The sequence below is a fragment of the Podarcis bocagei genome (genome assembly GCF_964188305.1).
Source record: "Podarcis bocagei genome assembly, chromosome: 1".
NCBI lineage: Eukaryota > Metazoa > Chordata > Lepidosauria > Squamata > Lacertidae > Podarcis > Podarcis bocagei.
This window is the reverse complement of record NC_138125.1, coordinates 13,314,639-13,458,817: the sequence shown is the minus strand read 5'-3', so window position 1 is coordinate 13,458,817 and position 144,179 is coordinate 13,314,639. Positions and strand designations below refer to the sequence as shown.

General features: G+C 45.9%; 1 protein-coding gene across 7 annotated transcripts; it reads left to right on the top strand.

The window, feature by feature from the left end:
• The first annotated feature begins 34,280 nt into the window (after positions 1–34,280).
• Positions 34,281–104,854, top strand: INF2 (inverted formin 2). Of its 7 annotated transcripts, none has more exons than XR_014007468.1 (23): positions 34,286–34,716; positions 69,389–69,797; positions 72,180–72,295; positions 73,901–74,060; positions 75,366–75,399; positions 77,305–77,446; positions 78,425–78,566; positions 79,923–80,816; positions 81,597–81,742; positions 83,854–83,915; positions 85,895–85,997; positions 86,122–86,207; positions 88,311–88,411; positions 90,199–90,269; positions 91,875–91,982; positions 92,111–92,181; positions 93,093–93,213; positions 93,330–93,494; positions 94,572–94,674; positions 97,054–97,218; positions 99,181–99,939; positions 101,392–102,469; positions 103,139–104,854. XR_014007468.1 is itself a non-coding variant. In XM_081191242.1 (23 exons), the coding sequence occupies exons 2-22, from the start codon at positions 69,404–69,406 to the stop codon at positions 101,466–101,468; spliced, it is 4,020 nt and encodes a 1,339-aa protein (XP_081047368.1). In that variant the 5' UTR covers positions 34,290–34,716; positions 69,389–69,403; the 3' UTR covers position 101,469; positions 104,418–104,854. The 7 variants fall into 7 exon arrangements, 6 of the variants coding, with proteins under 6 accessions (XP_081047371.1, XP_081047367.1, XP_081047368.1 ...); XM_081191242.1 differs by having other exon boundaries at positions 34,290–34,716; positions 101,392–101,469; positions 104,418–104,854; XM_081191244.1 differs by having other exon boundaries at positions 34,292–34,716; positions 101,395–101,469; positions 104,418–104,854.
• Positions 104,855–144,179: the final 39,325 nt, after the last annotated feature.

Below are 144,179 nucleotides of genomic sequence, written 5' to 3'. Positions count from 1 at the left end.
CTGACAACTTTTCCATTTTCCTAACATCTTCTCTCAATCACACTACAGCGTCCTTTCTGCTTCCCCTGTAGCAGGCAGCCCTGAATGTCAATGAGTGGCAGCTATCTGCTATTATAACATATCTCTGACCTTGGGAGAGATGCCTAATCCATATTCATTACGCCATTTAATTCCATCATTAGCTGCTCTGTATACCTAATTTATCACCCTAACCATGTCAGCCATAACTATCATCAAAGAAGAGGACCTTTCAGTTTCTCCTCCCACATATTCAAGGTATATATAGTCATAACATAAGACACCCATTCTGCAACTACTTTAAAGTGTACTGACTGCTAAAGGTGTTTTTTTTTTTAATAAAAGAAATGCAGCTTCCGAATAAGTAATTCAAGAAGACCGGCTTTCTCCCTGTTCCATTGCTGATTGTCCAACTGACTATACAGTGGTGCCCCGCAAGATGAATGCCTCGCAAGACGGAAAACTCGCTAGACGAAAGAGTTTTCCGTTTTGGAGGTGCTTCGCAAAACGAATCTCCTATGGGCTTGCTTCGCAAGACGAAAATGTCTTGCGAGTTCCTGCGGGGGTTTTTTCTCCCCCCCCCTTTTTCTAAGCCGCTAAGCCGCTTATCAGCTGATCCAATAAGCCAATAAGCCACTAAAAGCCGCTAAAAGCGCTAATAGCGCTAATCCGCTAATCCGTCAATGGGCTTGCTTCGCAAGACGAAAAAACCGCTAGACGAAGAGAATCACAGAACGGATTCTTTTCGTCTTGCGAGGCACCACTGTATGTTTAACTAGAGTTTAGATTCATTTGTTAACTTACACCACTGACATGTGGTCTAGGTAGACCAGGAATCTGGTACATCAAGTCAATGGACCGATTGTGGCCCTTCAAGTCTCCCTACCTGGCCCTTGGAAGACTCCCCAGGCTGGACCCCCTCACCCCAGGCTGCAGCCCATATTTGGTCCTGCTCCGCCTGCTCCTCTTTGAGTGCTTTTACCTGGCAGGAATGTGTCCTTGAACTATGCTCATGTGGGACATTATTTCATTCAAACCAACAATTCATGTTTTGCCAGATAGGCGCATGAAGGTGCTGGGGCTCACAGAGCTTTCCTATAAAATTTGCCAGAGAGAACTCTGTGAGATCACTTCCTTTCTTTGCCATGGCAGGAAGCTGTAACACTGCAGCCTGGGCAGCCTCCTCTTTCTTCATCATGCTTCCAAGCTGAAATCGGGAGCTCGGGCACCATTTTTGAACTTACATTTTCTACTTTTGTAATTTAGATAATCTTTATAAACCTGCCTTCATTTCGCTCCTGTACCTGCCGCATCAAGACCTAGATTATGTAAGTAAATACTACTTTTATTTCTTCACAAAACAACGTGTTTGTTATTGTGGTTTTAAGGGGGAGAAAAGGGGTATACCAGGGAAATCCAGTCTCCCTTAGAACATCCTGGATTATTGCTTCTAGAAGGTTAAATAGAACTTGTCTTAGCTTCCAAGTTTAAGCCACTGATCTCACTCACGTGAGCAAGGAAAGATGATAACTAATCAATATATTCTCTCCCAGTGTCTAAATCCATTCCTACAGATCATGCCTTTTGCTTCCCTGGATGGAGGATGGAAATATGGTGTGAGAGAGAGTAAAGAAAACAAACCTCTGACTTTTCTATGGCTGGAATCTACCTACTGTACAACCAGTGCCCTGTCCACAGCAACTTTTGCCTCTGCCCCCCTCCCCCTTCACTTTGGTCTTAACCATCTCTGGCACACGACCCACCGAATGTTGTCCATGAAAGCATGCTGTTCTCAGGCTGCCAAAGGTTCCTCAACGCTAATCTAGTGCAACTTCCTGTGTCCCACACTGGCCAACCAGATGTCTCTGAGAAGCTCACAAGCAGAGCAGGGAGGCAAATAGCCTTTTCTTCCTATTCATTCCCAGCAACCAGTATTCAGAGGCATGATGCCTCAATTCCAGGAGGCAACACGACTAGAAGGAGAGAGTCCTTTCACGAGGCAGGCAGTGCCTTTCTCCTGACCAGTTGAGACCTAGGTAGATTTAATCCTCCTGGTCAAGGATCTGAAGTGGTTTATCGGTACTGTTTGAGGTGGTGGATGGTTACACTGGCTGTCGGACATGGATGGTGAGTGAGATTGGGCGAGGGACTGTATGCATGTTGTGTTGATTGAACTTTTGTATTATACTACCTTCTTGTGCTCTGATTTTATTTGTTTTTATATAATTTTTATGAATATGGATAGTGTTTATAGATCTTGTTACGTGAATGAGTACTTTCTCTCTCTCTCTGTGTGTGTGTGTATGTGTGTGTGTGTGTGTACATATACATATTCTGCCCGGACGCTGAGGTCCAGCACCGAGGGCCTTCTGGCGGTTCCCTCATTGCGAGAAGCAAAGCTACAGGGAACCAGGCAGAGGGCCTTCTCAGTAGTGGCGCCCACCCTGTGGAACGCCCTCCCATCAGATGTCAAAACGATAAACAACTACCTGACATTCAGAAGACATCTTAAGGCAGCCCTGTTCAGGGAAGTTTTTAATGTATGATATTTTAGTGTTTTTTTGGTTTCTATGGAAGCCGCCCAGAGTGGCTGGGGAAACCCAGCCAGATGGGCGGGGTACAAATAATAAATTATTATTATTATTATTATTATTATTATTATTATTATTATTATTAATTTATCTTTTGTAAATTGCTTCAAGTTATTTCACATAGGAAGCAGTCTCTAAATGGAAATTATCATCATCAACTTTTATGATGGTGGGTTCTGACAAAAATGGCGTTGAAATGTAACCATGGGGGGGGGGGAAGAAACTCGAGAGAGCAGGTATGCTCAGAGGAATGCAGAGGTTTGCAGAAGGGCAAAAAACTTTGCCTGAAACAATCTGAGCTCCCCCACCCCTCAAAGTTGTTGAGCTTTCTTTGGGAACATCTCCAAATGTTTTGGGCCTTTTTTGAAGTTTTTTTAAAAAATAATACCCCCCCCCTTGCCATACACCTTAGTTTCCCCGGACATTTTGCCGATTTGCCGAAAATCTGCCCAGCTGCCATTTTCCTACCCAATTCCCATATGTGTCAGGGAAAACCCAGACGTATGGCAGCTCTAATCTAAGGGCTGCCAGAAAAGCTAGCCTATTGGGAGTTTGAATATTCTCAGTTGCAACAGCAACTTGCCAGTTGGAAAAGAAAAATGGGGAAGTGGATGGAACAAAGAACTAGTCACCCAGCGAGCTTCATGGCAGTGGTGCTTCTGGCGAACCAGAGCAGCGCATGGAAACGCCATTTACCTTCCCGCCGGAGTGGTACCTATTTATCTACTTGCACTGGTGTGCTTTCAAACTGCTAGGTTGGCAGGAGCAGGAACCGAGCAATGGGAGCTCACCCCGTCACAGGGATTCGAACCGCCAGCCTTCTGATCGGCAAGTCCTAGGCTCTGTGGTTTAACCCACAGCGCCACCCGTGTCCCTTTATTTACTGTTTAAAGTGCTTTAAATTTATGGTGTGAATGTGGCCCTAGTCCAGTACTCTTACAAGCGCTCTTAAATATAATGGATTTGGGTGGTTGTTGTCGTTTGCAACTTAATCTTTCATATGTCCAAAGAGCAGTGTTTTGGACTTTTGAAAGGTGGCAGCAGCAGCACCACGGGCTTTATAGAAGTGAGATTGAAGAAAACCAGTTGTTATACCTCGCAGAAGCCACTAGGTAGCACCAGAAGGAAACAAAATTCACAGGGTCCTTAAAATAATCTTTGCTGCAGCAGGAGCCTGACACTTAAGAACATACTAGTGAGTCTGCTGGTGGGAGGTGTGGGGAGACCCCTATTCCCCTCCCAGAGCTATGATTCCAATGTTTTCTGGGAAGAGGGAATGATGGTTAAGCCGTTGTGGAAATATTACAGGAACAGCAGGAGGGGAATAGCGGCCTCCTAAGTCCCATGGACTGCAAGAAGATCCAACTTCTCCATTCTTAAGGAAATCAGCCCTGAGTGCTCACTGGAAGGGCAGATCGTGAAGCTGAGGCTCCAATACTTTGGCCACCTCATGAGAAGAGAAGACTCCCTGGAAAAGAGCCTGATGTTGGGAAAGATGGAGGGCACAAGGAGAAGGGGACGAGAGAGGATGAGATGGTTGGACAGTGTTCTCGAAGCTACCAGCATGAGTTTGACCAAACTGTGGGAGGCAGTGGAAGACAGGAGTGCCTGGCGTGCTCTGGTCCATGGGGTCACGAAGAGTCGGACACAACTAAATGACTAAACAGCAACAAACACCTCTCAGCCCCCTTGACAAACTACATCTCCCAGAATTCTTTGGGGGAAGCCATGACTGAAGTGCTCTCATAGCCCTTTAGATGTATGGAGTGACTGGTGTGTTTGTGTGTCTGTGTGTGTTGGTTTTGTTCACTTCCCACTATTTTTTAATTTTTAATCTCATTTATGTACCACCTTTTCTTCCAAGGAGCTCAAAGTGGTCCCATGGTTCTCCTCCTCCCCATTTCATCCTTACAATGTTTATTCCCTCCCTTGTTCCTGATGTAGATCTTCAATCACCCCTGGCTGGGAACGGGAGCCATTTTGTGGTTCGCCTCAGTTGCCAAAATGTCTTGGGCCAGCCCTGGCCAGCCGTTCTGAAGGATGACATTGTTCTAACTCTCGCAAAGTAGGAGTCCATTAAAAAAAGAAAGAAAGAATAAATGCTATCTTTTATGGGGGTAGAAACAGGTTGTGTCTGGAACATTGGTATTTCTGTATAGTGTCCCTGGGAATCTGCCAACGAGGAAAGGAAATTCAAAAGCTGTTCCCCATTAACGTTTTTCATTCTGTGGAATGATTCAATTATGTCCAAATCTGGTTGGCGGAACCAGAAAATGGCAACAGGCAGCTGGCTTGTGTCAAGAGGCCAGATTCTGATCCTGGAAAGGGCTTGCCAGCTGCAGCTGTGAAACTGCTGGCTTGTGTGTTGCAAATTGGCCTCTAATTTACACCGCGGGATGGGAAAGCGCCTAGCTCAGCTACCATCTGTACTGTGTAAGTGGGGATTAATCCGTTCGGAAAACCCTGGATCCCAGATGTATCTGATGCAGCAGCTGAGAGCCTGTGATGAGATCCCAGGTGGCTGACGAAGGATTTGCCTAGAGGAAAAAGTCCCTTTTTTTGAATCAAGGCAGTGCTCATCAATGGGAGAGCCACAATTGTGGCAATGAGTCATCTACAGAGAGCGTTTTGAGTGTGCAAAAGTTTCCCCCCTCCCAAGTGCTATCTTTAAGACCCAGCTGTGATGGTAATAGCTGGCCAGCCAATATAATAATTTCTAGATCTCACAAGCGAAATTGAAAGATGGGGGAAAGATATGCTTTTGTGTCAAGTTACTAATGATAGGATTTGAACCCAGATGTCTCACATTCATTCAGCAAGATTTTTGATGGGCTGAGACAGTGATTTATGCAAAACTGGCAAACTACGCAATTTCATAGGTGAGGCAAAGTTGCATAGGCATTCCACCCTTGCTTCTGCCCATCTGCTTGGCTTTTCTTTATTATACTGCGGAGGCAAAACTCTGGCCCGAGGGCCTAATGAGGTCGACCAAGCGACCCAGTTTGGCCCACAAAACCATTTCAGCCAAACCATGCCCATGTCAGGTGTGGGGAACGCGAAGACACAGCGAGGCCAAAGGGATTCACCTTGCAAGCCCCCACAATCAGCTGATTATCCGTGCAAACAAAGACAAGTCACCTAATGTCACTGTGATGTTGGATGATGTGATGTGAGATGATGGGCCGTATAGTAATGGTAAAGGGACCCCTGACCATTAGGTCCAGTCGTGACCAACTCTGGGGTTGTGGCGCTCATCTCGCTTTATTGGCTGAGGGAGCTGGCGTACAGCTTCCGGGTCATGTGGCCAGCATGACTAAGCCGCTTCTGGCGAACCAGAGCAGCGCATGGAAACGCCGTTTACCTTCCCGCCGTAGTGGTACCTATTTATCTACTTGTACTTTGATGTGCTTTCAAACTGCTAGGTTGGCAGGAGCAGGGACCGAGCAACGGGAGCTCACCCTGTCGCGGGATTCCAACCACCGACCTTCTGATCAGCAAGTCCTAGGCTCTGTGGTTTAGACCACAGCCCCACCCGCATCTCTGATGGGCCATATATCAAACCTCAAAAGAAAATAGATGTTAAGATCAGCTGTTTTAAACCAGTATCATAGGAGCCATCTCCTAGGGACCGAGGTCCCTTCAGCTCCCCCAATATAATATTTGGGGGGCCGGGCACCCCTAAAGTTGGTGGCCATTGCCATTCAAATGGTGTGTGTGCACTGTGTCATGTGATTGATTATGTGGGGAGGGGCTTACCTGCCCACCCCCGAGTATTTTATTCAAGTTGGCACCCCTGACCAATATACATAATGAAATTGCATCTCAGGTTGAAGAAGGTTGCCTTCTGTGGTCAGTCTTTGAGGGTGGTATTGCCTCATGTGCTGCTTCCACACGTCTTGTGACCAAATGATGTTTGCCCTGACCACCCCCCAACATAACAATGGAACTACACCTATGAGTCCAACTGGCTGCAGAACAGGCAAGGAAGACCACAGTTGGCCGTGAGGTGCAGAGGCAGCAAACAAACCCAAATTACTGCAGTGTCTGGTTCCTAGGTCGCAGTTCCTTATTCCTAGATGCTGGTTCCTTCTTCAGCACAGAGATGAGGTTTGCATGCCCTGAACCACAAAGTAACCTGTGGGCTACTCCAGGTCGTACACCCTCCGTGGCGTCAGCCGTCTCTCCAGCCCAGTATTCTGGGCATAGTTGGCCAATCGGTGTTAAAAAAGGATAGAACTTTTTTCATGTATGCTACAGCAGCAGCAAGAATTCTCATCGCAAAGCATTGGAAGACACAAGACCTACCCACCTTGGAAGAATGGCAGACGCAACTAATAGACTATATGGAGATGGCGGAAATGACTGGCAGAATCCGAGATCAGGGAGAAGAGTTGGTGGAAGAAGACTGGAGGAAATTTAAAATGTATTTGCAGAAATATTGTAAAATTTTTGAATGTTGAGGACATTGAAATGAGTTGCAGGGGTTTTAGCAACAAGGTAAAATGCAAGACTGGACTAATAAATAGATAGACTAACAGGATATGAATTTGCTGAACTAAAGTTTAAAAGGGATACAAAAATGGGAGACGCGAGGGAGTCAGGAAAATAAGTTAATCAAAGAGGAGAAATTAAGAAAGAAGGAATTTTTGTCTTTTTATATGTGTTTTTTCTTTCTTTTCTTTTTGGTGTTTAATGCTTGTATTTCTGCATTTTGTAATTTTGTATCTTTTTTGTTTTTTCTATTTTTCTAAACTTTTTTTATGGATAAAAACTAATAAAATATTATTTTTTTTAAAAAAAACTTTTTGTGCAGCAAGCATTCACACACGTTGCCCCCAAATTGCACTCAGGAATAAGGAACTGTGCATTTGCAACCTGAAATAAGCTTTGGGTCACCTCAGATCACAGACCCACATCATTGGGAGGTTGTGCCCCATGAGGTACCACTTTAGCTAATGGGGCCTCCCGCTGCCGCCACACCGCCACCACGCGATTTCTGTTCTCATCCTGAAGCAAAGTTCTTAACCCGAGGTACTATTTATGGGTTAGCGGAGTCTGTAACCTGAAGCGTCTGTAACCTGAGGTACCACTGTACAACCATCTGTCAGCCCAGTACCTTGGATTACATAAGCTTCAGGTTACAGACTCCACTAACCCAGAAATAGTACCTCGGGTTAAGAACTTTGCTTCAGGAGGAGAACCAAAATTGTGCTCCGGCGGCGCAGCAGCAGCAGGATGCCCCATTAGCTAAAGTGGTCTTCAGGTTAAGAACAGTTTCAGGTTAAGAACGGACCTCCAGAACAAATTAAGTACTTAACCCGAGGTACCACTGTACTGCACCATCTCTCATCCAGCCATAGTCCTTGAAGGCACTTACTCAACCCAGATTTTTTCCATGCATGCAGAGACCTCCTTGCACCTTATCTGGAGTGGTTCCTCGCTCTAACAGTCAGTCTTACGTTCCTCCTAAACTGATTCTTGCCAGTTTTGGTAGGCAGGTCTCACTCTTACACAGTGACACTGGCCTCACGGATAAAGGGTTTCACAGAATATCAGCTGCAAGAAGAAATTCTACTGCCAAAAGGTGTCTCCTAATAGTCAACCCAAATCTCCCCTCCCCTGACTTAAACTTATTCGTTTCGATTTCAACCCAACATACACAGGTTTGTGTGCAATTTTGCCTAACATACGCACGTTTCGGTTGCTATTTACATGAATATATGCACTTTTAGGTATGCTTTACCCCGGTATAGTCGTTTTTGTACACATTACACGGCTAGGGAATCGCATTGCAGAATGAATTCTGAAAAGTGAAAATGTTGAACGGCAGCTTTCAGTTTGTTCATTTTGCCTTTACAGCCAAATTGAATTGAATTTCTCCCCATCCCTACCCAAACCAGACAGACAGACCAGTTGAGAGTCCTGGGAAAGAGCCTAAAATTGCTTGCTGTGAATTTATCATTCCTGGTAGCTGGAACTCCTCTATCACTTCCTCAAGCAGGATAAGAGAGGCTGTCATCTCCGTGTGGTTTCCCCTAGGAAATGAGCACAACCTTTTTTGTTTAGTTTTAGATTCCAGTGACCCCGCGAGCTAAGAATAACTGGAGCAGCAGAACGAGACGGGCCTCGCTGAGCTGTTTGCTTTGTGCATCTTCGCTCAGAGCATGTGTGCGCAGGTTCGCATCTCATTACGAAAACTATGTCCTTATGAAACCTCAGGCAAGACATCTTGGGGCAGAACAAGAAATGCCTTCCTGAAGGATGATTCTATTTTGCAGTTCAGTCAGAAAGTAAGATGGCAAATGCTGCTGTTTCTTCTACACAGATGATTTCTTGTTAATCTTCAGGCAAACGCCGCCCACTCTCCTCAGCACAGCTCCGGAGCAAAAAGATGTTTTTTTTAGCTGCATTTGACTTAAATGCAGAAGTTTTCAACCTTTTGGAGTCTACGCCTCCCTTGACCAACTACATTTCTTCTGCGGCTCCCCTGTGGGGCTCAGGAGCCCAGTTATGTCACCACCACCCCCCCGGCTGCAGAAGCCAGCAGCCCCTCACCCAGGGCCGGATTTAGGTTTGATGAGGCCCTAAGCTACTGAAGGTAATGGGGCCCTTTATATGTCCAGCTGTCCTTTGTCAACAACAAATTGTCACTGTTTTTTGTGTTGAATATATGCTATATGGTAATTTATGGACCTAATAAATTTGTACATGCTGCAGAACGTTGGCACTCTATACAAATGAACAAACCAGTGATATTTTAGGGAGCAAGCTAGCAGGCAGGGGCCATTACTTACATCATGGGTAGGCAAACTAAGGCCCGGAGGCTGGATCTCCTGCTTTCTGCTCCCCTGCTTTCCGATGCCACGAGATGTTTGAGTGTTTATGCTGCAAAAGACTAACACGGCGACTCCTCTGGAAGTTAATTAATGGTGACCTTAAGGTTGCCAGCTTGAACCCACTGGCCCGCCAATCTCTGACACGACTGCTGTGTCTTTGACAACAGGGACACAAGTAGCAGCTGGACATATTCCTTGTACAGGCAACGCTTCATGCATCAGCAAAAGGGCAGAAACATCATTGACCAAAGTACATTACACTGAATGCACCCAGAGAGGGGAGAGGGGGTCGGATTCTCTAGCCTCATTCAGAGGAAACTGGCCACTCTCCAGGCACTCGGCTTGAGATCCTTGTTGACCTCCCTGTCTGCGTCTCCCGGCAGGATACAGGCTAGGTCACTATTGGCGATCCCACTCAGCGTGAGAGGGACACACCACTCCTCCCCTCCTCCCTGCCTCCTCAGGGAGGGGGAAAGAGACAGACAGAATTCTATTTACATGTCTTTATTTCTGTCTTTGCAGCAGTACAGAGAAACGCATCTGTACTCTCCAGTCTCCAACAGTAGAGAGATAAACCCCTCCCCTGTACTTCCAGTACAGGTCAGATGACACTCTGAGCTAACATCCGGTGCTCAGTACAGTGAATAGACTGCCCCTTTGTTGCCATGGTACAGTCCCAAACATCAACATCCTGTTTTGCTTTGCAGCCACCTGCAGCTCGCTCTTGCATTGCTGCTTTTCCCTGACAGTTTGCACCAATCCTGCTCAGTCCCACTGATTTGTCAAAGAGGCTGTGCAAAACTTCAGCATCCCTTCTGCTTTACTGAGCTAACGGCAACTTATGGGGGAGGCAGGGAGAGGGATTTAGAGCTGGAAAAATGCAAAGCAAGAACATTTTACACCCTCTCCCACAACGCCAACCTTCGAAGCAGCCCTGTGAGTCTGCAAACGGCTATTGAACTAAAAAGCCGCAGAGTTCCTGATCTCTAACCTCCAGCCCTGTATCTAAGTTTGCTCTGAAAAGGGGCATCCCAGGCCTATCAGCTTGTCTGGAGGCTCCAGCCCAGGTGCAAACAAATTCTTTATGGGCGGGGACAAAGAGATAAGGCATGGAAATTGCACATTCCAGTACAGAGCAAAGAGAGCTGGAAACAAGAGCTGGGATTGTGAATTCGGGTGCAAACAGAGAGATGCATCAATGGCACCACCCCAGGATCGGGCCGGCTATGAAGGTGACTCAGAGAGGATGGTTGAGTCATGGTTCCTGTTTGGTGTGGGGGACTAGAAAAGCAGTAGGCAAGCTGGTTGCAGAAAAATTCGCTGCATTACAGGGGTTTTTATCCCCCTCTTTGGTTTAATTTCAAACTAGGGTCTCCTCCAGATTTTCAAGCCTTTTGCAGGAGGGATCCAGTCGCATACAGGAAACGTAGGCTTGCGCAGTGAAAGTGGATTAAAGTACAGTGGTACCTCAGGTTAAGAAATTAATTTGTTCTGGAGGTCCGTTCTTAACCTGAAACTGTTCTTAACCTGAAGCACCACTTTAGCTAATGGGGCCTCCCGCTGCTGCTGTGCCGCCACTGCACGATTTCTGTTCTCATCCTGAAGCAAAGTTCTTAACCCGAGGTAATATTTCTGGGTTAGCGGAGTCTTTAACCTGAAGTGTTTGTAACCTGAGGCGTCTGTAACCCAAGGTACCACTGTACTCAGGTGCAACAAACCCACTTCAAAAGATGGTCAAAAACACGATACGTTTTTCAGAGTGAAAGGGAAATGCACTAAAAAGTGTGGGATTAACCATTCTCCAATAGAAGATGTATAATAAGCAGATCAGAATGAATGAATGCTCACAAACAAATCACAATGAACATTCAATAAAGGCTGGAGTAGGGTTGCTTGCACACCATACAGTGGTACCTCGTGTTACAGACACTTCAGGTTACAGACTCCGCTAACCCAGATATAGTACCTCAGGTTAAGAACTTTGCTTCAGGATGAGAACAGAAATTGCGCAGCGGCGGGAGGCCCCTTTAGTTAAAGTGGTTTCTCAGGTTAAGAACAGTTTCAGGTTAAGAACGGACCTCCAGAACGGATTAAGTTCTTAGCCAGAAGTATCACTGTACTGGCAATTGTAACTCTGTGAGGGGTTAAACTACCATTTTTAATGTCAGCTCGTGGGTGAAGGAAACTGCCCTCAAGTTGGGTGGAAGCCATGAGTCACAGGATTCTCGCACCCGTGCCAACAGCTGCTGCACTTACTGCACGAGTCTTGCCTAATCCCAGCTAAGCCGTGAGATCATCATTTCCACATAAACTTACATATTTATTCACTAAAACCTTTTGTTCTCACTTCCCTTTTTTCTCTCTCTCCCCCACCCCCATGACCAAAAAAAATTTGAGCAGATAGATACAGTGGTACCTCGGGTTAAGAACTTAATTTGTTCTGGAGGTCCGTTCTTAACCTGAAACTGTTCTTAGCCTGAGGTACCACTTTAGCTAATGGGGCCTCCTGTGCCGCTGCTGCACGATTTCTGTTCTCATCCTGAAGCAAAGTTCTTAACCCGAGGTACCACTATTTCTGGGTTAGTGGAGTCTGTAACCTGAAGCATCTATAACCTGAGGTACCACTGTATATTTAATTGCAACATTCCGTGTATAAGACGACCCCCCAATTTAAAACTTTTTTTTTAAATTGGGGGAAAATATCATCTTATACACAGGAAAATATGGTAGCCCTCTCCCCCACACTTTCACAGACCATACAGTAGATTATTCAATGGCCAAAGGCCTGGGCAAAAAGGAATGTTTTTGCCTGGTGCCTAAAGACATGCAATGATGGGGCCCGGAGAGCGTTCCATAGTTGGGGAGCCATCACAGAAAAGACCTGTTCTCTTGTGGCCGCCCTCCGAACCTCTCTGGGATGGGGAACATAGAGAAGGGCCTCAGATGACAAGCGCAGGGTCTGGGTCAGATTGCAGCTATAACAAAAGCGGCATTTTTTCATCTCCGCCAAGCTAAGCAGTTGGCTCCTTATCTCTCTCGCCCTGACCTAGCCACTGTGATCCACGCGACGGTCACCTCCAGACTGGATTACTGTAACTCGCTCTACGTGGGGCTGCCCTTGAGACTGACCCAGAAACTCCAGCGGGTGCAGAATGCCGCGGCGAGACTCCTTATGGGGTCTTCGCTGCGAGATCACATTCACCCGGTGCTATACCAGCTGCACTGGCTCCCAGTGGAGTACAGGATCAAGGTGCTGGTTTTAACCTTTGAAACCCTATACGGCCTAGGACCCTTGTACCTACGGAACCGGCTCTCCTGGTATGTCCCACAGAGGAACTTACAATCTTCAAACAAAAACATCTTGGAGGTCCCAGGCCACAGAGAGGTTAGGCTGGCCTCAACCAGAGCCAGGGCTTTTTCGGCTGTGGCTTCGATCTGGTGGAACGCTCCGCCACAAGAGATTAGGGCCCTGCGGGACTTGACATCTTTCCGCAGGGCCTGCAAGACAGAGCTGTTCCGCCAAGCCTTTGGCCAGGGCATAGCCTGACTCCCTCCTTTGGCAATCTTCACAGAACTCTACCCAATGGTTGCCATCAATTTGATCTGAAATAATTTTTTAATGAAATGATTTTAAAATGTTGTCTTATTTTATTGTTGTTAGCCACCCTGAGCCCAGCTTCAGCTGGGGAGGGCGGGATATACCATATTTTTCGCTCTATAGGACGCACTTTCCCCCCTCCAAAAATGAAGGGGAAATCTGTGTGCGTCCTATGGGGCGAATGCAGGTTTTCGCTGAAGCTTGGAGAGCGAGAGGGGTCGGTACGCACCGACCCCTCTCGCTCTCCAGGCTTCAATAAGCTATCAGCAAGCCTGGGGAGCCCGCGGGAGTTCCTGCAGGACTCGCTAGGCTGCGGATAGCAGCCTGCTGCCCGGAGCGTGGGGCGCGTTGAAGCCGCGGCTGGGGGGGGGATAATTTTTTTTCTTTATTCCCCCTCCAAAAAAAACCTAGGTGCGTCCTATGGGCCGGTGCGTCCTATAGGGCAAAAAATACGGTAAATAAAAATTTATTATTGTTATTATTATTATATGGGGAGAGGCGATCCTTAAGGTATTGAGGTCCTGAGCCATGTAAGGCTTTATAGGACAACACCTATAGGTCAACACCTATGATTGTGTGGGCCAGAGTTAAAGCGATTATCCACCTGACTAACACGCTATGGCTCTCTCACCTTTTGTGTTGTAGGAAACTGCCTTATACGGAGTCAGATCATTGATCCACTCAGCTCAGTACTGTCTACACTGACTGGCAGCAGTTCTCCAAGGTTACAGGCAGGGGTCTCTTTCCCAGCCCTGCCTAGAGATGGTGAGGGTTGAACCTGCGACTTTCTGCATGCAAAGCAGATGCTCTTCCGCTGAACTAGGCTCTTCTCCAAGGAAATGGCCACGATGACTCTTTCCAGTTAGCTCAGTGGGCTAGAGCACAGTGCTGCTAACACCAAGGTCGCGGGTTCGATCCCCTTATGGGCCACCCGCATATTCCTGCATTGCAAGGGGTTGGATTAGATTATCCTCAGGTCCCTTCCAACTCTATAGTTCTATGATTCTATGATAACCTTTGAAAAGCATCTGAGAATGCTCCCGATTATAAATCTCCGCAGAGCACAAACTGTGGTCCACAATGGGCTGCATCAATAGGAGTATAGCATCTAGATCAAGGGAAGTAATAGTGCCACTGTATTCTGCTCTGGTCAGACCTCACCTGGAGTACTGTGTCCAGTTCTGGGCACCACAGTTCAAGAAGGACACTAACAAACTGGAACGTGTCCAGAGGAGGGCAACCAAAATGGTCAAAGGCCTGGAAACGATGCCTTATGAGGAACGGCTAAGGGAGCTGGGCATGTTTAGCCTGGAGAAGAGGAGGTTAAGGGGTGATATGATAGCCATGTTCAAATATATAAAAGGATGTCACATAGAGGAGGGAGAAAGGTTGTTTTCTGCTGCTCCAGAGAAGCGGACACAGAGCAATGGATCCAAACTACAAGAAAGAAGATTCCACCTAAACATTAGGAAGAACTTCCTGACAGTAAGAGCTGTTCGACAGTGGAATTTGCTGCCAAGGAGTGTGGTGGAGTCTCCTACTTTGGAGGTCTATAAGCAGAGGCTTGACAACCATATGTCAGGAGTGCTCTGATGGTGTTTCCTGCTTGGCAGGGGGTTGGACTCGATGGCCCTTGTGGTCTCTTCCAACTCTATGATTCTATGATGGAGCCACGCAGTCACTTTCCAGAGTCAGACTGCACCCATTTCTTATGTTTGGATAGTAAATAAAGCCTCAATAACAGAGCACAGAGCATCTTCCTTTTTTGAGAATGCTAATAATCTCATTTTAGCTGCTCAGACGTCACCCTTTTGGTTTACAATCAAACATGACGTCTCTCTCTCTCTTTCCAGAACAGGCACAATTCATAAGCTTTCTGCCCTTTTGTTCACTCTCCAGCTGACAAGCAGAGGAGGCCCTTTGTCAAACCGAGGGCCCAGCGCATTAAAAGACTTGCCTTGTATGCAGAAGAGGCCTGCTGTTTACATCTGCTCCCGCCTAACACTGAAGACCTTTTGACACAACCATCTCTCTCTCTCTTTCCTTCCCCCACCCCTGCCCCTCCCTGGAAGCCACACATTCGGTTTGAAACCCACTCACAAAGGAGAACTGTCTGGTGTGCTTCATTTAGGAAAAGCTGGCAAAGGGACAAAGGGACGCAAAGGACTGGTGGCATAGAGTTCAGGGCCAGTTGCCTCTACTCCAGTTCGGGCAGAAAGAGAGAGATTGGTGAGAAGGGATAGAAGCATAGAGAAAGTGAAAGCAGGCTGGGTCTTGGAGACAAGAGGATATTAGACAACCAGAGTTTGGGAGAGTTTGGGAAGAGTTTGGGAGAGTTTGGGAAGACCGCTCACCTTTTGTGGTGGGCAGCATTGCAGCCGGGCATTCGGGCCCTTGCAGTGATCTGGCTCAGGGGTAGGGGATTGATGCCCCCTTCGCGCCAACCCCCAGCCGTGTCACACCCACCTGGCCAATCAATGCCGTGGGGAGGATGTGTACAGAGTGGCTGGGGAAACCCAGCCAGGTGGGCGGAGTATAAATGATAAAGTGGTTGTTGTTGTTGTTGTTGTTGTTGTTGTTGTTGTTGTTGTTGTTGTTGTTGTACTACATTGGTCAGAATTGCAGACAAAAATGTGTAAATTGTGAGAAATGAACATAAATACACTGATTAATTTTCCTGATGATTTTTTTTTAAAAAAATTGCAGTCTATTGTGGAAATGTGGCACTTAACTGGGAGCAAGCTACATCGAACACACTGGGGCATACTTTTGATTAGATATGTATAAGAGTGCACTTTAAAATCTCTGTGTAGGAGACACTGCACAAATGCCATTGAGGCATAATTTGATCCTGCATCCAACCTGGAGTTTCTTTCCTTTTCTTTTTATGCAAACACAGCAGAATTGCATGTTCCTTGTAAACTAACCCGCCTCCCCCAGTCATCTGAATGACAACGGACCTTTTCTGAAGAGAGAATTCCCAGCCTTCGGGTCCATGTTTTCAGCACCATTTATTCACAAACACGCATCAAATGTTTGGCCAAAGCTCTTGGTGCTGTGGAGGCAGAGGTTGAGCTGCGGCTCCTCCCGGCATGTGATTCTGTAGCGGGCCAGGTGTTTTATTCCGTGTTTCTGCAATCACATCAGGCAAGAAAGACGAAATCTGGGCATCTCGGCTGCACGGGTGGAAAAAGGGAGCAGGGAATTTCTGTGGGTGTCATTTGTATGACAATTTGCTATACAATCTATCCCCAGCACCGTTGACACTGAAACCAGGAGATATTGGGTATAAGGAATCTCGCGTGCCTCCAATCAGCAAAGGGCAAGGCTGAAACTAACAGATAATCAGGGAAAACACACTTTGTGGTTTGCCACAAAACAGTTAAGATCTTCCCCTTCCTTCCCTGCTCTCCCTCTCCCGCCCTCTCTCCTGCAACCATAAGAAACTAGCTCCACCATGTAGGTTTGATTCCCAAGCCATCCTTTGCATATGCATAGAAATTGGAAGTACAGTGGTACCTCGGAAGTAGAACAGAATCCGTTCCGGAAACCTGTTCGACTTCCAAAATGTTCAGAAACCAAAGCGCGCCTTCTGATTGGTTGCAGGAAGCTCCTGCAGCCAATCAGAAGCCATGTCGGACGTTCGGGTTCCAAAGAACGTTCGCAAACCGGAACACCCACTTCCAGGTTTGTGGCGTTCAGGAGCCAAAACGTTTGACTCGCAACGTGTTCAGGATCCAAGGTATGACTGTAAAGAACTTTTTAAAAAAAGAAACTGACGGGACCTGTGTGTTTTATTTACTCTTTTTAAGCAATGTTAGTGCAGTGTGAATGAGACAGAACAGGGGATGGAGAAGCATTACCAGAGGTCAAGGATATATTGCAGGCAGGCAAAAACAGTCAAAGAGGATGTTATGCAAGACCAGTGAGGGGTGTGGCCTGGAAAGAGAGGGTGTGGCTAAAGAGGGGGTGTGGCCCAGGAACTGTCCCAAGGGCCAGCAGAGAGGCCTGGAGAGATCCTCCCCTCCCCAATAAAGCACTGATCACATCCTATATTCGCAACTTGTTCCAGGTGTAGAACTGTATTTGTATATACAGGCCATCCCAGCACAAGGAACATGGAGTACTCATTTTTCATCTGCTGGTGTAGCTTCACCTGCTTGCAAACTACCCCTCCCCCCCCCCAAAAAAAAACCCTTATAAAATAGATCACAGACATCTGGGATCTGCTCTAGGCTACTGGTAGCATCAGCATCTTAAAATGCAGGTTTATTAATTATGCCCAGCAGATGTTATTTAATCCTGTGGGAGTGCAGATGGCGCATAAAGAGGAAGAAGCCCTGGTAACCCGAAGGACGCTGTATCTGAATCTCTGTCTGTCACCTTTAGATTCTCTGTTACAGGAAATGAAATCTTGGCAAGAGCTGCTTCGCATCTCCAAGCTAGGAAGCATTTGCTCCCAGCCTCCCGGCCTTCGAGCCAAAGAACATTTACAAGTGGATTATGCTACAAATCTGCGTTTCAGAAGTGCTATTGTACGATTACTCAGCTCTTCACTTCAAACGGAACCTGGGCTTGATGAGCACTCCATAATATTACAGGAAAAGGACATAAAACATGAGTCATCCAACGAGCGCTAGAAAAACCCAATTCACGGAGCCAAGTGTGGTGTGAAGACTCCGAACTTCCTCCAAACGCAAACTAATTAACAACGTCCCAAGTGTTCCAAGTCAAAGGCTCTCCAAGATTTTGCCTTTTGATCTGCCTTCGAGCCTGAAGTGCATAACAGAACACTGCTGATGGTATTATTTTTGAACAAACCTGATTTGTAAAACAGAATGGTTATGCTGGGACCTAACCCACACACTCTCCTCCCTGCAGTTTCCCTATAGACTTGTTCAGGGCTTACATATTAGCAAGGATTTTGAACCAATATTGCTATGCCCACGGACTCATTCCAGCATCAGCCCTCCAAAGTTCCATAGAGTTGGAAAGGATCAACTAGTCCAGTGTTTCCCAAACTTGGATCTCCAGACGGTTTCAGACTACAATTCCCATCACCCCTGACCACTGGTCCTGCTAGCTAGGGATGATGGGAGTTGTAGTCTGAAACCAGCTGGAGACCAAGTTTGGGAAACACTGATGTAGTCCAACCCTCTGCAATGCATGAATATGCAGTTGTCCCATAGGGGGATTGAACCTGCAACCTTGGCATTATCAGCACCGCACTCTAACCAACTGAGCTATCCAGGCTCGGTTGTTCTATAATAATAATAATAATAATAATAATAATAATAATAATAATAATAATTTATTATTTATACCCCGCCCATCTGGCTAGGCCTCCCCAGCCACTCTGGGCGGCTTCCATAGAAACCAAAAGTACACTAAAATATCACACGTTAAAAACTTCCCTGAACAGGGCTGCCTTAAGATGTCTTCTGAATGTCAGGTAGTTGTTTATCGCTTTGACATCTGCTGGAATTGCGTTCCACAGGGCGGGCACCACTACCGAGAAGGCCCTCTGCCTGGTTCCCTGTAGCTTTGCTTCTCGCAATGAGGGAACCGCCAGAAGGCCCTCGGCGCTGGACCTCAGCGTCCGGGCAGAACGATGGGGGTGGAGACGCTCCTTCAGGTATACTGGACCAAGGCTGTTTAGGGCTTTAAAGGCCAGCACCAACACTTTGAATTGAGCTCGGAAACGTACTGGGAGCCAATGTAGGTCTTTCAAGACCGGTGTTATATGGTCTCGGCGGCCGCTCCCAGTCACCAGTCTAGCTGCCGCATTCTGGATTAGTTGTAGTTTCCGAGTCACTTTCAAAGGTAGCCCCACGTAGAGCGCATTGCAGTAGTCCAAGCGGGAGATAACCAGAGCATGCACCACTCTGGCGAGACAGTCCGCAGGCAGATAGGGTCTCAGCCTATGTACCAGATGGAGCTGGTAAACAGCTGCCCTGGACACAGATTTGACCTGTGCCTCCATGGACAGCTGTGAGTCCAAAATGACTCCCAGGCTGCGCATCTGGTCCTTCAGGGGCACAAATTCAGGACCAGGGAATCCTCCACACCTGCCCGCCTCCTGTCCCCCAAAACAGTACTTCTGTCTTGTCAGGATTCAACCTCAATCTGTTAGCCGCCATCCATCCTCCTCCCAAGGATCATCGTGTCCAACCCTCCGCAATGCAAGATGTCTAGATGCTGTTGATGGGCAACTTCAAATTCTCTTCTTAGGTATCTTTAAACTGGTCTTAGACCAGGCAGCCCTACCAACAAAGGCTTGCTTGAAATAGAGGACTGTCCTCTGTGGAATAGGGCATTTGGCCACTCTGAATGATAAAGGCCTACCTCTCATTGAAGTAGGAAAAACTGTGTTTGGGGTGTACCCAGGGGCAGATCTCCTGTGAAACTAATGGACCTTCAGGACCCCAAATCCTGGAGGGTCCCCAGAATCAACTTTAGTCCACATTGCTTAAAATATTGGGGTCTAGTAGACCCAATAGGAGTGGTCCAACTCAAACGGATTAATTTCAACAATATATTTCAACAATCCCAAAGTTTGAGAGTCTGTAGCACAGATGTTATAAAGGTTTGGTGATCTGTCGTGAAACAGCCTCAATGAAGAAGATAGCGGCGGTGACCCAGACCTGGTTGCTGGTTGTGAAGGGGCCCCTATGACAGATTGAGCATCAAAAAACCCCGAAAAGTAGGTCCACCACTGGCTGTACCATTTCACAATGCAGGTGGGGAGTCCTGCAGCTGAACACTTCTCCATATGAAGGGTCCGAATAGACCACCTGGTCAAGATCAGCCAGTGAGCTTCATGGTTGAGTGGGGATTCGAACCCAAGTCTCCCAGGTCCTCATCCAACACACCAAACACTGCCCCACACTGGCTCTCAGTGGACCGTGGCCCTTTCCTGCTTTGTGTTAGTTTTCCCCACGGTCCATAATCAGCAGCTGGAGCACTTTACAATCTCACTGTACATTGTACGGGAACAATGCAGTACAATTCATCTTTGATATTTTCTGTGAGCAGGCAGCAGCAAAAGGCTGATAGGAGGCAACACACCCTGTACTCAAATGGCTCCGCCAATCTGAGATTTAGAATATGTACACACATTCTAAACAAGTGTGTGCAAAATTACTGCAGAGTCCACACACCCTCTTGGTAACCAGAGCCATGGGAGGAGAGTTAAATTTAAAAAAAAACAAAGCCCAGGTTGTTTTCTGGAATGAAATACAATGGAAAATACAAAGGAAAATTCAAGCTGATATTCTATACCTGTTTACCTAAACTCATTGAACTCCGTGAGACTTTACTCTGAGTAGGGAATGTTACTCTGCTAAATTGTAAACTTGTTAACCCAAGTTGGAAAGGGTATTATCAGACAATATATCCTCTCCTGCATCCCTGAACATTCCCACAGATCAAACATGACAGGTGGCCATCCAAGGTCTGCTTAAAAACCTCCAAGGAAGGACAGTCCACCACCTGAGTCTGTTCCACTGTCAAACACCTCCTACTGTCAGAAAGTTCTTCCCATGCATGTAGAAAACAGCTTACGGTATAAAGGTAAAATTACTTGCTTGTTCTGTCCACTTTTGCCTCTGCTCCCACCCATCACAGACATGTGGCTCCTATAAATAAGGTTGTCCTGGAGAGAATGTGGTTCTTGTGAGAAATAGATTTCTCACCCTCTGATCTAATGAATTTGTGGCAGAGGTGTGATTTGAACCAAGGACTTTTTGATTCACAGCTCAGTGCCTTGGCCATTAGGCCACACCAGCTCCCAAGGAAGGCAGATCTATTGGCCATAACAGCTAATAGAGATGAGGTGCTGCCTTCATTTTCTGCTTATGAGATTCCCAGAAGTTTCTCAGTAGCTGCTGTCAGAAAAACGATGCTGGACTGGAAGGACCTTTGATCTGATCCACCTCTCCTTATGCTCTTAAAACGCAGAGCCAAGTTGATCAAATTTCCACAGAAAAGGGTTTTGCAGCATCACAGGAACTGCACACTTCTTGCCCCTGTTAATGTGGATTGTGTGACCTCCATCTAATGTCAAAAGGTTCGGTTGGCCACAAAATTCATCATGCGTTGCATTACAGATGAAGTCTGCAACATTTTGGAGTTTCACTTCAGCTTTTCCTGCTGGAAAAAAAAATGCCCTGGGAAATGCTATGATGATTCGTCACCCTTTCAAAAGCAATGGCTCAGGTAAACTCCGAGTATTCATGCAAACACTGGTTGCCTTAGTGCCTGGTTTGCAACTGTGGAAGGTCCCAGGCTCCCGTTCCCACCATCGCCAGGTTTGCCTGGGGATAGCTCCAGTCTGAAACCCTGGAGTGCTGCTGCCAGCCCGTGCAGGCATGCAGAGCTAGACCAGCATTCTCCTGTGACATCCAACTTGTGACAAGAAGTCCGCTCACCCCTTTGGTGCGGCAGTGTTGCGGGACGGAGGAGGCTTCACTGGGGAATTCAAACTGCAGTGCCCTTCCTGATAGGCAGAGGAGGCATAAACCAATATAACTGGACCAGAGCTTCCAAAAGAATTGCTTAATCTGTTTCTGTGCATAATGACGGCAGCAAGAATAGTCTACGCGCAAAAATGGAAGGAGGAAGTGCCAACAAACAAAGACTGGCTTATGAAGATGATGGAAAAGCTGAGATGGCTAGACTAACCATGAGAATTAAAGAACACAATGGAGAGAGAGAAAATTTGATGAATGGAAATATTCTGTAGAATATTTGGGGGGGGATCATGGTTATGTTGAAACGTATGCAGGATTTGAAGCATAGCAGCAGATGAGAAGTGGTAGTTTAAGCATTTATAATTAGCAAATATAATGGGTAAAATATAAGTAATATAGCAGCTTTATAAGGTAAGAAAAGAACAGCATGGAAGGGTGGGCGGGAAGTCAACAGCTATGAGATATATGTTCTGGTGGTTGTTTAAAATAATTTGAAAAATTTGAAAAGCTAATTTTAAAATGTTAAAAAATGAATGTTTTCAAGTTATGTCAATTCTACATATGGAACTGCTGTCAGATTCTACGTATAGAAATGGATTGGATCCCAAAACCTAGGTTGCCATGCTAACCATGGTCATTTGCACATGGTTAGGATTGTAGTGTAAGTTGGTTGAAGCCTTAGGATGCATTCCAGGCCCCCCCCCCGACCCCCCCCCCTCTGGAAGATTATTAGCGCCTGGAAGAATTCTAATGTCCAGAGGAGCAGGTGTGATGTTGGCTTAACATTTCCATACACAGCAGACCGGAAGTCCAAGAGTCTTGTTAGCACAAGGATGGAAGAATGAGGAAATCCCAATGAAAGAACAGTGGCAAGAAAAACAGATGAGCTATGCCGAATTGGCTAAGTTGACATATAAACTGCGTGACAAGGACAATTGTGACTTCAAGGAAGAATGGGAACTTTTTATAAATTATCTAAAAAGACAACAAAATGATTTGGACTCCTTGGCAGGTTTTGAATAAACATCCACAAATTTATTAGTTGAATACATGATAGATAAGGCAATGATATGTACAATTTTATAATATGCAGAGAACAATATGTGCAAAGAAACCAGAGAGGGGAGCTGAGGGAAGTCCTTGCGGGGGGGGGGGGAGAAAAAAGAGGGGAATGTAAATGGTTATATTGATTGATAATTTATTTGTTAAAATTTACACACACACACACATTTCCATACACCACCAATGAAATTAACTAGGCCACTGTGAGAACTCTCCTGTGGAAAGAAATCCAATTGTGTAAACAAGTGCCAAGGTGTCTGGAGAGATGCCAGTCCAGAGAATTTTGGCAATGTAAACTTCTAAGCCTACATTCTCCTAAAACCCAGAAAACACATTTTTTTCACTTCCAAATGGCACACATTTGTAACAGGGATGAGGTAGAAATTTGATCTCGCTTTTAAAGATGAACCTACCTAATCTGCAGTTTCTGAAGCATGTCACAAACTGAAATACAGCCATGCTTCTAAATCTGCAGTTCTCTGAATTTTCCAATGCCGTTCTCAGGCAGAGGAATGTGCTCACTTGCATACACTAAAACTGATAAAGTAGGGTAAAGTACACCTATAAATGCATATTATTCGTGAACATCCTTGGTCTGAAGGGTTTTTAAGTATTTGTTACCAATGGGGTAGGATCTGCTACACCTGTCTTTTTATCTGTGTAGATGTGTTTGTTTGTTTGTTTTCTAGAAGACACAACACAAAAGGAAAAGGGGATGAGGAGGGAAGAAGAAATAAGCAAGCTCAGGCACTTTTTCATAGAATCGTACAGCCCAACCCCTTGCAATGTAGGAATCTCAGCTAAAGCATCCATACCAGGTGACCATCCAACCTCTGCTTAAAAACCTGCAAAGAAGGAGAGTCCACAACTTGCAAAACTTTGAGCGCTACTTTAATACAGTGGTACCTCGCAAGACGAATGCCTCGCAAGACGAAAACGCGCAAGACGAAAGAGTTTTCCGTTTTTTGAGTCGTTCCGCAAGACGAATTTCCCTATGGGCTTGCTTCGCAAGACGAAACGTCTTGCGAGTTCTTGCAAGTTTGTTTCCTTTTTCTTAAAGCCGCTAAGCCGTTAATAGCCTCTAAGCCGCTAATAGCCGCTAATAGCCGTGCTTCGCAAGACGAAAAAACCGCAAGACGAAGAGACTCGCGGAACGGATTAATTTCATCTTGCGAGGCACCACTGTATCTCAGCTTCTTTACTACTTGCAAAGAAGGCTTAATCATTAGGTTCCTAAGTCACGGAGGCGGGTGTTCAGTTTAATGCCTTTTTTTTTTTAGGGAACTTGAAGTTGTGCAGGTAAAATGGTAGATGGATCCCCATAGCGTTGATAATTGTTGTAAATTAGGCTTCTGCTTGTTCCTATTAAGAATGCCTGGGGAATATGGTGACTCTGAATAGTTCCCGGCCCCTTTATTATTGCTTTTTTTTTTGGCCGGATTTCAATTGTGGATTAGAAGGCAGGAGCCTTGAAAAAGCATCAAGAACGAAGCAACAAAACACTCAAGCAAGGAAGGGGGAGCTGTGTGTCTGCCCACACAAAGGACAGGGCTGGAGGCTTCTAAAGGAAATCACCAGCAGAGCACAATTCTCCCTCTCCCTTCAGCTTTCCTGAGTTTCATTTGTCTTATTCCCCCCCCCCCTCACTTCATTCACAGGGCTGCCTCCAGCAGAAGAATTCCAAGGGGGCAGCTATAATTAGCATTCAAGGCACAGTACCCCACATTTAAAGGAGGCGATGATGACTCATCCTAGGCTCAAACTGGATTTGACAACCACGTGCGTTCAAACACGCGCCTGGCCTGTTGACATATCATGGACCACCACCATGGACATGCTGGAAAGGAAAGCCAAGCCAGTTTAAATGTGCTTCCTTTTGGGCAGGAGTTTTGTTGCAGACACGGGGGACGGTGTGTGCGATGGTACAGCTGCATGCAGCTTTAAGAATGTCAACCAAGAGGGCTCGGCCATATTCAGCTAATTAGAAGGAGCAGGAAGAAATGGCGTATCTCTGAATCAGATAACAAGGGAAGAAGATAACGTGACTTGGATGGTAAAGTCAAACTAGAAGACGGCTCCTGGTTTATTATGCATGCAGCGGAATGAGGGGGCAGAAACCTGCCACAGTAGACTGGAGACACTTCGCAAAGGAGGTGAGAAGTGCTATTGTGAAATGTTCTCCCACGTAGACCACGAATTGGTCCAATCCCCTTTTAAGGACATATCTAGTGGCAGAGAGTTCCATAGGAGGCAGAGTGGCAAGGCAAGGCAGAGAGCCTGATATAGGTTCAGCTAAGACAACATTATTCTGTAGTGGTGCACAGGGCATCACTGGCAGTGGGGCGGTTATGCTGTGTGGGAACTGGAAGGGCTTTCATTCTCCCCTCTCCCTGATCATGTATGGTTCAAAACTCCTACGCTGCGCCTCTGAACTTTCTTACTTTCCCTGCACTGAAGGAGTTTGGACTAGATGACCCTTTTGGCCCCTTCCAACTCTGTAGTAGTAGTAGTAGTAGTAGTAGTAGTAATAATAATAATAATAATAATAATAATAATAATAATAATAATAATAAAAAATTTGTACCCCGCCCATCTGGCTGGGTTTCCCCGGCCACTCTGGGCAGCTTCCAACAAAGATAAAAAATAAATTGAAATGTCACACATTAAAAACTTCCCTACACAGGGCTGCATTCAGATGTCTTCTAAATGTCAGGTAGTTGTTTTTCTCTTTGGCATCTGGTGGGAGGGCTTTCCACAGGGCGGGTGCCACTACTGAGAAGGCCCTCTGCCTGGTTCCCTGTAGCTTGGCTTCTCGCAGTGAGGGAACCGCCAGAAGGCCCTTGGCGCTGGACCTCAGTGTCCGGGCAGAACAATGGGGGTGGAGACGTTCCCTCAGGTATACTGGGCCGAGGCCGTTTAGGGCTTTAAAGGTCAACACCTTTAAGTCTATGATTCTATGACTTTCTCCTACAATCCATTGTTCTGTGGTTAAGAGCCATTTGGGCTCATTCAGGGGAACAATAACAAATGAAACTGATTTGTAAAAAATGTTACATGGGGGGGGGAATTACGAGAGAGAGATATTGCACACACTTTTGTAAATCAATAAAATCTTTAATAAAAAATAGAAAAGCTAAAAAAGAAATGCTCGCAGCATCTCAGCCGGGGGGGGTGGAGATTTGCAGCCCCCTCGATCTTACTGGACTATGGCCTCCATCACCCCTGACCTCTGGCCATGACAGCTAATGGGAGTTGGAGTCCAGCAAGATCTGAAGGGCAACAAGCTAAGCAACGGCTAAGGGAGCTGGGCATGTTTAGCCTGGAGAAGAGGAGGTTAAGGGGTGATATGATAGCCATGTTCAAATATATAAAAGGATGTCACATAGAGGAGGGAGAAAGGTTGTTTTCTGCTGCTCCAGAGAAGCGGACACGGAGCAATGGATCCAAAGTACAAGAAAGATGACAGGCAGAATCCGTGACCAAGGAAAAGAGACAGCGGAAGAAGAATGGAGAAAATTCAAAAGTTACCTTAAGGACTATTATAAACTCAATGAATGTTAGAGTGTTTTGGTTCTTAGGAACAAAGGGATACAGTGACATAAGGTTAGAATATAGAGAGGACTAAGATGACTGAGGTTGGAAAGTAACAACTGGGAGTTGCTATAAAATTATGGTCATTGGGATGCAGAAAGGGGGGGTATGGGGAAGTCCCAGAAAAGAGGTTTATGAAAATATGTTACGAAATTATACGTGTTTGTTTGTTTTCTTAAGTGTTTGTTTGTTTTTTAAAAATTTGCAAAACCAATAAAAATCTTATAAAAAACCAAAGTACAAGAAAGAAGATTCCACCTAAACATTAGGAAGAACTTCCTGACAGTAAGAGCTGTTTGACAGTGGAATTTGCTGCCAAGGAGTGTGGTGGAGTCTCCTACTTTGGAGGTCTTTAAGCAGAGGCTTGACAACCATATGTCAGGAGTGCTCTGATGGTGTTTCCTGCTTGGCAGGGTTTGGACTCGATGGCCCTTGTGGTCTCTTCCAACTCTATGATTCTATGATTCTATGATTCTATGTTTCCCATCCCAGGCCTCACCCAAGCCCTTGCATTCGCCCAAAAACATTTTCCAGGGCTGAATCCTAATGAAATCCTGGAATGGAAACTTCCAGTCCTAATGGCCACCCTCACGGTAAACAAGCTGTAAAACAGTGCTCTCACCAAATCAAACAATGTTGTGGCGATAATACAGTGTCAGCATGCGACAGCGGCTACACAGGAAATGGCTTCGACTGGCTGGCTGAAACAGGTGTGGACAGCCGATGGGTCTCAAACCCTCAGTGGGTTAGGGACTTCCCCTGCAGTCAAAGACAGACTGCAGCAGATTGAGTGGATGAGTCGCTAACCCTAATCTTTGGGGAAAGATAACGCTAAGGAGTCAACCCTACACAAATCTGGAGTGGGGGCCCTTGGGTGGTGCCTTGTGCGCCTCCCTCCGGCAACTCCTGAAACCAAGTTGGAGCCAACCATATTGCTCTGCTTTCCTTTGGACCACATCAGCCAGGCCAAAGTGTGTGGGGAGGGGGGTTCTTGTCATCTGACCAGCCCAGGATCTCCATACACACTGCCCAGACTTGACCCCAGGAAGGTCCCTTGGGTGCCACTCACACAGTGGTTTGACTTCATGCCCAGAGGTGCACCCTATTGTCTCTTAATACAGACAGATGCCAACAGAATGGTAGGCTTTGTGGTTGCTCCCATCAATATGTGTTTTTTTTGGACATAGCTCTGTGTACTACAAGGGATGCGGGTGGCATTATGGGTTAAACCACAGAGCCTAGAGCTTGCCGATCAGAAGGTCGGCGGCTCAAATCCCTATGACGGGGTGAGCTCCTGTTGTTCGGCCCCTGCTCCTGCCAACCTAGCAGTTCAAAAGCATGTCAAAGTGCAAGTAGATAAATAGGTACCGCTCTGGCGGGAAGGTAAACGGCGAGTCCGTGCGCTGCTCTGGTTTGCCAGAAGCGGCTTAGTCATGCTGGCCACATGACCCGGAAGCTGTACGCCGGCTCCCTCGGCCAGTAAAGCGAGATGAGCGCCGCAACCCCAGAGTCAGCTAATGGTCAGGGGTCCTTTTACCTTTACACTGCACACAAACACCTACATCCCAGAACTGAGCCGTGTTTTCAAATCCGGCTGAATAAATCACACAGAGTTATAGGATTATAGAGTTGGAAGGGATCCGCGGTTCATCTAATCCAATCCACGGTCATGCAGGAATGTCAACAAGCGGTCGGTGCCAGCGCTTAATGGCGGTCCTACCTCCGAGCTCCGGAGAAGGACTGCTTCGCAAGTTCGGGTCTTACCCGCTACGGCGAGCGGGGGACCCCTAAAATCCCAGGCGCTGAAGCCTGAGAGCAAGGAGACTCGGTGGGCACCTTCGCGCCCCCCCGGTACCGTGAAAGAGCCTTTTTAAAGGCTACGGATCGACATCGGGAGAGAGCGCGGTGCTGAGAGTCGCTACCCAGCCTGCGAAGTGAAGCCGCGTCGCCATAAGCGGAGAGCGCCGATTCCTTCCTGAAAAGAAAATTTGGACTGAATTCCCGTGAGTAAGAGCTGGAAAATAATCGGGACCCTTTAAATTTTAGAAATTGGGCTAAAAACGGGGTGATTTAAGCAAAGGAAGTCTGCCTCCCCCCGACTGCATGAAAGTGAAAGCAACGGAACTCTAAACTTGCATCCGTTTAAACCTGCTCTTTGATCATACAAACCGGACATTCAGACCTTTGATCTCCCCTCTAGCAAGCAGGGCAGAGGGGAGGTGAATCTGACCAACAACTGCATGATTTATTTGGAGGAAAAAAAAACCTCTGCTATCTCACCCATTTGAAAGCATGAAACGGTCTGCCTTTTTAGTACACTGAACTGACTTCTTCCTGTGAAGTGATACTTTGATACAAAGTTTCCACAGTGCCTGAACACTGTATATCATAAGAAGAAACAGTATAAACTGGGCAACTGTGGCAATTTGAAGTTATAAGTCTTTAGCAACATTGACTTTGACTGTGTTAATCTCCTTCTTTTTTACATCTTGGACTGTCTCCTTTGTTTTTGTATTTGGAAATCCCGTTCTATGGCCATTTTGATTTGCTCCCTCTAGAGGATAAAGTAAAACTTGGCACGGCTTAAGACAGTGGAATTTTCCAAGGGAGAATAATCCCGTGGGAATTGACCTTGACATGAGTGGCCCACAAGAAGAGATAGTTACAAGAGCCAAGATCAAGCAACAACAACAACAACAACAGCTGCAGCTGCAACAGGCAAAGAAAAGAGGCTCAATTTCAGGCGCTACAGCCGGATCAGCAGGAACAACAGGACAAGACAAAGGAGCAGCCGTCTCTATGGAAGCTGTGACAGAGGCCCTGCTCAAGATAAACCAAACTCTGGAGTCTTTGACAAAACAGACTTCAGAGAACACACAAAAATTAACAGAAATATCAGCAAGATTAAACCAGAATACAGAATCTATAAACAAATTGGTGGAGGAGAACGCCACCACGCGCCAAATTGCCGAAGAGGCAAAAGCCACTGCCGGAGAGACACAGGAGAAATTAGAGCCACTTGCCAAGAAGGTCTATGAGCATGATGCAACTTTGGCCTTGTGGGAGTTACAGAGGAAAGAGAGAAATTTAAAATTAAGACTGATTCCGGAGAATGAAAGAGACAACCTTGTGGAATATTTGACACGGGAGTTTGCGGATTGCTGGGACCTTGAGGAAGACGAATTTAAAATTACGACGGCCTTTAGACTGGGTAAAAAGCAAGATAGAAAGACACCGAGAGACTGTTTGATTACACTCAGATCCAAGGAGGAAAGAGATAAAATATTAGGACTACACTTTGAAAAGGCCTTGCAAATTGGAAATTCAGCTGTACAGATCTTCAAAGACATCCCAAAATATATTTTGGATTTAAGAAACTTCTACAAGGACTTGGTTCTTTTGCTAAAGAAAAATTCTATCCGTTTCAGGTGGGAGTTCCCACAAGGACTGTCATTCGACTACAAGGCAAAGAAAGTGAAAATAAAGACAATTCAAGATAAAGACAAATTCTTGGCAAGATACCAGGAGGACCTACAGAAGGGGACTGTGGACGTACTTGCAGAACAGAGGAGAGCACTGGATATCCTGAATCTTTCGATTGGACAAAAACCACCACCATCAGAAGAAGAGCAACAACTTGGAGCTGTTGGAGGAGCCTTAAGAAAATAGCAAGATGGCGCTGCAATTCCTTAGCTGGAATTGTAATGGGCTCAATGGGCCTTTGAAGAGAAGACAAGTATTTCATATATTGAATAGAGAACAACTGGACTTGATATGTTTACAAGAAACTCACATAACCAGAGCCCACAGGAGATTACTCACAAATAAAAGGCTAGGACAAGAATTTATTTCATCAGACAAAGTTAAGAAGAGAGGAGTGGTAATATATGTGAAGGAGAAATGGGCTCCAAAAATGATATTCAAAGATGAACAAGGGAGATATCTGGCTGTGGAGATACAAGTACAAGGAGAAAAATTTCTAGTTGTTGGAATTTATGCACCAAATGAAGGCAAATCTGACTTCTTTAAGAGACTTCATGAAATTTTGACGGACTATCTGGATTACAATATGATAATCATGGGAGACATGAATGGCGTGGTCTCCACTAATATGGACAAGGCACAAAGACTAACAGTCACCAAAGAAGGGAGACTCCCTAAGACTTTTTTCGAAATGACAGAAAACATGGACTTGATAGACATTTGGAGAACAAGGAACCCTCTGGAGAGAGAGGGAACCTTTTTCTCCCAGGCAATGATGACCTGGACCAGAATTGACCAAATCTGGGTTACTAGTGGACTGGCTCCAAAGATTAAGAAAGTGGAAATCTGCCCAAAAACTTGCTCCGACCATAACGCCGTGAAGATGGAGATGAAACTCACAATAACTGGTCAATTTAGATGGAGAATGAATGACACCCTCTTTCGAGATAAGGAGATTCTCACGAAGGCCCAAAAGACCCTAAAAGACTATTTTGAAATAAATTTGAGGACCGACGTGGAGAAAAGAGTGATCTGGGATGCAAGTAAAGCGGTTATGAGAGGATTTCTGATTCAACAAAATTCAATAAAGAGGAAAAAACAAACTGAGAAAAAAGAGAAGATTTTGGAAATGATAAAGGAAGGAGAGAGGAAATTAAGAACAAAACCAAAGTCTCAGGACATTTTAAGAGAGATCAAGTTATATCAAACACAATATATGGAATTGATGAACCAAGAGATTGAATGGAAGATAAAGCAAATGAAGCAAAAGACTTTTGAATCAGCAAATAAATGTGGCAAACTTTTGGCATGGCAACTGAAGAAAAGGCAGAAATTAAATACAGTTACAAGCCTAGAGGTGGATGGAAAGAACATATCTAAACCCAATGAAATTAGAAATTGCTTTTTAAGTTATTTCAAAAAACTTTACACTCAAGGCCCGCAAAATGAAGAAGATATAGATAAATTCCTTGGAAGATATGGACTACGAAACATCTCTCATCAAAGTAAGATGGATTTGAACCAGAGAATCTCAGAACAAGAGATAGAGGCTGCCATTCAGAATATGCAATTGGGCAAATCTCCGGGACCAGATGGACTGACTTCCAGATACTACAAATCGCTGAAGGAATGGCTGACTCAACCACTAAGAGAAGTTTGTAATGAGATCCTTGAGGGAAAAAGGGCACCTGAATCGTGGAAAGAGGCATATATTTCACTCATACCAAAGTCAGAGACTGAAAAGACCCAACTTAAGAACTACCGCCCAATATCACTGCTTAATGTGGATTACAAAATTTTTGCAGACATTTTGGCAAAAAGATTTAAAAGAGTCTTGATGGAGAAGATTCATAGAGACCAAGCAGGCTTTCTCCCTAAGAGACACCTAGCAGATAATGTAAGGAATGTAATAGACATTTTGGAAAAGCTAGAGGTGAATATAAACACTAAAGCAGTATTGATCTTTGTGGATGCGGAGAAAGCCTTCGATAATATTTCTTGGAGTTTTATGAGGAAGAATCTTCATGGGATGGGGGTAGGCCAGGGTTTTGAGAATGGTATGGCTGCAATATATTCTGAACAAAAAGCTAAACTGATTGTAAATAATGTCGTGACTGAGGAACTTAAGATAGAAAAAGGAACACGACAGGGGTGTCCAATTTCCCCATTACTTTTTATTTCAGTTCTGGAGGTGTTGCTGAACATGATAAGAAATGACCAGCAGGTCAAAGGTGTGCAGGTCGGAGCTAAACAGTATAAGTTAAGAGCGTATGCAGATGACCTAGTATTGACTTTGCAAGAGCCAAACACTAGTACGAAAAAGGTCCTAGAAATAATACAACAATTTGGCCAGGTAGCTGGATTTAAGTTGAATAAGCAAAAAACTAAAGTTTTAGGGAAAAACCTAACAGATATGGAAAAGGAGAAATTTCAAGAGGAAACAGGTTTGACTGTGGTCAAGAAGGTGAAATACCTAGGGGTTTATTTAACATCTAGGAATGTGAATTTGTATAAGGACAACTATGAAAAATGTTGGTCAGAAATTAAAAAAGATCTAGAAATATGGTCAAATTTGAAACTGTCAATGTTAGGCCGAATTGCAGTAATTAAAATGAATGTATTGCCTAGAATGTTGTTTTTGTTTCAGACCTTGCAGATTCTTGACAAGATGGAATGTTTTAAGAGGTGGCACAAAGACATTTCGAAATTTGTCTGGCAGGGCAAAAAGCCCCGAATTAAATTTAAAATATTGACTGACGCTAAAGAAAGAGGGGGTTTTGCCCTGCCGGACCTAAAATTGTATTATGAGGCAGCAGCTTTTTGCTGGCTGAAAGAATGGATGCTCCTCGAGAACACGGACATCTTGGATCTGGAAGGTTTTAATAATGCTTTCGGTTGGCATGCATATCTTTGGTATGATAAAGTTAACAGTGCCTTTAAAAATCACATTGTTAGAAAAGCATTATTTAATGTTTGGATAAGATATAAAGATCTATTGGAAAATAAAACCCCTAGATGGGTGTCACCAGTGGAGGCTAAAGCAGTGAAGAAACTCAATATGGAGGTCGGATGGCCGAAGTATTGGGAAATCTTAGAACAGGATGGAGATAAATTCAAACTACAAAGTCAGGAGAAATTGAAGCATAAAGTAGAAAATTGGTTCCAATATCGCCAAATAATGGAATTTTTTAAACAGGATAGGAAAATTGGTTTCCAGGTGGAAAAATCAAAACTAGAGACCGAATTGTTAGAACCCGATACTAAGAATTTATCTAGAATGTACAACTTGTTGTCGAAATGGAACACACAGGATGAAACAGTTAAATCGGCTATGATTAAGTGGGCTCAGGATGTTGGACATAACATTATGTCAGCTGACTGGGAATGGTTATGGAACACCGGTATTAAATTTACGGCATGTAATGCCTTAAAGGAAAACATTATGAAAATGGTTTACAGGTGGTACATGACCCCAGTCAAACTGGCAAAAATCTATCATTTGCCCGACAATAAATGTTGGAAGTGTAAAGAGACTGAAGGTACTTTCTATCACCTTTGGTGGACATGCCCGAAGATAAAGGCCTTCTGGGAAATGATCTATAATGAAATGAAAAAGGTACTTAAATGTACCTTTTCTAAAAAACCAGAGGCCTTCCTCTTGGGCATTGTCGGCCAATTGGTGACAAAGAAAGATAGAACTTTCTTCATGTATGCTACAACAGCAGCAAGAATACTCATCGCAAAGTATTGGAAGACACAAGATTTACCCACTTTGGAAGAATGGCAGATGAAAGTGATGGACTATATGACACTGGCCGAGATGACAGGCAGAATTCGTGATCAACGAAAAGAGACGGTGGAAGAAGAATGGAGAAAATTTAAAAGCTATCTTAAGGACTACTATAAACTTAATGAATGCTAAAATGTTGTGGTTTCCAGAAGCAAAAGGGTACAGGGATACAAGGCTAGACTATAAAAGAGGACTAAGATGACAGAGATTAGAAAGTAACAACTGGGAGTTGCTAGTTGAATTATGGACATTGGGATGCAGAGAGGGGGGGTATGGGGAAGTTTAAGAAAAGAGGTTTATGAAAATATGTTTGAAACTATTCATGTATGTCTGTCACTTTTTGTGTTTGTTTGTTTTTCTTAAAAATGTTGTAAAACCAATAAAAATTTTATAAAGGGAATGTCAACAAGCGGTCCCCCAACCAATTTCAAACCATATAGGACCCTGCTTGCTTAGTTTTGCTAACGTGCAAGCGGTTTCATCGCTGCCCCACGGACTTCCGACTACCTAAACCCTTGCGCTGCAGGCAAATAAAGTCTCCTCCCAGCCCAACGCGGGTCGCGCCGTGGGAACACGTCGGCTCCAGCGATTTCCCCATAAATAAAAAGAACGGGGCGTGTTGTGCGGGATGGGAAGAAAAAAGGTGACATTCGGGCCGCTTGGCAAAAAAAAAAAAAAAATCCACTTCCGAGGGGAGGCGTTCCTTTCAAGAGCAACCCGCGTGTCAGCCGCCACGTGTGAAGCGACCCTCTGCGCCCTCCCTGCGTAGGAGTCCAGAAAAGACCTTCCTTCTCCGGAGCCGCCTCCGGAACGCGCCTTTCCCTTCTCTGTAGCAGGCAGGACAAGTCACCTCCGGTGCAGCCGCCGCGCCTGCTTGCCTCGTAGCCGGCTGCCAGGCAGCTCCAGGCCCCGCCTTGCGGGCGCTGCCGCCGGGCGCCCAGCCCTCCTCTTCCCCCGCGCCTTCCACGTGGGAGCGCGGGCAGGGCTCTCCGGCTCCCAGCGAGTTTCTTGCAGGGTGGAGACGCAGCGGAGCTTGACTGGCTGGCGGCAGCAGCAGCGTCTGGATTTCGTCCATCCTGGAAGCCTGTCTGCGGGGGGATCCGCTGGGTCTCTTTTTCCCCCGCCCTCGGCTTGTTATTTCCCCCTGAGCTTTTCGCGCTCGGTCCGCGAAGGAGTCGAGGAGGAGCCGGCGGCGAAGGATGTGGCTGCCATCCCCGGCTAGATCGAAGAAGTAAGAAGTGGAGGAAGGAGAAACTAAGGGGCTCTCTCCACCCGGGTAAGATCCCTTTTTGTTTCCCAGGGGTTGAAAAGGGAGCCTTTGGGTGGGAGGAATGGAGAGCTGGACGCACGATGGTTTTGTTTATCGATCATATAGCAATTTGCAAATTATTAAATAATGATAGAGAATAGATCCAAGGAGCCTTTTTTTTCTTTTGCCTCGCAGCAAATACACAGTGTCTTAACTCCACTCGTTGTTGTTGTTCTCCCTCTCTTCAGTACTCTTTGTAACAGATTTATTTGCGGAATAAGCTCCCCTGAACTAGAACTCACTTGACCAGCTGTGTCTCCTTCCCTTTGCTGCGACTTCTTTAACTCACTCCTAGTTCTGAGCGATCATGGAAGGGCTGGTTTTCCCAGCCGCCAACTCTTCTCAGCCAAAGCAACTCCATCACTTGGGCAATTGTAGGGTTGTTGCCAACTGGAGTTCTCTTGACTTGGATTTAGCTGTGCCTTAGTGCAAGCATGGGGAAATCTGTGGCTGCCCTCCAGGGTGCTGTAGAACTACAACTCCCATCATCCATGACCCATTGGCTGTGCTGACGGGATGATGGGAACTGGATCCTGACAGCATCTTGAGGGCTGCACAATTGACCTTGATATATCCACTTGTGTGTGTGTGTGTGTGTGTGTGTGTGTGTAGAGACGTCCTGTTTATTGAGCATTCGTTCTGATGCCTATGCGAGGAAGTTAGATGGTGTCGTGTCAAGCGAGGTGTTGTCCCTTACTTCGCAGTGTGTCTCCTTGTCATTTTCCTTAGCCCCAAAACTCTTATCTTTTTGTGGAATCGGGTTTGACATGTAAGACTTCAGAATCAGCTTTCATTGTGCAACAGGAATTTGCTGGCGTGGGATTGATTCCCACCTGAAATTTGTGACAGCCTAGAAGTGCCAAGAGTGAGAGAGAGGTGGCACATTTTTCTTCTCATTCATGGGCGTTCTGTTGGTTAAGTGACTGATCAGTAGGAAACCTGTAGAGGATATTTGCATAGTCCAGTGTCCATTCATTTGCCCTCAAGGCTATAATCTCATGCGTATGGTTCCAGTGAATATGTACTTTCTCCCACAAGCATAAACTTAATGTATGTGTATTTACTTGAAAGTATCACTCACTTCAGTGTGCCTACTCCCTCTCAGAATTACAGCCTTCAAATCCTTTCCCACCTTCGCTTTAGGGCAGGTTATGCAAATAAATCTCTGAATAACTTTATCTTTGAAACAGCTGCATGAGAAAACGCTTAGGCTGAGGCCTTGCTCCTATGCTATTAGGAGAGGTGTGGTTTACCACTCACTGCCCTCTGATTGCTCCCAGACTACTCCTAATAATACCTGCAACTTCTGCCCACCTGGTCAGGGCAAAATGTGTGGCTGGGTACACATGATGCGTCGTTGGAAGGATGGGTTGCTAGTGTGTCAGGTAAGTAACTCCGTGATCTGCCCCAAATCACATGGGCAGAAATTGCAGCTGTGACCCGGAGCTATTTATTTATTTAAAAACATGGCTATCTTTCCCCTTCAGCGGGACTGATTTGCAAGGCAGCTAACAGTTGTTTTTAAAATAAATCACAGTGCAATTGAAACAAGCATAAGATGTAGTTAAACAGACAGTGGTATTGCCTCATATTTATAGAGTGGAGGATAACAGTATCAGTTAAAAGGAGAGGAAACACTGATTTTTGCAAGCTGAACAAACAGAGGAAGAACATTCAGTGTGGGGCTGTCATGGGACAGTGACAGTCATGTTACTCCCCTGTGCCTCAGAGACAGTGATTTAAGAGTATCCACAATCCAGCGAGCTTTGTGGGAATAAGAACATAAGAGGAGCCTTTCTGGGTCAGAAGATGAGTCCATCGAGACCTGCATCCTGTTTCCAGCTAACCAGAGAAGCCCACAGAACATGGAGGTATCAGCCCTCCCCAAACAACTCATATTTGGAGGTATCCTGCCCTTGAATATGGAGGTTCAAATAAGATAGCTGATAGGCTTATCCTTCACAGTTTCGTTGAATCTGCATAATAAAACTGAGTTGAGCCAGACCATTGGTCAATCTAGCCCAGAGTTTAGTTTTCCAAACTTGAGTCTCCAGCTGTTTTTGGACTACAGTTCCCATCATCTCTGACCAGAGAGAGAGAGAGGTGTCTAGGATTAAACACAGGACCTTGTACAAACAGATCATATGATCTATCACTGAGTTGTGAATCATCTCCTAATTTTATTTGAACTTGGACCCCTTGCTCTAAACCCAACGCTGCTGTGCTATGATGACTATTATGTTTTGATTTGCATAATTTGTAATGTCACTGCATATTAGGAACTAGATGGTCATTCCAACCACTTCCCTCTGGTAGCAATGACCAGCACCCCAATCCTAAACCTTTGCTCTGTCTTGTTGTCCCATATCAGAGCAGTGCTGCAATGGTGATCGGACGTTTGTATGAAGTTGCAGAGGTGCAATTAATAGTACACCCTCTCCGAAATTGTGAGCTGCCTCAGCAAGTTTTTTCACCCCAACCATCTCTGTTTCTGACCGATGCAACTGAAATCTAAGAAGAGTGTTGTCTCCTCCTTCCAATTTCGGCTGACGCATCTATCTCCTCTCTGCTTTGCACACTTGTCCCTGAATAAAAGCTCGCATCCCCTTTCAGTTTGTTTTCCTCTGAATATGATCTGTACTTCAGTACATGTACCAAATTACATCCGTTAGCTTTTATTTAAGCCAGAAATATAAACCCGAGATTTTTATGATTAGCTTTTATTTTTGCAGAGTTGTTTACGCTGCAGTTTGATAGCTGTTTCCGTCCCCTTCCTCCTCCCCGCAGCTGCCCCTAAAAACACCCAGCCTGACCCCAGAATCTACCATGCAAGGCAACAAAAAGTAGAGAGAATCTAGTGCAAGGCCCTTACCCAGGGCAGTTTCACACCTTGTGCAGTTGAACACCTAGCCTTCTCCACTACCCTGACTTGCACCCCTGAGGCCTCGCACGTTTGCTTGCAGGCCAAGTGGGGGGCAGCAGTGGCCGGACAGAGGGGTGGCTTTTGTCTGCACATTCCACCCTTGATGCCAGCAGCATCCCTTAGCAATGTGCACATGCGAATGGTTCACCACAGATCTAACCCCATAGAGAGGGCATGCCTATTCTCTTGCATTGTCACAGATAAACCATGTATTTCTCCTTTTTTAATATATCTTTATTAATTTAAAATAAATACATTTATGAGAAAACAGACATACATGCAAGTAAACAAACATACAACAAACAAGTAACAGAAAATTCAAACAAACCACCACACTATAAGCTACAAGAAGATTAATATAATTATCATCATATATACTTATAGAGAAGAAATTTAAAACTGACTTCCAATTAATCTCACTGTACTTTATCTATCCATTACTTTATGCCGCACAGTTACATAAGATAAACCATGTGTTTCAACGGAGGCAGCATGGCTATTTATCTGCCAGTCACCAAGTGAAGAAATATCAGGCAATGTACATATAGGCGTGAAGCAACCCTAAGTGGAATCTTATCAATGTAAGTGGCCAAAGGGTCCCTGAAACCATAGGGAAGGGCTGTAGCTCAGTGGTAGAGCATTAATAATAAGAATAAGAATACTCCACCCATCAGACTGGGTTGCCCCAGCCACACAGGGTAGCTTCTAACAAAAATATAGGAAAACCAACAGCATCAAACATTAAAAGCTTCCTGAAACAGGGCTGCCTTCAAATGTCTACAAAATTCTTTTCCGTTATTTAACTCATTAACATCTGCCGTGAGGGCATTCCACAGGGCGGGTGCAACTACTGAAAAGGCCTTTGTACGCAGAAGGTTTGAAGAAGAAGAAGAGTGGAGTTTGGATTTGATATCCCGCTTTATCACTACCCAAAGGAGTCTCAAAGCGGCTAACATTCTCCTTTCCCTTCCTCCCCACAACAAGCACTCTGTGAGGTGAGTGGGGCTGAGAGACTTCAGAGAAGTATGACTAGCCCAAGGTCACCCAGCAGCTGCATGTGGAGGAGCGGAGACGCGAACCCGGTTCCCCAGATTACGAGACTACCGCTCTTAACCACTACACCACACTGGCTCTCCACACTGGTTTGGGGATTGATAATCTGTTCTCAATCCTCCTAGTGATGCAGCAATAAAACTGCAAAGCTAAGCAGGGTCTGGTATGTTTTCAAATTTGATGGGGGGTCGTGTGTTGAGATTCCTGCAATCATTCCCAGTGACCATTGGGGTCCCTTCCAACTCTACTGTTCTATGAATTCCAGGAATCCTCTAAGCTTCCATTTCATTGGATGGCTCCGGTTTCTAGTTCTGTATAAGGAGATGAGGTTTGCCCTTGATTGCCTTTCTCTGCATTTTGCAATATTTTATACACACCTGTCATGGAAGGGGAACCATGCATACAGCCTTGATATCCTGGGAGAAGAGGCAGGATATAAATAGGACAAATGGAGAAATATACCCATCCAACATGATCACAGAATGTGAACACGAAGCGTCTGTGCGCATTAAGTTCCAAAGTCAACATAGTCCAATCAGATTACAGGATGTCAGGATGTCTCCCCCTTCTATCACCCATCCATTCAGAAGGAATGGAAGCAGCTGCTTGGAGGGTTTCAATGGCCGGTGATTGTAAATATAGCTGGGAAACGAATAAGCTAAAATATATATTTGTACTTTCTCATGGAAAATGGGGTTGGGCTGCTTTCCTTAAAAAAGCACTTCCTGTGTTCTAAAAGTAGCTTGTAAGATAGAAGATCAAAACCAGCAAGAACATCTCCATATGATGGGGCCATCACCCATATTCTGGTTTGTCAATGTGGTAGCCTTGCCACATTGGGTTAGACGCAGTGTTTCTCAACCTGTGGGTCCCCAGATGTTGTTGGACTACAACTCCCATCATTCCTAGCCAGCATGACCAGTGGTCAGGGATGATGGGAGTTGTAGTCCAACAACATCTGGGGACCCACAGGTTGAGAACCGCTGCCTGGTGCTGTTAACACCAAGGTTGCAGGTTCGATCTCCAGGTTTGAGCCCCAGGGAGGCCATTCCGGTGCTGCTCACGCAGTGGCTTGACTTCACCACTGGAGGCGCACTCCGTTGTCTCTCATGACAGACGGGTGCCAAGTACAACAACTGGGTGGTCCTCTGTCATGGATGGTTTGGTTGAGATTCCTGCATTTCAGGGGGTTGGACTAGATGACCCCTGGAGATCCCTTCCAACTTTATGATTCTGTGAAAATCTGAGGCAGGGAATAAATAGGAAAGGGAAAATGCAAGTCATGGGGCTGGTTGCCCATGATTTTCTCTCGTGGCAGCTGCAGTGGTGGCGGTTAAGGCTTAAGTTATAAGTAGCTACACACCCAGTTGCCTCTGGCAAGTGAGAGATGACTTGTCAACATCCCGTTGGTGGACTTGGGAGGGACCAGTAAGAGCAGTGAAATGAACAGTGTGTAAAGGCATTGTTTGTGCCACCCCATCAGAGAACATGGCACAGTACAGAGTTGCGTAAGGTTGGGGAATTACTGGAAAGTTTTTTAAAGGTGCAAACATGGAGTACCATTGTACAAAAGTATGCCCAGTTACTCTGACTGAAAAACTTACACATCCCAAACTTTGCACATGAAAAGGAAAGAAACATGGAGACATTTACTGCAGATTGGTATATCTTTAGTTTGTATATGAACAGAAATGTGAATAACAGAATGTAGCCCAGAATACAGCAGGATATCTGGACTGCAGAACTATATATCTCGATTTCCCCATTTGGACTCACAGATGTGGACATGTTTGTTTATGCAGATCTATAATAACCAGTGCTATTTTTCTAGAAAAAGAGGTGCCAGAACTCTCTATGAACACCCCCTGGTTCTCTTAGAATGACAATGGCACCCATCTGAGAGGTGCTAGAATTGAGTTTGGGCGGGGGGGGGGGGGAGCCCTAATGATAATAATAACTGTGTTAAAGAAACTGGTCAAATCTTCCTCCTAAAGTTGTACGCGATGATCGTTGCAAAGTTTTCATTTTGATGAACAGAAAGAAATTACACACACACACCGCTGGCCTAGACAGGTACCTGCCCCCAAGGTGCTCCCAAGTCACACACACAAAAAAACAGGCAGTGTGGAAAATAACAGAGGGAGGAATGTGGTCCAAAGAAAATTGCAGGCTTTAAAGCTGTGCGTCAGGGCCTTCCCTGACAGGGTGTGGGGAGTTGGTTGGGTCCGAAGACAGATCCCCACTGTGCCCTTCCCCATCATGTAATTTCAGAGCAGCGTGGCGGCCCTGTATTAATAACAGGTCCTAGGAACATAGGACACTCGGCCAGCACTGTTGGTTCTGCACTGTCTGTGACACAGAGGAGAAAACACAGACATCTCCAATCAAAGGCTATTATTCCTCAAAAGCAAGCTTGATGAGGAACGCAGAAAGCTGCATCATATCCGGATGGGCTCTTTAGACACCTAGCCCAGAATTGTCTGCTTTGACTGTTGTGGGCTCTCTGGGTCCCAGGGAGAGGAGGGTCTTCCCCAGGGCTATTTTTCTAGAAAAAGAACTCACCACGATGAATGCCTCCCTTGCTTTCTTATAATGTCTGTGGCGCCCACCTGACAGGTGAGTTCCAGTGAGTTCCGGCTGGGGGGGGGGAAAGCCCTGGTCTTCCCCATCCTCTGCCCCCTGATCTCGTCATCCATGGAGATTTTGAGGACTGGGATTTCCACACACCCACACCCAGGACTTCGTAATTTAGCTACAGTCCCTCCATAGAGCGGTCTATCATGGGAGCAGAGGAAGATATTGAGTCAGGCAGTTCATCTATCTCAGTATGGTCTGCACTGACCGGCAGGGGCTTTCCAGCATTTGAGCCCTACCTGGAGACACTAGGAATTGAACTCACAACCTTCTGAATGCAAAGCCAATGTTCTCCCCCGCCCCCTTGATGTGGGGTGGGCAGAGTATTCCTCTCTCTTATTCAGAGAATTACAGATTACAGTCATACCTCATGTTACGTCCGCTTCATGATATGTTCTTCCAGGTTACGTCCCGCGGTGACCTGGAAATACCATAAAGGGTTACTTCTGGGTTCTGCCACTCACGCATGCGCAGAAGTGCAAAATGACGTCATGCGCAGAAGCGGCAAATCACAACCCGCACGTGCGCAGACGAGCCACTGCGGGTTGCGCTCTTTTCATGTTGTGAACGGGCCTCCGGATCGGATCCCGTTCGCAACCAGAGGTACCACTGTACTTGATTATTCTCTCTTGGATCTCGGATAGGATGGTAGAATTGTCGAGGTGGAAGGGGTGCCGAGGGTCATCCATTCGAACCCCCTGAAGTGTAGAACTCTCAATGAAAACATCCATAACAAGATAGCCACCCAACCTCTGCTTGAAAATCTCATTCTCCCAGTTTAATCAAGGTTATTTGAGGCCTTCATTCCACTTTGCCTTCAGAGGGATGGCTGGCTGGGATGCGAGGTAGGACCTTGTCAGTAGGGGTGCCACAATAGTGGAATGCCCTTCTCCGTAATGCCCAGTTGTTGTTGTTGTTATTATTATTACTATTATTATTATTATTTGAATTTATATACCGCCCTGTACCCTGGGGTCTCAGGGCGGTTCACAAAATAAAATCACAAAATACCACAATAAATACATAATAAAATATAAAATAATACAAAATACAATAATACAAAATAAAACACAAAATGCATAATAAAAATAAAAACAACAACCCAGTAGCCCCCCACCGTTCGCTCCCTCTCTCCTTACCCGTTGGGTGAACAGTTAATATGTTTTTATTTTACCAGGCATTTGAGCTGTTTTAATTTTCTTCTTGCAACTATGGATGGTTTTAGTGTTGTTCCCATTTTTAGCACTTAGTTTCTCTGTGTGTTTTCTTACTGTTTTGATATAATTGTGTGCTTTGTATTTGCTTTAATTGCATTACCGAGATAGCTCTGTCGTTGGAAGAGCACGAGACTCTTAATCCCAGGGTTGTGGGTTTGAGCACCATGTGGGGCAAAAGATCCTTGCATTTCAGGGGGTTGGACTGCATAACCCTCGTGGTCCCTTCCAACTCTGCAATTTGTGCGATTCTTTGTTATAAGTCACTGAGACAGTGGCAGAGCAAATTCTTTGCACACAAAAGGTCCCAGCTACAATCCATGGCATTTCCAACTCAAAAATGGAAATATCTCCTCATTCATGGGGATCTGTAAAAACAGTGTGGTGTAGTGGTTAGAGTGTTGGACTAGGATCTGGGAGAATCGTGTATTTCAGCTTATTGCAGCAAAAGGTGGATATAAATGCAATCAGTCAATGAGTGCATGCAAGAATCTTTTTTTAAAAAAGTTTGACAGCTGCATTTACATAGCCATCTAAAAAGGCCAATTAGATCAAATAAAAGAGCAATATACCGTTCCTGCTGTCATAAAAGAGCTATTTTAAGTTGAATAGCTTTTGTAACAATGAAGAAATGGGTGAAGGCGGCCACAAATAAATGGTTTTTTAAAAAAACCTGGTTTGACATTTGCAGCATCCTATTCTCCTGTGCCTCCTGCCAACCTAGCAGTTCGAAAGCACGTCAAAGTGCAAGTAGATAAATAGGTACCGCTCCGGCGGGAAGGTAAACGGCGTTTGCGTGTGCTGCTCTGGTTCACCAGAAGCGGCTTAGTCATGCTGGCGACATGACCCGGAAGCTGTCTGCGGACAAACGCCAGCTCCCTCGGCCTATAGAGCGAGATGAGCGCGCAATGCCAGAGTCGGTCACGACTGGACCTAATGGTCAGGGGTCCCTTTACCTTTACCTTTATTCTCCTGTGCCACCCTTGCTTTCAGCTGTAATGGAGTGCCCCAAAAAAGGTGATCGGGGCAAGGAAAATCAAGGCATACTTTGAGACCCCCAAAAGCTTTGCAGGATAAAACATAGCAGCTGCGCATTGCAGCTCAAACCATATTTTATCTTCAATTGATACATTTGGGGCAGGGGGTGGTCAGATAACCTCCACTGCAACCTCCCCCCCTTCCCAATATTGGAAGAACTTGTGAGGCAGGTTGTGGGGCCGTGCAGAAATGTGCGGTGGACATGCCTCCGCCATCTGCGTTCAAAGCACATCAGAAAGGGCTCTAAACATGTATACTTCCCCAAAACACGTAGAGGCTGTGGGTGTGGAACAGGGCTTGCTCCATGTTCTTTCACCATGGAGTCATCCAAACACCCTTTGTTGTTGTTGTTTAGTCGTTCAGTCATGTCCGACTCTTCATGACCCCATGGACCAGAGCACGCCAGGCACTCCTGTCTTCCACTGCCTCCCGCAGTTTGGTCAGACTCATGTTTGTGGCTTCGAGAACACTGTCCAACCATCTCGTCCTCTGTCATCCCCTTCTCCTTGTGCCCTCCATCTTTCCCAACATCAGGGTCTTTTCCAGGGAGTCGTCTCTTCTCATGAGGTGGCCAAAGTATTGGAGTCTCAGCTTCAGGATCTGTCCTTCCAGTGAGCACTCAGGGCTGATTTCCTTAAGAATGGAGAGGTTTGGTCTTCTTGCAGTCCATGGGACTCTCAAGAGTCTTCTCCAGCACCTTAATTCAAAAGCATCAATTCTTTGGCAATCAGCCTTCTTTGTGGTCCAGCTCTCACTTCCAGACACTTCCAAACACCCTTAACCCACCCCAAAAGAAAACTAAGCTTCTGTTTAACTTGGAAGTTCTATTGAACTCAATGGAACTGACTCCCAGATGAACCTGTGTAAGGATCAAGCTTTGCAGAATCAGTTCAGTGACTCAGGGCACCATAAGTAAACATGGTTGTCAGAAAGACAATTAAGCTGACCTCGGAGGGGTTGCAACCTTCCCCTCTTACAGAGGCTCATAAATCCTAGTTTAACATGCATTATGAAATTGTTGCACCATCTGCTTGGTGAACTTGTCTAGATATGAGGGGCTGACTCTTGACAGTTCAGATCTCGGCCTCAAAAATGGTAGGGCAGTGAAATCTGCGAGGGGTGCCTTAGGCATGGAAACCTCTGAGAAATACACTGGCTTTACAGGTGGGTGAGGCTCTGCAGGAATATTTTTTAAAATACTGAAGTACTGAAGCTCTGGGTGGCAACCAAATGGAACTGCTGTTTGCTGAAACAGAATCCTTCAAACTTTGCTCATGTGCTTTTTCAGAAAGTGCAGATTTGGTAGGGTTGCCTGTAAATGCAGTTCTCTGATAAAGAAATGTGTGCAAAATAAAAAAAATGCATATACTAGAGTAAAGTGTGTGCATATAACTGTATATATTCATGCATAAAACATGCAAAAGTTCATTATATTAGGGGAAAGGTAAAGGTAAAGGAACCCCTGACCATTAGGTCCAGTCGTAACCGACTCTGGGGTTGTGGCGCTCATCTCGCTTTATTGGCTGAGGGAGCCGGTGTACAGCTTCCGGGTCATGTGGCCAGCATGACTAAGCCGCTTCTGGCGAACCAGAGCAGCGCACGGAAATGCCGTTTACCTTCCCGCTGGAGCGGTACCTATTTATCTACTTGCACTTTGACGTGCTTTTGAACTACTAGGTTGGCAGGAGCAGGGAGCGAGCAATGGGAGCTCACCCTGTCGCGGGGATTCGAACCGCCGACCTTCTGATCAGCAAGTCCTAGGCTCAGTGTTTTAACTCACAGGGGAACCAGCAATCAAATACAGTGGATGCTCGGGTTGTGAACGTGATCCGTGCAGGATGCAAGTTCGCAACCTGTAGAGTTCGCAACCCGCAGCGGCACGTCTGCGCACACGCGGGTTCAGATTCAGTGCTTCTGCGCATGTGCAAAGTGCAATTTATCGTGCATGCACAACCCCCCAAACCCAGAAGTAACCCATTCCGGTGCTTCCGGGTTTTGGCGGGTCCATAACCCGAAAAAACAGAACCTGAAGCATCTGTAACCTGAGGTATGTGTACATTAGGAGAAATTCACACCATGGTGCTGATGAATTTTCACAAGGACACTGTAAATAATAATAATCACAAACTGGAGTGGACATGTGGAGAACAGAGCTTAAGACTGGAGAAATGGGAAATGGAGAGAAGCTGCAATTGACAGATTCTGCCGTCCCTACTGCTGGAAACCTTGCAGACACAATGTGAGGGGCTGGACATGACTTTAGGGTCAGGGAGAGACCTGTGTTGCAACACTCTCCTCTCTAGCCAAGAGGCACTGTCAAGATTCAAGGACCCTTTCCAGCCACGCAAAACCACTTTGAGTGTGGAGCAGGACCACACTGTTGTGGTCTGGGGAGACTTCTGAGGGCCACATGGAGAGGCCTGGAGGGCCACATTCAGTCCCCAACCCTAAAGTTCCCTTCCACCAGTGTACTGGGTCAAATGAGTTCCCTATGTGTGGAACAGATAAAAATCTGTTTCTCATATGACCTGGTTTTACCCCTCTCTCAGTACGTTCCACAGGGAGCTGCAGCCCATCGCATGTTTACTGAGTTCACGCAGTACATTTTTAAGCGCAGACATGAAGCATCCAACAGCCATGCGGCGCTCTAGGGGCAGCAGACGTTTGCTGGTTTCATTATTTTTAAGGATTTTAAAACCTTTTGGCTTTGCTGCCTGCCAGAGTGCACGAGAGAGCGGTGGAATTGCAGACATCTTCTGAATTGTTTGGAGGCTCTTATGCAATTGCAGTGCCCGGGGGGCAGGAAAGTATACAGAAGATTGGCTCAGAAAAAGAAAGCTAGGTCAAAATTGAGCCTTCTCCCAAGTTTAGCATCCTTATTTCCCCCTCTTTTTAAAGTTCATTAAGCTGGCTTTTCCCCCAGCGGTGCTGCTGTGAGTTGGGTGTGGCCGTCTGACAACCTTTTCCCCTTCTCCCTGTTTCGTTTAGGTGTGGATGCTGCAGGAATGCTAAAATGACAAGCAGCAATTTCAAGTTGTTGTTGTTGTTGCACCAGGCAGGAGGGCACAGCAGGATTTGGGTAATTTTTATCCCATTGACAAAGCTCTCGAAGCCATAAAAGAAATGGCTTGCGCGTCGCAGGCTTTCTCTGTAATGGTTTCCAGATGCCAGTGTCTGTAGACGGGTAGCCGATTCGAAGGGAAGCGGCTATAGAAACGGGAATGAAAAAGGGTGTTTCTGAGCGCGCATGGGCATATGTCTGCTCGCCCACTGTTGAGTCATCCTAGCATATGCAAGTGCAAGAGTGATTGCCGTGGAGTGTAATTGGAAACGTGGTTTAACGAGCCTGCGCTGCAAATTGGCAGCCTTGTCCTTTTTCTTCTGGGGGTGGGGTGGGGGAATGAAAGTCAGGGAAGGTTCTTGGTTGGTGGCTTGGCTCTGAGATGAGATCAGCACTGCGCCTACGCTTGCCAAACAGCTTCCGCGACATATTGAAAAGATTTCTTGACTGCCAAAGTCTCCAAGAGCTGAATGCAAGCCCTCTGCCCTCCAAAACAGTACCTGGAGTTGCATGCACTCTATATTGGAAGAAAAAAGAAAACTACACCAAAAGTAACCCAGATTTTGCGTAGAGCTGTTGCCTGTGTTTGCAATTATGCAGTTCTGAAAACAAATTTGCCTGACACATCATTCTTAAGGGCATTGTGAATTAAGAGTCAAACACACACATACACACACACACACACACACACACACACACACAGCCAAGTTTGTGTGGGGCTTAGGATGCCATGCAAGGTTCTGCAAATATGTTGTCAGGCCAGACCCCTTGGTAGTCAAAGGTGTGAGAGTTCTCTCACGTTGACCCCTTCCTCTTGTTCAATGATGTGCCCAGACCACCTGATCAGCAGCCATATGTTTCATGAATGTTGTCGCCATTTGTGTCAATGATCTCACTTGTATTAGAAGGCACTAGGTTGGAGAAGACTGGCTGATAAATACATTTTACAACTCATGTACTGCCCCCCCCGCCCCCGCCAAGGATTGCTTTGCCACTTATATGGTCCATTGAGAGGCGTATAGAGCTATGGCAAATGCCACCTCATGCCACTCTGTCCTTAAACTCTGAGAATGCCTCTTGCTTGTCTGGGTGGAAGGCAGGGGCTGAATTAGCTTACTGCAGAAAGGTAAAACTTACACTCAGTGCTTTTGCCTCGCACCTTGCCCATTGCTGGTGTATGACACTTAAAGGGCTGCACAGAATGGAATGGAATGTGCCCCTAGGGCTGAAAAAGGTCCCCAACACCTGCTTTAAAGCAGGATGAGGAACCCACTGTCTTCCAGGTGTTTGTTTTGTTGTTGTTGTTTTTCCACTTTGACATCCAGTGGTACCTCGGGTTAAGTACTTAATTCATTCCGGAGGTCTGTTCTTAACCTGAAACTGTCCTTAACCTGAAGCACCACTTTAGCTAATGGGGCCTCCTCCTGCTGCTGCTGCTGCGCCGCCACCGCTGCACGATTTCTGTTCTCATCCTGAAGTAAAGTTCTTAACCCGAGGTACTATTTCTGGGTTAGCGGAGTCTGAAACCTGAAGCGTATTTAACCTGAAGCGTATGTAACCTGAAGCATATGTAATCCGAGGTACCACTGTACTTTATTCATTTACACTAGTAAAACTGATTTACACACTGGAAGCCTTAGTAATAAATGAAATCCAAATAGAATTCTCCGTAGTACAAAGTGTGTGTGTGTGTGTGTGTGTGTTTAGGTTAGGAAGAAAAGGGGGAAAGAGGAGGGGGGAATGGTGAGTGGGGTGGGGTTGGGTGGCAATGCTTCTATTCTTCTACTTAGTGTATGCGTGGGGTTTTGCGTCAGCGTCACTTGTGTGGGTTCTCTTTACTATTCGCTGGTTTTATTTATTTGGTGGTGAGAGAGATTGGGGGTGGCCTAGGGTGTGGTTGGTTGTCTTTGATTAGCTGTAGTGCAACTTGTTTTTGTGTGAGAGTGGTGTGTGTGTGTGTGTTTGGTTCAGGTTAGCCAGATTGTTTCGAATGTTGTTGGCGGGTTCTTGTTGTTGTCTTGTTGGGTTGCGTATGTGATAAAGGGGAACCATACCGGGGTGAAGGCATCTTCTTTTATTTGTCCCCGTGTCAGTTTCAGTTGTTGGTTAGTTTTTCTAATATGGCTGTTTCCCATGCTATTTGATACCATTGGTCCGTGCTTACTCCTGACAGATCTCCCCAGTGTCTGGCTGTGATGTTTCTAGCTCCTGAGAGTAGGTGGGTTATGAGCTCTTTGTGTTGTGAGTGGGCATCATTGTCTTGGAAGATGTTTAGTAGGGCCAGTTCTGGGGTGACTTCTAATACTTGCTTAGTTATTTTGCATATTTCTTGTATGATTGATGTCCAGAAGAGTTGGATTTTAGGACATTCCCACCACATGTGGAGGTATATGCCTGTTGAACCACAACTTCTTTCATCCCTGACCATTTGCAACGTTGGCTATGGCTGGTGGGTGCTGAAATCCATCAACATTTGGAAAGCCACAGATGCCCTGTCATTAAGAAAACCACAAGTTTCTACTATAGCTGCTGCGGTTGCAAAGATAGACAGCGGCTTGAGTGGGCAGTGCTTGGTGGCGTTATTCAAAACTCTTGTCCAATTCAAACAAACAGGTTTTTAGTTTTGTTTTACAATGCCAAGGTTATAGCTGGATAGCTGTTCCCTTCATACTCCTCTTAAATACGGACTCAGAGATGGGTGCCATATCTGACCACCCATAAGCTGGCATTGTTTTGAGGTGCCGGTCCTACAAGCCTGGTAGATGAAGGGAACACAGTGGATGTAGCCTACCTTGATTTCAGCAAGGCATTTGACAAGGTGCCCCATGATATTCTTGTAAAGAAGCTGGTAAAATGCGGTCTTGACTATGCTACCACTCAGTGGATTTGTAACTGGCTGACTGACCGAACCCAAAGGGTGCTCATCAATGGTTCCTCTTCATCCTGGAGAAGAGTGACTAGTGGGGTGCCACAGGGTTCTGTCTTGGGCCCGGTCTTATTCAACATCTTTATCAACGACTTGGATGATGGACTCAAGGGCATCCTGATCAAATTTGCAGATGACACCAAACTTGGAGGGGTGGCTAACACCCCAGAGGACAGGATCACACTTCAAAACGACCTTGACAGATTAGAGAACTGGGCCAAAACAAACAAGATGAACTTTAACAGGGAGAAATGTAAAATATTGCACTTCGGCAAAAAAATGAGAGGCACAAATACAAGATGGGTGACACCTGGCTTGAGAGCAGTACATGTGAAAAGGATCTGGGAGTCTTGGTTGACCACAAACTTGACATGAGCCAACAGTGTGACGCGGCAGCTAAAAAAGCCAATGCAATTCTGGGCTGCATCAATAGGAGTATAGCATCTAGATCAAGGGAAGTAATAGTGCCACTGTATTCTGCTCTGGTCAGACCCTGGAGTGTGCCAAGGAGTGTGGTGGAGTCTCCTTCTTTGGAGGTCTTTAAGCAGAGGCTTGACAACCATATGTCAGGAGTGCTCTGATGGTGTTTCCTGTTTGGCAGGGGGTTGGACTCGATGGCCCTTGTGGTCTCTTCCAACTCTATGATTCTATGATTTCAGAGGTGGAAATGCACCTGCAATACCAGTGAGCTTTGGTATTTCTGCTCATTGGAGCGGCCAGTGTGGGGTAATGATTAGAATGTCAGACTAGGACCCAGGAGACCCCAGGTTCAAATCGCCACTCAGCCACGATGCTCACTGGGTGATTTTGGGCCAGTCACTGCCTCTCAGCCTAACCTGACTTACAGGGTTCTTTTCAGGATAAAATGGGGAGAAGGAGAACCAGGTGTATGGCCTTGAGCTCCTTGGATAAAAAGATGGGCTACAAATGAAGTAAAGAAAGAAAGGATAAGTAGATCTCCCTTCCACATGGCCCATTTGTTGTTGTAATTTATATAAATTTTTATTAGGTTTCTTTAACATACCATTTTCAACAATAATTAAACATATTTTTACATCTTATTCATTTTTTTTAACTTCTATCAGTCCTGTCAGAAAATTTTCCAATCTAATCTCTTAGTATACATTTCTTATTTTCCCTGTTACGTTTAAAACTCATAACCAATATCTCTATTTTTTATCTGCTTTGTAGCACTTCATGTATTCCTCCTTACAAAACTTCTTGCAGTCCTACTAGCATAATGTGTTGGTTACAATTGCTTTTCAAGTAGTTCATATACTTCTTCCAATCTTCTGTAAATCTCTGGTCCCGCAGGTTTTGAATCCTTCCTGTCATTTTGTCCAATTCTGCATAGTCCATTAATTTCGTCTGCCATTCTTCTTTCGTCGGAATTTCTTCTTGTTTCCATTTCTTCCACATGGCCCATTTGAACAAGAATTTGAAAATGCAAGCACAATACAGTGGTACCTCTGGTTACGTACGTAAATTCGTTCCACAGGTCTGTTCTTAACCTGAAACTGTTCTTAACCTGAAGCACCACTTTAGCTTATGGGGCCTCCTGCTTCTGCTGCTGCGCCACCGGAGCATGATTTCTGTTCTCATCCTGAAGCAAAGTTCTTAACCAGAGGTACTATTTCTGGGTAGCGGAGTCTGTAACCCGAAGTGTATATAACCTGAAGCGTATGTAACTCGAGGTACCACTGTAGAGAAAACTCACCATGCAGTGACTTTAACACGATTAAATAACGGTGTTGGCCTTTGGCCTTGGTTGTTGGTTTTTTTATGGGCATTTCATAGGTGCTTATATTAGCCTGTCTTTTAATCTGCATGCCTTCCCTCTCTGGTGTAGGCAAATCCCTGGAGACGGCACATTATGAGACAGCACACATATTAAGTTGACTCAGCTGTGTCTGTTTGCCACGATAGTGGGAAACAACCAGGTTGCTGTCAGTTACGGCGAATTATTTTTAGCAAGTGAAACGGGGCTCTTTCCTTCTCTGTGGACCTTTGCTTTGTGCTGGCGGAAGTCATCTTGCGGCCTGCTTCCTGCTTATCTCTCCGGGAAGCCAGTTCCCCTCTGCTAAGTCATGCATTGCCAGCCCAGGAAAGGACGCGTTCTCCCACCTCCTCCAACCTTGCGTTGCATTTGCATCATCTGTTGGTGCATCCAGATGGGAAAGCGAGTTTGCATTCTGCAAGGCAGGCTGTGTAAATAATATATCAGCCGTGGCTGCGCTCCTGATTCTGAACCCAAGAGCGATGTACCCAAATCCCCACTGAACTCAGACACTGCTTTTTCTCCTTCCCTTGGTAGTCGCTCTCAGGCTCACAGCTACTTCCTTAGTACAGACACCCTGGGGGAAATCTTGCTGCTCATCCATAAAGGCTGAACTGACATTGTCACTCCCAAGCTTCATCCCCCAATGCCCGCTTCTTCCCTAACCCTTCCCCTGTGATGCAGCTGTTTCTAAGCCATGGGTGACTAACATTTTTGATCTTGAGGGCCATACTGGCCTGTGAGCATCCCTGCAGGGCTGCGTGTAAAACGATCCTGTTCAAAGTGTAAAAGTGGGCCTGGCCAATTTCTTAATTTTTTTCTCTTTCTTTTACCGCAAAAGAAAAAAACGTTTGGGGGGGGTCTTGGGAGGGGTGTCACAAAAACCTTTTGCCATCATGGCATCACATTAGGAACCTCAGGAGGAGTCAAAAAATTAAAGATGAGAAATTTGATCTTGGGTGCCGCAAATAAACTGACATGCGGCCTGCCTGCCATAGGGAACCATCTCTGCTCTAAGGAATGCTAAGCACTTTTCTTCGTGCTAATAATAATAATTTATTTTACCACGCCCATCTGGCTGGGTTTCCCCAGCCACTCTGGGTGGCTCCCAACCAAATATTAAAAACACAATACAGCATTAAACATTAAAAACTTCCCTAAAGAGGACTACCTTCAGATGTTTTTTAAGAATAAGATAGTTGCCTTGACATCTGATGGGAGGGCGTTCCACAGGGCAGGCGCCACTGCCGAGAAGGCCTTCTGCCTGGTTCCCTGTAACCTCACCTCTCGCGGTGAGGGAACCACTAGAAGGCCCTCAGGGCTGGACCTCAGTATCCAGACTTAACAATGGGGATAAAGACGCTCCTTCAGGTATACAGGACCGAGGCTGTTTAGGGCTTTAAAGGTCAGCACCAATACTTTGAATTGTGCTCGGAAATGTACTGGAAGCCAATGTAGGTCTTTCAAGACTGGTGTTATGTGGTCTCGGCAGCCACTCCCAGTCACCAGTTTAGCTGTCGTATTCTGGATTAGTTGTAGTTTTCAGGTCACCTTCAAAGGTAGCCCCAGGTAGAGTGCATTGCAGTAGTCCAAGCAGGAGATAAGTAGGGCATGTGCCACTATGGCGAGACAGTCGGCGGGCAGGTAGGGTCTCAGCCTGCGTACCAGATGGAGCTGGTAGACAGCTGTCCTGGACACAGAATTGACCTGTACCTCCATGGACAGCTGTGAGTCCAAAATGACTCCCAGGCTGCGCATCGGTTTGAAAGGTTGTTAGTACCTCTGATGGGGGGGGACATCATGCTCCTTCTGGAGCAGTTTCTCCATCTTTGGTCCCCACCTAGCACTCAGCTCTCACCTGTGGCTCCTAGAAGCTGTCTGCATGTGACAGCTGCCACACCCTGGAAACAGCTTCCAGGTGAGAGTAGCTAAACCAGGTGAGAGTAGTTGATGGGACTCGGAACCTCAGTGAGTTAGGGACTTTCCCTGCATGCAAAGACAAGCTCTGGCAGATGAGACCAATAGTGGGTCCAATGGCCAAGAAGGCGGTTCCTGCATGTGCTGTAGAGGGAAGTGAGGGGCAGATGGGTCTCATCAACCTGGGAAGTTATCTAGGAGAAGGAAAACTCTGGTCCTAAACTTCTGCTGCCTTGCAGGATATATTCGGGAGAAGAAAAGCGTAAGGAGTAAACCCTACAGATATCCGGAGTAGAGTCCCTAAGACAGCTGGGTGGTGTTCCTTGTACACCTCCTTCCAGCAACTCCTGCAGCCAAGACACACCTGGTGTAAAATGTATTGGTCTGCTTTCCTTTGGACCGCATAAGCTTTGCACCCCTGGAAAGTCACTTTGGTGCTAATAATAATAATAATAATAATAATAATAATAATAATAATAATTTATTCATACCCTGCCCATCTAGCTGAGTTTCCCCAGCCACTCTGGGCAGCTTCCAACAGAATATTAAAATACAATAATCTATCAAACATCTATTGACATTACCCCCAGATGTGCACTCCAACCTCTCCACTGATGTAGGGAAAAGGTCTCTCCCTTGCTTGCTTTCCCCTGGATGCTATTTTAGCTTCTATTGCAGTTCAGCACCAGAGCATCTGCTTTGCATGCAGAAGGTCCCGGGCTCAATCCCTGGTGTCTGCAGGTGGGAATGGGAAAGATCCCTGTCTGAAACCCTACTGCTGTTCAGTGTAGACAGTACTAAGCTAGATGGAAGCAGTAATGGCAGCTTCTTACGTTCCTCTGGAAGTCCCAAAAACCAGGAGCAAATGGGCCCATTTGGGGGTAGTCCACAGGTTAGTGGTAGAACATCAGTCCCTGGCATCTCCACCGGGTAAGGTTGGGAAAGAGCTGCTGCCAGTCAGTGCAAACAGTACTGAACTGGATGGACCAGTGATCTAAATCAATATAAGGCAGCTTCCTATGTTCTTGATAATTACAATGAAAAATTATTATTACTGTCAATTATTAATATCAATGAAAAAGACAAGCTAGTTTCATTGGATTAGACTGGCTAATCTCTTTTGGTATAAGTAATATGCTACATATGTTCCTGCCACTCCGGCAATAAAAGGATAATTTGCAGGTTTTCCGTGACCTCTCTGAGTTTCTTCCTATAATGAAGTCTGCAATATCGACGTTCTGTCTTGTGCATCCTTTGCTGTTGTCCATTGACGGTGTCCTGTGAAGTGAATGATTATTTGTTCTAAGAGCAGCAAACCCTTATGAGGATTTATGGATTGCGCCTCCGAAAATAAGCCTAACAGAAAACGCTGTTAGAGATGTGAAATCCATAACAAATTATGATGTCTCCTGTATTACAGAAACAGCTCTTCAGTCTCCTTCCTTTGTTGGAGAAAGTGGATTGGGAGATAACGTTTTGGGGGGAGGGTGGTTCATTTCCCAGAACAGTGAACTCAGCCTTCCATCAGGATGAAGCTCTGTGTCTATATGGAAAGGCCAGGTGGAGGGCATTCAGCCCTGGGGAGAGCAAAGCAATGATAGAAGTCCACTGGCGCTCATTCTTAGCTGATGCAAACCAGCATTATGCCGTGCATGGACATTACAATCATACCGTATATTTGAAAAGCGCATGACTTCCCCCAAAACATCTATAGAATTGTAGAGTTGGAAGGGATTCCATAAGTTCATCTTGTCCACCACCCTGCAAAACTACAGATCCCAGGATTCTTTGGGGTAAACCCTGTGCTTTCAATGTATGACGTGGATTTGACCCAGGCAAACTCTTTTCTACTCAGAACTACATTTAATAATATGTTTCTGCACCCCCACCCATCTGACTGGGTTGCCGCAGCCACTCTGGGCAGCTTCCAACAGAATATACAAAAACACAACAGAACATCACACCTTAAAAGCTTCCTGATACAGGGCTGCCTTCAGATCTCTATGGAAGGTTGTGTAATTATTTCCCTCATTGACATCTGACAGGAGGGCGTTCCACAGGGAGGGTGCCACTACTGAGAAGGCCTTCTGCCTGGTTCCTTGTAACTTCCCTTCTCGCAGTGAGAGAACCAGCAGAAGACCCTTGGAGGAAGACTTCAGTGTCTGGGCTGAATGATGGAAGTGTAGAAGCTCCTTCAGGTATAGGGCTTTAAAGGTCAGTACCAACACTTTGAATTGTGCTCGGAAACGTACTAGGAGCCAATATAGGTCTTTTAGGACCAGTGTTATATAGTCCCAGCAGCCACTCCTAATCACCAGTCTGGCTACTGCATTCTGGATTAATTGTAGTTTCTGAGTCACTTTCAGGAGTAGCCTTCAGATGACTTCTTAAAGTCTGATATTTGTTTAATTTCCTTGACATCTGATGGGTGGGCGTTCCACAGGGGGGCACCACTACCAAGAAGGCCCCCCAACCCCACAGATCTGTCCACGAAGGTGGTAAGTGGAGCTCAGACAGAGATGGTGCCATAAGGCAGAAGAAAAAGGTTGGAATGGATCTGCAACTTCTGTCTGTGATGGAGGGGTCACTTCTCCCTTACTGCCACTGCTGGAGCCAGTCACCCCACTGCCACTCCCAGACAGACAGAGATGCAGACAGAAGCTGCAGCTCCATTCCAGATCCATTCCAGCCTTTTTATTCTGCCTGCATCTCTGTCTGTCTGCTTTCCATTGTTCCTGTTATTATTTTTTAAAGCATTAGGGAGTGCCTGGGCACGCCACCCCCTCATGCCTATGCTATGGATAGCCTTATCGAATCTATTCAATCCTCACAAACAGTTACTGAAGGCAGCCTAGCTGAATTTTCCCCATTCCCCTGCCCCACTGCAGCCATCTGTGCAGCACCCCACCCCAGTCCAGGGGCTCCTTCTACCCTCAGGAGCAGCTTTGAGGGGCACAGGAGGCAGGAGTGAGAGGAAGAGCCCACTCTGTATGACAAGCACCCGTTTTCTCTCTCCAGAGACTTTTTAAGACTGATGTTTATATAATGTTCGCACTGACATCCTGTTGAGCTTTCCGATACAGCACAATTCGTTGACAGGATAATGGATTTAAAAGCCTTCTTTCCTTCCTCCATCCTCGTTTTTTTTTTAGCAAGCAGTCCCTCATTGCAGAGCAATAAAAATGATGGAAGTGCAACATTACACTGCTATTTTAGTCTCATGGTTTTCTTCAACAGCTGGGGGGGGGGGTCTAGTGTGAGCAGTCCAATAAATTAACACCTCAATCCTGTATTTTTGCTTATCTGGGAGTAATCCCCATTCAACTCAATGGAGCTTACCTCTGAGAAGATAGTACAGGATTGCACTGTTAGCCTCATTGCCTGAGATGGAGTAAAGTTTGGAGCTGCCACATCTCTTTAACCAGCTCATCAAGTGCTGTGCCCTCCCTGTTATTGGGCAATGAGCATATGAAGCCGTCTTTTCTTAAGACTACCATTGGTCTCTCTAGCCCAGTCTTTCCCAATGTGATGCTTTCTTTTTGTTTTGGGCTACAACTCCCATCAGTCCCAGCCAAGGCCAATGCTGTGTATTCTGATTGGCATTGCCTTCCTAGCGCTGTAGTCTAAACCACAGAGCCTAGGGTTTGCCGATCAGAAGGTCGGCGATTCGAATCCCTGCAACGGGGTGAGCTCCTGTTGCTCGATCCCAGCTCCTGCCAACCTAGCAGTTTGAAAGCACACCAATGTGAGTACATAAATAGGTACCGCTCCGGTGGGAAGGTAAACGGTGTTTCTGTGCGCTGCTCTGGTTTCGGCATTCCGTTGCTTAGTCATGCTAGGCACATGACCCAGAAAAACTGTCTGCGGTCAAACGCCGGCTCCCTCGGCCTATAAAGCGAGATGAGCGCCGCAACCCCAGAGTCGTCTGCGATTGGACTTAACTGTCAGGGGTCCTTTACCTTAACCTTTAAATCTAGAGTCTCAGGCATACGATGTTTCCATCACTCGCTACCTGGTCATTTAAGGCAAACCTGTAGCCTTCCAGGAGGTGCTGTGTTGTTTTTAATATTCTGTTGGAAGCCGCCCAGAGTGGCTTGGGAAACCCAGCCAGATGGGTGGGGTATAAATAATAAATTGTTGTTGTTGTTGTTATGCTGAACCACAACACCCATCAGCCCCAGCAAGTATGGCCAGGGATGATGGGAGTTGTAGTTCAGCAATATCTGAAGGGCCAGAGGTTCTCTACACCTAATACTAAGGCAGCGGTGGGGAAACCTCCTGTCCGTGGTCCCCATTAGGTCTGCTAGGGCCCTCCAGCCAGCCAGCCAGCCAGCCAAGCAGGCAGAGCCATGGCTGGACCAAAAGAAGGCTTGCGAGCAAAACCTTGCAGAACCCTGTGGGAAGCACTGTGCCCCTCCCTTCACACAACCTGACAGTCAGCTGATAGCTCAGTTGGTAGACAATGAGACTCAGCATTGTGGGTTCGAGCCCCACACTGGGCAAAAGATTCCTGCATTGCAGGGGGTCAGACTTGGATGGTCCCTTCCAAGTCTACAATTCCATGATTCTAGGATCATCAGTGCTTTGCAGGCAAGAAGTGCTGGCAATTGGGTGATTGACAGGTGGGTAGCTCCTCCCAGGTCCAGTTCCGCACCGCTGCTTTAAGGGGAGACAACAGCTATTGCATCTGGGACTTTCTGTGGGCATTTGCCATTGAGCTATGCTGCCTCCTTGAAGTGACCATTGATATCGCAGTTGTCAAGCCGTCCTCTGGGCTGTTCCCGACTTCTCATTATTCATTTGAAAACAGCAGAAAGTCCTGTGGCTCCTTGAAAGCTAACAAGTTCGCTGTTGTGCAAGCTTTCATGGTTTAGGTGAATGCTTGGTGGAATTTCTAAGGAAATAAGCCGATGACTCACAACATATTTGTTACTCTTTAAGCCGCCCCGGGTTCTTTTCAAGCTGCAGCAAACTAATGCAGCTTCTTGGAGTGGTTTGCTGACTCCCTGTGTATCCCCCCCCCCTTTCTCCATTGAATGCATCCAGTTTAATGGATTCAAAGTGGGTTAAGCAATGTATTTTTAAAAAATTGTATAGCAAAGGCTTCTGTTACATCAAACTATAATAATAACATGCCTTTTGAGCAATGTTAGCCTTACTATGAGTAGACCCATCAAAATCAATAGTCCTAAATTAGACTGCTTGCAATGAGTCTACTTTTGAGTAGAAATAGTACAGTGGTACCACCAGTTACAAACGGGATCTGTTCCGGAAGCCCAGCCATATCCCGAAAACTTCGTAACCGGAGGTGCCCTTGTGCGCACACACGCGGCACAATTGAGCGCTTCTGCACATGCATGCACGGTGAAACCCAGAAGTATACACTTCCAGGTTTGACGCAGCCATAACCCGAAGATTCCGTAACCTGGAGGTTATGCAGCATGAGGTCTGTATTGCATAAAACTCCATGGGCTGTATACATATACAGTGGTACCTTGGGTTAAGTACTTAATTTGTTCCGGAGTTCCGGACTTAACCTGAAACTGTTCTTAACCTGAAGCACCACTTTAGCTAATGGGGCCTCCTGCTGCCGCCACACCACCGGAGCACAATTTCTGTTCTCATCCTGAAGCAAAGTTCTTAACCTGAGGTAATATTTCTCGATTAGCGGAGTCTGTAACCTGAAGCGTATGTAACCTGAAGCGCATGTAACCCGAGGTACCACTGTACTGAAAGCTCCCCCCCCCCAAAAAATAGTGGTTGAACTGATATATTTTATTAAGAAAATAAATAAATAGAACCCACTTAATATTGTCCAAAGCAGGGTTTCCCAAACTTGGGTCTCCAGCTGTTTTGGGACTACAATTCCCATCATCCCTGCCCACTGGTCTTGCTAGCTAGGGAGGATGGGACTTGTAGTCCCAAAACAGCTGGAGACCCAAGTTTGGGGAACACTGGTCTAAATGTATTCAAACAAATTTAAAGCTTTACTTGAACATTGGGATATATATATATATATATATATATATATATATATATATATATATATATTCCTGACTATTCTTAAGGTAGGACAACCCAATAGCCATATATTTCTTGTACCCTGATTACATCTGAAAAAACCGAGGCAGGACCGAAAATTGTTCACAAGCTCATTTTAGTACATCAGAGCCAAAGGGCAGCATACTCTGGCCTCTACTGTTCCCCACTGCCTCCCACAAATAACTGAGTTAGGCACATCCGTCAGCCAGAGAAGGAGCAGCTGCTGAAAAGAATATCCTGCAGCAACCACTAGGTACTCTAAGGGTGTTACATGCAACGAGTGTACAATCTTGGTACCTGTGTAGAGAAATAGTTGAGCAGTACACTCATACAGTTATTTGACTCTGGTGTTCAAGGAGTGCAGGCTGTGTGCACAATTAGCTGAGCTGTACACAGATGAACACGTGTTGGGACCATAGCTTGCTTCTGCTTTGCACTCAGAAAGTCCCAGGTTCAGTCCCTGGCCTCTTCTCCCTGTAGACCTGGGAAAAACCCCTGTCTGAACCATTTGGGGATGCTACAAGTCAATGTAGACAATACTGAGCTAGATGGACCAATGTTCTGATTGGTGTAAGGCAGTTTCCTAGGTTCCTTTTTCACACAACACTCGTACCTGCGTAGAGACAGCTGGTGCCCGTGTTCAGTGAGCAAACGTTCTGTAACTGCAGAATTATTAAACCACTCCGGGTTTAATGGTAGTTCTGTGAGAGGAATCATAGCATTGTAGAGTTGGAAGGAAGCACGAGGGTCATCTAATCCAGTCCCCTGCAATGCAGGACTCTTCTGCCCCAACATTGGGCTCGAACCCCTAAACCCTGAGATTAAGAGTCTCGGGTTCTACCAGCTGAGCTATCCCAGCAGTAGGGGTTTCCTAACAATTCTCAGCACCCGTAACAAACCATAGTTCTCAGAATTCCTTGGGGGAACCATGACTGTTGAAAGTAGTGGAATAGTGCTTTAAATCTACAGTGTGAATGTGGTTGTAGTGCCAAATACTGGGGAGCAACAGCGGGCATAGATATCAAGGGTAGACAAGCTGTGACTCCAGATATTGATGGATTCCAAATCCCATCAGCCCCAGCCAGCATGGCCCATGGTCAGAGATGATAGGAGCTACAGTCCCAACAACATCTAAAGGACCGTGGTTTCCCAACTCCTAGTACTGTTGCCTTGATGACCTCCTTATGGGCTTCCAAGAGGCATCAGGTTGGCCATGGTGCGGGGACAGGATCCTGGACTCGATGGACATTTTTTTGGTGTGCTCCAGCAGGTCTCTCCTTCTGGTCTCCTTTCTGTAAAACAGATGGTCTTGGGAATGTTTCCTGAATCCGGATGAACATTGATATTAAACAGGACCAGAAGAAAAGAAAAACGAAGTGTACTGAGTACATACTGTACATATCCTAGCAGGGAAACAAAATAGGGATGGTGAGAGCTATTATTGAACTGATTTCAGCCGGAAAGTGAATGCAAGCTTTCGCTTCAGGGTTTTTCAGAGCTTATGTTGATGCTGGAAAGTGGAAAAATACTTGAGAAAGAGCTTCAAACTTGCATAGTCCTTGACCCCTTCTGTGTGATGAACTGTGTGCAGAGCAAGTTCAGTCAGCAAATGTGTTCGATTTAGACCAGGTGTGGGGAACCGTTCTCCCACCAGGTGTTGTTCTTGTTAGTTGTTTAGTCGTGTCCGACTCTACGTGACCCCATGGACCAGAGCACACCAGGCACTCCTGTCTTCCACTGCCTCCCGCACTTTGGTCAAACTCACGTTGGTAGCTTTGAGAACACTGTCCAATCATCTCATCCTCTGTCATCCCCTTCCCCTTGTGCCCTCAATCTTTCCCAACTTCAGGGTCTTTTCCAGGGAGTCTTCTCTTCTCATGAGGTGGCCAAAGTATTGGAGTCTCAGCTTCACGATCTGTCCTTCCAGTGAGCACTCAGAGCCACCTCATGAGAAGAGAAGACTCCCTGGAAAAGACCCTGATGTTGGGAAAGATGGAGGGCACAAGGAGAAAGGGACGACAGAGGATGAGATGGTTGGATAGTGTTCTTGAAGCTACTAATATGAGTTTGACCAGACTGCGGGAGGCAGTGGAAGACAGGAGTGCCTGGCGTGCTCTGGTCCATGGGGTCACGAAGAGTCGGACACGACTAAATGACTAAACAACAACAAGCCCACTGAATTTAAGAAGGCTTCCTTTTGAGGTGACATGCATAGGACCGCACTGCCAGTGGCTAACGTGTTGGCCTTGAATCCAGGTTCCAATGCCACTGCGGGTGGAGATTTGAACCAGAGACTTCCTGGTCCTAGCTGGGCTTCCTAGCCACTCACTGCTCTCATAATCACACCCCTTCCTTGGAAACCATCAACGTGTAATTTTGAGTGAGGAGGTGATGCATCACTGTCCCAACACGAGAGTAAACATAGCAAGAGCCCAAAGGTCCATTTAGTCCAGCATCCTTTGTTCTCACAGTGGCCGATCAGATGTGAATGGAAGTCTGCCAGCAGAACCAGAGTGCAAAAGTGCTCTCCCTAATTGCAGTCCCCAACCCCTGGTATTCAGAGACGGTTCCGCTTCCAACAATGGAGGGAAAATGTTATCATTGTGGCTATTGGCCACTGGAAGCAGTACCCTCCATGAATTTTGCCTGATCCTTTTTTAAAAGCCATCCCAGTGGGAGGCAATCCAAAAGGTTGATCTTTTTTTTGTTTGTTCTGAGTTAAAAACTCTATTTTCAAGGGGGGAGGGAAAGTCAACTAGATCTGTTCACCGATTTCCTCTCCACTGTGCGCAAAGCCACAATACATACCTACACACACACACATGCACACACCCCTTAATCTGCACTGAAAATGTTTTTGTTTGTTTTTAACTGAAAAGATAGATCCTGGGAGTACAGTAAGTGCAAAGTGCAAAAATCAACTGACAGGAAAAGCTGAAAGTAGCATAATTAAAATATTGTGTATCTGAAGAAGTGTGCATGCACATGAAAGCTCTTACCAATGACAAACTTAGTTGGTCTCTAAGGTCCTACTGGAAGGAATTTTTTAATTTTTATTATTTTTTGACTACCACAGACCAACATGGCTACCTATCTGTAACTAGAAATATTGTATATTATTGAACTATTAAACAGGTAATGCTCACTGTTTCTGTGAAACTTTGGAACCATGCAGCTAATTTCATAAATATAATCCTCCTTGATGGCTTTATTTGATGCTTACCTCATTCCAGCTGCTGTGTGTGAAGGAGCGAGAGAGAAAATGGATACAGGTGATCTCTGTTCTCATTCCAAAGGCAGAATTAAACTCTCTATTGCATACAAAAGCAAAAGAACAGTTAGCAAACATACCACTGCTAGTTTTAATTCTTTCAATAGTTTGCAAAGTGCTCATTACCTACTAATGCCCCATTATTCCCAACCCATTGACTGAGTCATTTACCAGTTAAACTCTCCTTGTGGTCAGCTTAAAAGCGATTAAAAGGAGAAGGGTGTTAAATGGGTTGCAAGAACTGCTGGTGGTTTGGGGTGTGTGTGGCCAAATTGTGGCAGTATCACACCTTTTCACTCTCATGCTGAAATGGGGACATTTTGGCCCTCCAGATGTTGTGAAACTGCAGCTTCCATCCTTTCTGGCAACTGGCCATGGTAGCTGGAGGAAATAAAAAGAAACCTTTTGCTCCCTCTCTTTCGCAACACCAGAACTTGTGGACATCCATTGAAGCCAAATGTTGGAAGATTCGGGACAGATGAAACTACACTGCACATAGATAAAATATATGACTCACTCCCACAGGAGTAAGTGATGGGATTCTGCTGGCATAACTGTCAGTGGAGATTGGGGAGAGATTTGGTTTGATTCACATTTCAATTTGGACCTATTTATTCTGCAGTTGGGACGCGGGTGGCGCTGTGGGTTAAACAACAGAGCCTAGGACTTCCTGATCAGAAGGTTGGCGGTTCAAATCCCTGTGACGGGGTGAGCTCCCGTTGCTCGGTCCCTGCTCCTGCCCACCTAGCAGTTCAAAAGCACATCAAAGTGCAAGTAGATAAATAGGTACCGCTCCGGCGGGAAGGTAAACAGCGTTTCCGTGCGCTGCTGTGGTTCGCCAGAAGTGGCTTAGTCATGCTGGCCACATGGCCCGGAAGCTGTCTGCGGACAAACGCCGGCTCCCTCGGCCAATAAAGCGAGATGAGCGCCGCAACCCCAGAGTCGGTCACGACTGGACCTAATGGTCAGGGGTCCCTTTACCCTTTACCTTTTTTTTCTGCAGTTCCCGATACAGCTCCTTTTCCTCAACTCTCACCTCATAGTACATCCCATTCCTGCAAACTGTCAGTGGGACAGAGGGGAAGTGGGTAGGAACAATGGAGAAATTCACTGTTGTTTGCATTTTAATAAGAAACTACCCAAGGCACACTTTTCGAGCCAGTAGGGGAACAGAAACACAGTTATCCTTCAAAATTCACACTTCTCTGATTTTTGCAGTATGGATTTTGGAAAAATGAGAAGCTGAGAGAAACCACAATTAAAAGAACATCTTTGCACATTAGGAAAAGTGCTATGAATGTTATGGTCGTGATGGTGATAGCTGTTTTCATTACGAAATAAGCTCAGCCTAGATCTCTACCCCACCCCACTTTGTGATACAACAACAGTCATAGGCTTTCTTTGTTCCACACGTGTCCACCTGGATTTATTCCAAAGAGCTGCCTACACTGAGGTCTTTTAGACACAGGTGGAGAGGAAACGCTTAACTCAATGTTATTACTTCAAGAAAAGTGACAAACAGGAAACCCAGTCCAGGATTTCCTGCTTTACTTTGGTACTAACCCTGCATAGACATGTTAAATCAACAAGAATGACAGCATCATTTATTTTCAGTTTTGTGTGACGGGGAATCTTACATTGTCTTACAAGCCTGTCTTCATTATAACCAAGTGAAAACAAGAAGGCTGTGTCACTGCAAGCCCCGTTTCATAGCTTGGTTTCTCCATTCCTGGATGAGTATTAAGTGGTGAGCGTTTCAAATAGCAGACATAACTGTGTTTCATTGTTTGGTTTACTTTCAGCTGTGATAACCCTGCCTTCAAGAGACTCGGTTTTTATTATTCTCCTGAAGAATCCCCCCTCAAAGCTGTGTGTTAATGCCAATTGAACAGATAAGCTTGCTGTCATTTGTGGTTTTAAAGCAGAGGCTTTCAAACCTTTTAGGCCTTCAGGGAATGCTTTTTTTTCTTTCTTTTGACACACTATTATTCTTCCAGACAGTAGATTTTTTTTTCTGGTGGGATTCAATCACGTACATACTGGCAAATTCAGGTTGTGCAATTGAAGTGAATTCGGTGCTCTTCCACAACAAGCTCGCTTCTTCTCAAAATCAATACTTTTTGTGATCACTAAAATGGCAGGAAAACACGCCAGAAAGTGTGGGGGGTAACAATTGCTCGATGTTGTCTAACATCCCTGCCATCAGATTGAACGCTCCATAAAGAGTCAGTTTCATCTTAAAACCACCTAAAGTTTGTGCATTAAACAGGTTGTCAGGAAGCAGCCCCGACTGACCTGTTCGTACACCAATGAGCACTAACTGACTTCTGCAACAACCTCATTTGTTGTTGTTTTTTGTTTAATTTCATAAAATTTATTTGGGCACCAAAAAGAGGGCGGTGAAGGTGCCTGCCTGATTTCTGACAGGCAGGGAACTCCTGAGTACAGTTCTAACAATTCATCAACCAACTGCATATTCATTGATGTGAACACTGATAAGACTTAGTTCGTATATTTCTTCCAATCTTCTGTGAATCTCTGGTCCCACAGGTTTTGAATCCTTCCTGTCATTTTATCTAATTCTGCGTAGTCCATTAATTTTGTCTGTCATTCTTCTTTCGTCGGAATTTCTTCTTGCTTCCATTTCTGGGCTAACAATACTTTTGCCGCAGTTGTTGCAATAACACTTCCTTCCAGGTTTGCACCCCACATAAATCACTCACCAAGTCCCAATCTCTCTCTCTCTTTCTCTCTTCCTTCTTCACTCTCGCGCCTTCATGGCTCTAACTCCCAGCTTCTGCTCATCCTCTGGCAAAACCAAGTATTTCCTGAGGAAAAGAGAAAGAGAAACTGAACAGACAATTCAGGAAGGTCCCTTTGGGCTTGTCCACACTTATCCCTGCCTCTTTCCCACATGAAAATCAACTTCTTAGAGCAAACCTCAACCAGGGTTTCCGTTGACTGTTTGCTCCAATTCAGCAGTAAAGTGCCCTCCTTGTGGGTTTCCTCCATACATCTGGTTGGCCACCAGGAGAACAAGATGATGGACTAAATGGGACAGTGGTTTGAGCCAGCAGACTCTTCTTACGTTCTTAACATGCCTACATGAGCCAAACATGAACCAGTCACAACATAAAAAAATTCCTTCCAGTAGCACCTTAAAGACCAACTAAGTTAGTTCTTGGTATGAGCTTTCGTGTGCATGCACACTTCTTCAGATACACTTCTTCAGATACACTTCTTCAGTGTATCTGAAGATAATAATATTAATAAAATGTATTAATATTTATACCTCGCCCTCCCCGGCCAGAGCCAGGCTCAGGGCAGCTAACACCAATAAAAATTTCAGAAAAACGTAAGGGAAAAAGGGGAAAAAATTAAAATACAGGTTAAAATGCAATTTAAAATGCAGCCTCACTTTAAAAGTCAAAACCATAAGGGGAGGGAAACTTAAGGGTGTGACTGGTTGTAGATAGGTAGCCTAGTTGGTCTGCCATAGTCAAAATAAAAAAATTACTTCCAGTAGCACCTTAAAGACCAACTAAGTTAGTTCTTGGTATGAGCTTTCGTGTGCATGCACACTTCTTCAGATACACTGAAGAAGTGTATCTGAAGAAGTGTATCTGAAGAAGTGTGCATGCACACGAAAGCTCATACCAAGAACTAACTTAGTTGGTCTTTAAGGTGCTACTGGAAGGAATTTTTTTATGTTGTGACTGGTTCATGTTTGGCTCATGTAGGCATGTTAAGAACGTAAGAAGAGTCTGCTGGCTCAAACCACTGTCCCATTTAGTCCATCATCTTGTTCTCCTGGTGGCCAACCAGATGTATGGAGGAAACCCACAAGGAGGGCTCGATCCCAAGAGCACTCTTCCCTGGAGGCTCAGAGCCATTGATTTCCTTCTTCTCCATCGATTTCTCCAACCCTCTTTTAGAGCTATCCATATTGGTGGCCACCAGGGCCTCCTGTAGTTTAACTCTGTGCTGTGTGAAGAAGTAGTGGAATTTATCAGTCCTGACTATTCCAGTAATGTTAGGTCCCATTGCTGTGAATGAAGAACAGGGCCTGCCCAAGCATATGAAGTAGATGCCTCAGGCGGCAAATGTTAAGGGATGGTGAGCTGTGGGGTAGGTTTGGAGGATGGAGCTGTGTGTAACCATGCAGCCTGCCGTTTGCTCCTTAAGCTAGCTTCAGGTGCGGTGGAGAAATGTTGTCTATGAAGTACGATTCGACTGCCAGACCAGCTTCCTTCTGCCCATGGAAGCAGCCATCTTTTCCTTCGCCTCAGGCAGCAAAATGGCTTGGGCCTGTCCTGATCAAGACTGTGCCTTAGAATGTACTTCTCTGCTCTGTTTAAAGCTCCTGTGAGGAGCTAGAAACTTTTGAAACGTGTGTGTGTGTGTGTGTGTGTGTGTGTGTGTGTGTGTGTGTAAAAGGATAGAGCTAATTTCATTGTTTCAGGCTCTTGGTTAATTTTATTAAATTATTCTTTGCTCTAGGTATCAAATGACAGCTACAGTATTTGTTAGTTGACCAGAAATTCATCCTGCAAAGCTGCCCTAGAATATCCTCCCACTCAAGAAAGTGAAGATCATGAGACATTTGATTTTATTTCTCTCAGCATTTTCTCTCTCAGTCTAAAGGGTTTTCAGAAGAGGCAGCTTGGAAATGTTAAAGAAGCCTTTTAGTCACTGCTTAGCATTCAGGCTTGAGGAAGCAGAAGACAGATTTATCTCTTCTGCCCCCACAAATTCCTCATCCCTCTTCTCTGCCAAGGCCAGAAGGGCTTGGCTCAGAAGGGGTCAGGAGAAGGGGTTGTTTCCAGAGCTCCTTGGAAGAAGGCAAGGAGTTCTTCTGTTGGAAATAGTTGCTCCTCAACATATCCTTTGCTCCCTGGTGATTTTATTTGCCATGTGCATTTTCTCCTCCTAAGCTTCACGGTACGCGCACAAAAAGCTTATTCACTGTTTCACATTTTCCAGCAATACTGCCCTGCTTTCTATTCTTTTTCTTTTTCTTTTTTTGTTAGCCAGCAGAGTGGTTTAGCAGCTGGGCTGTTGTCCAAGCTATTTGGAATTCAAGAGTAGCAGAGAAGGCGAAAAACAAAGAGCCTGATGCTTAACCCCTTTTTTCACTTATTGGACATTCTCATCCCACCCTTTTCTTGCAAGGAATTCGATGCCAGCAGCATAGGAAACCTAGGGAACTGCATTGGACCAAGCCAAACCAATTGTCCATCTGGCTCAGTGTTGTCCACTCTTCCCTGCATGTATGGCTCTTCCCCTCCAACCCATTTTATCTTCACAACAACCCTGTGAGGTAGATTAGGCTAGAGAGATTGACAGGCCCAAGCTCACCCAGTGGTTGGGTGGGATTTTTGACTTGAGCCTCCCCAGTCCTCAGGGATGGGGGTGGGGAGGATCTTCAGACCTCATTGGCCTCCGACTGCAACCTCCAAGAGCTGTTCAACAATAAAACAGCCTTCCTTGGAAGGTGATGGACTTCTCCAGGATAATCAGGGATTATTTAGCTGTGATTCCTGCTTTGCTGGGGGTTGGGGGTTGGAAGTCCCTTCCACTTCTACAATTCTGTGAGTCTTCATCTCCCGATTGACCATGCTAGCTGGGAGCTAAAATGGGAGTTGGAGACACTAGACCATGAATAGGCAAACTAAGGCCCGGGGGCCAGATCCGGCCCAATCACCTGAATCCGCCCCTCCGACGGTCCAAGAATCAGCATCTTTTTACATGAGTAGAATATGTGCTTTTGTTTAAAATGCATCTCTGGGTCATTTGTGGGGCCTGCCTGGTGTTTTTACATGAGTAGAATGCGTGCTTTTATTTAAAATGTGTCTCTGGGTTATTTGTGGGGCATAGGAATTTGTTCATTTCCCCCCCCCCCTTCAAAACATAGTCCGGCCCCCCACAAGGTCTGAGGGACAGTGGACCGGCCCCCTGCTGAAAAAGTTTGCTGACCCCTGCCCTAGACTCATTTGTTGCTCGTTTGACATCGCAGCCAGTAGGTGTGCACCACTGCATTCCACGTAGTGCTTGCCGCAGAAATATGTAGTTTTGCCCCCTCCCCTCCCTGCATGCACCCCAGGCACTTTTTGAAGACTTCTGTTGAGTTGTTTGGAAACCCAGTCGGTGGATTTGAAGTGTGTTGGCTGCAGTACAGGAGCTTGATCACATGGATAAGGCTCTGCGGAGAGAAACTGGAAGTCCAGCACATTCCTTTGTGGTGACACATCTGTGTTGTAGGGGAGAGGCTTTTGCAGCAGCCGCTGAGTTTTGTCTGAAAGCTGTCAACATTTTGGAAGTTGAGGCACTTTTAGTGGTTCCCCCATGCCCCTGAGGTTTGGCTGCACGTCATCAGGGGCTGAACCTCCAGTGGGACAGCACCTGCCCTGTGGAACTCCTTGCCACTAGAGGTTCAGCAGCAGCCATCTCTACTTGTATTCTAAGAACTGTTATTATTCAGGCTGGCTTTTCGCACCTGAGATTCTTTGCCAACCATCTCTTGCTGATGTGTCTGACATTTTTTAGACTTCTAGAGTTGGAAGTGGGACCCCATGAGTCATCTAGTCCAACCCCCTCTGCAATGCAGGAATCTAAAGCTTCCATGGGTGATGGCCATCCAATCCCTTATTGTAATGCGGTGTTTTATAGTCTGTGGTGCCGCCTTGTGAGGAGTTATATAAAAGTGCAGTTTATGGATATTTAAGTAAATAAACCAACAATAAATAAATGCCTGAGCTTCTCTCCTTCTCTCTCCCACTTTAGGAGTCACCGGCCAACATGTCTCTCAAGAAGGAAGGTGTGCAGAAGAAATGGGCTGCCTTGAAGGAGAAGCTGGGTTCTCAGGACTCCGATCAGACGGAGGCCAACCTGGAAAACGCAGAGCCGGAGCTGTGCATCCGCCTCCTGCAGATCCCATCCGTGGTGAACTACTCAGGGCTCAAGAAGCGGCTGGAGAGCAGCGACGATGGCTGGATGGTCCAGTTCCTGGAGCTCTGCGGACTGGATCTCCTGCTTGAGGCCCTGGACAGGCTTTCCGGGAGGGGGGTCTCCAGGATCTCGGATGCCCTGTTGCAGCTGACTTGCATCAACTGCGTGCGAGCAGTCATGAACTCTCAGAAGGGCATCGAGTACATCGTGAGCAATGAAGGCTACGTCAGGAAACTCTCCCAAGGTGAGAGAATGTTTCCCTCGGTCGTTCCACGCAGTGTTTGCAGGCACACAAAACATGTAGTGGGATGCGGGTGGCACTGTGGGTTCAACCACAGAGCCTAGGACTTGCTGATCAGAAGGTTGGCGGTTCGAATCCCAGCGACGGGCTGAGCTCCCATTGCTCGGTCCCTGCTCCTGCCAACCTAGCAGTTCAAAAGCACGTCAAAGTGCAAGTAGATAAATAGGTACCGCGCTGGCGGGAAGGTAAACGGCGTTTCCATGCGCTGCTCTGGTTCGCCAGAAATGGCTTAGTCATGCTGGCCACATGACTCAGAAGCTGTACGCCGGCTCCCTCAGCCAATAAAGCGAGATGACCGCTACAACCCCAGAGTCGGTCATGACTGGACCCAATGGTCAGGGGTCCCTTTACCTAAAACATGTTGTTGCAATGCAACAAAAGTAGACCTAGACCATGGGTAGGACAAACTAAGGCCTGGGAGCCCGATCTGGCCCAATCACATTCTAAATCTGCCCCACGGACGGTCTGGGAATCAGCGTGTTTTTACATGAGTAGAATGTGTCCTTTTATTTAAAATGCACCTCTGGGTTATTTGTGGGGCCTGCCCGGTGTTTTTACATGAGTAGAATGCGTCCTTTTATTTAAAATGCATCTCTGGGTTATTTGTGGAGCATAGGAATTCGTTCATTTCCCCCCCATCAAAATATAGTCCGGCCCCCCACAAGGTCTGAAGGACTGTTGACCGGCCCCCTGCTGAAAAAGTTTGCTGACGCCTGACCTAGACAATAAATAAAACATTTAGAAATACGCAGTGCTTTTTTCTTTAAAAAAATGTTTAGGGGTACCCTCATTTTAATAATAATAATAATAATAATAATTTATACCCCGCCCATCTGGCTGGGTTTCCCCAGCCACTCTGGGTGGCTTCCAACAAAAGATAAAAATACAATAAAACATAAGTCATTAAAAACTTCCCTTAACAGGGCTGCCTTCAGATGTCTTCTAAACATCAGATGGTTGTTTATTTCTTTAACATCTGATGGGAGGGTGTTCCACAGGGTGAGTGCCACTACTGAGAAGGCCCTCTGCCTGGTTCCCTGTAACTTGGCTTCTCACAGTGAGGGAACCGCCAGAAGGCCCTCGGAGCTGGACCTCAGTGTCTGGGCAGAACGATGGGGGTGGAGATGCTCCTTCAGGTATACTGGACTTTCTTTACTCAAGAAAATCTCCATTATAGTAATTTTCCTACTCATATTGAAATACTGCCCCTCGATGAGGCCAAACTTGTCATTAGTAAAACACCACACATCCACATTCCACCTCTCCACACATTAAACAATCGCTTCTGTCTGAGACTCAGGAAACACTGTGAGAGGAAATGAGGCCGCCATCAGGGGTAGTAACAGAACTGACAATTCGCCGTGCTAGAGAAGAAACTTAGAATTTTATTTTTTTTAGTTTCTTCTTCCATTAGAGTCACAAAATGTTTAGGAGCATGCGTACCCCCAGGGAAAAAAGCACTGGAAGTACGCAAACAAACTGAGCAGGGGCTCACTTTCCCCCAAGCAGGTGGGATTTGTGCCTTCCTGAACTAAGCCGTTTCCTAATTTGTTGTCTCGAGGTTAGACTAGGGTTATTAGACATCCCCGGTTCCCAGAGACAATCCCTGGATTTGTAAACCTGTCCCTGGACAAATTCCGTCCCTGGAATGTCCCCAGATTTGCAAATCTGTCCCCGGGAAACGTGGCAGCCTCAGCAGCCCGGAGCCAGTCTGGTAGTGCATTTGGCTCTGGCTGGCTTCAGGAGCTGCTCACTGCTGCCACCACTGCCGAAGGGGAACCAGGGATGTCCGGCGGCACAGATCTCCTGCCCCCTTTGTTTTGACAGATCGGGGGAGGCTTGGGAGTCATGGGCGGGCAAGCACTGCCCAGGAGGGGCACAAGGCGCGTGGTTTCTCTGCCAGGCAAGGTGCAAAGCCCTTCTTTTGCACCCTGTGAAACATAAATGTGCAGTTTTTTTAGAAAACCAGACAACAGCCACCTGCCCATGACTCGCGAGCCTCCCCCGATCAGTCAGAACAAAGGAGGAAGCGGGAAGGAGGTCGGGGGAGGCTTGGGAGTCATGGGTGAGCGGCGCGCCATTGCCCAGTTTTTAAAAAACTCTGCGCATTTATGTTTTACAGGGTGCGAAAGAAGGGCTTTGCACCTTTATACAATATGCATGTGTGCTTGGGCCCAGGGTCTTTTGCCTCATCCTCCCCACTACTGACTCCCTGTTGCTATTCAGCTTCAAAAGAAAAAGTGTCCCTGGATTCATTGAAAAAAATCTGGTCACCATAGGTTAGACGTGCCCTCATTGCTGACCTCGGTCCCTCTGTCTCTGCAGCACTTGACACTTCGAACGTCATGGTCAAGAAACAAGCGTTTGAGCTCCTGGCCGCTCTCTGCATTTACTCTGTGGATGGTCACGCTCTGGCGTTGGACGCCCTGGATCATTACAAGGCAAGCAGAAAGTCAGGTGTATTGTTAAGGGCACAATGTACACACACGTATGAAAATGCTCTGCTGAATCAGATCAAAGGTTATCTACTCTAGTGTCTTGTTTCCCACAGCGACTAACTGGATGCCTCCAGCTATCCTACAGGTAGAGCTTCATATAGGGATGGGTGGATTGGCCACTTTGAAAGTGGTTTACCTAGCAAATGTAAATAGATAATAATAATGAGATTTAGTAGTGGGGAAGGATAGGGGAAGGGCTGTAGCACCCTTTGCATGCAGAAGGTCCTAACGTCAATCTCCAGCACCACCAGGTAAGGCTGGGAATATCTCCTGCCCAAAACCCTGGAGAGCTGGTGCCTGTCAGTGTAGGCAGCAATGAGATGGACCAATGGTCTGACTCTGTATAAGGCAACTTCCTGTGTATCTACATACGTAGGCTCTTCATATAGAGCGATATGGGGAGAGCTGTAGCTCATCTAGGAGGGCATCTGCTTTGCATGCAGAGGACCCCAGGTTCAATATTAATAGCAATAGCAATATTAATATCAGTGTTGATATTAATGTTAATATTAACCCAGCTGACTGGGTTTCCCCAGCCAGCATGTACAAACACATAATGCAGATGTACCTTGGAAGTTGAACGGAATCCGTTCTGGAAGTCCGTTCAACTTCCAAAACGTTCGACTTCCAAGGCACGGCTTCCGATTGGCTGCAGGAATGTCCTGCAGCCAATCGGAAGCTGCGGAAGCTGTTCCAGATGTTCGGCTTCTGGAAATAATTTGAAAACCGGAACAATCACTTCCAATTTCCGAGCGTTCGGGAGGCAAAACATTTGAGTTCACAGGCATTTGGCTTCCGAGGTTCCACTGTAAAGCATTAAATGTTAAAAAGTTCCCTATACAGGGCTGCCTTCAGATGTCTTCCAAAGGCTGTATAGTTACTTATCTCCTGCCTGCTGGAGTGTAGCACTGCCAGCCAGTTTAGACAGTACTGAGCTAGAAGAACTAATTGCCTGACTCATTTTAAAGGAGCTTTTTATGTTCGGCTGTTTTATTAAGAGACTATAGCTAAGTTGTAAAGCACTTACAGTGGTGCCTCGCAAGACGAAATTAATCCGTTCCGCGAGTCTCTTCGTCTTGCGGTTTTTTCGTCTTGCGAAGCACGGCTATTAGTGGCTTAGCGGCTATTAGCGGCTTAGCGGCTATTAACGGCTTAGCGGCTTTAAGAAAAAGGAAACAAACTCGCAAGAACTCGCAAGACGTTTTGTCTTGCGAAGCAAGCCCATAGGGAAATTCGTCTTGCGGAACGACTCAAAAAACAGAAAACTCTTTCGTCTTGCGCGTTTTTCGTCTTGCGAGGCATTCGTCTTGCGAGGTACCACTGTACTCTGCAGGGGGGAAATCCCAGGGTTGGTCATCAGCATCTCCATGAAGGGCAGTTGATGGGGAAGAAAACCCTTCTGTGACCCCGGAGAGCCCTTGACAGTCAAAAGTAGGCAGTTCTGGGCTCGATGTCCAAAGGGTCTGGGCAGTTTTGATGCAAGCAGCTTCCCATGTTGCTCTTGATTTTGAACCTTGATTTGACACGTCTGCGATTTCTGTGTCACAGACGGTGAAGAACCAACAGTACCGCTTCAGTGTCATCATGAATGAGCTCTCGACCACCGACAACGTGCCCTACATGATAACCCTCTTGAGTGCCATCAACGCGGTCATCCTGGGGACGGAAGAACTGAGAGCTCGGATGCAGCTCCGCAATGAGTTCATTGGTAAGGACGGCAATCCGGAAACCTAGAACATGATGCAACGTTAATGACAGAGCCATTCCTGGATCCAGACTGGGGTTCTAGGATGCTGTGGTCTAGGTATAGACTAGTCATATACAGAAGGGACGCGGGTGGCGCTGTGGGTTAAACCACAGAGCCTAGGGCTTGCCGGTCAGAAGGTCGGCGGTTGCCAATCAGAAGGTCGGGGTGAGCTCCTGTTGCTCCGTCCCTGCTCCTGCCAACCTAGCAGTTCAAAAGCACAAAGTGCAAGTAGATAAATAGGTACCGCTCCGGTGGGAAGGTAAACGGCGTTTCCGTGTGCTGCTCTGGTTCGCCAGAAGCAGCTTAGTCATGCTGGCCACATGACCCGGAAGCTGTACGCTGGCTCCCTCGGCCAATAAAGCGAGATGAGCGCCGCAACCCCAGAGTCGGTCACAACTGGACCTAATGGTCAGGGGTCCCTTTACCTTTTACTCTTGCTGTTTGCTACACTGGGCTCCTTTGTGAGGAAGGGTGAGATTTAAATAAATAAAATAAGTTTGTTAGTAGGGCTGGGCACAACCTGGTTTGCAACATCATGGTATATCACCATCTAAACATCGCAATATACTGGTCTATCACAATGTCTGAAATAAGGAAATAGCTATGTTAAGGCATTGGCTGGCTTTGTGGTTTGTCCCTCATCTTTATTTATGCATAGCACACAGACACATGTCTGTGAGTGAGGTCCCTAATAAGGAGGATTGGCGATAAAAAATGATAGAATATTCAAAGTTCGCAGGCCTAACAAGTAAAATAAGGGAGCAAGTAGATCAAGTATAAAAGTGGAGTGGGAAAAAATTGTGGAGTATTTGGAAAATAACTGTAAACATGTGAAAATGCTAGCAATATTAAGGTAAATTCAACAGTAAAATATGTAATAAAGGAAGAATAAGGGGAGAAATCAAACTAAATGGATATACTGTATAAGAATATGCAGGAATATTGGGAAAATCAAAGGAACCAGGGAAGGGGAAGAAGGGAAGTTGTTGATTGTTTTATTATAAAGAAAGATATTAATAGTGGAAATGTATATTTGAATTTGATTTTGGAAATGGTGATAAATATATATATTTATTTATTTATTTTTAAAAAAATAATGATTCGCAATATATTGCAAGGTCAAATATTATGAAACCAATCTCACAATATGGACTTCAAACTGGTTTTGGATGATATATTGATATATCACCCAGCCCTATTTGCTAGTGATTGTGTTCTTTTATGTCAGTGAAACTCTTCAACACATTTTTAATTCGCTCCTTCCAGGTCTCCAGTTGTTGGATATTTTAACCAAGCTGAGGTGAGTCATTTATTATCTTTCTGACCATATCCGTTGAGATTTATTTTGCAGCAGCGCATCATTTCAGGATGATCATGATCATTGTCGGTACAAATCTTCAGGCCAGCCATTATGTCTGCGGTTATTTCTGTCTAGCTCCAACCACTTTGCATGACAGACCTATGCATCAAGAGATTCGGGCTTGAATAGACTTGTACCATCATTACATTTCCTTTGAAACAGCTGTGCTGTGCTCACATTTAGGGACTGATGGATCGCTGTATTTAGATCCTGGAAGGAATTTTCCCCCTAGTCAAAATGACTAATAACACTGGAGCGTGTTGGAGATTTTTACTATCTCCATCATTTTTCTAAGACCCCTCAATCTTTTTCTTGCAAATAATGACAATATAGGTATGCATTTTCAGTTTGATTTTTGCTACCATGAGGTCTAGAAGCATGCTTTTTCCAAACCCACCAGATTCTACTATGACCACCTAGGATTTCTTCACAATCCAGCCAAGCAACTCCAGTCCCACCTGACCTAGACTGAGACAATTGCTCTAGGCGGGTGGCTCAGTTTTCATGATTAAGCACTGGCTTAATAAACTACTTGCTTCCTACTTCCAAATTCTAGCTGGTTTGGAAGCCATTAACTTCAGTTCCCAGTTCATACATAATGAGAAGCAGTAGTTAACAGTTGTTGTTGTTTAGTTGTTTAGTCGTGTCCGACTCTTCGTGACCCCATAGACCAGAGCACGCCAGGCACTTCTGTCCTCCATTGCCTCCCGCAGTTTAGTCAAACTCACGCTGGTAGCTTCGAAGACACTATCCAACCATCTCGTCCTCTGTCGTCCCCTTCTCCTTGTGCCCTCCATCTTTCCCAACATCAGGGTCTTTTCCAGGGAGTCTTCTCTTCTCATGAGGTGGCCAAAGTATTGGAGCCTCAGCTTCAGGATCTGTCCTTCCAGTGAGCACTCAGGGCTGATTTCCTTCAGAATGGATAGGTTTGATCTTCTTGCAGTCCATGGGACTCTCAAGAGTCTCCTCCTGCACCATAATCAAAAGCATCAATTCTTCGGTGATCAGCCTTCTTTATGGTCCAGCTCTCACTTAACAGTAAGCAAGGTTATTGAGCCAGGATTTGATCCATAAATGTCTCTAGCTAAACCCACCAGTAGGAAACCCCCATTTATTCCTTCTTCTCATTTATCTTTGGTCCATGGGTGCATTTTACTGGAAGAGGACACTAGCAGCACTTGTAACGAGGCAGAGCCATGGGTTTGCCCTCCTGACCCTGGTGTACCAATGGCTTACCAGGACTGGGTTGAAACAGGGCAGTGGTGAGGTCAGAGTCATACAGCTACACTGGGTGGAGAGCTGGATTGGCAGCGGCAGTCCTGCCAGCATAGCTGCATTGGCCCCAAGCGTACCACCACCTGCATCCCCATCCAGGTAAACACCAGTGATGCTGGTGTCTGGAGGGTAGCTGTGCCCCAACCATAGCTGTTTTTTTGCGGGAAATTCCCTTATTCCAGCGCCGTTTCCTGCTGCTTCCTGCTGCTATCCCAGATTGTTAGATATCCCGTAGACTGTCCCCAAGACAGGTGAGGCTGCTGATCCTTTATTTTCGAGGCTGCTGATCCCTTATTTTCAAATCTGAAAGTTGGCAGCTATGGCCCCAACCAAGGGCACTGCTACTAAGAAAAGCCACAGGATTCTCTGATTTGAAATTGACCTGCCCTCCAAAAATGTTTTGGGAGACTTAAATATGTATTTCACCTTTTCAGTATAGATGCTTGTACTAAGGAGAGCAGGAAGGAGTTGAGATTTGGGGACACCCTCTCATACCTGTATGTAACTCAAAATGAGCTCAGTTTTTTAACGGAGGGTTTGCAAATATCTACTGTTGCGGGTTCTCTGCAGAGATATAGAGGATGAGGACTTGCTTATCCAGTGTGAAACGTTTGAGGAGGCCAAGTCCGAAGACGACGAGGAATTGCTGAGGATATGCGATGGGATTGACATGAGCAACCATCAAGAGGTTTTCTCATCCCTGTTTAACAAAGTGAGTGGGGGTCTTCGTTTTAAATGCAGCTTTAAACATTTTTAGAACATTCCTGTTCTGTTCCTCCACCCCCGCCTTTTCCAAATAGCTAATAACAAGTATCCATTAAAAAAACCTAATAAATATCAGATATTAAGCAATAAACAAAGGAAAGCCACTCGGCCCATTAAAAACAACCATATCAATTATTACTCTTATTATTATTATTAAATATCTATACTGCCCTTCATCCGAGGATCATGGGGCAGTTTGCAATATAAAAACGCAAAAATGCACGCCATAATAACAGACAAATAACCCCCGCACACACACAGTTTAAAAGGCCATAGATTGTTTAATTAACAATTTAAGAGGAATGTTTTTGCCTGGTGCCTAAATATATGTAGTGAAGGAGCCAGGAGAGGGAAAGCTTTGTCAGAACAGAAACAGCTGCAACAGAAGTTAGAAGATGCAACGAGTCATGCTGGGCCAAACCTAGGGGCTGTGAAGCCCAGCATCCCCTTGCCACAGTGGCCAGCCAGATGCCTTTGGGAAACCTACAAGCAAACTGTGAGGGCAACAGTCTTCTGCCACCATTATGCATGGTGCTTCAGATCCTGGAGGTGGCAGGTAACCATCTAGCCTTGTCCTCCATGAATATTGGATGTGATGTAGAATGCGATCCTTGTTTCACTCACAGTCACACTGCACCATGGAGGTTTGTGAGCAAGGTGACCATATATCCTGAGGTTTATACATCCCTCATGCAGAGATGCCCTCTGCCACACATGCACACAAGAATTTGCCCACGTGTATCCTGTGCCTGCTTCCACAACTGGGAAATTTGGCTCGGCCCTTACATCGAGCGTCAGCAACGAATAACTTGACAGCCCTGGGCTTACAACAGCGTAGGTTTTAATGGCCGGATGGGCACCCTGCCATGTAACAATGACTTACGATCTGGAAAGCTTAACTTGTGGTGGCTGCTTTTCGTTTCAGGTGAGCAGCTTTCCAGCCTCCATCCAACTGCTGTCCATTCTCCAGAGCCTCTTGCATCTCGAACCTTCCCATCGCTCCAGCCTGTTGCTATGGGAATCCTTAGAAATCCTAGTAAGCAGAGCCATCTTGCTTGCAAATGACAGTAAGTGGAAGCTCACTGTAACCTATGATGCAGCCTCAGTGCTGTCTTTGTGTTGTTGTCGTCGTTGTCGTCTTCTTATTCTTTGGCGATCACTCATAGCTTCCATGAACACAGTTTTAACAGTGAGTCCGTAAGTGACTATGGAGACCAATTCTGGATCCACACGTCCTTCCATGGTGGGGACATAGGTTTCTGGGCAGGAGTTGGTCACGGTTAGGGTTTCCCAAACATGCCTTTCTCTTGGCACATTTCTCCCCTTTGTCCTGAGTTTGTGCTTCTTCAAAGTCCATGACACCTTTGGTAATGGCTGTTCTCCAATTGGAGCTCTCACAGGCCAGTGTTTCCCAGTTTTCGGTGTTTATACTACCTTTTTTAAGATTTGCCTTGAGAGCATCTTTAAACCTCTTTTGTTGTCCACCGGTATTTTGCTTTCCATTCTTGAGCTGGGAATAAGTAGTTGCTTTGGAAGATGATAATCAGGCATCCAAACAGCATGACCAGCCCAACGAAGTTGATGTTGAAGAACAACTGCTTCGACACTGGAAATGTTGAGAATATTGTTTCTGGTTTAGGACTATTTCTATTTTTAAAAGGATATTCTACAAAGGGAAACATACTACAGGGGAAACATTTCCCTGCATATTTACATTTATATTTATAATGCCTTTTTCCCTAACAGAGACTCAAAGACAGCTTACAGATAAAATAGAAACAGCTTTAAAAAATGGTGGTGGTTGGGAAATCATTTTTTTAAAAAAATAAACATTTACAGAATTAAAACTGTATATAAATACAAAATTAATATATATTCTGTATTTATATATAGTTTTAATTCTATAAATGTAAAACATACAGATATTTACAATAAGGATAACAGGATATCAGCCCTTTTGTTAGAAAGCAGTCAATTCACCAAAGCCAGCAGAAGAGAAACAAGGAGGCAGACTATTGGTCTGCCTTCCTACATTCTGTGGCAAATAAAGTTGTGTCTAGCTGTCATCTGAACAGAAAGTGCATCTAACAGACCCCTGTGATACCCATCATTTATATTCTCATGAAGGAATGGCAGAGCTTCCGGCAGGGTAACGACATCATTTGGAAACCACCAACCCAAAGCACCTCTAATAAAGCCAGGGGACCTGTCCATCGTTTTTGATAGAGGTGTGCAGCTGAGGAGATACTTGGCTCTTCCACAGTGGTTTTCTACGGCCACCCCAAAATTTCCCTCCACCAGCCATTGGACTGGGTATCCCTTGTTCTGCAATAGTAGTCATAGTAGTAGTAGTTGCTGTTTGTGCAGAAAGAGGCTTTGAACTGGTTCTAAGGATGCCTTAGATCTTCTCCCCTTCATTGCAGTACAAGGCAACAGCGTGGAAGAAGTCATGGAGAGGCTGCTGTCCATCAAGAAGAGGCCAAAGAAAAGAAGTCCAGACTCCCGGCGAGGCGCCAGCAAAGTGAATGAGAGCACTCAGACCAATGATGCTTCTGAGGGTCTTCCAAACGCCTGCCAGAAATGTCCTCTTCCCGCGACTTGCTCTTCCAGTGGCCCACCCAACCCAGAGGCTCCAAATGTGTCTGAGAGCGTTACGCCATCCCAGCTACTGACCTGCTCGGCATTGCCTGGGCAAAGCTCCACTCCATCGAGTGTTCCTCTACTGCCACCACCTCCCCCTCCGCTTCCTGGAACAGCCAGCATGGCATCACAACAGCTGCCGCCGCCGCCTCCACCACCACCTCTCCCTGGCATGATAAGTGCACCACCTCCAGCCCCCCCTCTGCCTGGCATGGCGGGGGTCCCTCCCCCTCCTCCCCCTCTGCCTGGCATGGCAGCGATTCCTCCACCACCCCCGCTCCCTGGCATGATAAGCGCGCCACCTCCAGCTCCCCCTCTGCCTGGCATGGCAGCGATCCCGCCACCGCCCCCACTCCCTGGCATGGGAGGTGTGCCACCCCCTCCCCCGCTCCCTGGTATGGGAGGTGTGCCACCGCCTCCCCCGCTCCCTGGCATGGGAGGTGTGCCACCCCCTCCCCCGCTCCCTGGCATGGGAGGTGTGCCACCCCCTCCCCCGCTCCCTGGCATGGGAGGTGTGCCACCGCCTCCACCCCTCGCAGGCAACGTGGATGAAATTGTGATTGCCCGTGTCGAGGTCCCCCTTGGGTACAACAGGCCCTTCCACAAGAGGGTGAAGCCTCCGACGCTAAGAATGAAGAAGTTGAACTGGCAGAAGCTGCCCTCCAACGTGGTGAGAGGTAAGTTATGCCAACGCCACGTCCCGTTTGCTTTGTCGCCAGCGCAAATTCTCTCCCAGTGCAAGCCTACCTGCATGTTAAGGTCCTCCTTGCAGGTCCTTTTCCACACGCCAGCTCCTCCTGAAGCATAGCCGGTAGGGTCTTCTCGGTGGTAGCCCCAGTGCTATGGAACTCTCTCCCCAAAGATGTATGCCTCACTTTCCTCCCTGTCGTTTCGACAGCTGCATGTGGCCACCTTGTCCTGATAGGCTTTCGAGCTGCCATGATGCCTGGCTTGAACTTGGTATATTTATTTATACGCTCTAGAATGCTGCTATTTTGACGTGTTTGTAAAAACAAAGTATTTGGCTGCCTCTTTTTCGTATCTCGTCATCAATTTTAGTATCGTTGGCTCTCCTGCTGAGATTCCTTTTTAATGCAAATTGATGGATTGCAGCCACGGCCATGCAGATTCTTTCTGAGAACGTTCCCCCCAAAACAGTATTGAAAATGGGGCAGGAAATAACTGCCACCCAAGACTATAACGAGTACAGCTTATCATTGATGCACGATAGAAAGGACAGCTGGAGAGGCTCTCCGTAATTCAGTCCAACTTTACCCTAGTCCTGTGGCATCTCAAAGACTTCAGTGCCATCAACCTTTTCATTTTCTACTGTACTATTTTCTTTTTCTTTTTTGCATCCAATATCTAATAATTTTCCTGCAGTGCCTCACTTCGAGGGGATATATGCAAGGGGAACTTGTTGTGTGCCGCCTGCCATAATGCCTTTTGTCTTGCAGAGGGACACTCTATGTGGGCTTCCGTGACAAGCAGTAGCGAGGAGATCATTGAGCCGGACTACACGAGCATAGAGCAATTGTTTTGCTTCCCACAAACGAAGCCCAAGGAGAAACAGGCAGCCCCGGTGAAGGTGGAACCGAAGGAGGTAAGACAATGATCCATCTGGATAACTGCGCAGTCTGTCCCAATTACAGTGGTGCCTCGCAAGACGAAAAGAATCCGTTCTGTGATTCTCTTCGTCTAGCGGTTTTTTCGTCTTGCGAAGCAAGCCCATTGACGGATTAGCGGATTAGCGCTATTAGTGCTTTTAGTGGCTTTTAGCGGCTTATCGGCTTATCGGATCAGCTGATAAGCAGCTTAGCGGCTTAGAAAAGGGGGGGGAACCCGCAGGAACTCGCAAGACATTTTCGTCTTGCGAAGCAAGCCCATAGGAAATTCGTTTTGCGAAGCACCTCCAAAACGGAAAACTCTTTCGTCTAGCGAGTTTTCCGTCTTGCGAGGCATTCGTCTTGTGGGGCACCACTGTATACCAATAAGACTGCCTTGCAGATAGCCACTTGCCTGTGATGATGGAGAATCTCCTTTAGGTGACCAGGCAAGGAAGCTTTCAAAGTTGGTGAGGAAAGTTGCTTCTTTTCTTATCATAGAATGATATAATTATAGAGTTGGAAGGGACCCAAGGGTCATCTAGTCCAACCCCCTATGAAGCAGGAATCTCAACTAAAGCATCCCTGACAGATGGCCATCTAACCTCTGCTTCAAAACCTCCAAGGGAGGAGAGTCCACCACCTGCTGAGGGAGCCCATTCCACTGTCAAACAGCTCTTACCCTCAGAAAGTGTGAAGTCGGAATCTCCTTCCTTGTAACTTGAAGCCATGGGTTCGAGTCCTACCCTCCAGAGCAGGAGAAAACAAGCTCGCTCCATCCTCCATGTGACAGCCCTTGGGATATTTGAAGATGGCTATCATAACTCCTTTCAGTCTCCTCTTTTCCAGACTAAACAGCTCCTTCAGCCTTTTCTTGCAAACAGGACCCAAACATAAGAACACTCTACCTCCTGAGATATCCAGCAACTGGTGTTCAGAAGCTTGGCTGCCTCCAACTCTCGTGGCAGGGCAGAGCCATCGTGGCTAGTAGCCCTGAAATTGTTTGATCCTCTTTTAAATCCTTTTAAATTTGTCTAATCCTCTTCTTTTCTTGCGGAAGGGCCATAGCTCAGGGGTAGAGCATCTGTCTTGCATGCAGGAAGTCCCAGGTTCAAATCCCATCATCTCTAGGCAGGGCTGGGAAAAGAGACCCCTGACTGTAACTGTAATGAATATAGGGGTTGCTCGTGCGTAAGTTGCCGCCACTCCTGGCTATGTTGCCTTGTTAAACCCTTTCTGTCTGGACAGCCCTTCACTTCGTGGCTGCCTCAGTCGCTAGCAGAATCCGTCAGTGGGTGTTTCTTAAACCTTTTCCAGCATAAAAGCTGTTTGACGCCAAGTCCCCTCCTACTCTCCCTGCGCGGAAGTCTTCTGCGCAGGGAGGGTGTGGGTAGCGGAGGACCCGTGCTCTCCCCGCTGGTGTCCAGCGAGGAGTCCTGGAGCCCTCTCGCCGATTCCCCCATCTGCCCCCCTTTGTCCCTGGTGTTGCGCTGATTTCCTTCCCCAGCAGATGGGCTGCCTCTCTCCCTGCTGGGTCCCTCTCCAGCATCACTTGGGAGCCTTCCCTCCGCCTCTGGCTCCAATGTCAGTTCCCTGACAGTAATCTTGGAGGTAAAAGGTAAAGGACCCCTGACCATTAGGTCCAATCATGACTGACTCTGGGGTTGCTGCGCTCATCTCGCTTTATTGGCCGAGGGAGCCAGCGTACAGCTTCTGGGTCATGTGGCCAGCATGACTAAGCTGCTTCTGGCGAACCAGAGCAGAGCACGGAAATGCCGTTTACCTTCCCACCGGAGTGGTACCTATTTATCTACTTGCACTTTGACGTGCTTTCGAACTGCTAGGTTGGCAGGAGCAGGGACCGAGCAACGGGAGCTCACCCCGTCACGGGGATTCGAACTGCAGACCTTCTGATCGTCAAATCCTAGGCTCTGTGGTTTAACCCACAGCGCCACCCGCGTCCCTGTAACCTTGGAGAGCTGCTGCCAATTCGTGTAGGCAGTACTGTGCCAAATAGACCAATGGTCTAACCATCAAGAAAAAGTGGCCGAGTAACTTCCATGCGCTTCTTTGTAAGAATGACCAAAAATGTTTTCCTTTTCCGAAATAGATCACGTTTCTGGAGTCCAAGAAGAGTCTCAATTTGAACATCTTTTTGAAGCAATTCAAGTGGTGAGATCTCGTTTCACAATTGAAAAAAGAGCATTAAGGTCAAATGTTGATGAAAAATTAGCACTCCTTAGCAATCCTAGTAGATGCTGCAATCCTGTGGGGTTTTTTATGCATGCAGTTCAATAGGATTTAAGGAAGTGTGGTTGTCCAAAAGATTGCAACCTGTAGATTTGTGCAAATGTTGCCCTGAATCCAGAACCTCATACGTGCACGCAAATACCGTATTTTTCGTCCCATAGGACGCTCCATCCCATAGGACGCACCTAGTTTTTTGGGGGGGAAATAAAGGGGGGGAAATTCCTTTATTTCCCCCCCAAAAAAAAACCAGGTCGGGGAAACCAAACCAGGTCGAGGAACAGCGGGATGGCGGTGCTGCGCCTCCCCGCTGTCCCCCGAGCTTGTGGAGCTTGCAGATGTCTCCCCGTCGCGCGGGGCGCTCTGCTTCAGGGCGCCCCGCGCGCCGGGCAGCAGGCTGCTATCCGCAGCGTAGGGAGCCCTACGGGAACTCACGCTGCGTATGTCTGCCCGGCGCAAGGGGCTCTCTGCTTCAGGGTGCCCCGCACGCCAGGCAGCAGGCTGCTATCCGCAGCGTACGGAGCCCCACGGGAGTCCCAATATGCTGTGCACTACTCCAATATGCTGCGGATGTCTGCCTGGCGCGAGGGGCGCTCTCCAAGCTTCAGCGAAAGCCTGCATTCACCCCATAGGACGCACACACGTTTCCCCTTCATTTTTGGAGGGGAAAAGTGCGTCCTATAGGACGAAAAATACGGTAATTCCCACAAGCAGCTGTCTTGATTTATTTAAATAACAGTAATGGCATATTTTGACTAGTTTTTAGCTGAAGTATTCAGCCCAGATCTCTTTTTTGGCATTGAGGTGGTGTGAGAGGAACAACCCCCAAAGATTGTAATAATTGTGCCCCAACGTGACCCTGCAGCTGTCTGAACAGCAGCTAAACTTACGTTACTTTTATTTCAAGGTAGTTTTTTTCTTGCAGCAGCCTAGAGTATGAAAGACCCAAGTGGAATCCAGACACATTTTTAAAAAGTTGTGAGAAATGATTTTTTTAAAACCGTTTTTAAAAATACATTGCATTTGCCATAGCTCAATATCGCCATCTAGTGTCATATTTGTATAATGCACTTTTACAACACACTTAAAACGTTTTATGTGCAGCTGTATAGCCGAGTCCCCAGTTTGTTGATTGACCTTAACAATAGATATTCAAAGCTAGACAGTGGTTAATAGCCATTGGTTGATCTAGCCTCCTTGACTGTGTCTTAATTAGCTGATGACCAGCACTACAGCTTGTTGCAGTAACTCCATAAGACAATTATGCACAGAATGAAGAAGAGTTTGCTTTTGTTAGGGACAGGGAGGAGGGAGATTTGATTCAGTTTGCTTTTAGATGTGAACACACATTATTCACACTTTCTGAAGCACTACAGGAACCAAAACACGGTCATCCTTTGAATCTACACTACTCTGAATTTTGCAATGCAGTTCTTCCGTCAAGTAATGTGTCGGGGGGGGTGCACTCAGAAGAAAAGTGTGCATACAAACACATATTCTTAGCAAAACTGACATACAAAAATGCACAATATATTAGGGACTACAAAATGTGTATATTAAGGGGAAATGCAAACATGTTGTATCAGAAGAAAATTGCATTATAATGCTAATGACTTTACATGAGGATTTGAAAACCCCAAAATAAATTAAAACTGATGTTGAAATTTGAAAAACTAAATTTAAGCTGGAAAAATTAGAAACTGAGAAACACAAAAATTGATAGGTTCTCCCATCCCTAACATTCATCCTGAACTGACTTGCCAGGCAACTTCATTGGGCAACCTTCAAATTCTAACATTATCAGAAGAGGTCATATGATTTCCCCTACCTCCACTCCCAGTTCATAATCCCCTGTCCCCGCAGGGCAGTAGTTGCATCTAACCAACAATCTCTTTGATCGATAGCCCAAATGTGGAGGTGGTTGACATGATCCAGAAAGGCGACCGAACGAAGTTTGACGTGGAGGTTCTCAAGCAGCTGCTGAAACTCCTACCCGAAAAACATGAAGTAAGCTGTGCCCTTCTTTCTGAACACACATAAGCAAAGTCTTATTTCAGTTCTTCTCTGTGTTGCAGTGAGTATGTAAACGCAGCGATGTTTTTGGAACTTAACCCTTCTGCTTTCTTCTCAGATAGAAAACCTGAAATCCTTCAAAGAAGAAAAGGACAAATTAGCAAATGCAGACCAGTTCTATCTTCTGCTCCTTGGGGTTCCTAGGTAATGGAAAGCCTCACATCTTTTAACAGGGGCTGTTAAGGAAATGAATCCTATGTTCTAACAGATTGACAGAGGCCCTGGCATTGTATCTGTGGACATCAAGGTTCACCTCCCAATTTAGGTGTTTTTAATTGAGAATTTTTGGCTTTTGTTGCTTAGTGAGGAGTTGTCTGTTTTGAGGGAAGGTTGGGGTTTTTTTTGTCTTGCCTGCGTTTTATTAGTTTTTGGGAAGTGGAGGCATTTTATCTGTAGTACCAGAAAGGGTGTTTATTCAGAATCTTTTCTCTTGTAACTTGAAGCCATTGGTTTGAGTCCTGCCCTCCAGAGCAGGAGAAAACAAGCTTGCTCCATCTTCCATGTGACAGCCCTTGAGATATTTGAAAATAATAATAATAATAATAATAATAATAATAATAATAATAATAATAATAAATTTATTATTTATACCCCGCCCATCTGGCTGGGTCTCACCAGCCACTTTGGGCGGCTCCCAACAGAATATTAATAATAATAAAAAAGCAATAAAACATCAAACATTTAAAACATCCCTAAACAGGACTGCCTCAGATAGTGGTGCCATTTGTTATTCCACTAGTGTTGTATATCAGTGGTTCTCAACCTGTGGGTCCCCAGATGTTGTTGGACTACAACTCCCATCATCCCTGAGCTCTACCCTTGCTAGCTAGGGGTGATGGGAGTTGTAGTTCAACAACATCTGGGGACACACAGGTTGAGAAAGGCTGCCATATATTGTTTGACTACAACTCCCATCATCTCCTACCATTGACCATGTTGGGTGAGACTGATTAGAGTTGTACTCCACGGCCCCTGGGGCCCCCGCACTGGCTCCCCCTACAGTAAAATGATCCTCAGCTGAATAGGCCAGTCCACGTGGTTCAGTATAAGACAGTGACATATGTTCAGCCTACATCAGGTATACTGCTTTCAGATTTGGAGGTTCCACCTGCCTCTGGTGGCTAGTAGCCATGAAAAGACCTGTCTATGTTAATGTGCCTGAGAATTCAGCTTTCTAGAGGTGCCTGCAGGGAAACTGGGCCACTTAGATCAACGTAACATAGCTTTGACCAAGCTCCTCCTCAACAAGAGCTAGCCTAAAATAATATCAATTCTTAGTTCTGATTAAATGCAGAACTGGTTTTCTATGTATTTTTATTGTCGTTCAACCTGGACACGGAGGTCCAGCTCTGAGGGCCTTCTGGCGGTTCCCTCACTGCGAGAAGCGAAGTTACAGGGAACCAGGCAGAGGGCCTTCTCGGTAGTGGCGCCCGCCCTGTGGAATGCCCTCCCATCAGATGTCAAAGAAATTAACAACTATCTGACTTTTAGAAGACATCTGAAGGCAGCCCTGTTTAGGGAAGCTTTTAATGATTGATGTTTTAATGTATTTTTACTGTTTTGTTGGAAGCCGCCCAGAGTGGCTGGGGAAACCCAGCCAGATGAGTGGGGTGTAAATAAGTAGTAGTAGTAGTAGTAGTAGTAGTAGTAGTAGTAGTAGTTTTTATTAAATATTTTCTTGAGTTACAAAAGTTCATACCGTGTTTTTCCATGTATCAGACGACCTTTTTTCTGATTTTTTTTGCAATGAATTGAGAGTCGTCGTATACACTGGTTAATATGCTGAGTAAGCGAGGGCTGGTGTTGCAGCGGTAGCAGGGAAATGTTGGAGAGGAGGCTGCTTACCTGATCTTCCCAGCTTAGGAAGAGTATTTGGCGAGTGCCAGTATGTGGTGTATTACAGCACCAGTTCTGCCAGCCAGAGCGGGGAATCGTCGAAAAGCTGCTCAACAGCTCAGCGAACTTACAAAAGAAGCTCAAAAACTGTTGAGGGCTCCCAAAAATAGGAGTTGTCTTATACATGGGGTCGTCTTATACATGGAAAAGTACGGTACATCTTTCTCTATTTTCAGATCATAAAGTCCTTTTTACAGATCAGTTCTAGTGGATGTGAGACTTTAATGCTGTATACCGTATAAAGTTGGGGGAGAAGAGAGAGCAGGGAAGAGGAGGGGGCAGTGTGCTTTCATCCTTTCAGCATAGTGTATGTGCAAGGTTTTTGTGCCAGCATCACTCTTTCTGTTCCAGCTACCAGCTGCGGATCGAGTGCATGCTCATGTGCGAAGAGACGGCCGTTCTGCTGGAGATGCTGCAGCCCAAAGCCGAAACCATCAGGAGGGCCTGTGAAGGTAAACAAGGGCTTAACCCCCAGGTAGATCTTGTGTCAGTTCTTTAAAAATGTAGTATAAACACTTACAACTGGGAAACACTGGCCTACGAGCGCGCCAGTTGGAGAACAGCCTTTACCAAAGGTGTCGTGGGCTTTGAAGACACTCAAACTCAGGACGCAAGGGAGAAACGTGCTAAGAGGAAAGCATGCTTGGCAAATCCACACCGTGATCAACTCCTGCCCAGAAACCAATGTCCCCACTGTGGAAGGATGTGTGGATCCAGAACTGGCCTCCACACATCCTTCCACATGGAAGACTATCTTACTCGGCTATGAGTGATCACCAAAGAAGAAGAGATCTTTTGTGGTCCCCAATGTTTGGACATCCCATCTCAGATGGCGATGTCCAAAGAAATCAAACTCCCCGGGAGGTGTTCTACGGCAGTCCTATATAGAGTAGACCCATTGAAGTTAATGACTAACTTGGGTTCATTTATAGGTAGGACTCGGTCGAATGCAAGAATTGGCTTTTTTAATGAGAAACCAGGTCATATGCTTCCCTAATGCACAGATCTGCGTTTGTGCAGGAAATGCAAACTTTAGCTGTCTTATGTACTTGGTGCCTCCAGATTAGGCTAGCACAGACCAGCCTAGTGATAGTGAATGGAATGGAGCCACGATCCGTTCGGCATGCAGTGTACTAATCCCATCTGCATAGCAACAGTTTCCAAAGAAACCTCAGCCCATAAATGAGCTGTAGGTGCTGCTGCCCTTCACTTGAAAGCTAGCTTCCTGGCTTAGAAATCTGTTCTCCTCCATACCCCCCAAATTAAGGCATTTTGCTTACTCACGCAAAGATAACTCTGCAAGGGAGGACTGGGGGCACGATGGCAGGCCTCACCTCTCTGTATGTTTCCTAACCTTTATTTGGCTGTAGCTCAGTAGTAGAGCTTTGCATGCAGAAGGTCCCAGTTTCAATTCTCCGCATATCTAGGGATTCAAATGTCTCCTGTTTTGAAACCCTGGGGATCCGCTGCCAGTCAGGGTAAACTGCGCTGACCTAAATGGACCAGTGATATTTACTCATCATAAGGCAACTTCCTAGACTCCTGGTTCTAAATCTGGTATAGGAATCTTCCATGGCTATGCACAAAAAGAAAGTACCGTATTTTTTGCTGTATAAGACTCACTTTTTCCCTCCTAAAAAGTAAGGGGAAATGTGTGTGCGTCTTATGGTGCGAATGCAGGCTGCGCAGCTGTCCCAGAAGCCAGAACAGCAAGAGGGATTGCTGCTTTCGCTGCGCAGTGATCCCTCTTGCTGTTCTGGCTTCTGGGATTCAGATTATTATTTTTTCTTGTTTTCCTCCTCCAAAAACTAGGTGCATCTTGTGGTCTGGTGCATCTTATAGAGCGAAAAATATGGTACTTTCCCACACAATACAAACTGTGGAACTCACTGCTGCAGGAGGCAGTGATTGACACCAACTTGGATGGCTTTAATAGAGGACTGGGCAAATTCATGAAGGAGAGGGTGATCAATGGCTGCTAGCCACAATCATAGAATGGTCATTGGAAGGGACCCTGAGGATCATCTAGTCCAACTCTCGGCAATTCAGCTGTCTCATACGGGGATCGAACTTGCAACTTCGGCAATATCAGCACCATGCTCTAACCAGCTGAGCTATCCACTATCAGAGGCAGTATTTCTCTAAAAACCAGTTGCTTGGAATGACAGATGGGGAGAGGGCTGTTGCCCTAAGGTCTTGTTTTCAGGCTTTGTACCAGTTAATTTTTTCCCTCCCCCAGATCTCCTCACCAGCCAACGCTTGCCTGTTTTCTGTCAGTTGATCCTGAAAGTTGGAAACTTCTTGAACTACGTAAGTGATAGGTCTTTCCCTTCCTTTCCCTACAGTTTAGGGATGGGAGAGAGATTTGTTTCAGTTCAGTTTTAAAGGCAAACCTACATACGTTTGTACTTCTGCAAACCAAAACATAGTTATCCCTCAAAATTCACACTCCTCTGAATTTTGCTATGCAGTTCTTCAGTTGGGTAATGTTCACAGAAAAGGCACACCCTAGGGCAAAGTGTGTGTAAAAATTCATTATTAATAATATTTAAAATAATAACATACAAAAAAAACCTTTCTATCTGGGGAAATCGTTTGCAAAAAAAAACAAACCCACATGTACCATATTGGCCTGAATATAAGCCTCAGTTTTTCCCCAAATTCTGACCATGAAAAGTTCAAGTGTGGATTATATTCGCGACCTTACGGTATGCAGCCAGGAGCGCAGGGCAAACAGCGCCAGGAGTGCAGCAAAGTGGCACCCGTCCCATGCCTAGTCCCCCTCCTCTCCCCCAAGGCCTGGAAGGGAGAGAGCGAGGAAGGGGAAAGGCTGCCAGAACACAGCACAGCTAACCCCCCCCCCCCCCAGTATGCAGTCAGGAGCAGCGAGGAATGGAGCGGCTTATATTTGGGTATTTTTCTTTCTTTCTTTTTTCTCCTCCCCCCCCCTCCAATTTTAAAGGTGCGGCTTATATTCAGGTGCGGCATATATTCGGGCCAATACGGTATTTTAGGTGAATTTTTCGTGAGTTTTTTTTTATGTAAGAAAAAATGCCCAAACTGATGCGGAAATGTGGTGAACGGAACTTAACGACTGGAAAAATGAGAAACTTGCAGAAACCAAAATGGGCAGATTCATCTATCCCTACTGACTCTGTCAGAGACAGCATTTCTCTAAATGCCAGTTGCTAGCAATCTCTTTTGGGAAGAGTTCCATTGCACTCAGAACCTGCTTGCAAACATCCCATAATCAAATGGCTGGTTAATAATAATAATAATAATAATTTATTATTTATACCCCGCCCATCTGGCTGGGCTTCCCCAGCCACTCTGGGCGGCTTCCAAAAGAATATTAAAATACTATAATACATCAAACATTAAAAGCTTCCTGAAATAGGGCTGCCTTCAGATGTCTTCTAAAAGCCTGGTAGTTGTTCTCTTTGACATCTGGTGGGAGGGCGTTCCACAGGGCGGGCGCCACTACCGAGAAGGCCCTCTGCCTGGTTCCCTGTAACTTGGCTTCTCGCAATGAGGAAACTGCCAGAAGGCCCTCGGTGCTGGACCTCAGTGTCCGGGTAGAACAATGGGGATGGAGACGCTCCTTCAGGTATACTGGACCAAGGCCATTTAGGGCTTTAAAGGTCAGCACCAACACTTTGAATTGTGCTCGGAAACGTACTGGGAGCCAATGTAGGTCTTTCAAGACCGGTGTTATATGGTCTTGGCGGCCGCTCCCAGTCACCAGTCTAGCTGCCGCATTCTGGATTAGCTGTAGTTTCCGGGTCACCTTCAAAGGTAGCCCCACGTAGAGTGCATTAATGTGAGAACAGGATGCTTATCTAGATGGGCCTTTTGCTTGAACCAGCAGGGCTCTTCTTACAGGTCCATTTTGGTGTGTTTTTCTTCTTTCCACAGGGAAGTCACACGGGAGATGCCGACGGCTTTAAAATTGGCACTTTGCTCAAGCTAACAGAAACTAAAGCAAACCAGACTCGCATTACGCTGCTCCACCATATTTTGGAGGTATTTCCTGATATTTCGTGGGTTTTATATAATGTAATTTTATGCTGTGTGAGATCTGTGGATGGAAGGCGATATACAAATTTAAATGATGATGATGATGATAATAAATGTTTTCTTTTTTTGCTTAGGAAGTAGAAAAAAATCACACAGACTTGCTGCAGCTCCCCAAAGACATTGAATATGTTTCAAAGGCAGCAGGGTAGGAACGCATTGTGTGCATGCATGCATGTGGGCGGGTGTGTTTTTAAAAATGTAAAGTTGTTGCCAAGAAAAAAATGAGACTGTCAGGGCTTTGGTCTTTGAATGTCATACTTCAGAGCAGGAGTGGGGAACTTGCAACCCCCTACAGATGTTGTTGAACTGCCAGGTCACGTCAGCCCCAAACAGCATAGCCAGTTGTCAAGGATGATGGAGACTGTAGTCCAAGATTTGGCTAGAGGTCCCGTGTTCCTGTTTCCAAATGTACTGTAGCAGTGGCGTAGCGTGGGGAGTGCAGGGGGGGCCGGCCGCACCGGGCGCAACATCTGGGGGTTAGGGTTAGGGGGCGCAAATCCATGGGTTAGGGGTGGATTACTTGCCTTGGGAGAAATTTTGGGAGAAAATTACTTGCCTTGCCCCAGGTGCTGACAACCCACGCTACGCCACTGTACTGTAGTGAACTTCCTCATAGTTTTTAATCCTCTGCCCAAGACCTACAGTTGCCTGACCTTCATCTCTGGAAAGAGCTTTTATATAAAATAGGCAAGGGCCTTTATGTGCAACTTGTTGGTGCTGGGTTTCTTTATTTTTAATTATTTTGCTTTTAATTTTTTAAATAAAATTACTGTATGGGTTTATGTTTTTGCATAGCAAACTGCTGCAATATATTTCTCTCTCTCACACACACACATTATTCTCTCTCTCTCTCTCTCTCTCTCTCTCTCTCTCACACACACACACACACACACACACACATTATATTTTGCCTTGGGATTTTGGGGTGCAAATATCTCCTATCAATAAATAAACTTCCAATGGGAATTTTATCCCTCAAAAGCCCCACATAACTCCCAGTTCCTTCCCAGGATTAGCAGATCCAGACGCCAGAACTTGTGGCCTGTTCCTTTTCAGGATCAACCTTGATGTGATACGTTCTGAATCCAGTTCCAATCTGAAAAAGCTGCAGGATCTTGAACGGAAATTGTCATCATCAACGGAAGACGTGAGAGCCCAGTATGGAAAAGCTATTCAGGTAGGTGTGCGACAGGCTCACTGCGCTTAGAGGCCTCCGCCATTTTGCCAGGGCAGTCTGCTGCTGTGTTTGTTGGTTTGTTTTTTAAATTCTGACCTAAATCCAATGTCTTTCAGGAGAGCATCAGCGCTAACAAGAAGTTGGAGGCCGAGTTCGAAGTCATTGAAACGAAGAAAGTAAAGCTTGCCAACTACCTCTGCGAGGACCCAAACAAGTTGTCTTTGGAAGATATGTTTAACACCATGAAAACTTTCCGGGATCTCTACATCAAAGCGTTAAAGGTTTGAATTTGAGAATGAAATAGTGGGCGCTGTGGGTTAAACCACAGAGCCTAGGACTTGCCGATCAGAAGGTTGGCAGTTCGAATCCCCGCAACGGGGTGAGCTCCCGTTGCTCGGTCCCAGCTCCTGCCAACCTAGCAGTTCGAAAGCACGTCAAAAGTGCAAGTAGATAAATAGGTACTGCTCTGGTGGGAAGGTAAATGGTGTTTCCGTGTGCTGCTCTGGTTTTGCCAGAAGCAGCTTAGTCATGCTGGCCACATGACCCAGAAGCTGTACGCCGGCTCCCTTGGCCAATAAAGCGAGATGAGCGCCACAACCCCAGAGTCGGTCACGACTGGACCTTAATGGTCAGGGGTCCCTTTACCTTTACCTTTAAATACTGTTAGGAATAGGAGATAAGGTGGGGAATCTGTTTGTGAACTGCAACATCAGCATCAGCAGCATCATTTAGCGTGTAGGATTACAATATGTACAGAAAAGGAAGCGCAGGAAAAATCAGATAAAGCTTCTGGCAGTGGAGATAGAATTTAGCCGTCGTGGTTAGTAGCTGCTGTGGCAGCCTGATAATAAAGCAAACCTTTGTTTTCGTGTTTTTGTTTTTTTAGAAAAAAGAAGTAGAGCTTGTTTTTCTAAGGCAGAGCTCTACCCGAGTGGTATCAGAGGAAAATGATTTAAAGTTAATGATTATTATAGACAGATAAAAGATTTACTCTACCTGATTATTTTGTGGATTTGTTATAATAATATATAAAAGTCTCTGCAGAAATTAGTACTTGTACAACCAATGTGCAGGGAGAGGAGATGAAGCATTGTAACATAATTACGTTGAATTTAATTGAATATTGAAATGAAAATTAGGAAAGCTAATGTATTTGGAGCAGCAACGGAAGGATGGGAAAATCAAAAAACATCTGGGGGGTGGTAAGTCAGTTTTTAAGTTTGTATTAAATTTGTATTAATTTAGTGACAATTTTATTTTTGTTTTTTTTAAAGGAAAATCAATAAAAAATAATTTGCAAATAAAACTAAAGCAAACATTTGATATGCCCTTTACATGACAGTGTCTCCTACCCACAGGAGAACAAGGACCGAAAGGAGCAAGCAGCAAGAGCTGAGAAACGGAAGAAGCAGCTGGAGGAAGAAGAGGCGAAGAGGCAGAAAGGAGAAAACGGAAAGATCAGTGAGTATCTCGATGGGCTTGTTGACGTAATGCAGTAGGTGTTTGAGCAAGGGTGCTCTTGGTCATGGAAGTTCTGCTCAGTGCCTTGCTGTCTTCCCAGGTTATTTTTACAAACATGGATCAGGAAAATCTGTTCCAGTACTCACTAGTGCAGTGGTTTCTCAGACTTTTTTTTTCTTTGGGCCACACTTTCAGAATTAAAATTTGCTTGTGCCACACTCATTATTTTTATTATTGATAACAAATGCATTGGAAAACAAAGAGAAACAACTCCCAGCAGTGCTTTGTTTATAAGAGTATCACTTGTTGCTCTTGCTCTCGTTTTGAAAAGATTGTGGAAGCAGGCACAGGATTTTATTGTGGTTGTTGTTTAGTCGTTTAGTTGTGTCCGACCTACGTGACCCCCTGGACCAGAGCACGCCAGGCACTCCTTTCTTCCACTGCCTCCTGCAGTTTGGTCAAACTCATGCTGGTAGCTTCGAGAACACTGTCCAACCATCTCGTCCTCTGTGCCCTTCTGTGCCCCTGTGCCCTTCTCCTTGTGCCCTCCATCTTTCCCAACATCAGGGTCTTTTCCAGGGAGTCTTCTCTTCTCATGAGGTGGCCAAAGTATTGGAGCCTCAGCTTCACGATCTGTCCTTCCAGTGAGCATTCAGGGCTGATTTCCTTCAGATGGAGAGGTTTGATCTTCTTGCAGTCCATGGGACTCTCAAGAGTCTCCTGCAGCACCATAATTCAAAAGCACCAATTCTTCGGCGATCAGCCTTCTTTATGGTCCAGCACTCACTTCCATACACCACTACAGGGAAAACCATAGCTTTAACTATACGGACCTTTGTTGGCAAGGTGATGTCTCTGCTTTGAAAAGATACCCAATCATATTCTGCAAAAAAAATTAATGGTGATAGTATGCTATACTGTACTACACTAAAATGTTAAAATGTTTCTTTGAAGCTTCCCACCACATCCTTTGAGACCCACTGCTTCTAGTGCAACACAATATGATGGATTCAGTTGCCACAAAAAATGGCAAACTCCAAAAGTTTTTCAGAAGATAATTGACAAAGATTAGACTCCAGCAAAGCCAACTTTAGCTTTCTTTAGCTGGCTATAATGGATTTAGGGGTTGCTCGTGCGTAAGTTGCCGCCACTGCTGGCAAGGTTACCTGGTTAAACCCTTTCTGTCTGAACAGCCTCCAGCATCGTGACTGTCTCAGTCGCTGGCAGAATCCGTCAGTGGGCGTTTCTTGAACCTTTTCCAGCATAAACGTTGTTTGACGCCAAGTCTCCTCCTACTCTCCCTGCGCGGAAGTCTTCTGCGCAGGGAGGGTGTGGGCAGCCGAGTACCCGTACTCTCTCCGCTGGTCTCCGGCAAGGAGTCTTGGAGCCTCCTCTCCGATTCCCCCATCTGCCCCCCTTCTCCACTGGTGTTACGCTGATTTCCTTCCCCAGCAGATGGGCTGCCTCTCTCCCTACTGGGACCCTCTCCGGCATCCCTCTGGAGCCTTCCCTCCGCCTCTAGCTCCGATGGCAGTTCCCTGACACTGGCCTAAAAAGGGAGCTGACCCGTCCTTTGTTAAATTCATCCAAGATTATGACATTTTTACAGGAGACCTGGAGTACAAGTGAAATAGATGTTAACGGCTTTTCCTCATTCTGCCTCTCAGTATCACCAATATGATGGATTTTGGGATCATGTAGCCATACTGCTAGGGAAAGAATAATGGTGAAGGCTGCCAGAGGGCAGCACACTGCATGGAAGGAAATTAAGTAAAAAGTTTCAATTAAACTACAGTGGTACCTCGGTTCTCAAACGTCTCCGTTGACGAACATTTCGGAACCCCAACGCCGAAAACCCGGAAGTAAATGCTTCTGTTTTTGAACGTGCCTCGGAAGTCTAACGCTGGTTGTTTTTCAATTTTCTCAACTGAATTTGCAGGCAGCCCTTTGTGGCCGCGGTTTTCGAGCGCTTTAGAACTTGAATGGTCTTCCAGAATGGATTATGTTCAAGAACCGAGGTGCCACTGTATTCTTCTTCCACCAACCAGATAATAATAATAATAATAATAATAATAATAATAATAATAATAATAAATTATTTATATCCCGCCCTCGCCAGCCAAAGCCGGACTCAGGGTAGCTAACAACAGTAAAATAAATACAACATGCTCTCCAGATGTTTTGAGCAACAACAATTAACAGCGTTATCCTCTGTGGTTTTGTCTAATTTCTTTCTTAAAGCCATCCAGGATGGCAGCCATCACTACATCTCGTGGCAGCTTAAATATAAGTACCTTCTTTTTGAAATTCAGAAGCCCCAGCATGTCAGTAGCCCATCACACTGATCGTCCGGCTAACTCTCTCCTCTATTTCCAACAGTAGTTAAGAAAGGAGCTGTGAAGCAAGACGAAGTGTGTGTTATCGATGCTTTGCTGGCTGACATCAGGAAGGGGTTCCAGCTGCGGAAAACGGCCAGGAACAAAGCCGATACAGACACGCCCGCGAAAACATCACCCAGTCAACCGCAGAAAGGGAAAGAAAATGGTAAGAACAGGAAATCTAAAAGTCGTAGTAATAGTCATATCTTGGTTTTTGAACAGCCTAGTTCTTGGACGTTTTGGCTCCTGAACGCTGCAAACCCGGAAGTGACTGTTCCGGTTTGCGAACTATTTTTGAAAGCCAAATGTCCAACGGGGCTTCCGCGGCTTCCAATTGGCTGCAGGAGCTTCCTGCAGCCAATCAGAAGCCACGATTTTGCGAACGTTTTGGAAGTCGAACGGACTTCCAGAACAGATTTTGTTTGACTTCCAAGGTACGACTGTAGTGGCAATTGCTGTTTCTTCTGCTGCTGCTGCTGCTGCTGCTGCTGCTGTGAAAACTAACATGTTATTCCCCACCCTTTACCCTGATATCCCAGGGCAAGATCAAATACAACATTAAAACAGATTTAAACAACTTGCAGTCGCAAAAATCCACCCATCACTGCAATGAAAATGGGTTTTTTAATTTTATGGGCAGCCTTGTCCCATTGCTCTTTTTGGTGACAACAGGGGGTGGGGATTTTAACATAAGATTTCCTGCTCAGTTAGGTGGCAAAGGTTCACCTAGACAGGCATTCTGTTCTCAAAGTGGCCTATGGGACCTGATTCCAATGGGAGGCCTACAAGTAGGACCTGAACACAACAGGTCCCAGCAACTGATACCCAGAGCATCTGTGCAATGCTGCTTTGTGTGAGTAGCATTTCATCTGACTGAGCCCCCATGTGGCGGAATCTGGAATTTACCATTTCGGAGGCTGGGACTAGACGTCAAATAGGAGGCTGAGCTAGAAAGCAGCAACCCAATGACATTCAATTTATATCCCACCATCTTCTCCAAGGAGCTAAAGGTGGTGTGTGCTGTTCTCTCCCTCCTCATTTAACGCTGACAACAACCTTGTGAGGTAGGATAGGCGGCAAGGCAGTAACAAGCTCAAGGTCACCCAGTGAGTTTCATGGCTGAGTGGGGCTCTAAACCCTCTTCTCCCAGGTCCATAGGAGTCAATAAAATATTTGAGGGGGCTGGGGCCCCCCAAAGTTGATGGGCATTGCCATTCAAATGGTGTGTGTGCACCGCATCATGTGATCAGTTACGCGGGGTGGGGCTTACCTGCCCCCACCCAATATTTTATTCAGGTGAGTACCCCTGCCCAGTTCCAAGGCTGATGCTCTAGCCTAGGCATAGGCAAACTCGGCCCTCTAGCTGTTTTGGGACTACAACTCCCATCATCCCTAGCTAACAGGACCAGTGGCCAGGGGTTATGGGAATTGTAGTCCCAAAACACCTGGAGGGCTGAGTTTGCCTATGCCTGCTCTAGCCACTGCACAACACTGCCGCATCAACAGTTACTCAGCATGTGGCTTCACATCACATTTCCCATCTCCCCCAATCGGAGGCGGTAGAATAAAGGAAGGGCAGGGAAACTCGCATTACTAAGAAAGAGCGGTAAGGGACGCGGGTGGCGCTGTGGGTTAAACCACAGAGCCTAGGAGTTGCCGATCAGAAGGTTGGCGGTTCGAATCCCCGCAACGGGGTGAGCTCCCATTGCTCAGTCCCTGCTCCTGCCAACCTAGCAGTTCGAAAGCACATCAAAGTGCAAGTAGATAAATAGGTACCGCTCTGGCGGGAACGAAAATGGCATTTCCGTGTGCTGCTCTGGTTCGCCAGAAGCGGCTTCGTCATGCTGGCCACATGACCCGGAAGCTGTATGCCGGCTCCCTCAGCCAGTAAAGCGAAATGAGCGCCGCAACCCAAGAGTCGATCACGACTGGACCTAATGGTCAGGGGTCCCTTTACCTTTAAGAAAGAGAGGTGGAGAAACCAGAAAGTCTTGGTGGGGGCTGGCACTAGGGAAACTCAGGAGCAGCCTCAATGTTTGTCCGACAGTGTGTTTCTTTCTCATTCACACACAAAAAAGAACAACCCAGAGATGGATCTGATCCTTGTGTATTTTGTCAATTTTTTCAGGCCAAAGTGTCCAGCCTGCCAAAGACCCAGCGAAGGAGGAAGGGGAAAAGGATGTGGTTGCGCAAACTAAGCTCCAGAATCAAGTAGAAAAAACAGCTTTGGATGTCATGACCCCAGTTAAGACGCAGGAGGCTGTCGCTGACCCCGTGGCTTCTGACAAGCCTGTTCCCGGAGTGGGGAGTGGGAGATGTTCTCCAACCCGGCCTGGTACTGAGACGAGTTCCTTGAATTCGTTTCCACTGGAGGGAGGTGGAAAATCAGGAAACAGCACAAACATGCAAGAGGGGGCCGTCCCTTGTAGCACCCAGGACAACGTGGACTTCAATGACTTGGTGTTGTCCCAGTCGACCTCCTTCATCAAGTTTGGGAGCAGCACCTCAGGCCTTGGAAGCGAAACTATTTCATTAAGCTCTGGAGACCCAGCTGGCGGAACAGAACTGGTTTGTTCGCAGAACGGCTTAAATCCAAATGACCAGGTGAGCGGCGCCGTCAGGAAAAGCGGCAGAAAGGAGGAAGATCCTGGACATACCACAGAGCTACTAACCCCGGAGGCGCCGAAAGAAGCGATCAAGGAAAACAAAGAACCTTCTATAGACTCTCTGGTGGACATCTCTCAGGAGAAGTCCTTCTCGGAGGAGCCAGTGACGGATTCTTCGTGCTCTGCGGCGGTCCCTCCGGAGCAAGCCCTTGCCGACAAGGAGGGCCAGAGGGGCTCCTCAAAGCGGAAGAAGAAGAAAAGGCACAGCAAGAGCAACTCAAGTAAGCCCTTTTTGAATTGTAATTGCTGGAGGTCAAGACTGAGCCGAACTTAGCTAGCTCGCTCACGGGCCTCATTCAGGCAGACCTGCCCTCTCTCTTTTGGAGATTTTCAGGGATGGGGGAAAAGGGCAAAGCGTTCATCCCCTTTGGGAATGGCAGCCACACTCCCGACTTCTGCCTGGCACATTTATTTATTTATTTATTTATTTATTTATTTATTTATTTATTTATTTATTTATTTATTTTGTTTTTGTGCCGCCCGTTATCCATAGATCTCAGGGCGTTTCGCAACTGCAAGATAAGAAACCATGGGCAGCAACGACAGGCATTAGCCTGAGGTAGCTTCAGATGTCGCCATCGCATAGCCAAATCCAATTGGCTACACAACTTCCTTGCGAAGTCAACTCTGACCAAGGGCGACGCTTCCGTTCCCTTACTCTGATTTGACTTTGTGACACAGCCAATGAGATGTGGCCACCTGGCGATGTTTGTAGCCAGCTCCGAGGGTTCTGTCTGCCCTCCCTCTGGCATCTTGAGGGTAAAAAAGAAAAAAAGGTGCACACTGGTCCAGTAAATAGGTGGTGAGAAATCTGAGTGGCGGGGAGAACATCTTCCCCTCTCCACCAAATCCCGTTTCGAAACAGAATATCTGAAAATTGTTGGCTAAGTGTTATTGGAGGTATACTTTTATGTAATGGACAGGAAGCTGAAGCTTATTTACAGTGGTACCTTGGTTCTCGAACTTAATCCGTTCCGGGAGTCCATTTGACTCCCAAAACAGTTCAAAAACCTGCATTCAATCGGAAGCCGCATCAAACGTTTGGCTTCCGAAAAACGTTCACAAACCGGAACACTCACTTCCAGGTTTGCAGCGTTTAGGAGCTGAATTGTTTTAGAGCCAAGCCGTTTGAGTACCAGGCTACCACTGTATACCTAAATTAGATTATTTCTTTCCTCCCCCTCATCTAATCTACCAATTAGATGCCCATGGGAAGCCCACAAAGAGTGCAACAGCACTCTCCTCAGTTGTGATTCCCAGCAACTCATACTCAGTGTCATTCTGCTTCTGCCAATAGATGTAGATCATAACTATTGTGGCTGGTAGGCATTGACAATAGTTATTGAACCTCCAAGAGAATAATTATGATGCCATACAGCTGGACCTCTGCATTTTCATTCCTTGCAAATGCATACATCCATCCTACAAAAAAAAAAAAGATGGACGTCTGCCTTTCTGCTTCAGAGCTCTTGCTTAACTTGTATGCAAGCGTCATCAGTTCATTAATTATGACTGATCAACTAAAGCTCCCGAGGTTAACCGGCTAAGACGTCTTTAATCAAGCGACTTCTTTGTGACATCCCGCTGACCTTTGGCCCAAATGGCCATGTTGTTAACAGTTTTGGTATTGCTAATCACCTGGCTACATTCAGCGTCTCTCTTTTATTTGAAAGCAGTGGTTGACACTGATTTAAAAGCGATGGTTGATACTGGAGATAATAAAGCAAAAAGAGGTTGTGAGTTGCAGTGAGGTATGTAAACCACCGGGGGCAGCTTCTCTGTGTGAACTAACCGTCGCGTTTGGGACTTCCCATGCCTAATGATCATTGCCACGTAAAGCTGTGCTTCTGCCTCTGTAATGGCTAATTATATGCGCTATATTCTTTTCGTGTGTGTAATTTTGCCATCCAGGTCCAATCTCTGTAGCTACTGGAGTCACTAGCAAGACTCCTAGTTGCTCAGGATTGGGTCCAAGGTCTTACCTTTTTTTGTGTCAAGCCAATCATCGTTTCCTCACAGGAAAATTTACGTCTCTTGTTGAATCGTTTAATGTTGTCAGGCGTGTGGGGATTACAGGTGTCCTTTTCGTCTTGATTTCTGTTTTCCATACCTTAAAATCCTGTAAAAATGCAATTTCAGTTATGTTCTCCTTCTTTGCAACAGTAGAATGAAACTGAGGCTTTCCCACAGCCATCCATTGAACTTCATGGCAAAATAGAGCTTTGAGTGAAGATTTCAGCCCAAACCGTTCTGCGCACTGGGCCCACTCCATTGTTGAAACACTCTAGTAATAGAACTCTAGTAATATAGGGACACGGGTGGCGCTGTGGTCTCAACCACTGAGCCTCTTGGACTTGCCGATCCGAAGGTTGGCGGTTCGAATCCCTGCGACGGAGTGAGCTCTCGTTGCTCTGTCCCAGTTCCTGCCAACCCAGCAGTTCAAAAGCACACTAGTGCAAGTAGATAAATAGGTACTGCTCCGGCGGGAAGGTGAACGGCGTTTCCATGTGCTCTGGTTTCCGTCACAGTGTTCCATTGCACCAGAAGCAGTTTAGTCCTGCTGGCCACATGACCCAGAAAGCTGTCTGTGGAAAAATGCCGGCTCCCTCAGCCTAAAAGCGAGATGAGCGCCACAACCCCATAGTCACTTTTGACTGGACTTAACCATCCAGGGGTCCTTCACCTTTAATAATATAACTCTTATTGTTTGCACAGTGCTTTGGCAGGTTGAAACCACTTCTCATGTTTGCAGTCCTTACCACAACCCCTTAACTTGGGCCAATCTCAAACTAAAGATTCCTAATTCAAAATGCACATTGGTCAATAACCAGTAGAGAAGGTAGGAAGAAAACAGAACACATAAAACACAATAGTATATCTACATTAAGTACAATATTAGATGTATGGTTGAATCAAAACAAGACAGTCCTTACCCACAGGTTTACAAGGTGTTTTTGAGGAGCAACTTCATGGCCCACCTGCTCTGCCTTCTTAGGGTTGCATTTAAACGGGTCTTTAAAATAGAGGACTTTCCTCTGTGAAATAGGACACATGGCCACCCTATTCCAGACAGCAGGGTCACAGTGCACAGACAGGTGTATCCGGTGCTTTTTTTCTAAAAAAAATATGTTTAGTGGTACTCTCATTTTGACTCAAGAAGATCATCATTTTATAGTTCAAATCGGGGGAAATAAATACAGTACAGATGTACCTTGGAAGTTGAATGGAATCCGTTCCAGAAGTCCGTTCAATTTTCAAAACGTTCGAAAACTAAAGCACGGCTTCTGATTGGCTGCAGGAAGCTCCTGTAGCCAATCGCACGCCGCGGAAGCCCCATCGGACGTTCGGCTTCCAAAAATAGTTCGCAAACCGGAACAGTCACTTCCGGGTTTGCGGCGTTCGGGAGCCAAAACGTTTGAGAACTAGGCCATTTGAAAACCAAGGATAAATGGACAAAAGTACAAAGATTCACAAGATGTTTAGGGGTATGCGTACCCCTGCATCGCCCCCAGAAAAAAAGCACTGGGCGTATCTGTGAGTCACCAACCCACCACCACCAAAGACTCCTTTGTTCAATGGAGCTGTGACATAAATCTGGATCAAAGTCCTGATAATCTGATGGTGGGTTTGCGCTGCTGTTGGATATCCAAAGGACTCTTCAGTTCTTCCACTGCTCACTGAGACTCCACTCAGATTTTGCCTTCGGTGGTGTAAAGCAGGCATTCCCCCCCATCTGTGGCCTTTTAGATGTTGCCGCACTCCAAGTCCCATCACTCCCAGCAAGCATGGTCCGTTGTCAGGCACAATGGATGTTGTAGTCCAAGATGCCTGGAGGGTGTTTGGGGAGGACAAAGTGTCAAGAAACAAGAAGAAGAATATCCTGAAATTGCATAGTTACTCCTCTTTTGCCTTCTGATTGCAAGCCACCATAACATAACCCAATGAATCAATGACATGTGATCTCTAAACGCCTTGTTATATGACCAGCGTGTTTGTTTTACCAGGCCTTCCATTCCCACACCCTTACCCAGCTAACTCTGTAAATACCCGTACTGGAAACGATATGGAAGATCTCTCCCAAGAGATCCCAATAATTGTCCACAAATGACCAGTCTTTCTCCATAAGAGCACTTTGTTCAGTAAATATCCTATTCAGAGTTCCCTATTCTCAATCACACAGCCCACAAAAAAGGAAAATCTTCCAATCAGTGCATGAAGATGAACAAAAATCAAGAAGCTCAAGTACAGTTTTTAAAAGAAGTTATAAAATGTTCATCTTAATAGCTATGCTGTCAATATAGCCTTTATACGCATAGTGACTTTGGCGAACATGCAAGCTGTTTCTATTGGAGGCTGTTGTAGACATTTTCATTCCACACCTCCCAGTAATGCATTCACTTGAAAACACAAGTCAAGGCAAAAAATCATTTATCCGCAATATTTATAAACTGCTCCCTCTCCCCCACCATAGAACCAAAGCGGAACTCTCAAATTTCAGTATCCCTTTCAGCTTGGGAGGTTTGTAGACTGCTAAAACTCTCAGTCATCTCCCCAGGAAAAAAATGGCACATGAAGCTGCAGCAGTGTTAGAGCTAAACAGATTGCAGCGCGGACAGAGATCGTACATGATGCTCCAAATTAAGCAACCCCTTTGCTTCAAAATGGCACTAAGGAAATTGATGTGTCCTTTCCTTTACAGGTGGCGCAGCGAGACAGAAAAAATAAAAAGAAGCACATTCTTCAGTAACATATGCTATGGAAGGTAGCCATGGTAACGGGGGTAGAGGTGGGGTTGTTTTTTTTCTCCTAGGGTGACGGTGGGTATTTAATAGGTAGCACCCAGATGCAAGAGATTTCCAAACATACGTGCCTTATGTGAAGTTCTAATTCTATACAAACTCCCTCCCGGTTTCATGCTGTTGCGACAGGCCTCTGGTCAGTGTCACACTGGATGAACCACTCTGGGTAACTCACAGATCGAATGCCTGCAGAAGCCGAGGGAGATGTGGCCTAAATGGTGCCTCTAGGACCCAATGGCAGGGATAATTCAAGCCAACACTGTCAACTTCCTATTGGAAGGGCTTCCATTAAATGACTGTAAATGGGCGCTGACCATTGAAAGATATGCGGGACCAAGGTTGTGTTGTTTGTTGTTTGTTACTGTTGTTACATGAAATGCAAATGCTCTGCTGTGTCTGTTCCTACAAAGACCCACGCTCCTGTTCCAACTGAAATAACAAATTTGGCAATGCTATAAGGCCTCACCAGACTCAAGCAAGCAAGTTGTGCAGGAGGGCGAACAGGAAATCCCAAGATCTTTTTATCAAAGCTTACTCTTTCAAACTTGTAAACGTACCAAATAATACACAGTTCCCATTTTAGGTAATAGCACTGATATATGAGAACCCAACAGTCAGGAAGCTAAACAAGAACTTCATTGATTTTTAAGCAAGAACAGAACAGCAAAGGGAAGTGCCTGACTCCACTCAGATACAACTAGATCTAGTGCCACCTAGTGACTAACCTTTAGAATGACACTATCCATGCAGACCTATTCTGCATAAACTCCCAGCATTTATGCATCAAGCACATCATCTGCTGTGTCAATGACGAGCCATGGGCAGCTGCCACAGGTCAGCAGGGAGTTGAAGCCCAGGAATGCACAGAAACACTTTAGAGCCAGGAAGACCTTGTTGTTCAGTCAAGGTCCCAGCTCAAACAGGAAACCATTTATAGCCCCTCTGTGCACAGCCTGGATGGACAGGACCAGTCCAGAGTCTTAAGAATACTTTACTGCCAGGAATATACTCCAGTATGTGGCTTGGATAGCCTGCTTCCAACAGACATACTAGCTCCAGCAAATCCCGACATAGTGTTCCATCTCCATGGACACTAAGTCCATCAATGGCTACTAGGCACAATGGCTATCTTCTGCCTCCACTGTTGCTGGGAATCACAAGCAGGGAGAGTGCTGTTCTCAAGGCCTGCTTGCGGGTTTCCCATCAGCGTCATGTTGGCCGCTGTGAGAACAGGGTCCTGGGCTTAGCCTGATCAGGCAAGGACCTTCTTATGTTCCTATGTTCCAGTTACTTCAGATAAAAAGCCCAGTCTACGCAGGCCTCTGAATGAAGTGGTCAGGTCCTAAAGAGATAAAATGGGGCTGCATGACTTCAGAACAAAGTGATGTTTTTGGATGCTGCATATATATATGCTTTCGTAGATTTTATAAAAATTATATAAAATTTTTTTAATCCCTGGAAGTAGAAAACTAGCACAGCTGGCTGGGCTAAATCTCCTTCCCCCTGGGGAGTGGCAGTTTTGAATGCAGGCTTGGAATTTTTTTTTTTTTTTTTTTTTAAAGAGAGAAATCCCTGAAAGTTGGAAGCTAACACAACAGACCCGGCTAAAGCCCTTTTCTCTAGATAAGCTAGTTGCTATAAACTGAAGTCCGTTCAAAAGCTACGACCACCCCCTTCCTGCAGCCTGAAGTGGTAATAGTCACTTCTGCCTCACACACGATAGATCTAAACTCATGGTTTATAAAGTTAAGGAAGGGTTTTCATAACACAGATGGACACATTGCATCCTACTTTTAACGTTCATAATGCATTATTAAAATGTGGCACAAGAGGGCGCTGCAGAGTAACCAAGAACTGGCAGTAGAGAAACAGCATTTTTATGGAGAAAACAAGGTGTGGAAATGCTTTAAAATTGCCAGAACGCCCTGTGGTGTTTTGGAACGATATATCGTTCTAATAACATTGAACAGGTCAGTGTAGATCCAGCCTGAATCAGCTGAACTCTGGACTGGGAGGGTGTCCTAACCCTTTTCCTGCCTTCAGCTCAGCAACACACGAACCCTGCGCCCCACAATTCTGTGTGTCTTTGCCAGAAAAAACACTTGCCAAAGTATTAACATCCTTAACTCCCTAAAAGCTTTTCCCTCAAAACCTTTCCACGAGAAACCTCTGGATTTCAAAACCTGCTTTGTTTGGGGTTGTTGTTGTTTTTCACTTCCTGAACTCGAGGGATTCTGTACAGGCTATGTGGCTTTAATGAACTTAAAACCTTTTGGTGTTCACTGATTGGAACCTTACATAATCTATCCTAAGAAGTGATTTACGTCATTGTTTATTTCTGTTGGATATGTACATAGCTGCCCCCTTCTGTATATTTTACCCAGGTGACATTGAAATATCACGTTGAAAGTATGGAAATAATTTTATATGCTGAGCTTAGTAACAATATTAATTGCACAAATTCTTGTTAATGACTTACAAGAGGCTAGACGCTCTGCTGAACTGAGATGGGTGTCGTATGGTGGCTTATTTTGCCTAACACTGACTCGGCGGGCAGCCAGTTCTGGCCATTTCATTTTTTGGTGACCACAGGATTTTGTTTTGTCGAAAAGATCACAAGAATACTTAGGGCACCTTAAAACTGGTTGTGCATGTCATATTTGGAGAAGGTTTTGTTTGCAAAGTCCTGTTATCTAGCCCTGACCTAGCCTTGGAATAGCTAGGCATTTATCTCCCTGTGGCCAACCACCTAGGCAAAACCCCAAAAAGTAGGTCAGGGCTTGATCTCTGCAAGGCATAGTGAGCAGAAGGGGACACTTTTCAGGCAAACAACAGAGCACCAGACCAAATTCATGGACCAAACAAATGCATAGACAATAGGGGGCTATGGGGCTGGATTGAGGGAAGACCGATGCTCAGTGGTAGACCATCTGTCTGGCATGCAGAGGTTTCTAAGTTCCTTCCCAGCGTCTCCAAGTAGAGTTGAGGGTATCACCTGCCAGAGACCCCAGAAAAGCCACTGCCAGAGAAGACAATACTGAGCTAGATGGATGAATGGTCTGGTTCGTACAATGTTACTGTCCCTCCACCAACCCAAGATGGAAGAAGCAGGAATTCAGTGGGACTTTGGTAGAAAGCCTTGGTTTTTAAGGAAGAGGGCAGCCTTGTCCAGCTCTGGAAGGACTAACGATGATTTCACAACGTAACTGCTCCAACTCTGTGTATATGCCTACTTCCTGAGTGCAATAAACTGGCTTATATTGAATATACTCCTCTAAGTCTGCCTCTTTTTTTAATTGAAAAAAAGTTGCATGAGAATTATGGTTTATTATATTTTAGGGTCCCCCAAAACGGAACCCGAAGCGGCACACACAAAAATGAAAATATGAAAAGTGCTAGAATGTGCAGAATTGCGATCTCCTGCCAACCCCTCCAGGTCCATCAAACACCACTCACAACGTGGCTTCTTCTCTTCACGGTTGAAGTCCTGCAACTTGGGAGTAAGACCCATTTCCATTCAGAGCGACTTGCTTCCAAATCCGTGAGATTGAGATTTTTGCTCCCAAGTGTATCAAAACCCATGTTGCATTTGCAGAAATACTAAATTTAAAATGTGTACATTAGGAGAGGGACGCAGGTGGCACTGTGAGTTAAACCACAGAGCCTAGGACTTGCTGATCAGAAGGTTGGCGGTTCAAATCCCCACTACGGTGTGAGCTCCTGTTGCTCGGTCCCTGCTCCTGCCCACCTAGCAGTTCAAAAGCACGTCAAAGTGCAAGTAGATAAATAGGTACCGCTCCGGCGGGAAGGTAAACGGCGTTTCCGTGCACTGCTCTCGTTCGCCAGAAGCGGCTTAGTCATGCTGGCCACGTGACCCGGAAGCTGTACCCCGGCTCCCTCGGCCAATAAAGCGAGATGACCGCCACAACCCCAGAGTCGTCCACGACTGGACCTAATGGTCAGGGGTCCCTTTACCTTTACATTAGAAGAGACGTACAAGAAAGTGCCTAACCCACCCTCTAGGCCAGTGACTCAATGTTATTTTATTTATTTTTGTGATTATATCTGACCTTTTCCTCCAATGAGCAGAGGTTGGGTGGCCATCTGTCATGGATGCGTTAGTTGAGATTCCTGCATTGCAGGAGGTTGGGCTAGATGACCCTCAGGGTCCCTTCCAACTCTACAATTCTATGATAAGGTGGCATGATAAGGATTCTTCCCCCACACCATATAACCTCACAACACCCCTTTGAGGTAGGTTAGGTGGAGAAGCAGTGACTGTCCCAGGGTGAGCTTCACGGCCGAGTGAAAATTTGAACCCAGGTCTCCCACATCCTAGAACAGCGCTCTGGCCACCACAACGCACTGGTTTGTTTTTTAGACAGAATGTTTCCATGCTGCTGAATCAAACCACACACTAAGCAGTTTGCAAGTGAAACTGTAGATACATCACTGCTAGAAGTCAGAAAGCAAATTCTATACACACAGAGACACACATCTCAGAAGGTCTTCAGAGCGGCATCATGCAATATGATATCACATCACTCCTGGGAGGGTGCCAGAGATGTTAAAAAGCAGAGCAAAAATAAACAAACCCTCAGCCATCTCATAAATTCCAGGTAAGACTCAGCCCCTGTCTTCAAGAAAGGTCAGCCCACTCCTAGCTCATGGGCAGTGGAGTCAAGGGGATTTCCTGGGCTGTATATACAGGTCCAACACTTAGGCCCTGGAGAGCAGGAAAGTGATCTGAACAAGGGGCAAGCTTGAGGCATCTTAGGTTCTAGAGCTTTCAACGTTGCATCCATTCTCCTAGCGCAAAATTCACAAATTCTGGGTGAATGTTCCTCTGCCGAGCCAAAGTCTGCAACCTTTCGAGAGATGTGCTCATTTTAGTAACAAAATCCATGGCAGTCCTGCTTTATTATCCCACTACATTTTTTTTGTAAGCTTTTCGATTCAGCTCTCCTCCGACCATCACCTCACTTGTATCCATAACGTAGCTTCATTTATAAAGCTCTTAATCAAGATTATGCAGCTTCTGGAGATCTAGGTGTTTAGTTTAGTTCGGCTTTCCTTCTCCCCCCCCCCCCCGCCGCCACGGCTGCCACAGTTAACCAACAGGGGAACAAACATCTGAAAGAAAACCAGGCATGTTATATATGAAGTATGTTATACAGATAATACAATTTGCCCAGCAGGTGGCTCCATCTTCCCTCGAGTGAGCAGCTGACGTTTTTGGTTTTTTTGTCCCGTGCTGCAAGTCAACATAAATGGAGTTTACTTATGTATGGATCAATTAATGCATTTACTGTCTTTATAGCTCGCCTTCAAGACAGCATATGTGGTTCTTCCCCCTCCGGCCATTTTATCCTCACAACAACCCTTTGAGGTAGGTCATGCTGAGAGACAGTGACTAGCCCCAAGGTCACACCAGAGAAGCATCATGGCCAAGTGGGGATTTTGTGGGATGTAAAACTGCAGTCAAGTACAGCATTCCTACAGTGGACATGTTAGGGGATGTTTTGTACCACTCAGGAGAAGACTTCCTGTTTCCTCCTGAGCTGGGACAGACTTGCAAGAGGGTGTGATCTGTTGTACCAGCATGGAGGAGCACACGGCCTCCATGTTCTGACCAGTGTGTGTTATCCATTTTGTATGTTGCTGTGTGTTTGGAGAAGTGACTGCTTAGTCACAATCACTTGGGATTAACTTCTTTAAGGAATGTTGTTGTTGTTTAGTCGTTTAGTCGTGTCCGACTCTCTGTGATCCCATGGACCACAGCATGCCAGGCACTCCTGTCTTCCACTGCCTCCTGCAGTTTGGTCAAACTCATGCTGGTAGCTTTGAGAACACTGTCCAGCCATCTCGTCCTCTGTTGTCCCCTTCTCCTTGTGCCCTCCATCTTTCCCAACATCAGGGTCTTTTCCAGGGAGTCTTCTCTTCTCATGAGGTGACCAAAGTATTGGCGTGTCAGCTTCAGGATCTGTCCTTCCAGTGAGCACTCAGGGCTGATGGATAGGTTGGATCTTCTTGGCAGTCCATGGGACTCTCAAGAGTCTCCTCCAGCACCATAATTCAAAAGCATCAGTTCTTCGGCGATCAGCCTTCTTTATGGTCCAGCTCTCACTTCCATACATCACTACTGGGAAAACCATAAATTTAAGGACCTTTAAGGAATAGTTATAGTAGTTATGCAACCTAAGCCTGCCTTCAGGGATATGTTTGTGAACCTGAATGAATCTGTAAGTAAACTACTTTTATATTCATGTTAATCAGATTCTTGTGTTTATTCGTTTTAAGAGGGATCAGAAGGGATTTTACCAGGAAGGAATCTTTAATAGTAAGACTCAGATGAGTCAGCAACAAGCTGATCACTGTGTAATTTAAAAAAGGGGACTCTGCCAGAATATGGAACTTGCTAGCACAAGTTAGGAAGGATATCATTACATAATATATCCTCTCCTGCCTCCCTAATCATCCCCACAGATTTAAGGTGCTGTGGGTTAAACCACAGAGCCTAGGACTTGCCGATCAGAAAGTCAGCGGTTCGAATCCCTGCGACGGGGTGAGCTCCCGTTGTTCGGTCCCTGCTCCTGCCAACCTAGCAGTTTGAAAGCACGTCAAAGTGCAAGTAGATAAATAGGTACCGCTCCAGCAGGAAGGTAAACGGCGTTTCTGTGCACTGCTCTGGTTCGCCAGAAACGGCTTAGTCATGCTGGCCTCATGACCTGGAAGCTGTACGCCAGCTCCCTTGGCCAATAAAGCGAGATGAGTGCCTCAACCCCAGAGTTGTTTGCGACTGGGCGTAACGGTCAGGGGTCCCTTTACCTTTTTTTAAAAAAATTAATCCCCCAGTCTTAGTTAAACTGCTCCGTGCTGCATCTCAACACCACACTGGCTGAAATGAAATTTTGGCCTAATGCTCACCCTTTGCAAGATGGTGTCTCCATTTTTCCTCTCTCTGTGCGAGGTTTGTGCATTAGCAGCTTCCTACTTAAGTGACCAGTGAACAGTTCACGGGAGAGAGGAGCAAAGCCACGTTCCAATTTCCTTTTTTTAAAAAACCTAGAAGTTCTTGCAAAAATTGACAAGCCATTTCCCCCAAAATGCATTTTTAGATTTTTCACTAATCTAACATATAACTTCTATGTGGTTATTTTCACAAATATGTGCATTTTGCACACACACTGTGTCCCCTAATATACATATGGCTGGAGAAGAGCCTCACAAACTTTGGAGAAGTGAAAAATTTGAAGGGTAGCTGTGTTTCATTTTGCATATTATTTCCAGAAGTGCAAATGACTTTGGTTCACATTAAGATGGGCAGGGTATAAATAATAAAATAACGATATTAACAACGAGGCTGATCCAGATCTCCCCCCCCCCGTGTGTGTGTGTGTGTGTGTGTGTGTTATGACCCAAACAGCGAGTTGAAATGAACACATTTCAAATTTTGCTATGAAGAGTTTGCATGCAGTATTTCAAATTTGAATTGGGGGTAAAATTCTACCTGAAAATTGGAAACATTTGTGCTTTAGACTTGTTGGCATTTCTTGCTTTGATGCTGGCAGGTGCCAACTATGAAATATAATAAGCTGTCAGTTGTCAAATCCTGTTAAAATGCCTTAGCATTTCAGCTACAAAATATTAAGAACGTTTCAAAATGTTGCATCGGTAATTGTCAGGTCCATTAAATATGGCTGCATCTCAGCTATCGGCTCTAAATGTCATTTCGTATTTTGCCTGTGGTCAAGCGCCGCAGAGAACAAACTGTCAAATATCACATATTGAAACACAGTTCTCCGAAATGGATATAAGATATGCAATGTCATTTTCACTAATATATGCATTTAATGGCCACTTTCTCCCTAATAGGTACATTCCGAACACATTTTCTTTCGGTTGGGTAACGGCACTGCAAAATTCAGAGAAGTGCAGGTTTCTGCAATTCAATTCCCACAGTGTTTAGGTCATTGCAAATGAGGAAGACTCGTGTTAAAAGGTGAAGTCAAGCCAATTTCTCCCCCAGTCTGCAATGCTTGCTTTTTGCTGGCCTGGGCTAGCCTGGTCACATGCCTGCCAGGCATCTATCAGTCAACAGGGAGGCAGAAGACACAGGCCACATACTTCAGCTTACAGCATGCACATGTGTCACTATGCTCATGGGATGCCATGAGTGGTATTTGAGTGAGTAGCAAGCAGGCACTAGCTAGAGCAGTGAGATGTCAGGATGCTGTCCTGTCTCTGGTGCTGAGGTTAGATATTTATTTATTTATTTATTTATACATACATACATACATACATACATACATACATACCTTGTCCATATGGCTGGGTTTCCCCAGCCACTCTGGGTGGCTTTCAACAGAATATTAAAATACAATAATTTATTAAACATTAAAAGCTTCCCTAAACTGGGCTGCCTTCAGTTGTCTTCTAAAAGTCTGGTAGTTGTTTTTCTCTTTGACATCTGGTGGGAGGGCGTTCCACAGAGCAGGTGCCACTACCGAGAAGGCCCTCTGCCTGGTTCCCTGTAACTTGGCTTCTCGCAGCAAGGGAACCGCCAGAAGGCACTTGGCACTGGACCTCCGTGTCCGGGCAGAACGATGAGGGTGGAGACACTCGTTCAGGTGTATTGGACCGAGGCCGTTTAGGATGCTAGTCCAGCCATCCGTAATGGCAGCAATTGGGGGGGGGAGGCAGTGTGGCAGCAGGGATCAGGGCTGTAGGGATGCACTGGCAGAGCTCATCCATTGTTTCTGCTGGTGTGTCTACACTGCCCTGACCTTGCTATTGCCCTCTACTGAAATGTGTGCAGAAGAGGGCAACCAAGATCATCATCATCATCATCATCATCATAATTTATTTGTACCCCGCCCATCTGGCTGGGTTTCCCCAGCCACTCTGGGCGGCTTCCAACAAAGATGAAAAATACACTAAAATGTCACATATTAAAAACTTCCCTGAACAGGGCTGCCTTCAGATGTCTTCTGAATGTCAGGTAGTTGTTTATCGCTTTGACATCTGATGGGAGGGCGTTCCACAGGGCGGGCGCCACTACCGAGAAGGCCCTCTGCCTGGTTCCCTGTAACTTGGCCTCTCGCAGTGAGGGAACCGCCAGAAGGCCCTCGGAGCTGGACCTCAGTGTCCGGGCAGAACGATGGGGGTGGAGACGCTCCTTCAGATATACTGGACCGAAGCCGTTTAGGGCTTTAAGGTCAGCACCAACACTTTGAATTGTGCTCGGAAACGTACTGGGAGCCAATGTAGGTCTTTCAAGACCGGTGTTATATGGTCTTGGCGGCCGCTCCCAGTCACCAGTCTAGCTGCCGCATTCTGGATTAGTTGTAGTTTCCGGGTCACCTTCAAAGGTAGCCCCACGTAGAGTGCATTGCAGTAGTCCAAGCGGGAGATAACCAGAGCATGCACCACTCTGGCGAGACAGTCCGCAGGCAGATAGGGTCTCAGCCTACGTACCAGATGGAGCTGGTAAACAGCTGCCCTGGATACAGATTTGACCTGTGCCTCCATGGACAGCTGTGAGTCCAAAATGACTCACAACTGTCTGGAAACCAAGCCTTATGAGGAACAGTTGAAGGATCTAGGTATGTTTATCCTGGAAAGGAGGAGACTGAGAGGAAATAGGATAGCCATCTTCAACTATCCTAAGGGCTGTCACATGGAAGAGGGAGCTACCGTATTTTTCGCTCTATAACACGCACCCGACCATAACACGCACGTAGTTTTTAGAGGAGGAAAATCCGTAGGCATGCCACCCGTAGGCATTCCCTCCATAACACGCACAGACATTTCCCCTTAGGAGGAAAAAAGTGAGTGTTATGGTGCAAAAAAATACGGTAGTTTGTTTTCTCCTGCTCTGGAGGGTAGGATTCAAGGTAATGGGTTCAAGTTACAAGGAGATTCTGACTAAACATCAGGAAGAACTTTCTGACAGTAAGAGCTGTTCAACAGTGGAACGGTCTCCCTTGGGGGGAGGCAGACTCCCCTTCCTTGGAGGTTTCTAAGCAGAGGTTGGATGGCCATCTGTCATGGATGCTTTAGCTGTGATTCCTGCATTGCAGGGGGCTGGACTAGATGACCCTCAGGATCCCTTCCAACTCTACAAAAATGTAGGAAATAGTCCTGTCATTTCACTAGTAGATAGAAATGCCATCAAAGTTGTTGGATATCCAACTGAAGATCTTTATTTTCTAAGAAAAGCATGAAAGTTCTTTACAAGAAGAGAGGACGTTGATGCTCAAACAATCATGGACATTGTATGGCATTAAATAAAGCCAGCTTTTTCAAAACTCTACTAAGAAGAGAGAGAGATGTTATTTCTCAGTGAAAGTAAACCTCATGCCAAATTTCTTCACATGTCATGATTAGTGGGTGGGGGTTGTTGTCCGTCCCCAGAATAGAATTGAAAATGTGTGTGTGTCATGGGACTGGCCTTACAAAACAAAACATCCGAACTACAGTAGGGTTGTCATTTCAATCTTCTGTGGTCAACATCTTATTTGTTGTTGAAGAATCCTCATGGTCCATCTTTGTCTTTTGAATCTGAAAAGCAATGTTGCATATGGTGTTGCATCCAGACCTCTTACAAGGAAGTAAGCCACATTGAACCCAAGTGGACTCATTTCTGAGAAGATGTATATAAGGTTGGGCTCGAAGATCACAGCCACACCATACATTTACAGCACACATAGATTCTCCCAAAGAATCCCAGGAACTGTAATAATAATATTATAATAATTTATTATTTATACCCCGCCCATCTGGCTGAGTTTCCCCAGCCAATCTGGGCGGCTCCCAATCAAGTATTAAAAACAATACAGCATTAAATATTAAAAACCTCTCTGAATAGGGCTGCCTTCAGATGTCTTTTAAAGATAGGATAACTACTTATTTCCTTCACATCTGAAGGGAGGGTGTTCCACAGGGTGGGCGCCACTACCGAGAAGGCCCTCTGTTTGGTTCCCTGTAACCTTACTTCTCACAATGAGGGAACAGCCAGAAGGCCCTCGGCGCTGGATCTCAGTGTCTGGGCTGAACGATGGGGGTGGAGACACTCCTTCAGGACTGAGGCCGTTTAGGGCTTTAAAGGTCAGCACCAACACTTTGAATTGTGCTCGAAAACGAACTGGGAGCCAAAATGCAGACCTCTCAGAACCGGTGTTATGTTGTCCCGGCAGCCACTCCCAGTCACCAGTCTAGCTGCTGCATTCTGGATTAATTGCAGTTTCCGGGTCACCTTCAAAGGTTGCCCCACGTAGAGCGCGTTGCAGTAGTCCAAGCGGGAGATAACTAGAGCATGTACCACTCTGGTGAGACAGTCCGCGGGCAGGTAGGGTCTTAGCCTGTGTACCAGGTGTAGTTCACAAATCTACAATTCCCAGCACCCTTATGGAAGCAAAGTTCCCAGGATTCTTATGGGGAAGCCATAGGCCTTTAAATGTACCATGTGGATGTGACCTGCATTAGATGTCCTGTAGACCCACTGGACTCCATGAGGCCAACTGAAGTCCTATTGATTTCCAACTCTCAACATCCCCAGCCAGCAAAAGCAGCAGCCAGAGATAGATGGGAGCTGTAGTTCAACAGCCTATGGAGGGCTACAGGCTCCCCAACCTTGACGGCTTTAAAAGAAGATTAGACAAATTCATGGCTAATGAAGGTTACTACCCATGATGGCTCGGCTCTGCCACTACAGTTGGAGGCAACCATGCTTCTGAAAGCAGGCGGTGAAAACTAGAGGAGGGGCTCAAATCCCGCTTGTGGGTTTCCCAAGGTGTAAAGGGAATTGGGGGTTGCTTGTGCGTAAAGGGTGCGGATGCTCTAGGCAACGTTCCCTGGCTAAACCTTTCCCTGGCTGGACAGCCCTTTCTCCGTGGCTGTGTCAGTCACTGGCAGAATCCATCAGTGGGCGTTTCCTGAACTTCTTCCAACATAAAAACTCCTTGACACCAAGTCTCTGCCTAGAATCCCTGCGCGGAAGTCTTCTGCGCAGAGTGGGCGTGGCCAGCAGAGGTCCTGGACTCTCCCCGCTGGTCTCTGTGGAAGAGTCCTGGAGCCCTCTCTCCGAGGTCCTTCCCTGCTCCCCTTCCTCCCAGGTGTCACGCTGATTTCCTTCCCCAAGGGAAGTGTTTTCTCTCCTTCTGCTGGTCCCTTCTCCCGCATCGTCAGAGAGCCTTACCTCCACTCTTGGCTCCGATGGCAGTTCCCTGACACAAGGGCATATGGTTGGCCACTGTGGGAACAGGATACTGGGCTAATTGGGCCATTGGCATGATCCAGAAGGCTCTTCTTACGTCCATCTCGGATGTGCAGTGAGATTGCATCCAAAGACAATCTCAGTATAGAAGATCATTCTGGAGCATTCTTCCCCCTGGGGCCATTTTCGCTGACAGTTAAATCGCCTGCATTTCCGACATCTGCCAACCAAGTATGATACCAATGGCTGCCTTTCCCTTTTGATGCAGTTTTAACGACATCCACAAATGTGCACAAGTAACGCAAGAAAGCTGTGTTGGGTGTCACCTCTGGCAAATTATTTCCTCTTTCTTTCTTTCTTTCTTTCTTTCTTTCTTTCTTTCTTTCTTTCTTTCTTTCCTTCCTTCCTTCCTTCCTTCCTTCCTTCCTTCCTTCCTTCCTTCCTTCCTTCCCCTGATGGGGGAGTTAAGATGGGGAGTTAAGAAACTGGTACCATATTTGGGCAGGAGCCTAAAAGTTCCTCTGGACAAAGCCAATCCCTCCAGCCATAACAAACAGAAGAGCATTCCAGGGTAAACTTTGCAGTACCCAGGAGCGCACCTGCCTCTCCAATTGTTTAGTCTTTCTATGTCGAGATAGAAATCAGCCTTTCAAACTTGCTCCGTGTGGTCTGTTTGACAGCCCTTGTTCTGATGCTCCGTGTATCTGCTTTGCTGGGTTGTTAGACCAGGTACCCATGTTTATTCTGGGCGCACTCTGCTCACGTTTTCCTGAGCGCATTGATGCTGCCGCTACAGCTCTTGCTGTTCCCTGGCGCTTAGCCACAAAATGCCACGCTATAAATAATGGAGCAGGGCAGCCAACATCTTCCAGTAAACCAGTCTGCTTGTATTTTCATCATCACTGAATTCTGCTGAGATCAGGCTCTCGGCAGCATCTAATATAGGTAAGTAGGGAAAGAGTTTTACACTCAGCTGTTTGGGGCCCTGCTCCATCAGAGCGATGTGGGGCTCATCCGGGCTTGCGCTCATCCCATGCCTAGAAAGCACAGTTCCAAGCCTCATGACAACACTGCTAAATAAATAGATAAATAAATAAATAAACCCCGCCCTTCTTGGTTCAGAAAACCGGGCTCAGGGCAGCTAACAAATTTAAAGTATTTACAGCGGTACCTCGGGTTAAGTACTTCATTCCAGAGGTCCGTTCTTAACCTGAAAATGTTCTTAACCTGAAGCACCACTTTAGCTAATGGGGCCTCCTGCTGCTGCCGCGCCGCCGGAGCACGATTTCTGTTCTCATCCTGAAGCAAAGTTCTTAACCTGAAGCACTATTTCTGGGTTAGCGGAGTCTGTAACCTGAAGCGTATGTAACCTGAGGTACCACTGTAACAGCAAAAAATACAGTATAAAACGGGAGTAACAATAAATTCAGAATTCAAAAATCAATTTAGGGGGGAAATCCATCCAATAAACATTAGATGATCACCAGGGCTAGCTGGCTAAATTAGTCCTATTTGGGCCAGTGAGGAGACGAGGGGAGAATTAGCTGTGGGATCCCAGAGCGGGTTATCTTCATAAAAAGGGGAGAGGGAGGGAAGGAAGGGGAATAAAAGATCAGGCTAAAGTCAAATTGAAAGCCAGGCAGAATAGCTCTGGCTTACAGGCCTTGCGGAAGGAAGTTAAATCCTGCAGGGCCCTAGTCTCATGGGACAGAGCATTCCACCAGGTCGGAGCCATCACTGAGAAGGCCCTGGCCCTGGTGGAGTTAAAGTCCAAGGGTGTCCCACAAGGTGACATGGTTCACTTCATAGAGAGTTGGGAATCAACCTCAGGTCTCAATCTACAGCTGGTCTCCCCACTTTCTGCCCTGTCACCCATAACGGGTAGTAGCCACCACTGCTTAGATAAATAAGATTCTTCCCATTTGTCAAATAATGAGTCTATACAAAAAGGAATGTTCATTTTCTTTATTTTATTTTCAAATCCTGGTTTATTTCAGGCCAGAGACACGGAACAACTACCTGATGCCAAAGTTCCTGAATGAAAGGCTGCCTTAAGGAGACAGCAAAACGTGCACCTATTTATTAATAAATAATATGACCCCACTGATGGGCTCCTGTTTTACGATGAATTCACATCTGCTTTCCTTTCATATTTGACAAGCTCGTATAGTTTTCCCTCATTGGAGTTTATAATGGAATCTCCGGTTTCCTGACTCAGTTAGCTTGTGAAGTTATATTTTCCTTGAGTCAAGATTTCGAGAAGTGATCATTAACCATCAAATTATATGTGGTCAATACATCAAAGGCACTTTGCTCTGACAGGAACAACTTCTCCCCCCCTCCTTTTTTTAAAAAATGCAGCAAAATTCAACTTGGGCAGGTGTTCTTTAGAACAGTTATCTCATATGGCATAATGTCTAAGGTGAATCGTCAGTTGTTGGTACCCAGGCTGATCCTCAAATCAGTACCACATGGGAGAATTGAAGAACAGAGCCAGGAGTCCGTCACATGATTTTGCAGTTCTATGTGCAAAGTCTCCTTTTTCTAATTTTGACAGAGGAGCAAGCTACAGAATTCTGAGGACACCATCAACTTCTTTGGAGTGGCCGCTGTTTGCCCCCACTTAAACTCTTATATATTGGGACGTGGGTGGTGCTGTGGGTTAAACCACAGAGCCTAGGACTTGCCGATCAGAAGGTTGGCGGTTTGAATCCCCACAACTCAGCTCAGGGTGTGAGCTCCCATTGCTCGGTCCCTGCTCCTGCCAACCTAACAGTTTGAAAGCACGTCAAAGTGCAAGTAGATAAATAGGTACCACTCTGGTGGGAAGGTAAACAACGTTTCCGTGCGCTGCTCTGGTTTGCCAGAAGTGGCTTAGTCATGCTGGCCACACGACCCGGAAGTGGTACGCCAGCTCCCTCAGCCAATAAAGCGAGATGAGCGCCGCAGCCCCAGAGTCGTCCGTGACTGGACCTTATGGTCAGGGGTCCCTTTACCTTTAAACTTGTAAATAATTGTAAATCAAGCAAAATATTGCAGAAACGGCAAAAGTCTTTGGTGCACTGCTCTGAGAATGGCAGTCACCAGTCATGATGGTGATGTTCTATCTCCACCGTCAGAATCAGTACTCCACAGAATGCCAGTTGCTGGAAAACACAAACGTGGAGGACGCTGTACCACTCTTCTTCTGCTCACAAACTTCCCATAGGTATCTGGTTGGCAGCTGTGAGAACAGGAATCTGGACAAGATGGGCTCTTCTTACATTACAAAACCTGGCATTGCAGTGATGCCTGTTCAGAATGAGGGAAGTGCTTCCTACTCTCGCTCTGATTTGGCCTCATGACATGAGCACTTAGCCAAATCTGACGTTATGATGACAACCAACCAGGAGGGCCTGGAAAGGGTATTAGATGAATTCATTGAGGATACAGCTATCAACGGCAACTAGCTGTGGTGGATGTGTCCTGCCTCCACAACTAGAGGCAGTATGGCTTTGAATATCCATTGCTGGGAACTGCAAGTTGGGAAAATGCTATTCTTCTCATGTCCTGCTTTCCAGCTTCCCATCAGCATCTGGTTAGATATTGGGAGAACAGACTGCTGGACTATACGGTCTTTGGCTTGATTGAGCAGGGCTCTTCTTAGAATCATAGAATGGCAGTTGGAAGGGACCTCAAGGGTCATCTAGTCCAACCCCCTTCAATGCAGGAATCTCAACTAAAGCATCCATGACAGATGGCCATCCAACCACTGCTTAAGAACCTTTTTCCAGGCTAAACAAACCCAGCTCCTTCAACCACTCTTCATAAGGCTTGGTTTCTTGTGCTCTGAACATCCTGGGTTTCAATGTTCACATGAAATAATCTCTACAGAATAATGAGTATAGACCATTTTCGCATCACTGCATTCTTTAGGGAGACTTTGGGGGCATCACTTTTTCTAACATTTGCAGAGTTCTGAAGCAAATCGCAAGTCACTTATTTATCTTAGCATCTACTCTCCCCTCCCTCCTTTCAAAATCTGCTTTTACTGGCTATTCTGAACACTACTGTCCCATTTCCTTTGCACAGAAGGCTATTTGGAGGAAAGGAAGCATCTGTCTTGATTTCTCATCTTATTCAATAGTCTAAGAGACATCATTTTATTATGCTGGTGATCACCTTCAACCCGACAAAATGACACACCGTCTTCTATCGGATTATTATTTCATATTAATCAGATTCTGGGGATAGAAGAAAAATGAGTGTTTGCAACAGAATGGACATTCAAGGCAATTGCTGAAAAGGTTTCTCAGTGGGTGTTCTCATTTGCTTGTTTCAAGAGAGCTTTGGTTTTTGGCATATATAATAGTCGCCTTGACTATTGTCAGGAAACTGACATCAGAGCAACAGGAGAAGGAGAGGCTCTCCGATTCTACAGGGGAAGGTACCAGCACTAGGGGGAGACACAGCTTGATAGAGGGGGAAAGAAATCAGCGTAACACCAAGGATCCAGGAGAGCAAATGGGGGAAGAGGGGGAAGGGCTCCGGGATTCTTCCTTGGAAGTCAGTGAGGAGAGCACTAGTCCTCCACTACCCACGCCCTCCCTGCGCAGGAGACTCCCGCGCAATGAGAGGCGGAGACGATTGGGTGTCAAACAGCTTTTATGCTGGCAAAGGTTTAAGAAACGCCCACAGACAGATTCTGCTAGCGACTGAGGCAGCCACGCTGAGATGGGCTGTGCAGTCAAGACGGTTTAACCCAGGCAGCTAAGCTCCCAAACGGGGACAGTTTACGCATGAGTAACTCCAAACCACTACAACTATTCAGCCATTTCTAACAAATTGGGGGAGAAAGAACCACAGAGCATGACTGGTGGAGATCAAAACAAGATATTGATCTCAGGCTCTTGAATGGGGAAGTGGTAGAGAGTCTGCCTTTGATGCAGAACGTCCCAGGTTGTGGGCTTGGTGGACCACAAGTTTTACATGAGTCAGCAGTGTGATGCAGCAGTATAAAAAGCAAATGCCATTCTAGGCTGCATCAACAGAAGTATAGTCTCCAGATCAAGGGAAGCAATTTGTTGTTGTTTAGTCGTTTAGTCGTGTCCGACTCTTCGTGACCCCATGGACCAGAGCACGCCAGGCACTCCTGTCTTCCACTGCCTCCCGCAGTTTGGTCAAACTCATGCTGGTAGCTTCAAGAACACTGTCCAACCATATCATCCTCTGTCGTGCCCTTCTCCTTGTGCTCTTCATCTTTCCCAACATCAGGGTCTTTTCCAGGGAGTCTTCTCTTCTCATGAGGTGACCAAAGTATTGGAGTCTCAGCTTCAGGATCTGTCCTTCCAGTGAGCACTCAGGGCTGATTTCCTTCAGAATGGAGAGGATTGATCTTCTTGGCAGTCCATGGGACTCTCAAGAGTCTCCTCCAGTACCATAATTCAAAAGCATCAATTCTTTGGCAATCAGCCTTCTTTATGGTCCAGCTCTCACTTCCATACATCACTACTGGGAAAACTATAGCTTGAACTATACAGACCTTTGTTGGCAAGATGATGTCTCTGCTTTTTAAGATGACTCTATTCTGCCTTGGTCAGACCACACCTAGAATACTGTGTCCAGTTCTGGGCACCACAGTTCAAGCAGGATATTTGACAAGCAGAGGAGGACAACCAAGATGATCAAGGCTCTTGAAACCAAGCCTTATGAGGAATGGTTGAAGAAGCTGAGTATGTTTAGCCTGGAGAAGAGGAGACTGAGTGAAGATATGATAGCCCTCTCCAAATATCCTAGGGACTGTTACATGGAAGAGGGAACAAGCTTGTTTTCTCCTGCTCTTGAGAGCAATGGCTTCAAGTTACAAGAAGGGAGATTCTGACTACACACCAGGAAGAACTTTCTGAGAGTAAGAGCTGTTTGACAGTGGAACGGTCTCCCTCAGGAGATTATGGACTTTCTTTCCTTGGAGGTTTTTAAGCAGAGGTTGGATGGCCATCTGTCATGGATGCTTTCGCTGAGATCCCTGCATTGCAGGGGGTTGGACTCTGGATGACTCTTGGGGTCCCTTCCAACTGTACAATTCTATGATTCAACCCCCAGTATCTGCAGCTAGGGGTGGGAGACGTTCCCTACCTGAAACCCTAGAGAAGCCAACCAGCTTCTTCATCATAGGCAGCTTCCCGTGTTCCTGTGATGCAGAGCAAGTGAGCTCCAGTTCAGACATTTTGTCCTACACCCCTTCCATTGCCTTGCCTTGATTAAATGCCAACAGAGCATTTGTTAGAGGCAGTATTGCACAGAGTGTCAATGTTATTGGCTTTAACAGAGCACAGCCAAAGGAACCGAGAATTCCCCAGGGAGCCATGCCTGACTCCTCCCATCTTCGTGTGACTCATATCTAGCACTCCTCTCCCCTCCCTTCTTTCTGGGGATCATGGAAACCTTTGCTATAGAAGCCAACTCATCACTGATCTAACACTTGGCTGTACAACCCTGGGCAGGAACTGCGAAACCTCAGCAAAGGTGTGAAGCTGCATTGATGCCAAACAAGCAAGGCTGTTAAGGCCCATGAAAACTCGACAACATAGTGTGACAGTGCAATCCTGTAGAGGCCTGTCCCCAGCAAACCACAAGATCCACCAACTTTAAGAGGTGGTGTCCTGCTTTGTATTGGCACGTCAGTGGTATCTTGCAAATGACACCTTTTTAAGCTGGGACGGGTGATAGCAATCTGCCCGTATTCAGTTGGCCTTCCTCCATGCTGAGTCATTCCAGCCATTGCAAAGACAGTTTTCCAAAGCCGCAGCAGCAACTATCTTCTGCTGATGAGTCAGTAAATATATCTCAGGTGCCTGCAATTATAAGATGGCAGACAGGAGTCAAGTCATATGAGGAATAGCTTCTGGATGCATTTAGCCTAGAGAGAGTTTCAAGTGAGAGGGAAGCATGTTATGGGCCCCTGCAGATTGGTGCTTTAATCTGGGGGTTCCTTGACCCAATAATAGTGCATGGATGGTGGGTTTATTCTGCTTTTGTGTCTTCTGCGATGTTTCCCAAGGCTCCCACATTAGTGCTTTCCAGAGGGGCTATAGCACAACAAATGTGGGAATAAGACAAACCAAGAAGTCGTGGTATAGATAGCAGGAAATCAAAAACTAAAAGGCAGCCACCTTTTGAAATGTGCTCTTCTCTGCATTTTGCAATGCACTTCTCCAGCCAAGCAATGCATACAAAAATGCATTTGCTAAGGTAAAGTGTGCATAAAAGTGCATATTTCAGTGCAAATAACATACAAAAAATGCACGGCATTAGGAGAAACTGCTGTGCAAAGATGTGTGTATTAGGGGAGATTGCATACAAAAATGGATATATTGGGAGAAATTCCGTGGTGAATTTTTGTGGTGACTAAAACGAAAAGAAAATAAATCACAATCTGATGTGAAAATGAGGAGAACTGAACTTAAGTTTGGAAAAATGAGAAACCGAGAAAAACTGAAATACGTGGATTCGCCCATGCCATTTTTTCCCCTTGTTGGAATTATGTTTGCTCTATAACAAGATGTTCCAAGAGGCCTTGTCTGCTGCTTTTGGCTATAAATTCGTAGGGAGGTGTGCAAGGTCTGTTGAAAGGAAATCAGTTACAACAGTAAAGGAGGAGATGGCTCAAAAGATAAGAAGGAACAGGAGAACACTAGCTGAAACCTCTGAGAAAGAGGAGGCGCAGGCAGTTGGCCCTGTGCTAAGAGCGTTTGCTTTTGTTAACCTCCCCAATAAGGAATGTTAATTTGCCGCTGACTCGCTTTCATCAGCAGCTCACTGTGTGAGGCTCTTTTTCATTCAACAGATGAGAGAATCATATTACCCCATTTCTGCTTCTCCGGAGGGGGGTTTCATGCTGCTTTCCTCTGTGCAGATAATAATTAAGGACAAGAATAAACGATCTTTCGTGGCACCAGCCTCCTCTAGTTATAAACTGAATTCTCAAATTATATCTCTTTCCCCCCACCCTCCTTCTCACACAGGAAACCTGATACACCTTTAGGAATTAATGATAACAACAACAATTTTCTTAGGTTTGCTCGGCTTCTTTGATCCTGAAAGATCTGATGGAACATCAGAAGGCCTTGCTGCAAGCACTTCATCATGTTAAATGATGGTGTGCCAAGCCACCTGGACCCTTGCCAAGGATGAAAGCAACTCTTTTCTCCAGAAACGTTGGGTGAAAATTGGGAGCTAAGACTCGCCCTCTCCCCCCCCCAATCCTTCCAGATTCAGGGCCCACCTTGACTCTCAGCCTGCAACATCAGACACCCTTGTGCAAATTAATTGAAACAAACAGTGTAGTTTATTGTACAAAACTCACATATACATGTACAAAACTCACATTAGTAACGGATATGACCTCCACTGTTTTTAAGCAGCATTTGAACACGCTTTGGCATGGAGTCTACTAGTTTCGAATAGTCACTGTTGATTTTCGGATCCCTGTACCACACTTGAATCAGCGCCTGAATGAGCTTCTCTATAGTCATACAGTCTACATCATGGAGGCAACTTTTGCATATAGCCCACAAATTCTCAATGGGATTGACGTCCGGGGAATTCCCTGGCCAATCAAGTACCTGTATTTGCTGCTCTGTCATGAATTTCTTCACCACTTTCAATGTGTGACAGGGGGCTAGGTCCTGCTGCAATATCCCAGTACTGTCAGGATACAAAGAGCCAGTGTGGTGTAGTGGTTAAGAGCGGTGGACTCGTAATCAGGTGAACTGGGTTCGCTTCCCTGCTCCTCCACATGCAGCTGCTGGGTGACCTTGAGCTAGTCACTCTTCTCTGAAGTCTCTCAGCCCCACTCACCTCACAGAGTGTTTGTTGTGGGGGAGAAAGGGAAAGGAGAATGTTAGCCACTTTGAGACTCCTTCAGGTAGTGATAAAGCAAGATATCAAATCCAAACTCCTCCTCCTCTTCTTCTTCTTCTTTTCCAGCTCTGAAATAACTCTCTTTCATAGAACCTCAATATATTGTGGTGAGCGCATCATTCCTTCTATTGGCTGCAGGCTTCCGACACCATAATGATCAACTGACTTTTCGTGTTTGTTTTGAGTATAGCATTATGAGTAAGATAGGAAACATGCTTTGTTTCAATTAATTTGCACAATACTAACAGCAATCTCGATTCTCCTAAACATTGTCCTTACGTTCCCCAAATGCACAAGAGAAAGATCTTTGAAGGCTTGGGAGAACCCCAAGGTTTGCTGAAATACAAAAGAGGGGGAATTACAGGGGAAATCCCAAAAAATAGCTTGATGCAGACTAGAGATGGGCGAATCTTCCAATTTTGGTTTCTCCCCATTTCTCATTTTTTCCAATCCTAAATTCAATTCTTTGTATTTCTACAGCAATGTGTGGATTTTTATTTTTTAAAAAATCCTCACAAAAATTCATCAGCATTTTATAATTCCTCCTAGTCCGCACATTTCTGTTTTGAGCAATATACACATTTGCAAACAATTTCCCCTAATATGGTAAAGCTGTGTATTCCTCCTCCTTTCATTTTTATGCATCCTTTCCACTAACACATGCATTTTTGTAAGTATTGTTTTGTCGCGAAATTGCACCACAAAATTCAGGGAAGTATGGATTTCAAAGGATAGTTTCATTTCAGTTCTTGGTTGGTTCAAGAAGCACGATTTAGGTAGCTTCTCATTAAAAGGCAAATAAAATTCTTTCCCTACCCAGTATCCACAATAGCCAGAGAATTCTGACTTGACTGTGGGGAGGCAGGATGGAAAATTTAGTGACAGGGGACCAGAATGAGCATCTTGAACATGGGTAGGCAAACTAAGGCCCGGGGGCTGGATCCGGTCCAATCGTCTTCTAAATCTGGCCCACGGACGGTCCGGGAAGCAGCGTGTTTTTACACGAGTAGAATGTGTCCTTTTACAGTGGTACCTCGGGTTAAGAACTTAATTCGTTCCGGAGGTCTGTTCATAACCTGAAACTGTTCTTAACCTGAAGCACCACTTTAGCTAATGGGGCCTCCTGCTGCAGCTGCGCCGCCGCTGCACGATTTCTGTTCTCATCCTCAAGCAAAGTTCTTAACCCGAGGTACTATTTCTGGGTTAGTGGAGTCTGTAACCTGAAGCGTATGTAACCCGAGGTACCACTATATTTAAAATGCATCTCTGGGTTATTTGTGGGGCATAAGAATTTGTTCATTTCCCCCCCAAAAAATATAGTCTGGCCCGCCACAAGGTCTGAAGGACAGTGGACCGGCCCCCTGCTGAAAAAGTTTGCTGACCCCTGATCTTGAACAATGGTATCTGCAACACAATAGGGGACTTAACTGCAACACTTTAATATGTATTTCTCTATCTCGGTCGCCCCCCCCCCCTTTCTCTCTGTCTTTTGCCTCATTGAACTATGTGGAACTATGTAGAATGTAAGAAATAACCTCCATATGCACTATACATTTAAAAGCAGCATCATGCTATTATTATTATTATTCTCCCAAAAAATTTGGGGACTGTGTTTTGTCTGAGATTCTTTCGGAAATCCCTATAGCCCAGGGTGGCTCAACCCTCCGTGCCTCTTGCCAGGGAACTTTAGCAAGGATGGGAAAGAGACTGGCCTTGGGGGTTGGGGGTCCTGAGGTTTCTAGGAGGCCACTGCCCCAGTTATCCAAGCACACCAATTCCCCCTGCTAATAACACTCCACAAAAAGTGGTACCCACATTCCTGAGTCTTCAGTGGGACTTTGTGCTACGTCAGCACATGACTTTGTCATGTGGAAAACAATGGCATCCCACACAAGAGGGAGCGAGAGACCTTTGTCTCACCCACCAAATGCTATTCTTTGTAACGATTATCAATCCCTGCCGCCGCTGCCGCCTTGTATTTCTCCCATATATGTGAGGCTAGCAATAAGTGCACATTACCCAATTTCCTGCACATCAGCATCTTGCTTGCTGGATATCTTTTTCTTTAATGCTGCTGCCTTAAGTGCCCATAAAAGTTTTCTATTTTAGAGTGGTCTTTTATGCTGATAATGATCCCCCAACATGTGAAGACCCAGTGCAGCTGCACCGATGGTGTGGTGGGGGCAGGAAAGACGCAGCCACCCACGCGCATGTTTTTGGTTTTTGGTTTTTTTATGATATTTATTAAAATTTTGCAGACAATGAAAGATTACAAAATTAAAAATAAGAAATAAAAAGGAATAACAATAATAAAAGAAAAAGAGATACAAAAATGCAATGACAAAATACATAAAAAGTGAAAAAGGAGAGAAAAAAGTTTAAAAGAAATCAATATTTTCATATTTCATTTACTTGTTTCCTGACCTCCTCACACCCCCCTTTTTTGTATTCCAGTTCACATGGTTAATTCAGTAAATCCTTACCCTCTATCATTTATCTTTACTCAATATCGTAACCTAATATAACTATATATTTTCAACCATTGTCAGTCCGTATTTACATATTCTTGTTAATCTTTTTACCAATACCGCTTATTTTCAATCCAACATCCCTTTAACATTCATTAATTTTACAGTATTTCTGCAAGTAGTATTTAAATTTCTTCCAGTCTTCTTCCACCACCTCTTCTCCCTGATCTGCCAGTCATTTCTGCCAATTCCATGTAGTCCATCACCTTCATCTGCCATTCTTCCAGTGTGGGTAAATCTTGTGTCTTCCAATACTTTGCAATCAATATTCTTGCTGCTGTTGTTGCATACATAAAAAAAGTTCTGTCTTTCTTTGGCACCAATTGGCCGACTATGCCCAACTAGTCGGCCACCCAGGCGCATGTTGAGTAGAGTGGCACACCTGGGTGAGGCTGGCAAGGGGAGCTCCCGAGCAGCAGAGGCCCCCGGGCAGCGCCTAAACTGGCTGACTACTGGAGCCAGACCTGCAGTCCAGCATTCTCTTCTCTCATTGGCCAGTTAGGATATGAGAGCAATAGCATCTGCCCATTCATGACCCCCAGCAAGGGGAATTCAGAGGCATATTGCCTCTGGTGTCGTTAGAATGACTGGCAGCTGTTGATAAGCTAATATGCTTTTCAAAGGCCCTTCAAAAGCTTCTTCATTCTGATCTCATTGGGGGAGTGAAGAGATAAGCCCAGGGGTCAGCAACTTGCAGCCCATGGGCCAGATGCAGCCCACGAAGATCGTTTTACCAGTCCACGAACCGCCCCTGAACCGAGCCGCCCACTCAGCAAATCCCCTGCGCACTGCCCTAAACCAGCACAGCGTGGCATGGGGACTCGCCGAGCACACCGAAAATCGCGTCTGCGCATGTCCAGACACCGAAAATTGCCCTCCACCCCATCTCCACCCATCGCCCAATTGCCTCTCCAACCAGCCTGCTTGCCTGCCTACCCGCCTGCCTCTCCCCAGCTGCCCCAGGCCCAGAAGTGATCTGAAGTGGGTTCAGAAGCCAGAAGGCAAGTTGGGAAAATAGGGCAGTACCTGGCTGGGGGTGGGTAGAGCTGGCTAGCCAAGGGAGGGAGAGGCACCAACTTGCACAAGATATTGGGGGGCCACCGCCCCCTAAGAATTTTGTGGGGGGGGCAAAGGTACCAGGATCCCCTAGAGTTAAGTGCCTAAAGCCCTGAGTGATGCAGCCAGAGTTCAGTAGGAAAACGTTCGTGACTCAAAAGTAAATCCTTGTGAATAGACAAGACATGGGAGAGATCTATAGTCAGATCCTACAATGTTTTCCTTTTTTAAAAAAATGCAACTGGAAGGAAAATGTATGTGAAGAATTGGATCAGGACCAAAATGCTGACAAGGGTGTAGAACCTGTCCCCTGCACCATATTCCCAATCTAAATTGCAGCGCGTGCCCCCAAAAGTTGTCTTTTGGTCTCCAGTTTGTACCCGTGGGTCCAAGCAGGGCAAATAGCTTTCATTGGTGGCTGTGGGGAGGGGCAGCAGCTTTTGACCACGAAAATGCTGAAATAGACTCAGAGTCGAGTGTGGATTTCACGCTCTTTATTCAGCTCATAGTGGTGAGGAATGCAAGTTCCCCCAGAATGTCTGCTTTATATACATTATTTACACAATGGGCCCCACGTGATTGGCTAATTCCGGGATTCTCCTGTAGGCCAGTCAGGCTGCGGATTCACTTCCACCTGGGGCTGGATTGGGTGGCTCCTGCGGACCAATCATATTGCTGCATTCTGGATCCTATTGTTCTAGGACCAATCAGACTGCTGCATTCTGAATTCTGTTGTTCTAGGACCAATCAGATTGCTGCATTCTGGATCCTATTGTTCTAGGACCAATCAGACTGCTGCATTCTGGATCCTATTGTTCTAGGACCAATCAGACTGCTGCATTCTGAATCCTATTGTTCTAGGACCAATCAGACTGCTGCATTCTGAATCCTATTGTTCTAGGACCAATCAGACTGCTGCATTTTGGATCCTATTGTTCTAGGACCAATCAGACTGCTGCATTTTGGATCCTATTGTTCTAGGACCAAACAGACTGCTGCATTCTGAATCCTATTGTTCTAGGACCAATCAGACTGCTGCATTTTGGATCCTATTCAACTCAGTACATAACAAATGCAATAGAGAGAAAAGCATTTTAAGAAGGAGAAATCATTCCCAAACAATGTGTTCCCAATCCAAGGTTGCTTTGAAAGTGGGATTGGGGGTGAGGACATGTAAATTGCCCACATTTTCCAGTATAGACCTTACTCTCCCGAAAGTGTGCACAAAATTGCAGCCTAGCTACTGAAGCCAAACTGGCTACGCTGGATTTGAGCAGACCTTCCCCCTCCTTCTCCTCGATTGCCCACATTGTGAACAACTGAAAAACAGGATGAAGGCCTGAAGGTTGTCCCTGGTCCAAGGGATGTTTATCTTCTCCACTCTCCGTCTGTTTTCATGGAAACTTTTACTTCTGCAGCTCAACGTCAAGCCAATTTCCTTGCTTAAAGAGCTTTTGACCAAGGACGTCCTTAGGTGTGGGTCTTAATTGTTGCCGCCAGCTTCCGGAACAGGCTGGTCCCGGGAATGGTTTCCTAAGTGTAGCCATAGAGATGGAACCCAAAGCTGCCCAGTGGTCTTTTCCAACAACTTAGCTCCTTTGCGTTGGAGTGAGGAAGAGAGTAACCTTTCCAAGAATCTGCCTGTTTTCAGGTTCTTTTTCCATCATCTGGTTTGGAGAATCTATCGCTGGCCATTTGCCAAACTCTTTATAAGGGAGGCTTCTGTAAATCAGATGACTCCCCCGGTCATTTGATGCTTCCATAGCCAATGTGTGCTGAGTCACGAGGATGGGGGTTACATAGTGTCGGGTTAACCAGGCAAAATGAATTACTCAAGAAATTCCTCTTTCAAGGATGGTTGGAAACCCTACTGATACACGTTTGTGTATGTTATGGTTTGTTGTTGTGGTGGTTTAGTCATTTAGTCGTGTCCGACTCTTCGTGACCCCATGGACCAGAGCACACCAGGCACTCCTGTCTTCCACTGCCTCCCGCAGTTTGGCCATGTTATGGTTTAAGAGGACATTATTTGAAAATGATATATCGTTGGTACCTAACACCAAGTAAACTGGCAAAAAAATGTATAAATCTAAATCAAACAAGTGCCGGAAGTGTAAAAAAAAGAAGGTTCTTTTATCCTATGTGTGGACTTGTAGTAAGGTTAAAGCTTACTGGGAAATGATATATAATGAATGGAAAAGGATGTTCAAAATAACCTTTGTTAAGGAAAAAAACCAGAAGCTTTTTTGGGGGGAATTATACCTAAATTGCATAGAAATTTATTTATGTATGCTACTACAGCTGCAAGAATGTTACTCACCCAAAAATGCAAAGAAGTCCCAGCAAAGGAAGAATGGATACAAGAACTTGTGGAATACAGTGGTGCCCCGCAAGCCGAATGCCTCGCAAGACGGAAAACTCGCTAGACGAAAGAGTTTTCTGTTTTGGAGGTGCTTCGCAAAACGAATCTCCTATGGGCTTGCTTCGCAAGATGAAAATGTCTTGCGAGTTCCTGCGGGGTTTTTTCCCTTCCCCCCCCCTTTTTCTAAGCCACTTATCAGCTGATCCGATAAGCCGATAAGCCGCTAAAAGCTGCTAATAGCGCTAATAGTGCTAATCCACTAATCCGTCAATGGGCTTGCTTCGCAAGACGAAAAAACCGCTAGACGAAGAGAATCACAGAATGGATTCTTTTCGTCTTGCGAGGCACCACTGTATGCAGAAAAGGCAAAAGTTACCAGAAGAATAAGAAATCAAGATAACAAACTTTTTATAAAAGAATGGAAATGGTTTATGGAATATTTACGGATAAATTGCAAATAATAATAATAATAATAATAATAATAATAATAATAATAATAATAATTCATTATTTATACCTCGCCCATCTGGCTGGGTTTTCCCAGCCACTCTGGGCGGCTTCCAACAAAAGATTAAAAATACATTGAAACATCAATCATTAAAAACTTCCCTAAACAGGGCTGCCTTCAGATGTCTTCTAAACGTCAGATAGTTGTTTATTTCTTTGACATCTGATGGAAGGGCGTTCCACAGGGATAAAACAGATAAGAACCATTGGCAGGATTATAGTAATAGCCTGCAGTTTCATAAGGGCATATAGTTAAAGTAGATGAATAAATGAGCAAATTAAATGAATTTGGATATGCAGAAGATATTTCAAAATAAATTTAAGGAACCGCAGAAAGAGGAGGAAGGAAGTCACACTTTGAAATGTTAAAATGATTGGAAAAATAATGAAATGTATAAACTTGAAAAGTATAAATAAAAACTTTTTTTTAAAAAAAGATACATGTTTCTGTATCATGGAGGCATCACAGTGAAGAGCGAAAGCAAGTACAGTGGTACCTCAGGTTAAGTACTTAATTCGTTCCGGAGGTCTGTTCTTAACCTGAAATTGTTCTTAACCTGAAGCACCACTTTAGCTAATGGGGCCTCCTGCTGCCGCCGCACCGCCGGAGCACGAGTGTATGTAACCTGAAGCGTATGTAACCCGAGGTACCACTGTACATTCACAACCCATGTGGCTACACATTAGTGCCTTGCATCCCATGGCTCAGGGATGCTACATCCACCTTGCTCTTAAAAGGTTCCAGGTTAAATTCTTGACATCTCCCGGTAAGATGGGGAATAGCCCCAGTCTGAAACACTGGAGAACTGCTACGAATCAGTGTAGACAGCACTGAGTTATGTAGACCAATGTTCTGACTCGGTATAAGGCAACGTCCTAATTTCCTTTTTGATGTTGCTGTCATGTACTGGTTAGATGCAAAGGAATAGGGGGAGGCACCAGCTGATGATTCCCCGAGGGAAGAAGACTCAGATACCGGTGGGACGACGGTGAGTGGTAAGATGTATAAGACTGAATCAGATAAGCGCTGGAGATGCACTGGGATTGAGGGAATGTTCTTTCGTATGTGGTGGATCTGTTAAAGGGTAAAAGAGCATTGGGAAAGGATCCATAACGAATTGGAGAAAATGTTTTTAAAAAACCAGAGTCCTTTCTGTTGGGGATACAGTGGTACCTCGCAAGACGAATGCCTCGCAAGATGAAAAATGCGCAAGACGAAAGAGTTTTCCATTTTTTGAGTCGTTCCACAAGACGAATTTCCCTATGGGCTTGCTTCACAAGACGAAACGTCTTGCGAGTTCTTGCGAGTTTGTTTCCTTTTTCTTAAAGCCGCTAAGCCGTTAATAGCCGCTAAGCCGCTAATAGCCGTGCTTCGCAAGACGAAAAAACCGCAAGACGAAGAGACTCGCGGAACGGATTAATTTTGTCTTGCGAGGCACCACTGTAACTCAGATTGAAACTTTCAGCTGTCAAAAAAGGTTATTTATGTATGCCACTACTGTACTGTAGGGACGCGGGTGGCACTGTGGGTTAAACCACAGAGCCTAGGACTTTCCAATCAGAAGGTCAGAGGTTCGAATCCCCGTGACAGGGTGAGCTCCCATTGCTCGGTCCCTGTTCCTGCCAACCTAGCAGTTCAAAAGCACGTCAAAGTGCAAGTAGATAAATAGGTACCGCTCCGGCGGGAAGGTAAACGGTGTTTCTGTGCACTGCTCTGGTTCACCAGAAGCGGCTTAGTCATGCTGGCCACATGACCCTCGGCCAGTGAAGCAAGATGAGCGCCGCAACCCCAGAGTCGGCCACAACTGGACCTAACGGTCAGGGGTCCCTTTACCTTTACTGTACTGTGGCCCATGTTTTGCTAGCCCCAAAATGGAAAACAAGTGATGTCCCAGCCAAAGGAGAATGGCAACCTAAGTTGACACAATATGCACAGCTTGCAGACTTAACATATAGAATAAGAGAACAAGAAGAACATACGCTTAGAGAAGATTGGAAAACATTTACTGAATATATGGGAAATAACTGTGTACAGCCGAAAATGTTGGCAGCATTAAGATGAATTCAACAGTGTAAATAAGTTATGATGGATGTAATAATGGAATACTGAATGGTTTCTGTAAAATATGCAGGGATTTATGATGTGTAAAATGAACCGTGGAAAGAGAAGATGGGAAGACATTGATATTTTGAGGATGTAAAAAGGAGTACAGTGGTACCTCGGGTTAAGTACTTAATTCATTCCGGAGGTCTGTTCTTAACCTGAAACTGTTCTTAAGCTGAAGCACGACTTTAGCTAATGGGGCCTCCCGCTGCTGCCACACCACCGGAGCACAATTTCTGTTCTCATCTTGAAGCAAAGTTCTTAACACGAGGTAATATTTCTGGGTTAGCAAAGTCTGTAACTTGAAGCGTCTGTAACCTGAAGCGTATGAAACTCGAGGTACCACTGTACTTTAAATTGCAAAAAAGAAAATTTATTAAAAATTATATACAAAAAAGCAGAGACATCACCTTGCCAACAAAGGTCCGTATAGTTAAAGCCAAGGTTTTCCCAGTAGTGATGTATGGAAGTGAGAGCTGGACCATAAAGAAGGCTGATCGCCAAAAAATTGATGCTTTTGAATTATGGTGCTGGAGGAGACTCTGGAGAGTCCCATGGACTGCAAGAAGATCAAACCTCTCCATTCTTAAGGAAATCAGCCCTGAGTGCTCACTGGAAGGACAGATCCTGAAGCTGATGCTCCAAGACTTTGGCCACCTCATGAGAAGAGAAGACTCCCTGGAAAAGGCCCTGATGTTGGGAAAGATGGAGGACACAAGGAGAAGGGGACGACAGAGGACGAGATGGTTGGACAGTGTTCTTGAAGCTACCAGCATGAGTTTGACCAAACTGTGGGAGGCAGTGGAAGACAGGAGTGCCTGGCGTGCTCTGGTCCATGGGGCCACAAAGAGTCGGACACGACTAAACGACTAAACAACAACAACATATACAAAAAGAAAAAGACTGGGAAGAGGAGATGTCGGAAGCTGAAGAGGTAACAGGGCTTAGTGAGCGGGGAGAGTCTGTGGCAGATCAAAGTCCAGAAGCGGAGGCAGAAGCGGAAGCCAGAGAGGAGGGAGGCCAAGAGACAGAGATGAGTCAGACTGATGGCAATCAATGGCTGCTAGCTAGGTTCCGCCTCCACAGTCAGAGGCAGAAATGCTTCCGAATACCCATTTGCTAGAAACCGCAAGAGAAGAGACTGTGCTTGTGCTCAGGTCACATTTCCAGATTTTCCACGGGCTTCTCTTTGGCCACAGTGGGAACCGGATGCTGGACTAGATGGTCCAGTAATGGACTGCTGGCAAGAGGACAGAAAGCCAAGGGAGGGGAGGGAGAAAGGAATGGAGTATCCTGGAACAGGGCAAGACCGGCAGGCTGGAAGCCTCGCTCCCTGCTGCAGCTTTGTGTGCCAGGCCCCTCCTGCACTAGGAAGCCTCTTGCAGTTACAGTGGTACCTTGGGTTAAGAACTTAATTCATTCTGGAGGTCTGTACTTAACCTGAAACTGTTCTTAACCTGAAGCACCACTTTAGCTAATGGGGCCTCCTGCTGCTGCCTTACCACTGGAGCCCGATTTCTGTTCTCATCCTGAAGCAAAGTTCTTAACCTGAAGCACTATTTCTGGGTTAGCGGAGTCTGTAACCTGAAGCGTATGTAACCCGAGGTACCACTGTATAGGTATGAGCGACTTAAACCGCACAGTCACAAAGGAGGAAGGCTTCTGCTCCACTTTAATGTGTCAAATGACATTGTCTTCAGACTGCCTTGTGCTGTTTCTCTTCCGCTGGCCAGCAGTTTAAATCTGACATCCCTGGTTCCACACCCAAGCCCACGAGAATGATATAGGTAGCCTGGAGAGAAGGAGTTAATGAACCAAGCGGAAACGCACCTCCATAGAGCTCCCCTCCCACCCCCACCCCTAAGGCGCACTGGCAGCGCAAAGCATGTCTCAGCAATAAAGGTTCTTGTTCCCTGCAATGCTGGAATCTCCTTCAGAGGCTGTGGGAGTTGGCGAGGGAAGGACGGCTCTGAATGATTAGAGGTTTATGCCATCCGGCAAAATTAACGTTTGTTCGCTGCCTGCGTGCCGAATTTAGATGAGGATCTCCTGGGGGCAATCACAGCGCTTTCCCGGCGCTGCACGTACTACCAGCAGGGCAGCCTTGGCATATAATACAGGATACAGTACAGAAGAGAGGCTGTTAACAGTGTCCATCCCAGCCGAGACGGAAACACAAAAGCCACTGGCTTTCAAGCACTGTGGTATTCTTGCAGAGAAGCTGGTAAAATGTGAGCTAGATGATGTTGCGTGAATTTGTAGCTGGTTGACGGACCAAAGCCAAATAATAATAATAATATAATACATTTTTATTTATACCTCGGCCAGAGCCGGGCTCAGGGCAGCTAACACCAGTAAAATTACAATAAAAATATAATGGGGGGACCACACAAAAAACCCCCACCAATTTATTAAAATATGGGTTAAAATACAATTTAAAATGCAGCCTCATTTTAACGGTAGCCCATAGATCAAAACCATGTTGTTGTTTAGTCGTTTAGTCGTGTCCGACTCTTCGTGACGCCATGGACCAGAGCACGCCAGGCACTCCTGTCTTCCACTGCCTCCCACAGTTTGGTCAAACTCATGCTGGTAGCTTCAAGAACACTGTCCAACCATCTCATCCTCTGTCGTCCCCTTCTCCTTGTGCCCTCCATCTTTCCCAACATCAGGGTCTTTTCCAGAGAGTCTTCTCTTCTCATGAGGTGGCCAAAGTATTGGAGTGTTAGCTTCAGGATCTGTCCTTCCAGTGAGCACTCAGGGCTGATTTCCTTAAGAATGGAGAGGTTTGATCTTCTTGCAGTCCATGGGACTCTCAAGAGTCTCCTCCAGCACCATAATTCAAAAGCATCAATTTTTTGGCGATCAGCCTTCTTTATGGTCCAGCTCTCACTTCCATACCTCACTACTGGGAAAACCATAGCTTTTACTATACGGACCTTTGTTGGCAAGGTGATGTCTCTGCTTTTTAAGATGCTGTCTAGATTTGTCATTGCTTTTCTCCCAAGAAGCAGGCATCTTTTAATTTCGTGGCTGCTGTCACCATAAAGGGGGGGGGGGGACATAAGGGTCAGACTGAGTCCAAACCAAAGGCCAGGCGGAACAGCTCCGTCTTGCAGGCCCTGTGGAAAGATGTCAAATCCCAAAGGGCCCTGGTCTCTTGTTAGAGAGCATTCCACCAAGTTGGGGCCAGTACTGAAAAGGACCTGGCCCTAGTTGAGACCAGAGTGCTCGCTAATGGTTCCTCATCGTCCTGGGAAAAGGTGACCAGTGGGGTCCTGTCCTGGGAAAGCTGTTGCAAAAGAACAGGGCTTTCAGAGCACATCCCATCAGCAGATTGTCAGTGCCCACAATGAGCAGGGGCATAGCATGGGCAGGCAGGGGGTGGAGTCCCAGGCGCACGATTTTTAGGGGGCAAGAACCAGGCACACACACCCCAGGGGTCGCCATCCTGCCTTGCCTGCTGCTGCTGGAGGTCTCTGAGCCCCAGAGCCCGGCCTGGCCTAGCCGCCGTGTCCCCAGCCCCCTTGGCTGCCTGGAGAGCATCACGGAAATTTGCCTGCCAAGGCCTGGTCGGGCTCCTCACTGCACTGTCAAGCAGGAGAGCAGCGCAGCGCTGCTTTGCTTTGGTGACCAGCGCTGAGCTGGCGCAGGGGCTCCACGAATCCTCTGTGCCCTGCGCGCATGTTCTTGGCAGCTTTGGCAGTGAGGCTTGGCCTGGTGTGGTGTTGGCCTTGCACCCCCACCCCCCCACACCACCCCCGTCCCTGCCCAGGCACCAAAAAAGGATGCCACACAGCTGACAGGGAGCAAATGAAAACCTGCCAGCTGGAATCATTGTGGGATTTGGTGCCCCCACCTACCTGTCAAACTTGGCCCATGCGTAATGAGGGTGGTCAGGATCCGGCCTCCAGGCTAGTTATGCTCCCTTCCCTAAAATAAGAATTGGGGCAGATCCACACGATACACTTAAAGCCCATTCAACAGACATTTAAAGCCCATTACACTCATACCTCATGTTACGTTTGCTTCAGGTTGAGTGTTTTCAGGTTGCATCCTGCGGCGACCCGGAAGTACCGGAAAGGGTTACTTCCGGGTTTTGCTGCTCGCACATGCGCAGATGTGCAAAATGACATCATGCGCATGCGCAAAAGCAGCGAATGTGCAGATGCAGGTTGCGTTCTGCTCATGCTGCGAACGGGCCTCCAGAACATATCCCGTTCGCAACCAGAGGTACCACTGTACTTTCCCCAAAGAATTCTGGGCATACTCTAGTTTCCCACTCACGGAACTACAATTCCCAGCATCCTTAGCGAACTTCGGTTCTACTAAAACGGCAGACTCCTAATGGTGCAGCCTTCGTGGCTCCGGCTCAAAACGAAACAAAGGCTGCTGGGTAATGCAGGGCCACGCTCCGCTCTCAGGCTCCAGGGGAAGCACCTTGTTGTCACTCGATCTCTCCGATATAGCTGATTAAACCATCATGCCCCGGTGCCTTGAGGGACCATAGATGCACATCTTGGCAGCTCAGGCATGTTTTTCCACTGCAGATTTCCTGTAGAGATTTAGATGCTGAACGTGAACAGCATGAAGTAGTGGCTATAAAAACTGACCCAGTCAGGAAATGATAAGTGACTCTGCAATTCGGGCTTTGGATTGGGGCAGCCAGCTGTTTATGGAGCAGCAAACATCAGTCAGAAAGAGCTTTTGCGTGACAGGAGGCGAGCAGTCTGCTGACAGAGAGCAGCTGTGAACACTGTTAAGAGCCTGCAGGATCAGTGGCCCAAGGTACGAAATGCACCTGGGTGCTTTGGAACTAACCTTCCCAGGGGCTGCTCCAGACCACCTGTTTGTTGACCATTCATCCTGAGCTGCTTGCACAAAGCCTCTGCGGAGGTTAGGCAAGGTCTGGTTTTGATTTGCTCCTATCTCTTTGCAGGACAAAGTGAGGACAAAGAAAACAATGAAAGCCTGCTGGATCAGGCCAGTGCCTCATCTGATCAGGACCACAATACCTGAAGGACTGCCTCTCCACATATAAACCACCCCAGACTTCATCATCTGAGGCCCTTCTTCTTCATGTCCAGAGGGTGGTAACATGAGAACAGGGCCTTCTCTGTAGTGGCTCGCCGTCAGCCACCAAACTAAATCATTCCTCTTCAACCAGGCCAATTTGGGCTGATTACTATTCCACAGTCTTTCCGATGTGTTTGTGGGAGGGGGGATTATTGTTTTGCTATTTTGTCTGCCCAGGGCTAATGGCGTCACTTTGTTTGAGATGTGGTATATTAAGGCTCCTGTGAGCAGAAACTGAAAATGGAATTGCTGGACTGTGGAAAACATCAGGGAAAAACATTTCACACAGAATTAAGAAGGTGAAAGTTGAACAGGCCAGTGGTTGTAAAAGTAAAGGGAAATTATATGAAGGATTAACATCGGAATGGTTTATTGATTAACTAAGAAATGCAATGTGATATATATTTTTTCCAAAAAATGTATTGGTTTTCTCTTATAATACACAAACATAAACACAGAAAAGAACATTACATTTAACACAACATAAAAACTTAACAACAATAAAAGTGCAATAAAAGTTTTTTCTATCCCTTAGCCTAATCTGTTACTTCTATGAGTTTCTTAATTTATCTTATATTGCAATACCTCACTAAATAATCTTTAAATTTCTTCTAATCTTCTTGTGTTTCCTCCTCTTTCTGGTCGCGGATTCTTCCAGTCAGGTCAGCCATCTCCGAAAAGTCCATCATCATCTGCCATTCTTCTATTGTCGGTATTTCTTACAATTTCCAATTTTTGGCTAATAAAAGTCTTGCTGCTATAGTGGCATACAAAAATAGTCTAACATTCTTCTTGGGCAATTCCAGTCCTGTTATTCCAAGTAGAAAGGATTCTGGTTTCTTGATAAATGTATTTTTCAACATTTTTTTTAAATTCATTATAAATCTTTTCCCAGAAGTCTTTCACCTTGGGACACGTTCACCACATATGATAAAAAGTGCCTTCTTTCTCTTTACATTTCCAACATAGGTTATCATTAGTGTGGTAGATTTTTGCTAGTTTCACCGGGGTTAAGTACCATCTATACATCATCTTCATAATATTTTCTTTTAATACAGTACATGTCGTGAACTTAACCCCTCAGAAATGCAAAGTGATATTAGATGATCAGCACTTCGCGAAATTCAGAGCAACCAAAGATATAAAATTCGGCATTTATATTTGGCTTTTTAAAAATAACTGTATTGTCATTTGGAATGTTTTAATGTGGTTTTTATTGGATAATTAAATTGGAAAGCTTAATAAATATTATAAAAAAATAAAAATATTGTTTTGCTGTTTTGTTTTACTTATTTATTTGTATTTCTCCTGTATTTTATTCCGTGAACCACCCTGAGCGCTTATGATGAAGAGTGGTGTATAAATGCAATGCAATCAATCAATCAATCTCCATCCTATTCTCATGATGTCCAATCAGATTCCCGTGGGAATTCCGCAAGGAGGACCTGAGCCCAAGAGCCTTCTCCCCACCTGCCATTTCCAGCAATTGGCTGTGCATTCTTGTGATGTCATAACAATCATTGCCATCAAATGCCAACAGTGTCCTTCAGCTCTCTATATTGGACAAACAGGCCAAACCTTACGCCAAAGAATAAACGGACATAAATCTGACATCAAGAATCACAAAACAGAGAAACCAGTAGGAGAACACTTCAATCTCCCAGGACATTCCATACAAGATCTCAAAGTAGCTGTTTTACTACAAAGGAATTTCAGAAATAGACTGGAAAGAGAAGCTGCTGAATTGCAACTCATTACCGAACTTAAAACCATGGAGAGACCTGGTCTGAACAAAGACATTGGATTCTTATCTCATTATACATGACTAAGCCATTTCTCACCTTCTCACCCCTTGCCTTTTCCTGTAAGACCTATTACAGTCGTTAAGAGTCGTCAACAGGCTCATCTCAGCTATCTGCCAATCTCCCATTCCCACCACCCTTCTGAGTAATACCCCTCCCCACCTTCTCACTATATAGAAGGGTCTGGCAACTTCTGTTTCAGTGTATCTGAAGAAGTGTGCATGCACACGAAAGCTCATACCAAGAACTAACTTAGTTGGTCTTTAAGGTGCTACTGGAAGGGATTTTTTTATTTTAACAATCATTGAGTTATCCTGAGTGGGTGGAACCACCCTTATAACTAATTTAGGGGAAAGGAAGTCTCAACAGCCGGAGGAGGCAATGGCACTGAACAGGGAGAGGAAAATATATGTATATTCATTGATATCTGTACTTATCAGACGCAGGATTCTTTTCCACTGAAACTGCTAAGTTTCTTTCTTCCTCCAGTTGGAAACTAGGTACTATTCAACACAGCTATAATTCAAATCATAGCCCAACCCTAAACTTAACGGGTGGCTTTCAGCAAAACTGTTATCATGCAGGATTTGTTTATTTTGTGATCCTCTGCTTGTTAAAATGAAAATAGCTGATGGGGCTGTTGGGATGAAGAATGAGATAAGAATTCCAAAGCATTTCCCGGCCAAAGCTTTGCTATATAAATTACTTGCAATCTCTTTTTTTACTGGGGGGGGGGGGTGTTTACAAAAGGCAATTTTCGAGATGTTCACCTGGGTCTATTTTATGCCTCCCCAACATATACCCGCAAGCAGAAAAGTAATTAAAAAGCCCTCTTAACTGAAGGGGAAGCAAGTTTGTATATCATCATCTAACACACACACCCCATATGATGGTTATCAAAGGAAAACTCTGGAAAACCGTTTTCTCATCTAAGCAAGCAAGGCATGGCAGGTTGCTGCGTTTGCTGGGATTTCCTCAGGGAGGAAAAAGGGGGAAGCGAGACGCAGGAGGGAAACGTTTTGAGGTTTTGCTCAAAGGAAATTCCAGGAATAATTAATAAAGCAAATAACGTTGCCTAAGGACCCAAGAATGCCAAAAGCCAGCTAACTGCTGTAAACAATGATCTCGCACATCGTGCTGATGTTCTAACCAGCTTCATCACTGTCCTACACTGTATGACACAAAAGCCAAATTTCAGCCAGAACAGAGTTGAGGGAGCTGAGGCACTTGAGCTGTTGCTGGACTCCAACTCCCACCAACCCCAGTCAGCGTGGCCGGCAATCAGGGTGGATGTAGTTGGAGTCAAGCAACATCTGTGAGGTTGCGCTGCCTTGAGACAGTGCATGGTTTGTATTCGTTCTTGTTCCTTGTTTTCATTATGTATCTTGTCTTCTCGTTTCGTATCGTTACGTTGTGAACTGCCCTGTGATCCCAAAATTTAACAAATCAGAAACAGAAAGTTAACGAACGGGTTCGTTGGCAGGACACATGGAACCAGCTGGCGTGTCAAACCCCCGTTGGCAGAAGTGTCCCGGGCAGCGGCGTAGCGTGGGTTGTCAGCACCCGGGGCAAGGCAAGTAATTTGCGCCCCCTAACTCAGGGCAAGGCAAGTAATTTGCGCCCCCTAACCCCTAACCTGCCGCCGCTGCCAGCTTCTTCTTGCTGCTGCCTGGTCTGGTCTGGTGTGGTTCTCTCCCGCGCTCAGCGCTGCGCTGGGCGGCCGCTGCACTGTCCCTCCCCCAGATAGTCCCTCGCTCTCTCTCCGCACCGCACGCCTGGCACCCCCCCTCCACAGTGGGCGGCGACCCAGCGGCTCGGATAGGATTCGCACAGCCAGCACTGCAGTGAGAGAGAGTGAGTGAGCCAGGTAGGGGCAGAGAGCTGCGAGTGCGAGCGCGCCCCCCCCAGATGTTGCGCCCGGTGCGGCCGGCCCACCTGCACCCCCCACGCTACGCCACTGGTCCCGGGGGGAACATGATTCAGCTTGTGGGCAAGAGAGCGCAAGCACTGAGCACCTATGACAGCCAAGCCAAATGCCCCTCTCGGGAATTGTAGAGGAATGCATCCTTTGCTGCTGCTGCTGCTGCTGCTGCTGCAGCAACATCATTTGAAGAAGAACAAAAAATAGGAGAAGAGATTGTTGCCTTGTTGGACATCTTGTGGTGGCAAGGGAGCAAGGTGCCTGCTCTCCTCTTAATTCCCTTAATGTTCTGGGGGTGATTTGTGCCCAAGTGACTTTTATTGTGGGGTAGGAGAGGGGGCATGGAATGGAATGAAGATGCCTTTGGGTGTCTTTCTATTGTATTTTGCAGTTATATAGATCATTTCTGTACCCCTTAACATACCAAGTTATCTCTAAGTGGTGTGCGGAAAACTAAAACAGCAGCAACAGACAACTTAAACACTGATAAATGTCACAAAAACACAGTTGCATAAAACTGTCACATCAGTATCAAATTACTAATGCATGAACTCAACATTGATTCCTTCTCCTTCTGCATCCTTCCCTCTCAGCATCCTGGCCCCCAGCCAGGATTCCACCCATCCATCCAGGACTCTCAGCCAGGGCCCAAACAAATTCAGAGCTCACCCATAAAAACCTGAGAATGAGGAGGGTTCCTGGAACCTGCTGACATCACCCAAGTCTCCCACACTAGGCTTGGTTATGGAAGGGCAGGCACCGAGGCAGATGGAGAGTCCTCAGATGCCCAGAGCTGTGTACCACCCAGCAGTCAGCTGCACTCGCCCCATCCACTTCCAGGTGGTGTAGTGGTTAAGAGCGGTAGACTCGTAATCTGGTGAACCGGGTTCGCATCTCCGCTCCTCCACATGCAGCTGCTGGGTGACCTTGGGCCAGTCACACTTCTCTGAAGTCTCTCAGCCCCACTCACCTCACAGAGTGTTTGTTGTGGGGGAGGAAGGGAAAGGAGAATGTTAGCCACTTTGAGACTCCTTAGGGTAGTGATAAAGCAGGGTATCAAATCCAAACTCTTCTTCAGGTACAGCAGGTTTGGTGAGTTTCCCAGAGGGTCCCCAGAAAGGAAAAATAATAATATAATAATTTATTATTTATACCCCACCCATCTGGCTGGGTTTCACCAGCCACTCT

Coding starts and splice junctions, on each gene's coding strand:
- INF2 (XM_081191241.1), top strand. CDS start 69,404: ATGTCTCTCAAGAAGGAAGGTGTGCAGAAGAAATGGGCTGCCTTGAAG. Junction 69,798..72,179: donor CGTCAGGAAACTCTCCCAAG/GTGAGAGAATGT, acceptor CTGTCTCTGCAG/CACTTGACACTTCGAACGTC. Junction 77,447..78,424: donor TCTCATCCCTGTTTAACAAA/GTGAGTGGGGGT, acceptor TTTTCGTTTCAG/GTGAGCAGCTTTCCAGCCTC.